Source organism: Bos taurus, chromosome 28 (assembly GCF_002263795.3).
Source record: "Bos taurus isolate L1 Dominette 01449 registration number 42190680 breed Hereford chromosome 28, ARS-UCD2.0, whole genome shotgun sequence".
Lineage (NCBI taxonomy): Eukaryota > Metazoa > Chordata > Mammalia > Artiodactyla > Bovidae > Bos > Bos taurus.
Genome location: NC_037355.1, coordinates 43,611,323 through 43,740,224, shown reverse-complemented (window position 1 = coordinate 43,740,224; position 128,902 = coordinate 43,611,323). Strand labels below are relative to the sequence as shown.

Sequence of the window (128,902 nt, the reverse complement as noted above, 5' to 3'; positions counted from 1 at the left end):
CCGGCCCCTTCCAAGCCGGGAAGGGAGGCTCAGAGATTGCTGGACCGGGTTCAGACCGACCGGCCCTTCGGGAGAATGCCACAGCAGAGAATTCCTGACCATGAACCTTTGGGAACGCAGGGGAGAAGTCGCCTCGTCCCCACCCAAGGCCCTCAATATCAGCTCTGTCCCGCCCACCCTCCCGCTTTCCTCACCACCCTCTCCTCACCAGTGCTCCCCCCTTCCGTTTTAACTGTCTGGGTCCCCCAGCTCCGCCTCCTCTCCCTTCCCTCCTCCGCACGCCCTCCTTGTTCTAACTCCTCCCAGGATGTCCCCGCACTACACCAAGGCCTCCCCCACTCCAGTGAGGTCCCGCCCCCTTCCCACCCCCACCCCCACCTCCAGTCTCTAGAGCTACCTCCAAGTCCCGGGTGGGCTCAGGAAGTGATGTGGCCAGGGTCTACCCTCGGAACTGTAAGAGACCCCGCGTGGGCGCCGCAACCACTTTCCAGGCAGGAACCATCAGTTTTGCTCCCAGCAGAGGCTCAAGCGGGGAGCTCATCTTAAGAGGGCCACACCCACTGAGACACCCAGCTCTCAGCACACAAGGTGAGCAGCCCCGAATGTGCGCTGGGCCTAGCGCGTCCCCAGCGTTGACCGTGGATGGCACATCGAGTCCATGTTCTGGTCTGCAGACTGCCCGGGAGAGAGGCTCTGAGTCAGTGGAGGCAGGGAGATTTGTGCTGTTGAAATTACAGTTTGTCTCTTTCTTCCAGAGTCAGAGAGAATTCTTCCCATCCCTCTGGCCTCAAAAACACACTACAGTTAGGTTCAGCTTCTTCCCTAACGGTGCTCCCCACCCCAAGGAGACATCAGCATGCAGTGGAAAGAACTTGAGGCAAAGGTCTGAGATGGCTCTTGGCTCTGCCACATACTAGTTAGGGTGTCTAGAGGGAAAGGGGGAAACCACTTCCCCTCTTTCGTCCCTCAGTTTCTTTATCTGCAAAATGGATGATGATTCCTACTGCTTAGGATGCTTGGGACATAGTAATGTAAGTGCTTGCTGTGGGTATTATTATCTGTAAAATGTGTTGTTTTATCTTTGTTTTACAGATGTGGGTCTTGTGAAGAGCAGATAAAAGTTTCAGGGGGTATCCCTGGCTTCCTAGCTAGTCCCTCTGGTTAAGTTGTCCTGGCTGGTGGGAGGCCCAGAAGGCACTGGAAAGCTAACTTCTCTTCCTGAGACAGCTATGGAGAGAGGTGATGGAGACCAGCACACCAGGGTGAGAGGTGGCAGGCAGCCTTGCCACCTGTCACCCAATCTCTTCATTCACCCCAGGGAAGGAGAAGAAATTCTTCCACTTAAGGAGCTGCTGACACCGGCTCTGAAGTGTCCAAACTGTCCTCGGTCTGAGGGAGGGAAGAAATTCCAGTATGGACACAGGCCTGCCTCTGGATGATCTTGGGCAAGTCACAGCCTCTCTCTGGGCCCCAGCCTTGGTCTCTGTTAAGTAAGGGGTTTGGGGACTCCTAACTTGCCACAGCCTTCAGGGTCAAATGGGTGCTATAGAAGAGCTCTGTATGATATAATTATTTTACATTTTATTTGAAAGCCGTAAGTCAATACACACCCTCTCCAGCTCATTGCAGTCTCTCTCCAGCTGGCTTCACAAATATATGTCACCTGCCTCGTGCTCTCTGGTCATTTGAGTTTGAGATCTCTAGTTCCTTCTGACTCTCCCATTATGAGGCTTTTAAAGGTACAGTCTTTCAACCTACTGAGCAATTATTATTTATATTGTTTGCTTTATGTGATTTGAAAAAGGGAGCTTGAAATTTAAGGCAGAAATTTTCTGTTTCATGGCTAAAGAACAATGAAATCTTAGAGAAGGGTGACTTTCCCAGGGCTTTCAAGATGCAGACCTCTTCTGGCCCATAGAATTCATGACTATTCCTGAGCATGACGGCAAGTTATCTCTGGGCTCATGCGTAATTCCCCAGTCCTCCTTCCCTCTAAGGCAGGAAACAGGCTCATTTATTAAGCACATCTCTGTGCCAGAGGTGTTGTGTATGTTATTTTGTTTAACTCTTACTCAACCCTGGTTCAGTGTGGGTGCTATTCCGCCTGTCTTATTGATGAGGACGTTGGGCTTGGCGAAGCTGGACCATGTGCCTGAGAGTCCAGCAGCAGAGCCTGGATTTAAACTGGGGCCATGGGTCCAGGCTTCTGATCCTCATGCTGCTTCCAAAGCACCTCTGCTGCTCGTTGTGCAAGGCAAACACACTCTCCCTGGCAACGCTAAGGAGAGGGGCAGATGAAGATCCGTGGAAGGAAGAGGGAAGCTCCTTAAGGAAACTCCAGGGACACCAAACTCCCTCACCCAGCTTCCAGCTTAGAAGGGCTCCCCACCCATGTATCAGCAGCCCCAAGGGCTAGGATGGAGGAGTTAGCAGGGAGGCCAAGACACCTTGCCTCAGCAAGAGGCTGAGGTTTGGCAGGAAGGGAGCAATCTCCATTCTGGCCCTGGCCTGCAGGGAGCTGTCCAGGGTGCTGGCGCTGGCTTTCCAATTCGCCAACCAGCCTCCCACAATGGCCCCAGCCCTCCATCTTCCTGCACCTGTGACTGCTTCTTCACTAGAACTCTTAGTAAATTCCTTCCCAGAGACTCCTCTATCTGAGCATGATTTGCAGTCGAAAGGGAACTTCCCATCCAGTTCTGTAGGAGAAAATGGAAGCGTTTTTTTCCCCTCTTTTTTTCTCAACCAGATATAGTAACTGTTGCTACAGAGTACATATCTGGTACTTGATATATAAGTGGAATGACTAAAGGAAGAAACTTACTTATAAGATACATAAATGTGTTTATATAGTGCTAGGCACTGTTTCAAGCACTTTACAAACATTAATTCATTTAATCTTTTTTAGTCAACCTTCATAATAACTTTTTACAGGTAGGGACACCGAGGTATAGAAATTCATTCACAGCCGGAAAGCTCAGAAGTTGTGAAGATAGAATTCAAATGCAGGCTAGTGCCAGCATCCAGCTCTCAGCAACCATGCTGTCCTGCTCCAGGATGAATGAAGATTATGAGATGGCCTAGCTCAATGCGTGACACTTAGTGAGAGCTTAATTATTGTTGCTTTGTATGGATTGGTGCCTTCTTACTGACGATCTTTCTTCTCATTTTATCCATTGTTTATAGTTGTGACCTCATTCTGCTAGGAAAAAGAGTCCTTTCCACTCTGTACTAGAGCCATAGTGGAGCTTGTTAGGGACTTGGGGGGTCCTGGAATATGGCAGCTTGGGGAGAAAGTGAAAGGAAAGCCATAATGCACCTGTGCCCAGGTGATGTGTGGTGTGTGTGTGTGTGTGTGTGTGTGTGTTTGGGGCAGGGGAGTCCTGAGGGAATGATGTGTGGAGGGTGCTGCTTTGGAGGCAGGCATCAGTCCGTCCTGGACTCTTTTCTGAGAAGGTCATGGACCAAGTCACTTCCAGGGCCTTGCCATTTGTTGCTTCATGGAGACATCTGTTCCTGGAGATGTGAAACGGCCATGTTTCTGTGGAGAAGCAGGTTGATGGTGGTGGCAGCGTGTGGGCGGGGCACCTGCTCCTGATTTATTATTTCTTTGTCTCCAGAAAGCACTTAAGGCTTAGTTCCAGTGACGCTCATGAGCTCTCTGGATTCCAGTACTGGGAGTGGGGGTGCAGTTTACCCTGCCCTCGCTATCCCCTCCCTTGTGTGCTTCCTCAGGAGGGCCTCAGGGCCTCAGCATCACTTAATTAATTTAGGCTTCCCTAGCCACATATTTTCAGATTCAAAGGAACAGAGCGGCCCTGTCAGCCTTTCCCGGAAGCCTGTGAGTCTGGTGGCTGGAAGCCAGAAGGACTACGTGCCCGCCTGCCCTTGGCCAGCCCGTCCTTAGGGGCCAGACCTGCCTGTGCACAGCATAGCTAGGCTCCAATGGGAAAAGAAAGGGGTTGTAGTTCCTGCGCTGCGTGTGGGACTCGTAACTCCTCTGTACAGCTCCCAGAGAGGGGGCTGCCCCGGCCTGCTTTCCTGTAAATCACTGAGTGGAAGCAGAGCCTCAAAATCCCCTTTGTCTCTGCCCCTTCCACTCACTTCTCACCCCAATCCAATGAGTTTCTCAGGGTTATCTCCCTCCTCCATCAAGATCACCCCTTCTCCTGGCCCAGACACCATATCTTCTCCTGCACTGGGGCAGCCAGCTACCCACTAACCTGTCCCTTCCCTCCTAACCCGGCCTACTCACTCCTGCATGGATGCCAAACTTCTTTTCTCTGTAAAGTTTCTGGCACATTCTCAGGGACCAGCAGACCTTGCAGGGCCCCTGCTGCCCAGGACTACAGTCCAGCTTCTTCTCCCAGCCTCGTGACTTCCCACCACGTTCCCCCCAGCCCCTATCCTTCCTGTCTTCCCGGATGGCCACAGGAGCTCCCACCTCTGCACTTTGAACGGGACGTTCTCTTGGCCCAGCCCAGCTCTGCCTCTCGTTCGTTTTTATACTTCCCTGAGTCCTGAATTAATGTGAGTAACCTCTTTTTCCTCTCACCTTGAATTCTGTTGTGTCTTTTACTCCTCTTCATGAATTTATCACACATGGTGTTGGACTTCTTCCCCAACACCCAGCTGGAAGCTTCTTGAAGGCAAGATCTGAGTCTGGGTATCTAATAACAAGATTTTGCTTTGTACACATTCAGCAGAGTGCTGGTCATAGGACTTTGCATAGGAACTGATGGGTCAGTGGTTTATTAATCCATCTCTACATTTATTAAAATGAAAATTAATCACATAAATAGTACATAAATAGAAATTGCTTGTAGAGATGGCTCATAGAAATTAGGGCATTATAAATGTTTCTTTCTGGCTCCCAACCCTGGTTTGTTCTATTACCTCACAGATACTACCACTGTTACTGTTTTTAATATGTATTTTCCAAGCCCTTTCTAAACCCTTTCTATACATATCCATGAACTCATATAAAATGTAATATAAACAGCCTCTATATTTAAATAAACATATTTTTACATAAATGCTGTTATATATGTATCATTCTGCAGTTCTCTCCTTTTCCACTCAACAATGTATCCACTTTAGTCTACACAGAAATAGCATGAGTTTCTTAGCTGCTGCACAGCATACACCAGTGTTTATAGCTCTTTCCTTAGGCGGACATTGGGGTTATGTTTAATTTTTACATGTGACAATGTTGTATTGAACCTCCTTGGGTTTCTATTGGAGGTGCTTTAGAGGTAAACCAACTTGGTAGGTATGAGCAATCTGTGTGCTTTTTAGATTTGAAAATAAATTTCCAAATTGCCCCCCAAAATGACTGTAGAAGCGTAGACCCTCACGAAGCAGAGGACACAGCCTTCGACACCCTCGCTAACAGTCACTCTTTTCTTTCTCCATTCTGTCAGTCTCATGGGGGATAAAAATGGTGTTCGTTATTGTTTTAATCATATAGTTGTTTTAATTGACATCTTTTCATGTGTTTATTGAACATTTGTATTTTCTTTTTTTTGTAAATTTCCTGTTAGTTTTCTTCCCCATCTATTAGAGTCCTCGTCTTTTTTTCTTCCTGAGCTGTAGTAGTTCTGATTAAATAGAACATCATCATTCAATAGAATAGCCTCATTAAGTAATATCTCTTTATTCTGGACAGGTCCATTGTGGCTGTAACTGATACTACTTCTTCACTACTAGAAATGATCAGTTGTAGTTATTGGGCAGGATAAATCAGAGTGGGTGTGGCAAAGTGCCACACCAATTAAAACCCTTCATAGCATCTTCATCTTAATGAGAAAGAGTCCAAATTGTTTAGCTTGACATAAAAGGTCCTCTATAATTCATCTACCTCTGTGGTCTCAATATGATGCCTAGGTTTGATTCCTTATTCCATCACCTATCCAACCTTAAGTAAATTTACTTAAATGCTCTGGATCTAGTTTCCATCATTTAAAAAACTGTACAGAGTTGTCTGTCCTCTGCAAGTTCCTGACTCTCTAACCTTGTGCAAATTGTGTAACCTCTCCAACCCTACTTACACCATCTGTAAAATGGGTGGCTTGACAATGCCTCACAGGGTTTTGTATTCTTGGAATGAGATTCCTTGTGAAGTGAGTTGATGCTGTTGTTATTTATACCTCTCCCTAGCTTCCTAGATGACTTCTGCTCATCTTTTAAGATCAAAATCAAGCCACTTTGTCCCACCTTCCAAATAAAGCTGGTTTCTTCTTCCCTTGGGCCAGTATTAGGTTTCTATCACTGTATCTGTCATATTGTATCATGAGGATGTGTTCACACGTCTGTTTTCTCTACCAAGGTGTGGGTCCCTGTGGGATGAGTCTGAGGTGGCTGGGTTGTGCTCAGCACTTGGTACACAACACCCTCAGTAGATGACTATGCAGTGGAAGAATAAAACTGTTTATCACTTTTGAAAAAGGATAGGCTTTCTCATTGTGCCAAAATTCTGTTGAGCCTGGAGTGGATAGAGGGACACTTAGAGAAAAGCTTAAGTGTTCTTGAAAAATACTCCAGATATACCCTGGGGAAAGCCAGGAAACGGATTTGCTTTAAGGCATATTGACAATGCAGCCTCACTGAAAATCTCCCCGATTGAACAGTCAGGCAGGCAAAAGATATTCAAGGGAAACTCTGTGTTTTATATTCTGAGTTGGCTCTGTTGAGAAAACCAAGAAGATCAATGAAGACTGCCAGCCATCTCTCTTGGGTTTGGAGGCTTGTCTTGATCCAAAAAGGGAGCATTGATCAGTCCATTGTCAGATGTGAGACGTGTAGGTTTAAGGCAGAGAAGTCTTGGCAATCAGCATGGAGGGAAGGTGGAGGATTACCCCGGAAGGATGTTCCTTGCAGGTGTGTGCTGCACAGGGCCACAGCCTGCTCGAGTGCACCCAACACCCAGCACACTCTCTGCACACAGAAAATCTCAGTGAAAACCCAAAGGTGATACCTGCTTTGGAGCAAATTGTTCTGAATGGGTATGCAGTGACCATCTTTACAGAGAACCAGGGAAATTCCCTGTGCTCAGGTAATGTGGCCACACTTTCAAGATCGTCTGTCTTAAAGCCTTTGAAAATGGATTCCCCTCTTGGAGACCTCTGGTGTGGATGGTGGGGCCCTCCTCAGGTGAGAGAGCCAACCACACAAGGCTTGCATACTACATACCCTGAGGCTCCAAGTCACTGGGGAGGGATGGGCCTGAGTTGTGAACAGGGGGCTGGAGAGGGCAGCAGTATTATAAAATCAGCCCGGTTTTCCTGACTTGTGAGTGGCCAGAAGTTGGTCCTTTCTCAGGCTGTCTGCCAGCACCTTCTCCAGGCATATCTGTGATGTAAGAGAGGTCAGCAAGGAGTCCTAGTGTGATCCCTGGCCCTGTGCCAGACACAGTAGAAGGCTTTTACCGTTATTAGCTTCCAATATCATAACACCCTTGTGAGCTAAGTGTTCTTCTAGGCCAGCCCCATTTTATAAATTGGCAATGCAGGGGCTTGAGTAATGTGCCAAGGTCACAAGGCCGTCTGACTCATGCCCGTGGGTTTATCCATCTGACCATGTGACTTCCGTGCTTTTTGGGGGGTGCGGAAATTTTTCTGTGACCTCCAAAGCCCTGCTCGTTGCCCTTGACATATGTGCAGAGTCATGGCCACCATCCTTCCCTGGGCGCCGGGGACCAGCCAGCCAGATACAGAGGCTGCACCTGTCTCCTCCTTCTCCAGACATTCTGACCTCTGGCCTTATTATCTCATGCTAGGACTGTTGCAGTAGCCTCATAGCAGATCCCTCTCTCTTCAGTATTGCCAGTAGGTCCTGGGCCCCCAAACTGCTCTCACAGTCAACTCTTTACAACATGAATCTTCCCTATAGTAGGCACTCAACAGATATTTGTTAAATGGGTCATCCTGCTTTAAATTCCTGTTTCCTAGGGCCAAGTTCAAAAGGTAACCTTGACTTTCAAGGCCCTCAGTATATGACTTCATGTCCTCTTCTTGCTGTTTCTCTTGGCGCTGTTTGCCACACATGCAGAGCTGCCTGTCCCAGACACCAGGGTCCTGACATGCCACGATGCCTGCCACCCATGTTTTCTTTCCCAACAGAGTAGGCTGAGAAACAGGGTCCTCACCACAGGGAATACCTTGGTCCGTGTGCACACACCTTGAGCCTAGCACTTGGAAGATGGATTCCAGGCTTTGGTTGCATGTCTTCCCCCAGCTTGGCCTGTATTTAATCCATCTAACGTCTCCCAAGCCCACAATGTTGCCTCATAGGCAGAAAAATATCTAGGGATGGTCGGTGCCACATCCACATGCAGATGTGCACCAAAGCCTCCAAAGCGAGGCACACTCTTGTTTCCGCTCTGTGTTAAACTCTGGTCACAATCCACTAACCTGGTTTTACAACCAGAAATATAGTGGTTGGTGACTCGCAGGTTGAAAACTTGACACTGGCTCACTTATTCAGCCAGTGTATCTCATGCATGGGTGGTGACTCTCTCAGATCTGTCCCCACCGGGTCCCCAGCACCTGGCACCATGACTGTGGAACAGAGAGTGGCTTTCTGGGGGAGACATTTGTGGGAGGAAAGTGAGAGTAGTTCAACCCTTTCTTGTTGAAGCACAAAGACCTTAAAATACAACTGAAGAGCTTAGGGAGCCTGTACTGCAGACAGGTGATAAGATGGGGTCCCGAAGGGGAGAAAGTCTAGGCCACTAAGTTGGGCCCAAACTCCTGGTGATGTCTTGGGAGGTTTTCCATAAAAAGCTTCTATCTTGGTGGAAAGAGCTGCCCCCTTGGGGCACAGACAGGTGGCCCAAAACACCTCTGACTGACAGTAACTCCAGCCATACTGATCACTCGGGTCAAGTCCCATAGCGAGTCCTGACTTAGGGTGGTCTGAGTAGGGGAGGGGAATCCCCTGCATAGCCCTGTAACTGTGGATGGTGACACTGGCAGGGACAAAGAGACTTCATAGCCAGAGACATAAATGCAGTTGTGTGGGGACCTCTCCCTATGTGGATGTGGGTACCCGGAGGCTGTGGGGAATATCATCTGACTCAGTTAAAAGCATGATCAGCTTTGAGCATCAAGAAACTAACCAGAGCATTGTTTTCCCAGGTAATTAAGATGCTATTAATTAAACTCCCATTTTAAAGCTAGTTTCAAACTAATTCTTTATGACACATGTGCACACCCTTCATAAGGATTGTCCTTATCTCCTCTGGGCTGTAATGGCTCAGCTGGGGGCCAAGCCATTGGCTGGCACAGAGTGGACTGTCCGTGGGTTTGTAAATGAATAAATGACAGGTGGACCAATGCCATTTCCTCACTTGAACATCTCAGATGCCATCTGGTAGCAGACGGTGTGACCTGGAACGTTCTTCTTGTCTGATCCCAGAGATTGAGCAAATTCCAGCCTCCCTTGTGGAGGTTTCGCCTGCATAGTTGAAGGGCTCACAAAGCCTCTGTCCTTCTAGTGACGGAAAAAGGGGGTGGGGCAGGCACACCCCAACCTGTGCAGTGGGAGGAGGAGACCAAGGTCATGCTCTAAGGCAGATGTTCCAGATGGGAGTCCAGGCAAGGGGACTGGCGGAGGGAGTGGGGCGCTGGAGTCCCGAGGCCTGGGTCTTCAGCAGAGGGTAGTGTGCCAGGGCTCCAGGGAGCCAATTGGCTTTTCATGGCTAACTGAACGGAGCAATATAAGGATCCCTGTGTTTGGGATTTCTCTTAAGGATACAGTCACAGATGTGGAATGACTGGTTCAAACGGTAAGATCATTTTTATGTGCTTTAATTTGTATAACCAACGGCTTTCTAAAAGCAAGATGTGGATCCCATTCCCACTGTGAGGGTGCTTCTTTCCACCCTGACAGCACCCAGGGTTATTACCTTAAAAAACGAGCAAGCTACCTGGGAACTATGCCATCTTGTTTAATTAATGTCCTTGATGATTAGATGTGAGCACCCTGCCTTCTGGTTTGGACCCCATCCTGGCCAAAGCTGGCCTGTCCTCCGAGTGCCTGCTTCACCTGCCTCAGGCCCTTCGCACCTGCTCTCCTCGCTGCCTGGAAAGTGGTCCATCTGCGTGCTTATTCCCTTGTCTTCTTCCCATCTGCACTTAATGACGAAGGCTTCCCAGACCACCTTGCTTAAAATTGCACCCGAGTACTCCTCATCCCTCCCTGGTTACTTTATTTTTTCCAATGTGCCTGTCACCATAGGCACAGTTTATAGATTATGTTGACTGTCTGTATCCCTTCCCTAGGATGGATGTTCCAGGAAGACACATGGAAAGGGAAAGAAGGAGAGGGTGCAGAGCTGAATGTAAGCTAGAAAGAGAGAAGTCATGCCCTCCCCCACCAGAACCTACCCCTGGCCCCCCAGACCCCGGGACCCAGCAACGACTGCTCAGCTGGAGTGGAGGGAGGAGCTGAGGGTGGTGAAGAATGGGGTGCCTCTTGGGGCCTGACCTCTCTTCTGCTCTTCGGGGGGTCTGGGAGCATCTCACTCACCCCGTCCCCCAGCAGAGTGTTAATGCAAGGGAGACCTCCGGGACATTCTCTGCCTCAGCTGCAGTTTGAGTGACAATGCATGGGGCTGAGTACACAGTACCTCTGACAGGGATGTGTCAGAGGTGAAGTGGCCTGGGTGGGGCACTGGAGGTGATAGGCACTGGTACCTTGAGGGGCTGTTGAAGTAATCCAAGGGAAGGGTGGGAAGGAGATTGTCCCAGGAGAAAGCCAGGCTTCAGTAAAGCCCAGAGGTGGAGAGGGTATTTAAGGGAAGCATAATGGAGGATTCATCCAAGAACCAGGTAGTGAAGGAAAGGCTATGCTGAGCCAACGACTTGTGACTTTGAGAAGCGAAGCAGGAGGGGAGAGGGTTAATGGCATCTACCTGCTGCTGGGATTATGAAAGTGCTGAGACACAGCCCAAGTGTCCTGAGCTGTGACCTTAACTAACCTCTGTCCCCACAGTTGCTGGTGGTCCAGACTGCCCTTCAGCCTATCCAGGGACAAGCCATCACTGAGATTGTCACCTGGCCCTTTTGCCTGGGGGGTATGTGTCCTTCTGTCTCAGAGCCTCTGGCTCTCAGGCCTTGATTCCTGAGTTCCTCCTCCCCTGCTCAAGACAACTGGGCTGGAAGGCTGCATCAGCAGAGAGCTGGCCACAGCTCTTTAGAAGAGAGTAGGTCAAAACCAGGCCTGAGCAGAAATGAGAGCTGCCAGGGTGAAGCCTGGGTAGGCTCTGTCTTAATGAAAATCAGAGCTCACACCTTGCGAGTGGAGACACTCCCTTAGCAGTTGGCCCCAGGCTGGGAGACGTGCATCCCAGTTTCACTCACTGGGAAGGCAAGGCCGTGTCCTCCAGCAGCCAGACCTGAGTGAAGGAGCCCAGACAGTCTCTGAATGGCTCGTTCCAGAGGCCTGGAAACCCCAGGAGACCCGAGGAGCTGCCGAGAAGCCTCTAGCCTCCCAGTGTTCTGAGTAACCCAGGCATCAAGCTCCGTGGAACTGGACAAGCGGATTCTGCTCTTGACTGATGGAAAGACAGGTGACACCGTGAATTCTTTGGGAGGTCCCCCCTTTTAATTGGTTCTTCAGCATCAGAGGCGGGATGTGGCGATCTTTGGGAGGCAAAAGCAGGGAGAAAGCTGCCAGCAGAGCTGCTTTGGCCTCGCTCTGAATCTGGAAGGCCTGACTGAGGGCTTGAGGTGAATGAAGGGTGGGCTCTGGGGCATATTTATGGACAGGAGGGCCATAACTGGTCTATCTTGGGAGGGGGGCTCACCCCGTGAATAGCTGCAGAACTGGCAAGGCCAGAGGGGACATCGAGGCTGGGGAGAGGACAAGGAGCCAAAGGTGCCCTAAGAAAGTAGGTGAAACCAGGGGAAGGGGAGTGGGGAGCGGTGCAGGAGGAGGAGGGTGCCACCAACATGCAGCCACAATCCTGATGGCTCCCTCACCCAGCACTTGCCACATGCTGTACCCAGAGCAACTTCCCATAGCTGCAACATTTACTCCCCAGCCACTCTGTGATCCACAAATTCTTGTCTGAACCGCAAAGCCTTGGGGGTTTTGGAATTGAAAATCTTTCTTATTTTAGCAAAAAAAAGATAATGCATATACTGCATGTTTTCTAAGTTTCCAGCCCCTCCACCCCGGAAAAGCCCCCTATAATCTAATGCATCAGTATTTTCTGCAGGGAAATGTGTGAACAGCCAACATTTTGGAGCATCAATAGAGACCATAAGAAACAGAAAAAAGGCTCATGTCAGTTCAGACAGGTTTTGCCACCCACTGAGTTAGCAATGGCACCCCACTCCAGTACTCTTTCGTGGGAAATCCCATGGACAGAGGAGCCTGGTGTGCTACAGTCCATGGGGTCTTGAAGAGTCAGACATGACTGAGCGACTTCACTTTCACTTTTCACTTTCATGCACTGGAGAAGGAAATGGCAACCCACTCCAGTGTTCTTGCCTGGAGAATCCCAGGGACGGGGGAGCCTGGTGGGCTGCCGTCCATGGGGTTGCATAGAATCGGACATGACTGACGTGACTTAGCAGCAGAGTTAGGTCAAGACAGATTTTGCAGCCACGTGAGTTTCAAGCCATCTCTTGGCATTTAGTTCTTAGATTTTGAAATGGCAGATTAGAGATTGTGGGTCTACTCATCCCCAAACTGAGGTTCTGAGAGGTATCGTGACGGCAGAAGTAGGAAGTGGCAGATCTGGGACGCGGGGGCAGGCTCTCTAATTCCAGTAACAGTCTCTGAACCTGCGCAGCAGTGGAGGGGCACCTACTGTTGTTCTTAACAGCATGTCTGCAAGGCCACTGAGGAGGTGATGCTAAGAAACTGACTCCTAAAATCCCATATGGCCAGACACTTGGCTGTTTGGAATCCTGAGCAAGAACGGGACATCCTGGTAGACACAGGAGGACCCAGGTCAGAGGGTGGCTATGATTCAGAATCAGTCCCATCTCCAACCCAAGTTGGGGCCCCAAGAGAGGGATTATCAGACACAGCATCCCACATGATCTTACCTTTATGATTTCTAAGAAAATGGGACCCTAGGTTCCACCTCTCAGAGAGGAGCCCGCTACTCATAGCCTTTCTGTGACTTGGTTGTGTCAAACACTGCTTTGTCTAGATGTGCTCCTATGCTCTTCCTTCCCCTAAACCCCCAGGAGCCCTGCTACTCCCCTGGTAGCATGCCCATGGTTCCCTACCCATGGCGGGCAGCCTCCCTAGTTAACCATCTTAATTTTATTGGGCTATGATTGTGCATCCCTCGTGGTCTTTATCCCATGGGCTTTGTTATCACTGATTAACAGAAAAGTCTCAAAGCCCTTTCCCACATGCAGTTTTATTCAACCCCCATTACAGACTGGTGAATCAGGTGTTATTACCTGCCCCCATTTTACAGATGAAGAAGAGGAGGCTTGTGTTGGGGTACAAGCTTGTGTTGTACCCCAACACCGCAACCTCTTGCACACAAGAGGAGGCTTGTGTTGGGGTACATGGTGGGCTACAAGATCTCATGGTCAGAAAGTGCTGGAGCCAAGATGCAAAGTCGTGTCTGCTGACTGGGAACCATGCTCTTCCCTCCTCCATGTTGCAAGGGGAAGGCCTCCGAGGTTGATGGCGTCAGCTTGTCACTCACTCAGCACGTGGATCCCCTCCTCTGTACCCTCAGGAGGCAGGTCAAACTGGGTTTCTCTTGAAAAATAAGAAACTGACCACTCAGGGCCCTCTTTTTCTCCCTGCAGCAGCCCGCTTAGCCAAGCAGCAGCATCCCCATATAGACAGGCCATGCGGTCCCCAGCCTCTCACAGGCCCCATCTGGCTACTGCATTAACTTCTGTTAGTCCGCTGCATACCGTGAGCATCTGAGCTTGTCATCTCTGCTTCTGACAAATGTCTCTGGCAAAATGGACAGCGATCTTCTTTTACATACTTCTTGGCACAGAAAGCTCATTGCTTCCTAAGGGAAGGGAAGACATGCAGAGAGCCATGTGGGTACTATACATCATGCTAGAGATTGCTTGATAGTGCAGTAAGCCTGAGAGAAATGCAGTTTTAGCTCTTCCATTTCACAGATGTAGAAATTGAGGCTTGGCAAGACTTGGTGATTTGTGCAGATCCTGCAGAATGCGGGATCACCAAGACTAGACTGTTCCAGCCTGTCTTCTTCTGGAGCCCCTGCTCTTTCAGCTGCTGCGCCCAGAGCTCGTTCCAAGGCTCTGTGGACAGTATCATCTCCATCTCATCACCTCCCTCCACTCACTGCTGGTGTGAATGCTGTGAATGCTGCCCGGGCTTTCACAAGAGAAACCAGGGCTGGTCAGATCAGGATGTTCCCTTAATTTACTAACTGGGAGACTATGGAAAGAGAGAGGTGCAGGGTGTATAAGGTCTGACTGCCAGCACCAGGGTGCGGAGGGGCCAGGACCCAGGAATGCAGATCCTGCTTCCTGGGGTTGATCACAGGGTACTTTTCCAAGAGGAGAACCAAGATTCAGGGAAGTTGCTATCTGCGGGTCATCAATGTGAGAAGCATTGAGGTGAGAGAAGGAGGTTAAGCTGCAGACAGGACAGTCACAGTTCCCAGGCTGGGAGGACAAGGGGATGAAGGTGGCCAGCCTGGGAGCTGTTCCTGTAGACACAAGGCTGTGACCTGTCCATCCCTGTGTCAAAGCTGGAAACAAGGTTTAAAGTGGCAGGCTTCCAGGTCTGACATAGAGTCAGTCGCTTTTTATTTCCTTTAAAAATAAACAGTTTAAAAAGTCTTAATTTATCTACATAAAAAGTTGTAATATATAGTGGAACTATATGTAAGTTTGTTCTGTATTTTCCAGGTTTCCTGTAAATGTGTTATCATATCTTTGTAATTTAAAAAAATTTAAAAAGAAGTAAAAAAAAATCCACTAGGAAGGAAGAACCATGAAGGCAGATAATGAAAAACATATGTAACGTTTCTAAACGATTCTATGTAACTGAATCACTGCTATATACTTGAAACTAACACATTGTAAGTCAACTGTGCTTCAATAAAAATTTTTTTAAAGAAAAAAAAGCCGTTTATTGGCTAGGCAGAAGCTGTTTGGTGAAATAAACATGAAATCAACTCCTGTAATAGTACCTGCCAATTTCAGAGAAAACTGAGCTGGGCTTGGATGCAGGGTGTCCTGAGCAGGTACCAGAATCCCCTGGAAAGCTTGATAAAGTGCAGAGTCCTGGGCCCTACCACCAGCAGTTTCTGATTCACTGGGTTTGGGATTTGTATTTCTAACAAGGTCTTAGCTGGGCTTTGCTCTGTTCCCTAAACAGGCGTCTGGTCCAGAGACCACACTGGCCTGGATGATTCCATTACTGGCCTTTGGTGCCACTGTCTGGCTGCTCTTGAGAATGACATGTTCTCCCTCTCATGGTATCAACATTCTTGGACAACTGTTTCAACAAAAGCTGGGAATGTGCTGACCTCTGTCACCTTCTCCCGGGCAGCACTGTGTCTACAGTGACAGTCACAAAACATCGCCTTCGTCCTCCTTGGAGCACTAAGCACAGCACACACATCGCACATTTGGGGCAGAAAGAGACAAAGATTTTCCCCAATTTATCTATTGAGGCATATAGCAAGAGAGCATGCAAGCGGGATTTCTAAACTGACTTACGCATGCTTTACCATATATAATTCATTCAAAGTAGTCCATAAATAAAACAAGCAGAATTTTTAAAGAAAGAGGATTTCATTATATGTGGCATATAAAAAACATGATACAAACGAAACTTATTTATAAAACAGAAACAGACCTACAGACACAGGAAACACATTGATGGTGACCAAAGGAGAAGGAGGAGGGTATAATTTAGGAGTTTGGGATTAACATACGCACACTACTATACGGGGAAATAGATGGGGAAACGGTGGAAACAGTGTCAGACTTTATTTTGGGGGGCTCCAAAATCACTGCAGATGGTGATTGCAGCCATGAAATTAAAAGATGCTTACTCCTTGGAAGGAAAGTTATGACCAACCTAGACAGCATATTCAAAAGCAGAGACATTACTTTTCCAACAAAGGTCTGTCTAGTCAAGGCTATGGTTTTTCCAGTGGTCTTGTATGAATATGAGAGTTGGACTGTGAAGAAGGCTGAGCGCCGAAGAATTGATGTTTTTGAACTGTGGTGTTGGAGAAGACTCTTGAGAGTCCCTTGGACTGCAAGGAGATCCAACCAGTCCATTCTGAAGGAGATCAGCCCTGGGATTTCTTTGGAAGGAATGATGCTAAAGCTGAAACTCCAGTACTTTGGCCACCTGATGCGAAGAGTTGACTCATTGGAAAAGACCCTGGTGCTGGGAGGGATTGGAGGCAGGAGGAGGAGGGGACGACAGAGGATGGGATGGCTGGATGGCATCACAGAGTGAGTGAACTCCGGGAGTTGGTGATGGACAAGGAGGCCTGGCATGCTGCAATTCATGGGGTCGCAAAGAGTCGGACACGACTGAGTGACTGAACTAAACTGAACTGATATATAAAATAGATAACCAATAAGGACTTACTATACAGCACAGGGAAAGGGAAAGTGAAAGTGTTAGTCACTCAGTTGTGTCCAGCTGTTTGCAACCCCGTGAACTGTAGCCCACCAGCCTCTTCTCTGTCCATGGGATTTTCCAGGCAGGAATACTGGAGTGGGTTGCCATTGCCTTCTCCAGGAGATCTTCCCAACCCAGGAATAGAACCCTGGTCACCTACATTTTAGACAGATTCATTACTGTCTGAGCCACCAGGGATGCCCCAAATCAACTATAATTTTTTTTTTTTTTAAAAAGTGGCTTTCAAACATCTACTTGAGACAGAAGATAGATGTCTACCTTTCTCAAAGCAGATCCCTAGACCACTTTTCTTTTGGAAGACACATGGAGGTCTGGCATGCGTTGCTGAAGAACAAGCGGACAGTCCATCTGTCCCCAGGAGAGGAAAATTAAGTTCCCAGCTGTGTTCAGCACTATGAGAAACATATAAGGCATTTACATATAAGGCATTTCCCTGGGATCTCTTATAGCAAGGCTTCCCTGGTGGCTCAGACGGTAAAGTGTCTGTCTACAATGTGGGAGACCCGGGTTCAATCCCTGGGTTGGGAAAATCCCCTGGAGAAGGAAATGGCAATCCAATCCAGGACTATTGCCTGGAGAATCCCATGGACAGAGAAGCCTGGTAGGCTACAGTCCATGGATTGCAAAGAGTCAGACATGACTGAGTGACTTCACTTCACTTCTTATAGCAAGGAGCGTCATTATTTTATTTGCGTCGGGGAAATGCTGACATCCAATGTCAGGCTATTCAGTGATTGAAATTTGACCTTGTTTTGCCTAATTTCTAATTCCTCCAAGCTCTTTGACTTCTGGCAGTGGCACATCATTTTCTGCAGGTATTTCAGATTGGGGATGAAGGGCAAGGTCCTGAACTACATTAAACAAAGTGGAACAGTTTTGGTTTGGGGGTTAGTTGTTGTTCTTACTGTGTTTTATTTTACTGCAGGACTTTTTGGAAACTTTCATGAGCTTATCCAGTGATTTCCAAACTATATGCATAAGTGTAAAAGACGTATTTCATAGCCTGGAGTATCTTGGTGAATGTCCCATGTGTACTTGAGAAAAATGAGACCTTTTCCGTGGAGCCTTCTACAGGTGTCACACAGGTCAAGTTGGTGAGAATGTTCATATCTGCCATGTTGCTACTTTCTGTGTACTTGTTTTATCAATTATGGAAAGAGGAGTATTGAAATGTCTGAGTATAATGTAGATTTGTCTGTTTTTCATTATAGTTCTATCAGTTTTACTCCATATATTTTTAAGTTCCCTTATTAAGGGTCATAAACGTTTGAGTGTTATGTCCTTCTGATAGGTCGACCCTTTATCTTTATGAAATGCCGTTCTTCATCCCTGATAGTATTTTTGCTCTGAAATCTTCTTTGTCTGATGTTGATACAGCCACTGCAGCTTTTTCGTTTGACTAGTGTTAGCATGGCGTATGCTTTTTTCCACCCTAATGTTTAATCTGTTTCTGTATTTATATTTAAAGTGCATTTCTTTCAGGCAGCATGTAGTTTTGGTATTGCTTTTTTAATCCATTCTGACAATCTCTGACTTTAATTGGGTGTTTAAACCATGTACATTTAATATGATTTTTGATGTGATTCAGTTAAAATCTATCATCCTGTTTGTTTTCTATGTATCCTGTCTGTTCTTTGTTCCCTTTTAACTCTTTTCATGCTTTCTTTGGGTTGAATATTTTCTAATATTCAATTTTATCTTCTCTGTTGGCCTATTAACTCTTTGTTTTGTTATTTTAGCAGTTGCTCTAGGGTTTATAGTATATATGTTTAACTTAGTCTACTTTCAAGTCATATTAGACTTTTTCGTATACAGAGGTGGGTTTCTACTGGGGACAATTTTGTCCTTCAGAAGATAGCATGATCTAGAGACTAGGGCCCTCTAATGGACAGAAGACAGGGATGCTTCCCAAAATCCTGCAATGCATGGAATAGTCCCTCACAATGAAAAACTATGCAGTCCAAAATACTAACCGTGGTGGAGAAATACTGACATCATGTATAATAACCTTATAAGAGTGTATTCTCTCCAATCTGTATTCTGTTGTTGCCACTTTTTACATTTACATATGTTATAAATTTGATAACGTATTGTCTTCATTTTTGTTTAAACTATTATCTTTTTAAATTTTTATTTTTATTTATTTCTATTGGAATATAGTTGTTTCACAAAGTTGTGTTAGTTTCTGCTGTACAACAAAGAGAATCAGCTACATGTATAGGATTGATGCTTTTGAACTGTGGTGTTGGAGAAGACTCTTGAGAGTCCCTTGGCCTGCAAGGAGATCCAACCAGTCCATCCTAAAGGAGACCAGTCCTGGGTGTTCATTGGAAGGACTGATGCTGAAGCTGAAATTCCAGTACTTTGGCCACCTGATGCGAAGAGTTGACTCATTGGAAAAGACTCTGATGCTGGGAGGGATTGGGGGCAAGAGGAGAAGGGGACGACAGAGGATGAGATGGCTGGATGGCATCACCAACTTGATGAACATGAGTTTGGGTGAACTCTGGGAGCTGGTGATGGACAGGGAGGCCTGGCGTGCTGCGATTCATGGGGTTGCAAAGAGTCGGACACGACTGAGTGACTGAACTGAACTGATACATATATGCCCTCCCTCGTGAGCTTCCTCCCATCCTCCCGTCCCACCCCTCTAGGTCATCACAGAGCACTGAACGGAGCTCCCTGTGTTGGACAGCAGCTTCCCCGAAGCCATCCATTCTACACGTGGTCATGCATATGTGCAATGCAACTCCCTCCGTTCGTCTCCAGCTCCTCAACCCCTGTGTCTCCAAGTCCATTCTCCTAGTCAGCTTAAATAATTAAGAAACATCTTACACACTTACCCATATAGTTACCATTTTTGGTATTCTTTGTATAGACTCAGATTTCTATCTGGTGTTATTTTACTTCTGTATGAAGGATTTCCTTTAGCATTTCTAGTATTGCTGATCTGCTCATGATAAATCCTTTCAGTTTTCATGTCAGAAAAAGTCTTTATTTCACTTTTATTTTTGAAAGGTGTTTTTCATGGGGAATAGACATCTAGATGGGTGTTTCCCCTGCCTTTACTTTAAACCTGTGACTCCGCTGTGCTCCTGGCCACACTGTCTGCAAAGAGAAATCGACAGGCATCCTCATCTTTGTTTCTCTGGATAAAACCTGTCCCTTTCCTCTGACTGCTTTTAAGATCTGCTCTTAATCACTGGTTTTGAGCAGTTTGATTATGATATGCTGATTTCTTCATGTTTCTTGTGCTTTGGGTTTGCTAAACTTCATAGACATATGGGTTCATAGTTTTCATCAAGGTTAGAAAATTTTCAGCCATTATTTCTCAAATATTTCCTGTTCCTCCTTCAATTATACATGTATTAGACCACTTCATATTGTCATATAATTCACTGATGCTGTTTTCATTTTCAAAAAATTCAAATTTTGTACAATTTATTGCAATGTTTACAAATTCATTAATCTTTTTTTAAAATTAATTAATTTTTTGGAGGCTAATTACTTTACAATATTGTAGTGGTTTTGCCATACATTGACATGGATCCGCCATGGGTGTACATGTGTTCCCAATCCTGAAGCCCCCTCCCACCTCCCTCCCCACCCCATCCCGCTGGGTCATCCCAGTGCACCAGCCCTGAGCACCCTGTATCATGCATCGAACCTGGACTGGCGATCCATTTCACATATGATAATATACATGTTTCAATGCCATTCTCCCAAATCATCCCACCTTCGCCTTCTCCCACAGAGTCCAAAAGACTGTTCTATACATCTGTGTCTCTTTTGTGGTCTCGCATACAGGGTTATTGTTACCATCTTTCTAAATTCCATATATATGCATTAGTATACTATATTGGTGTTTTTCTTTCTGGCTTACTTCACTCTGTATAATAGGCTCCAGTTTCATCCACCTCATTAGAACTGTTTCAAATGTATTCTTTTTAATGGATGAGTAATATTCCATTGTGTATATCTACCACAGCTTTCTTATCCATTCATCTGCTGATGGACATCTAGGTTGCTTCCATGTCCTGGCTATTATAAACAGTGCTGTGATGAACATTGGGGTACACGTATCTCTTTCAATTCTGGTTTCCTTAGTGTGTATGCCCAGCAGTAGGATTGCTGGATCATAAGGCAGTTCTATTTCCAGTTTTTTAAGGAATCTCCACACTGTTCTCCGTAGTGGCTGTACTAGTTTGCATTCCCACCAACAGTGTAAGAGGGTTCCCTTTTCTCCACACCCTCTCCAGCATTTATTGCTTGTAGACTTTTGGATCGCAGCCATTCTGACTGGCATGAAATGGTACCTCATTGTGGTTTTGATTTGCATTTCTCTGATAATGAGTGATGTTGAGCATCTTTTCATGTGTTTGTTAGCCATCTGTATGTCTTCTTTGGAGAAATGTAAAAATATGAAACACTTCACGAATTTGAGTGTCATCCTTGTGCAGGGGCCATGCTAACCTTTTCTGTATCGTTCCAATTTTAATATATGTGCCGCCAAAGCGAGCACAAATTCATTAATCTTCTATACCATGTCTATTCCTCCATTAATCCCATCCAGGGTATATTTCAATTTATACATTATGGTTTTCACCTCAGGAATTTAACTTGGGTCTTTTTTTTAAAATAACTCTCTATTCTTATTTTTTAATTAATCAATTGTTGGTTTCACTGGTCTTTGTTGCTGCGCTTGGGCTTTCTCCAGTTGTGGCTCCTCTCTGGTTGCTGTGCGGCAGCTTCTCATCGTGGTGGCTTCTTTGCTGTGAGCCCAGGCTCCAGAGCGTGTGGGCTTCATGAGTTGTGATGCACGGGCTTAGTTGTTCCATAGCTTGTGGAATCCTCTTTGACCAGGGGTTGAACCTGTGTCCCCTGCATGGCAGGCAGATTCTTATCCACTGGACCATCAGGGGAGTCCTAAAAATAACTTTTTATCCTCATCAGGGATCATGTTCTCCTGCCTCTTTGTGTCATGCGTGATCAGTCACGTCTGACTCTTACAGCTGCGTGGACTGTAGCCCGCCAGGCTCCTCTGCCCAGAGAAGTTTCCAGGCAAGAATACTGGAGTGGGATGCCATTTCCTACTGCAGGGGATCTTCCCAACCCAGGGATAGAACCCAAATCTTTTGTGTCTCCTGCATTCGTGGGCAGACTCTACACTAGCACCGCCTGGGAAGCCCCTGGCTCTTTGCTGCTGCTGCTGCTGCTGCTGAGTCGATTCAGTCGTGTCCAGCTCCGTGCGACTCCATAGATGGCAGCCCACCAGGCTCCCCTGCCCTGGGATTCTCCAGGCAAGAACACTGGAGTGGGTCCTGTCTCTTTGAATGCCTGATAATCTTTGACCGGATGTCACACTTGTTAGGTGCTGAATAATTTTTTTTGTTATAAATCTTCTTGAGCTTTGTTCTAGGATGAAGTTAATTTACTTGGAGACAGTTTTATCCTTTAAGTTTTGATTTATGATTCGTTAGGTGAGTCTGGAGCAGTGCCCAGTCTTGGGTTAATTATTCTGCTTTATTGAGGCAAGATTTTCCTAAGTATTTCTATTGTGAATTATGAGGTATTCCAGTCAGCCTGGTGGGAGCAGGCATTATTCCAAGCATTGTGTGAGCCCTGGGTATGGTTCCCCCTAACAGTCTTGGATGGCTCCTTTCCCAGACTTGGGCACTTTCCTTACACAAAGGTGCTGGTGAATACTCTGCTAAATACTCAAGAGGGACTCACTGTAAGTCACCGTAGTTCTCTTTTCTCTGGTACTCTGTTCTTAGAACTCTGTCTTGGTTGCCCCCAGACTCTCAGCTCCATGTTCTCAAATCATAAAGTCTTCTGGTTCTGTTTGGGTTCTCTGTGTACTGTGGGCTGAAAAACTCCAGGTGGCAAGCCAAGGCAATAATAGGGCTTATCTCAATTTCTCAGGAATCCCTGTATTTTCTTGTCTGCTGTCCAATATGTTGAAATCCATTGTTCCATATATTTTAATTGAATTTTTTATTGTTCCATGTGGGAGGGTAAATATGGGTCTTAGTATCCCCTCTCAAAATCTTGTTTTGTTTTATTCTGAGTTTCTCATTATTTCTGACCTCTTCGCATCAAGCATAGAATCTGGAAAAGAGTGAGTGATCAACAAACGCTTATTGGATGGGCAGGTGGGTGGGGTATTTTGTAAGGGCTCGTGAATAATTAGATGACTAAAGGCAGAACAGGGTCCAGGTGAGCCGCCAGGATTGGTTATCATCAAAGAGAATACAAACAACGACTGCTGGCGAGGACGGGGGACCCGAGCTCTCGCAGGCGGTTAGTGCAGCCGCGGTGAGGAGCAGCATGGAGATTCTCACACGTGGTTAGTGCAGCCGCTGAGGAGCAGCATGGAGATTAATGCTGCGTGGTACCACTTAAGTGTAGAATCTAAAACAGTAGATCAAAATAGTAATGTAACAAAAAAGGAGCAGATTCGCACATATAGACTACAAACTAGCAGTTACCAGGGGGACAGGGATGAGGGGAGGGGCAAGATGGGGTGAAGGAATAGAGATACAAACTATTAGGCAGAACATAAGCTGTAAGTATATATCGAACATGGGAAACACGGCCAACATTTTATAATAACTATAAATGATGTATGACCTTTAGAAACTGCGAACCACTGTATTGCACACCTGTAATTTATGCTCACCCCATTTGGGATGGGAGTCTCCTTTACTGGCTTCTTGTGCTTGAGTTTTAAAGATTATAGGCTACAGAGCTTGGTCCGTCTTTTCTATTTACATATTGCCTCAAGGTGCTCTCATCTGACCTCATGACTTTAGGTTCCATCCAGGTACTGAAGACGTCCAAACTTACGTTTCCACCTGGACCTCTCTCTTCAACTCTAGGCTCTTATCTCCAACTGCATACTTTGAATTTCCACTCACATATATAATAGGTCTCTCAAATATAACCTGGCCAAAACATTCTCCCTGCTTCGTCCCCTAATGCATATATCTGCTGCTCTTCCAGACTTCCACATCTCAGCAAGTGGCGCCACCAGCCAACCAGTGGCTCCAGCAAAAGCTCCTAGACTCATCCCAAATTTCCTCAACCCTCGTATCAAATCTGCTGGCAAGATATGTTGGGTTTTCTCCTGAGGCATATTCCAAATTTGTCCCTGTTATACTCCACTATTTCCATCCCAGTCTTTCTTGGGCAGTAATAGTCACCCACTTCTATGCCACCCACTCCCAATCCCCGCCCCCCAACACCACCATCTACTCATCACATGCAAACAGACAACAAAGTTCTGAAAACTGAAATCTGTTATCCTTCTCTTGGGGAAAATCAGCCAGTGGATTTCTGTTACAACAAGAATTAAAGTTAAACAGAGGATCCTGTAGCTCACAAGACCCTACGTGATCCAGCCCCACCCTTGTCTTGGAACTTGTCACCCTGCTTCCCTCCACTCTTTGTGCTCACTGCCCTTCTGCTCCTTGAATAAGTGGAACTTATTCTGACCTCAGCAACCTTTCCTCCACTGGGTCATCAGACGTCATCTCAGAGCTCATCTCCTCAGAGTGGCCCTCCCTGACCGCACTATCCAAGTCCCCGCTCGCCTGTCTAGCCACAGCCCCTGTGCCACGTGGACCTCCTGTGTGGCGTGTACCACTGACATTTAGTTATTTGGTTACTCATTTATTGTCCGCCTGTCTTTCACTAACGTGTCGGCTCCAGGAGAGTAGAGATCGGATCTTTTCTATTTGCTGCTGTATCCTCAGTGCCTGGAACAGTGCAGGCACATAGCAGGCACTGAATGAGTGATAGATGAGGAAACGAAGGCTCCAAGCTGTTAACTCACTGGCCAGGATGCACATCAGCGGCTGAGCCAGGATACCAGGGCAGTCGTTTTGCCACCTGGCTCCAAAGCATGTGCCCTTTGGGGCACTCAGTGGATGTCATGAGCAAGAGTCCCAGAAACCTCTCCTCCAGTTGCCTACATAGACAGAAAATGTGTGCATGACTCAGGAAGGAGGGCCAGATCTGATGTCCTTGCTGCGGACTTTTAGGATCAGCCACTTGGGGAAGGTGTGTGGCTGCGTGTCCTGGATGCTGGATGCTGCAGCTGAGTCTCGTGTAACAAGCCAGGCAGCAGGGCTGGCGGTGGCTGCCAGGGGCTGGGGTGGGCCAGGTTCCAGCACTGGTGTGCCATGCTGGCTGTCTCTACAGGGAGAAAGCTGCTCTCACAGAACCTGGCTGTGGGCAGTGGAGGGGCCTGGCTCTCCATTCAGGAAGCTCTAACCACAGAGAAACTCTCTAGGGCCCTTGGGGCGTGCTGTCTACCATCTAAATGAAATCAGTCAACAGAAGGAAGACGGGGTTCAGCTTTTGAGGCGCTTAAAGACATCTCTCAAAGCTAGGGTCGAGAAATCGTGGTCTGAGTTGCCAGGTGACCAGGATTCCGTGAGGAAGAGGTCTGGTGTTTTGACAGCTAAGTGTATGGGGACATCCGAGACACCGAATGAAACATGCCGCCTTCTAAAAGGGAGTATGACTTGTGAGGACAGCACCATGGTCCTCAGCCTTTCCTTGGATAGAGTCTGGGGATAATTGGGGGTGGAAGGAGATGGACATGAAGAGACTGTCAGGTTCAAAGGAAGTAAAGGCTGTGTGCGAGCAAGTGCAGATGCACAGCAAAAAGAGGGGCCGGGTCTAGGTGGGGACTGCCAGGAGGAGCTGGTGACAGGAGGGTGGGACGCTGGACTGCCAGGAGGAGCGGTGACAAGTGGGGTGGGACGCTGGACTGGCAGCAGGAGCTGGTGACAAGGGGGGTGGGACGCTGGACTGGCAGCAGGAGCGGTGACAAGTGGGGTGGGACGCTGGCGGCAGAGGTGGACACGAGGCCGCTGCAAACACTCTGCTGCAGGCCCGGAAACTTCTGTAGGTCCCGCCCCAGGGGCATCTTGTCCCGCCCATTCTCTGTGTCCCTCTCTTCCCAGTCTCTCAGAAGCATTTGCTACACTCCAGGAAATCCTGGTGGGTGGTTTGGATGGGAATGCAGCCTCCCTGGAAGCTCCATTTGACCAGAAGACTGGGGCTTCCTGTGGGGAGAAGGTACAGGAGCCCCCAAACCTTCATTTTTCTTCAGCCCAGCACTCCATCCCACATCTCCACAGAAGCAGTCCCACAGTAGGTCAACAAAACTTCAAGGCAGGAGCTTCCCTGGTAGTCCAGAACACGCCTGCCAATGCAGGTGACATGGGTTCGATCCCTGGTCTGGGGAGATTCCACACGCCGCAGAGCAACGAGCCCGTGTGCCACAAATATTGAGCCTGCAAGCCTCAGCTGTTGAGCCCATGTGCTGCAACTGCCGAAGCCTCAAGGCCCCAGAGCCTGTGTTCTGCAGCCAGAGAAGCTACGGCAGTGAGAAGCCCGTGCCCTGCAGCTAAAGTGTAGCGCCCCCCACCCCCGCCGCCCCCAGGTTTTCCACAACTAGAGGAAGCCATGGCACAGCAGCCAAGACCTGATACATCCAATAAATACGTAACAATTGTAAGAAAAACTGGCCTCAAGGCAGTCAGTTTTCTATCACTTCCTCTCTGCTGGGTCCAACACGCTGAAGAGCTGCCCACCCGTGCACCTCACAGCCCTGCCTGGTTTCTTATGAGAACGCACATATCTGACAGGCCCACAGCCTTATGTTTTCAAGCTTTATGATGTCAAAGATGACTCATTAGGTCGATGCTAGCTTCACTGATTAATCTCACTTATGCACATGTCTTATTTCTCCCTGAAGGCTTGCGGGCAGAATTTATTTCTGCTACACTAGGAACAAAATAGTAGGCAGGTCTCCCGAGCATTGCATAATGCAGACTCCATCTCTTTGGCCTTCCACATTAATTTCCCTCAAATGACACCAAGGGGCCAATATGTTGAGAGCGCACATCTTTGCTCTGATGAAATTTTTGCTTTTATTTCTAATTGTTTGTGCAAAAAGCTCTGGTTTGGGTTTGTTTAGGCCTTTTGGGCAGGGAATTGATCTCCAAACCATTTTCAAATTGCTTCCACTTTGGCATCTTGCTGAACCTGACATTTTCCCTCCTAGACCAAAGCCTCAGTTGTTTTCAGTCAGAAAACAATACACACCACGCTGGCTACGGTACACAGTCCACATCTCCAATGTGGATTTTTAAAACTTTAGAGCTGTGATCCCAAGCCACTGATTGTTTGAAAGGGTTTTGCAGACTGTTCTTGAATATTGTTTTGTTAAATTAGGATTTTTCCTGGGACCTCTGCTAATTTTTGTTTGTTCCTCCATCCCTACCTGTATCAGTTTTATGATACAGGCTCAAGCTAGGACAGCCAACTACAAATAAAGTAACACAATTCTTTTTTAAAAAAATATTTTATTGGAAGCATCGTTGATTTACAATGTAGTGTTAATTTCTGCTGCACAGGAATTTCTGACTCAGTTACACATACATATATATTCTTTTTAATATTCTTTTCTGTTACATTTTATCTCAGGATATTGATAGATTTCCCTGTGCTACACAGTAGGGTCTTGTTGTTTATCCATCCTATATATAGTAATTTGCATCTGCTGACTCCACTCTCAGTCCGTCCCTCCCCCACCCACCCTCCTCTTTGGCAACCACAAGTCTGCTCCCTGTGTTTGCTTCTGTTTTATAGATAAATTCATTTGTGTCGTAGTTTAGATCCCACATCTAAGTGATATCATGCACTTGTCATTCTCTTTCTGACTTATTTTGCTTACCACGATAATCTCGAGCGGTCCGTGTGGCTGTAAAAGGCATTGCTCCACTCTTTCTTGTGGCTGAGTGGTATTCCCTTGGGTGTATGTGCCATACCGTCTCTATCTACGCACTTTTCAGTGGACGTTAGTTTGTTTCCATGTCCCGGCTGTTGTGCATAGCACTGCTATGAACAGGGGCACATGAGATACCGCATTTCTCCAGCGGGAAATATGAATCTGTGTAACTCTGCAGAAAACATTACCACCAGACTCCACAATAGTTATACTGGTGTGCAAAATAGGCCAAGCTGACAGAGGGAGACAACAGGAGGTGGAGGGAAATGTAAGGAAAGGAATTGCTGGCTAAATCCCAGGGTGGGGGGAGGTGCCTGAGGATGAGGACAAAGGAAGAGAAGAGGTTCCCTGAATCCCTGAGGGGAAAGGAGTCAAAAGGGCCTCCCCTGGTCCAGAAGTCCCCAGGCGCCTCTTCTCATCATGTGTCGGGTCTCATGGAGCTGAAGATAGTCCTGTTCCCAGCCCACTCCTGGGAATTCCAGCTCTGTGGTCCGGGGGAGGCCTGGGAACCTGTTTTTAATAAGCACACGATGCTGAGGTAGGTATGCATCGGTCCCCACTTGCAGAAACATTGTTCCAAGCTAAGAAGACCCAGGAGCAGAAGGAAACTCTCCAGTAGACCATTCCAGAACCTCACGTGTCAACCTCCCATCCATTTCATAAATACCAAATAGAATCCCGTGTGAGGCATCATTTATGTAATAGATATTTCTTACCACTCCCTGCACATATGCACACAGTTGTTTGGATTCAGCCCCAGCTGCATAAAATAAAAGGGAAGCAATTCATAATAAAGGCAGATTCGTCGGAACATGTTTATGCTTGGGCAGGCCTCCACTCAGGGACAAAATGAATCATCAGATGCCTGCATCTGTGCACAGAATCACCTCTAAGGTGACCAGCTATAGTGCAGGTAGACGCAGCTCTTATACCAGAGAGGTGGATATTGGGAGGAGGGTTGTTTCTCCTGTCTGCATGGTCATTGCATACCTGGAAAATGCCTTAGTAAAACCGTGCAAGAAGGACTTCATGATTAAGTGGAGTCCAGGTCTAAGCCCAAACGACCACGAGCAGCTTTTCACTTACATGAATGGCTGGGAAAGCACTTGAAAGGCAAGTGGGATGGACTTCCCGGGTGGTTCAGGGGTGGGGACTTCACCTTCCAATGCAGGGGGTGCAGGTTCAACTCTGGTCAGGAAGCTAAGATCTCACATGTCTCTTGGCCAAAAAAGTCAAAACGCAAAACAGAAGCAATATTGCAACAAATTCAATAAAGATTTTTTTAAAAAAAGAGAAAAGCAAGCAGGATGTGGGACACTTCTCGCTTTTATTTCCTCCGCATTGAGAAAGTCAGAATTCCAGACCTCTGCCCACTAACCGCCCACAGTACGGCCCCATCTTTGTGTCTACTGCTCCCTTTCTGGAGGATCAGAACATTAAAGCACGCCACAGTTACACAAAGAATGGACATCCCACGTGCTACTGTTTTCTTTCTTTTTTGGGCGGTGCGGGGCAGGGGGGAAGAGCCAGAAAACTGGAACAGTTCCTGTGGAATTAGTTAATAGGTTACACCAAAATGGGGATTCCACCTCCTTGCAAATTACACCCCGGTGGAGGAGCTCTCTAAGGCCTCCTTTCTGCTGGCCCTTCACTTCTGCTAAACCATATATCACTTGCTGGGTGACATTTTCATTATTTACTGCTCTGAGGCTCAGAGAGCAAAGCGGCCAGGCTGGTCTCCACTCACTTGTTCATTAGTTTTAATTAAACCCTCTAATTTTATTTATGCTGCCACAAACTGATTAACAATTTACCAGCAAAGAACAGGAAGTCTTAAAAAGCATTTTGAGGAATTCGTGGGTCTCTAAGCACAGCCCTCGCAGAAATGAGGTGGGTTGTGGGTAGAGGCTCATGCCAGGCTGGAGGAGGCAAGTTTTTAAAGCTTCAGTGCTTGGTACAACCTTGGTACAATAACTGACGGCTCTGAGATCAGCGGGTCCCCAAGGGGCTGATGCATTGAGAGGCAGTGGCTGGACCTCCTTATCTGAAGTGCCTGATAGTCCTTGTAGCTCTGGGAAAGGGGACAGGGCTGGGAGTGGCATTTGGTGCCCCTGGAGGGGAAGGGTGAGCGGGTGGGGGCAGCAGAAAGCCCATTTCTTCATCAGTGGGGGAAATGGACACTGGCCCAGCCATTTACACAACAGTCTGCTGAACAGTGTGCTGGACTCAGAGAGCAAGGAGGTGCAGCCTGAAGGTGATGGGGAAGCTTTAGGAAAGGACCGGAATTTGAAGTAAATAATAAGGACTTATAGAATATCACTGTACTCACAGCCCAGAGAGAAGCACATGAACAAAGACTCAGACATTTACTTCTCCACTTTCCAAGGGTCAGACATAGTGCTAGCTCCAAATATGGGGGCGGGGGGGGAATGAATAAGGATGTAATAGGCTGAAATGGGAGTTTAATCTTGCAACGTACATATAAGCCCCATCCCCCTCAAAATCACTACCATTGCTTTTTTAGGTCCTTCTTCTGTTCCCGAATGTGGGAGGAAGGAAAACTGGCTTTCTTTCTAGACAATATTAACTCAGACCACATCTGATAACTTTAGCCAACGTTTTCTGAGAAATGTTTATTCAAGTACTTTGCTTGTTTTAACTGGTTTTTCTTTCCTTTTTGTTGTTGATTCAGAAGAGTTCATTATTCTGAAAACTAGACCCTTATCAAATAAAAGACTTGCAAATAAATATTTCCTCCAATTCTGTGGCTGGTCTTTTCCTTTCTAGAGAGTGTCCTTTGATGCACAAAAATCTCTAATTTTGGTAAGTACAATTGATTTATTTTTTTCTTTTATTGCTGTGCTTTTGGTGTCATAGTTAAGAATGCATTGCCAAATCCAAGGTCATGAAGATTTACCTCTTGAGTCTTCATCTAAGAGCTTTGGTTTTAGCTTCCCACTTTATCCTGTTACATGTGAAAATCCAGTCCCAGTACCATTTGTTGAAGAGATAACCACTGAATGGTCTTGGCAGTAGTGTTGAACATCAACTGACCATAGATATGTGGGTTTATTTCTGGACTCAGAATTTTATTTCGTTGACCTAGGACTGTGCTGTGTGCTAAGTCACTTCAGGCGTGTCCGACTCTTTGCAACCCTATGGACTGTAGTCCATCAGGCTCCTCTGTCCCTGGGATTCTCTAGGCAAGAATACTAGAGTGGGTTGCCATGCCCTCCTCCAGGGGATCTTCTCAACCCAGGGATCAAACCTGCATCTCTTACATCTCCTGCATTGGCGGGTGGGTTCTTTACCACTAGCCCCTCACCTGTGACCACCCGTATACAAAAATATTTTAAAATAAAATCTTATCATGTAACCTCCTTAAACTTCTAGTGGATTTGATTTGCACTTTGAATAACATCTAAATTCTAGGCCTGGTTGACAGAGCTCTAGGTATCCAGCCCCTGCCTTCCATGGCTTTAGCCACAGTGCCCAATTTTCTAGTGTGTAAATTTGCCAAGTTTGTGTTTCCCTGCTGTTGGGCTGCACCCCACAGGCCTACAAGGATTGTGCTTGACCAGCTTTAAGACCAAAGAAAGAGCTGAGTCAGTGACAGGGACATCAGTGGTTTAATGGCTGGGGGGAGTGTACACGTCTGAAGCAGCGTCCTGGAATGGCACCCCACTGTACGGGTCATGGCGGCAGTCTCTACTCCGGCAAGGGGAAATTGCCAGTTACAGGGGGGACTGACATCTGTGGTGTGACATCATTGGTTACCAGAGAAACTAGCAGGCTCCTCACTGCCCTTTCGATAAGAACAGTCACTGGTTGGGCTTGGGGCAAGTATGCAGGAAGGTCAGGCACGTGAATAGGGTGTAGGTGCAACAGGCGCTGGTCACGCAGCGGACGCACAGAGAAGAGGTGTCCTGAGTGGTCCAGCTGTGCACGTGTCCTCTTCTACTTCTTGTCAAGGATCCTCTCCTGCCTAATCCCACACGGTGACTTTCCTCCTATCATTCAGATTGCAGCTGTAACGTCTCCTATCGAATACTACTCCACACTGGCTAGGAGGGCATCCCAATCACTCTCTTAAGATATTATCCTATTTCATGTTCCTATAGCATTTATTATTTCATATTTTTGCTTAAAGCATTTGTGGTTTTCTCCCTCTGATTTTATGTAAGTCTCATGAGAGCAGAGATTCTGCCCTGTTCACCCTGTGTCCCCCACATTCATTCCTCTCTCCCCTCCCTGCCAGCTGTCTATATCCAAAATAAAGCAAACTTTCCTTTCCACCAAGCTTGCCTATTTTTATTGGCTTTTGAACAGGGAGCACCCTGACTTCCACTTTTGGTTACTATTGTAGCAACTCAAGCAAATGTATCTGTTGAAATCAACCCAGAGTTGATGCTCTGCTTCCTCTAGTGGCCATTGGTGTAACAGCGTTCTCTGAGAGTTGGCTGCTCAGAGGGAGCTATTCTGATAAAGAACAAATATGTGAAATTGCTCCACAATGGCACCCCACTCCAGTACTCTTGCCTGGAAAATCCCATGGGTGGAGGAGCCTGGTAGGCTGTAGTCCATGGGGTCGCTAAGAGTCGGACACAACTGAGCGACTTCCCTTTCACTTTCATGCATTGGAGAAGGAAATGGCAACCCACTCCAGTCTTCTTGCCTGGAGAATCCCAAGGACGGGGGAGCCTGGTGGGCTTCCGACTATGGGGTCGCACAGAGTCAGACACGACTGAAGCGACTTAGCAGCAGCAGCAGCAGTGCAGCACACGGTCTATGTCAGTCTATTCTCTCCACGAATTTCAGCTGGAGTCTTATATTCTGTGAACACGTCCATGTCCTCAGGTTATTCTTAGTCGCTAAATTCTTCACACTCTTAATCAGTCACCAGTTTCCATTGATACGAAGACTAGATCAATGATAACTTTTCTTCTCATGTGTTCAGAATCACCACAAGTTTCCTTAGACATCTCCTTAATGTACAGCTACAGAGAACAGTCACAATGCTGGTTACCGACAAGAAAAAATCACACTGAAATTGTGGAGCCTACTAAAATCAGGGCACGCTGGTACGTCCTTCTGAAGTTTAGGTAAAAGAGCTGCTTACACATCTGGCTCTCTTCTTTCTACATCAGCTTTGGAGAGCAAGGTGTTTGCCGAAGATTACCAAAAGGACCCTAATGTTTTGGAAAACAAGCAAGCAATGCCCAAAACTAATCAGGGAGGGATTTGTGAAAAATCAGGAAAATAACAAAGCTGGACAGAATATATGAAACTGAGATTAAGAGACACAGAGGCTCTATCAATGAGAGAGACAGTGGTGGAGGTGTGACCAAAAGTAAGGAGACCATCCCTCATGCTCCCCCACCGTACACACTGCACACATACATATAGATATACATACATTTTCATTGGAAGCATATGGTTTTATATGGCCTTTGTTCTTAAATTTATTAGCTCATTTATTCAACATACATTTAACAGTATTTTCCAGTGGCTGCCAAGATAATTCTAAACAATACGCTTTTACCTCTGTTTTTGGATATATCAAATTTGCGCAGTATTCAGTGCACCTCCAGTACATTTTTTTTCTGCCATGGTTATGGGGAATGGAGAACCAAACTGATGCATCGTCACTACCCTGAAATTTTTAACAGAGAGAGTCGACTTAGCTCTTCTGCTTTATAAGGGCAGGGGGACAGTTTCTTACACTGATAACTAAATAGAAAGTAAAGGCAGGAGGGGGACTCTGCTGCTGCTGCTGCTGCTGCTGCTGCTAAGTCGCTTCAGTCGAGTCCAACTCCGTGCGACCCCATAGACGGCAGCCCACCAGGCTCCCCGGTCCCTGGGATTCTCCAGGCAAGAACACTGGAGTGGGAGGGGGACTCTGGTCATATTTAAATGAGTTAATATTTGTAAAGCACTCAGGACAAAACCTGGCCCCCAGTCAGGGCTGTACAAGTGCTTGTTAAGTCAAATGCATTAAAATCCAAAACAATAATGCACAACCAATAGGGACTGAGTGAATATGGAGGAAAGAAGAGGTCTTGATTGACATCTAGATATCTCAGTTTGTAAATGAGTATTACGAATAAGTTACTAAAAATCCCACTATTACATTCTGTGTCCATGTAGGCTGCTAACAAAACATCATAGACTGGGTGGCTTACAAACAACAGAAATTTCTCACAGTTTTAGAAGCTGGGAAGTTCAAGATCAAAATGCCAACAGGCTCTGTGTCTGGTGAGAGCCTACTTCTGGGACCACCACCTTTTTTGTGGTGTCCTCATATGGCGGAAAGGCTGAGGGAATATCTCCTTTACAGTGCACTTATTTCATTTTTAAGGATGTGGACAAAAAGAAGGGTCCTGTGTGTTCAGGTGGGCACAGGAATCAACAAAATCTGCTTCTAATAGGACTTTATTACTACTCTCTGTCTAGAGAGGTCAGGGGAAACTTGACTGAAAGTATACAGATCCTTTAATTAACTAAATACAAATTCATGTAAAAAAGCTTTACTGAATTAAGAGTGACTCTGAATCATCATGCATTTTCTAAATTAAAGGGATATTAAAAGGATAATTATAATTGCATGGGATATGTTGCATATTCATTTGACGTTCCAGATTCATTCTGCATCTCTCTCTACCCTGCCCTGTGCTCTAAGAGACTGGTCCATACGGACGGGCATCAACAGGCTTCCTTGCCCTCTGGCTCTCAGTGTTTTTTGTTTTGCTTGTGGCTGTGCCACTCAGTATGTGGTATCAGTTCCCCACAAGGATCGAACCCATGCCCCCAAGAGTAGAAGCGAGGCGTCCTTACCACTGAACTGCCAGGGAATTACCTCTCAGTGGTTTTGACAGGGGAGGCTCCAGCAGGTAAAATAATGGAGGAGAGTGAGGCCAGGGTATTTACCTCCCCGGTTCCCCCTTGCTGAGTGACCACAGGTTGTTGCATTTCTCTGGTCAAGCGGTCTTCTCCACTCAGCTACTGTCTTCTGAACCCATGTCCTCCCATCATCCCTTGAGGACCAGGGATGATGTATCTATTAGTTCGTTAGGGCCGCCATACAAAGTACCACAAACTAGGTGTTAAATTACAGAAATTAACTTTTGTACAGTTCTGGAGGCCAGAAGTATGAGATCAAGGTGTTGGCAGGGTTGTTTTCTTCAGAGTCGTCTCTCCTTGGCCTGTAGATGGTCATCTTCTCCCCGTGTCTTCCCATGGCCTTCGTTCTGTCTCTCTGTCCTAACCTCCTCTTCTTATAAGGACGTCAGTTACATTGGACTAGGGCCCACCCTAATGACCTCAGTTTAACTTAACAGTTTTTAGGGTCTTTAAAGACCCTATCTCCAAATACAGTTCTGTGTTTGGAGGTCCTGGGGGTTAGAATTTCAAATAAATGAGGGATGCAATCTAGCCCAAAACAGATGGCAACAGAGGCTCCTGGCCTCTCACTAGCCCCAGGGTTACTATCCCATCCTGAGTTGTTTTCCTAAATCCTGCCCACACCTCTGTAAACACTGTTATTAACTCTCCCCAACTACCTAGTCTTAGTGTACCATTTGCTTCCTGTCCAAATTCTGCATGATTTATAGGGGCTCACCCAAACAGTACACATTAGAAAGGGGACCTCATTCTCAAAGTGGTAACCATTGTATACCTGGGAAAAACTGCTCTCCCATTCAAGCATTCAAACTAATATCTTACTAATGCATTACTATTTTCATGTCTGGTCAAGACATGACCAGAGTTCTTTATTCCTTTTGAGAAAAGAAAACAAGTTATTTTGATGTGGGACGGCTCTAGGCATATGTAGATTGGCAATGCCAACAGGACAGATACAGTGCTATTACTGAGTGTTACAAGTACACTTGCCACTCCCTTTTCCTGCTCAGACCCGGAAGATTCTTCCCACAGTCACTTACTCCCAGAAGGCTCTTTGGCGCTGATCCCTGGAAAATCCACCCTTTCCCAGAGCAGGAATCTCTGGGCAAAGAAGCTGCTGCTGTTTGAGACAGCTGCCACCCAAAGGGGGCTACTCCTTCCTCAGGTGAAGCTCAATTTTCTCCCTTTGTTCTGAACCTGTGTGTGACCCTTTTGTTTCTTCAAACGTTCCCAGCTGAATTGTCACCCGGCTCAAAAATCCTCCTTTTTGATCTGAGGACAAATATTAAGTGACTGACTAAAGCAATCAAGACACTGACGTAGGCCCACTGTGTACACACACCACTCGGGGTGCGTGTGTGTGTGTGTGTAAGAGGGGGAACAAAGATAAATAAGCCCTCTCCCTATTCCTCACGTACTAACAGCCGTGCCAGATACTGAAACGAGCGGAGCTCAAGACAGCTCCTTTCCCCAAGCTTACTTTCTCTTTGGGGTTCATGGTTAATTGTCAGCACAGTCGCTCCGCACACTGCGTATCCCTCTCTACCTTTTCTGGAAACATTCTTATTCCTTCTTTTAATTCTTATAATCCCCTTTACTAAAGATGTATTTTTCACCACGCGTGAAGCGCTAGCCACAATCCAGAGATCAGCAACCAGGACCACTTCCGCACTCGGCTCGCAGGTAGAAAAGCACGGCTGTGTCACGAGCTCAAACCACGTGGCCTCACCCGGGTTCAAAAATCACCCCTACAGCCGGCGCATGCGCCCTAGGCCCCGCCCGCGCACGGCTGTCGGGTCATTGTTGGGGGCGGTGCTTACGGCGGCAGGCGACGTAGAAGACGCACGCGCCGCGCCCGGTCCTAGTCCAAGTTCTACGGCGGCTGACTGCGGCTGCTGCGTGTACGTTTCCGTACGGGTGGCCGCGCGGCCCTGGGGTGAGTGTTCTGGCGGCCTGGTTGAATGTCAGACGGGACGTGTCCGGGGCCCGCTCCGACTCTCCAGGCGGCCGCAGCCCCGCCTGGACCCCTGGCAGCCGGGATGGAGCCCTTTCGCGCGGGCGGCCAGGAGCGGGCCCTCGGGCTGGGCGCGCGGCTGTCGCGCCCTCCCACCTGCGGCCGGAAGTGCTGCTCGGGAGCGCTCACCTGGGAGGACCGGTGGGGGTGGGGGGCCCCCTGGCTCCGCCGAGGGCAAGGTGGGCCGGCGACTAAGCATCAGCTTTCCGGCTCTGTGTCCTGCCCCCCCCCCTCCCGCCGCCCCCCGCAATTAGGGTCAGCCCGGCCCTGTTTGATCTCGGTTAAAACTGGAGTTGTTATTTGAACGAGACATTCGGGGTAAAAACAAGTCAGGCAGTTGATATAGTCAAGTGGGAGTATGTGAAGGAGGATTGAGCAGTCCGCATATAAATGCTGTAGCATAAAGATTTCCCACGTAGCATCTTATCTTCACTGCTATCACCAGTTCCAAGCTCCTGTCACTTGTCACCCGTACGGGCCCCAGCATGTCCATGTTGCGCTGTTTCCTCCAATCCATTATCCGTACTGTAGTCCAGCTGGTCTTTACAAACATAAATTGGGTCATGGCATTATCACCCTGATTGAAACTGTTAGAGTCACTCCATTACACTTGGAGAAAAATCCAAGTTCATGTTTCCCTAGGCTCCCTGTGATCTGGTCCTTGCCCATGGTTCCATCTTCAAGTACACCCCTTCCCCTTCCCAGTTCTGCATATATACAACTAAACCTCCAAACCAGTATCCAGCGCCTCCCACAGACGCCCCAGTTCTGAAAGGAGGACAATGAAGATACTGTTTTTCCAGATGGTTAAGTCTTGCAGAGTGTTAGAAGACGTTCTGTAAATGAGTCATTATCAGTTTCTTTAACTCTGTAATTCATGTACAATAAAGATTTGTCAGAATGCTCCAGCCTTCTTCCAGTTTTTCAATAGCACCAACTCTTACCAGCCTTAGAAATCACACATGCTGTTTGTTTGCAAAATACTCACTTTTGGCCTGTTATTTCATCCTTAGATGCTGGTTCACATATCAGTTTATCAAAGAGGTGTCCCTGACCTCACATCTACTTCTCTAATATCAGTTAGGCTCCTGTGTTATTTTGTTATAAGAAGTCTGTACTTTTCTATAGCAGTTACCACAGTTATATTTGTGTGTGTTTAATTTATGTATAAATACTTATTTATGTTGGAGAAGGAAATGGGAATCTACTCCAGTATTCTTGCCTGGGAAATTCAGTGGACAGAGGGGGCTGGCTGGCTACAGTCCATGGGGGAGCAAAGAGTCAGACATGACTGAACAACTAAGCGTGCATGTATTTATGTAGGTAAATACATATGTATAATTCTTAAAATATGTGTCATCCGCAAGAGCTCCAAGTTCTATGCAGACAGAAACTCTTTGGCAGAGTACATTGTCTGGTGTAATTGACTCAGTAAATATCTATTGAATGTCAGCTGATTTATTTCGCTTCTGAAATAATTCTGCCTTCTAACCAGAACTTCCTGGTTTTCATCTTTTATTCCCAGGAGACTTGCCCTTTAGTGTATTCTCCAAGTGGCTTCTTGATCCCTTTCTTCCTTCTTTTCTCTTTTTCACCTGCCTTTTCCTTCCTCGCTCTTCAGTGCCTCCTGGCTTGTTTTTTTTTTTTTTTTCCCTAATCTGCCCAGCTTGGACCCCAAGGTCAGTTACTTGAAATACTCAGCATCTTTTAAAAAAAAATTATTTTTAATTGAAGAGTAATTGTTTTTACCATGTTGTATTGACTTCTGGCACGTCTTCTCAGCATCTTTACCGCCAGGCAACATCTGCTTTTCTACCCTGAAGACGCCCAACATTGGCATTTCCCCTGGGACTGCTGATTACTGAAGGAGGAAGCTGGGGTTGTTGGCAGTTCCTGGTTGGGGAACCAGCCTCTGGTAGGCCTCCGCACCTGTCACCAGTGTTCGTTCCCCGTCAGCTTTTCTCTTCTACAGGTTACTTAGTTCCGATTCTTACTCTCCCCCACCTCCCATCCCAGCTGTGTCCCGTGACTCAGGTAATGCCCAATTTCCTGCCTTATAGAGTATTTTCTCTGTGGTCCACCTAAGCTGCTCTCTGCACCTGTACGTTCAGGTCCATCAGGAGTCATCCTCCTGCCAGAGTCAGAGACAGGTGTGCTGTGCCCTCTTCACTTCTGTACTTGCTGCTGTCTCATATACTGCTTTCTTTGCAGATTATCTCCCTAGTCCCCACTCGCTGTTCATCCTATAGTTTTTCTTGACCAAATTTTCCTTCCCCATCCTTTAATTCCTTTATTATTCCAGTGATCTCTCTCTGCCATAGCCTATCCTTAGGCCTCTATTTCCTTATCTACCCATTTCTTATCCCACTATGGTCTGATTTTTTTTTTCCCCTTTGCTAAGATTTCTTTTACTAAGATAACCACTGATCAGCTTTCCAAATCCACTGGAACCTTTGGAGTTTCCTTAGAACTTGCCCTGTTATTTCCCACATTTGACCATTCCTTCCTAACTCCTTATTAGACGTTGTCTCCAAACATCGTTATTTTAAGCTTGTCTTTGCACTACAGAGTTATTACTTAATATTTTGATTGATTAGTATATGTTTGAAGAACTGAAAAGGAAATCCTTGTATACATACAAATAAGAACAATGAAAAAATTCCAGCTAGTATGAAGGCTCGGAGCCAGAATCCTCTCTGTTGAAAGTAATAGAGTGCCAGTCTGATCCTTTCTTCTGGAAATAATCAGAAGGGCCCCAGGTAGAGGAATTTTCTTTCTCTGCTGTTCACTTTTAACCTTTTCAACCTTAGCCTCTTTCTTATCCTCTAAAAGAATCTCTGGTCCCTGTCAAGTGCCCTGGGATCCCTGGGGCTGTTTACTCTGCTGATATTTCCAGATTTTCTCTAGAGCCCAGATTCATATTTCTGCCTGCCTTCTGGCCGGACAGCTTTGGCTGCTTACCATCTGCTTCCTTTCTGATTCAAATTTCGTGACTGAATTCACCAGTGACTCAGTTGTCCAGACCAGACTTGTTATTTTAGATTCCCCTCTGAGCCTGCCTTTCCACATGTATGAGCACCTTATGTGTGTCAGATCGTGGGTCATGTGCAGAACTCACTTTGTCTGTGTTTTTTGAACTCCAGATCCAGTGCACTGTCCCTTCTTCTGTGTCCGCCTGGCCTCTTGTCTGTGCCTCTTTTATCGACGTGCCCCACTGGCATGCTTCTCCAGTGGAGAGTGAGCCCCTCGGGACAGGGTGACACTAAGTTCCTGGCATCTTTGTATCCTCGTGCTTGGCCACTGGCATCACTTTATTTAATGAGGAATGAGTGGAGCTTGTTGGGGAACTTGTGAACATTTCATAGAAATAAAGAGTTTATTCACGGTTAAGTAAAAAGATAAGCTGTCACTTAAATCTATTTAAAAGTATTTATTAGATGGAGTTATACAGGCAGTATAGCAAACATATTTTCATTTTCATTCGAGGAGTTCCGCATTTCTTGTTGTAAAATGTGAAAGTTCCCCTTCATTCCTACCTTCTCCTTCTGTCTCCCCCCTTCCAACGCTAAAGGTTTAGTATGTATCTTCACATCATTTTGAATGCATTCCTTGCACACAGATGTGGGTACACATTTTTTTCCAATATAAATGCCTTCATACGACATGGCTTTTCATTTTATTTGACTTTCATATTGTTACTGTTGAGAGTATTTAATGCTGGTTTAAGACCATTATACATGCTACAATAAATAGCCTATGTATATGTGAATATTTCTCTGGAATAAGTGCCTAGTAATGTGCATTTTAAATCTTGGTAGATATTGCTAAACTGCCTTCCAAAAGAATTTTACTAATTTATATTCCCACCAACGTTATGTGGAGGTGGCTCTTTCTTACATGTGGTGGATATTATCAGTCATCATGTTTTTGCCAGCTTGTTGGTGAGAAATACCATGCATTGAAATGGAGTTATTTTTAAGACTTTTAATTAACTGAGGTTCTGATTTGAGTGGTGTTATTTATTATCTCTTTTCAGAGGTTTCTACTTATTGGAATAAATAGTCAACCTAAAAGTTTCCAGTGTTGGATGTGTAGAGAACCTCTACCAGTCTGTCTGCTTAAGTCACTGGGTCTGATGTCCAGTTGATCATGCAGCTCTAATGCGGGTCTTTGTGCCATAACGCAGTGAAGAGGCTCGCTTGGAAAGCAGCAGTGAAGTGACTTCACGTGATTTGGAGAAGACTGCGGGCATCACTTGGGATACTGGTTGCCAGCTTTCTCAGCTGGGTACCCCAGGGTTCTTGATGATACTGCATTTCTTTTTCTGTTGTTGGGAATTTTCCTTAATTATTATCAGAACTCAAGAAGATCTATAGTTTTTGCTCTTTTAAGAGAAATAATACTTGGAAACTTGAATTTATGTAATTGGAGGATTATTGGTCTTTTGAGAAATGAATCTGCTTTAATTATGAAATATTTGCTAAACTTTATAAATACAATTCTATATAACTGATGGGCTTGCTGAAAAATTTTTTCCTTTTAGATAGTCTGAAGAGGATGCCAAATGAAAGAATCCCGCACTCAAGTCAGACTCAGGAGCCAGACTGTTCACGGAGCCAGGATGTCAGTGGCAGTGAGGAGGGGACAATCAAGCAGGAGAAGGATGGCGACATGGACCTGGGGCAGAGCCTCCCCTCTTGTTCCTCTGCTAATGGACCCTCCACTTCCACCGAAGGGTGTCTCTTGGAACTTCCCAGGAGAGGGCCAGCCCTGCTGCACATCGACAGACATCAGATCCAGGCCGTGGAGCCCGGTGCACAGGCCCTGGAGCTGCAGGGGTTGGGTGTAGATGTCTACGACCAGGATGTGCTGGAGCAAGGGGTGCTTCAGCAGGTGGATAGCGCCATCCATGAGGCCAGCTGCGTGGCCCAGCTCGCCGAGGCGGAGAAGGAGTACCGGTCAGTCCTGGACGACCTCACGTGAGTGTGGACCACCTTCTCTCTGATTTTACTTACGACTGAAAAATGTAGACAATACCTGTGGTAGTCCAGAAATTGAGGGGATTTATAGAACCTTTAATCAGAAAATGGAGTCAGTAAGTCCTTGACCTGTGTTTAAACCCCAGCCCTCAGGAGCATTGTAAACAGTAGTTACTCAGTTCAGTTCTTGGCAGCTTGTTTACACATGATGTCCTGGAGAGAAGTGCTGTTCTCTGGCCCAGATCTCACAAGCTTGTGCACAGATGGTTCTCAGGAGAGGTGTTTGTGAAGATCTGATGTGTCCACTCCAGATAGCAGGAACGTCCCCCGGCCCTCTCCCCCATCCTATAGTTTCTTTCTAGTTTCCTGTTCCTGAACCGAGGACCAGTCTTTTGGTACCTTTTCAGATTTGCATTTCTGGAAACAGTGAGAAATCCCTCCCTGCTTTTCCTTTCTTCCATTGTACTTTTGACTCTCTAAGGAAAGGTGAAGTGCCATGGAGGCTCACTTAGGCTTTAGAGGAGAAACGGACCTGGGCTGTGCTGAGCAGAAGGCGTTGGTTGTGGAGAGGCCTGGACCTGGGCTGAAAGAGGGGGCAGAGGATTGAGGTGAGCTCGCGCTCCATTGCCAGTCTGCCCCCCATAGCCAGTGTGCTCAGCCGAGCGTGCTGCAAGCAGGGAGAGAAGGAGGCCAGGTGGAGGGGTGGGGCGGCGTCAGGTGGGGCGGCGGGAGGAGGAGGGGAGAGTATGGAGCTGCTGCCCCTGCGGAGGGCACTGTGCACTCCTGGCACCCAAAGGGCCTGTTCTCTGCTCACAGTTTTCTGGTGTGTTCTTTGAGCCTCTTGAGCAGCAGGTGTTCTCCAATAGTTGTAGTCTGACCTTCAGGTGTGAGGACCTTGGAAATGTGTCCACTGCTTGCAGAGGTGACAGAGCAGGGTGCTGCAGAGTCATGAGCTGCCCAGTGCTAGACAGAGGGTGACACGTGGTGCCAGGACCACCAGTGAGTTGCGTTGATAACGTCTTTTCTGCTGAAATCCACAAAGTATACAGACAGCAAATTACACAAGTGTCAATATTGAATTTGTCTTTTGAAAGTTGGGAGTTGCAATTCTATGTCTTATTTTAGGAGCAGTCTATTATAAATTGGCTTTTTCTGTTTGTACTACAAAGTGTAATAATATAGCTGTAAGTCTTCTAGTCATGCAAAAGAAAAATACTGTCACAGATGTCTGATTTATATAAGAAATGTTTAAGTATGTTTAGTACTTTTCCAAACTTTGGGAAACTCCCATAATGGGCTTTAAAAACCCATGTTTGGGTTGCTGCTAATGGGGTAGTCTGTGCGTATTTGGGGCAAGGAGTATATGGGAAATCACTGCCTTCTCCTCAATTTTTCTGTGTACCTAAAACTGCTCTAAAAAATCGTCTTAAAGAAAAGTGTATGCATTTTTTCATATAAAAGGACAACATTGCCCATCATTTTTGCATAGTCTCTTGAATAGACACTTAAAATGCTTATAGGCTGAATGAATCAGTTTGCCAGTGGAAATAAGCAGATTAAAATTAGCCAGATTAAAAAAAAGCATGAGCGGTCGTCTTATATTTATAACAATTCTTCAGGTTCTGTTAGTGGCCAGAGAGTATGTTAGTCTGGTTTGGTTTCTCTAGTGTCTAGTTAATGAGAAGTAAAAGGGACATGTTGTTAGCATTCCTCTTTTCATATTCTTCTGTAAAAAATGTTACCAGAGTGGAAAATAGAGATTTTCTCTTACTTTTCAGGTCATGTACGACATCCTTAAGACAGATTGATAAAATTATTGAACAACTTGGCCCTCAAGCTGCCACCAACAAAGACATCAACAGGAAACTAGACTCTGTAAAACGACAGAAGTATAACAAGGTGACTCCAGAAAACACTTAAGTCTCGGATTTTTGAAAAAAAGTCATTATTTAAGCTCATGTAATATTTAGGAAATAAGTATTTCTGAGAAGTACTTGTAAGATGTGGAGCAGATTTACAATAGAGAATTAAATTTTATGCATTTAATTTTTTGGCTGTTTCCCTTGAACATCCTCGGTTTAAAGAGTGTTTCTAAAAATACATACACACATGTGCAGGCACCTTGGCAACTGAGAGGAAGCTCCCTGTTTTGACTTTTCGCCTCACTCCCGTGCTTTCACGGGCTCCCTCGCGTCGCCGCTCTCTCTCCCCCAGCTGAGGTTCCTCTCTGGCCCGCCAGCCTCTCGCCGTCTGGTCTCGTCTCGCGTGGACTTGGCCCTTTCCCTGCCCGGCGCCTGCCTGTGCTGACTGTTTCCCGCCAGCCCCACCCCACACCCGCGCGCTCTTCTAAGAGGCTGGCCTTAGTTGCCACCCAGCCACACTGACGGGGCTGCACTTAGGGTTGTTGGACTTACGGATGGGGAAATGCCTATTACTTTTGACATTGTTTTTATAAAGTCTGAGCATTTTTTAGAACTTACGTACACTCCATGACAACATGTGGCAGGAGGTAGAAATGACTCGTTTTAATCACCTTATTGCTGCCGTCCAGGGTGGCTAACATATGGCCTTGTGCTTGCAGTCGATCCCCTGCAGCGAGTAGGGTCCTCACGACGCCTGTTTGGGCTTTATCTTTGGGGGTCTCGTTAGCCTTGGCTCCTCCTTCTGCCTTCCACTCAACGGTTCGTGGTCTTCACCACACTGACTCCTCACTTAACTCCATAGCAGCAGCTCACTCATTGCTTACAGTGGAGTGAGGCAGCCGGGGTCTCCCCAGAGCAGACGGGACCGTCTGGCCTCTGTGGGAGCGTGTGAATACGGGGCTTCTGGTGGGTTGGAGTTTCAAAGAGCAGCGAGGAGCACTTAGGTACTAGTCTAACATGCTTGTCTACTCCTGTCTTTCTTTAGCTCTTCTCTGATGTTTAGAGAGAGACTGTTCAGAGACAGGCTGTTTTAAATGAGAATTTGCTGAGAAAAAACCTGCAAGATAAAACAAATTACAAGTCGTTACAACATGGTGTCCATAATCAGGATGTCCCCTCGCCCCACGCTCATGTCTGCTGTTTAAACATTCTTGACCTTGGAAAGAAGAACCACCTACCATAGGCCTAGTTAACTGGGGAGTCCCTAGGAATGGCCACATAGTGAGCTCTGATGATGTAGGAGGAAGACAAAACAAAGGGGGGCCCAGGAAGGACAGAGTAAGAGGGTCTGTCAAAATAGATTTTATTTTCGAATGTTGTGATTGAGTAGTGTACTATAAAGGACAGTCATAAATATGGTAGGTTATCAGGGGGGTTACTATTTCCACTGTTTGAACACTGATGTGTTTCTTTGCCGTAAAGCCTATTGACCTCATAGCCCTTTGGCTGCTAAGGTCAGAAACAAATGCAGTGATTTACCCAGTGTGTGACGGGGACGCCAAGAAGAGCAGGGCCGCCTCCCAAGTCAACAGTCAGTGCATGTGGGGCTTAGGTGCTTACCAGTAGTGGACTGTGCCACCCGGTCAGGGGGACGGGGACGGGGTGCCGCCTGGGGGAACACGCTACTTCCTGCGAGAAAAGTAGCAGTTACTCAGATAAGTTTCTCTGTAGTAATAGTAACATATGGCCATTGTGTTTTATTTTTATTCTGGCCTTGATTAAAGTGTTTAAAATTTTATGATGCTGCCTTTTGTATTTAATCATTTCACTGCTGTTTTTTTGTATTCACCATTTACCATTTAAGGAACAACAGCTGAAGAAGATCACGGCAAAACAAAAACGACTCCAGGCCGTCCTCGGAGGAGCAGAGGTGCAAGTGGAACTCGGTCTCGGCGGGCTGGAGGAGGAGGATGCTGGTGAGGTCCTGGGGGTGGGGTCTCTGTTCCGAACTGCCGCCTGATGCCTCTGCTCTGTGGAGGGTGTCTCTTCAGTCCCAGCCTGGGTGTTTGGACAAATACATTTATTTGCTTAGTGTCAAAACAAACGCAGGCCATTGTATTCTCTACACCTATAGAACCTAGCCTAACCCTAACTCTAACCCTAACCTGGGTCTACCAGTCTGACTCGTTTGTATTTTCCTATCTTTCTTTAGCAGCTCTTTGATGTTTAGATAGAGACTGTTCAGAGAGAGAGAAACTGTGAGATGGAACGAATTAGAAGTCTTTGGGGGCTTCAGAGAATGAAAGTAAATTTTTAACTCAGCCTAATAGAGGCTCCTGGTGCCCATTTAGTATTATGTTTAATAAATTAGAAATCTTAACATTTTGTATAATTAACTTCATAAAGGCACCTAACATCTTGATTGAATTATGTTTTGTTGACCCAGTATCATCAGTCAGCATTCATAGAATTGCTTTTACAAATCTTTTTGGAACCTATTTGACAGGCTTTCTAACCATCAATTCTGTTGTTAAGGCATCTTAATTCAGGTTATTTAGTTCATGGCCATGATTTTGCTTATATCACTGCCCTGGATGGGTGTCTTTTGGAAAACCTTTTGGGAAGATACGTAAGCTCTGAAACGAAATGCCTTGAGTGTCAGTGTGTGTGTGTGTGTGTTTAGAAATTGTTGGTAGCTGTTCAGTTATTTACTAGTTGAAATACAGATTTAAGCCCTTCAAGCAAACATTTTGTGCTGGCTCCATTCAGTAAGACAAGAGAATTGTGAAGACTCAACTGAGGTGACGGAAAAAGATACTAGCTGTGCTGTGAGAGTTGCCTTACAGGGTCCACTGGGCCTGTGGCCAGTGCTTCCTGCTGCTGAAATGCTGTTGTTTCTCGTTAGTAAAAAACCGTTTCTTGATCTGGCTGCCTAGAACTTGCTGTTATCTTTTGCTTCCTATTGTTTGTTCAGTAAAAGTCGGCCCAGGGGTAATTGTTGCTTCCCCCAATCCAAGAGCTCCGCTTGGCCTGTCTATAGCAGCTGCTACTTCCCTGCCTCTCAGGAGCCATGTCTCTCTGCTGGTTTTTCTTTCAGCCTTCTGGCCATTTCTATTTAGTTGTTTTTGACCAGATTTTCTAGGCTTATCTTAAATAGTAATTACTCTCAGAATTTCTCGCTGAGCCCTCTTTTTATAATACTGCGTCTCCCCAAATAATCTTACCCCTTCCCTACGGCTTCTCTAGCCACCTGTACACTTACGGCCTCTCCCTTTTTCTGAACTCCTGTTTCTTATTATCTCTTTCCACTGGGCCTCTAGCCAGCACTTAGGCTCCTGGTCTCTCTTATCACCGTTCCTCGTCCATCCTTTCTGTGCTCCCTCCCTTCTCCCTGGTGCTCTGTGCCCTGTCTGGGGAGGCAGGAGAGCAGAGTGTCTGGGCTTTATGCGCCCCAGCTCTTTATTGCCCAGGTCCCTTCTCCCTGGCGCTCTGTGCCCTGTCTGGGGAGGCAGGAGAGCAGAGCGTCCAGGCTTTATGCACCCCAGCTCTTTATTGCCCAGGTCCCTTCTCCCTGGCGCTCTGTGCCCTGTCTGGGGAGGCAGGAGAGCAGAGCGTCCGGGCTTTATGCGCCCCAGCTCTTTATTGCCCAGGTATAGACCTTGGCTACATTCTTTAACCTTCCAAGTCTGTCTTGAGATGGGCATAAGCATAGTAGACCTTCCTTTCTTTGCTCCCATGCTTTTCTGAGATTTCCTTTCCCTTGCTCTCCACATAATGATCCATTTCTTAATCATTGTGAGGATTATCTGATTAAAGAATCCTTCCCTGGAATTCGGTGGGATAAACTTTGCAACGGTTGGCTTTGCTCCTCTGATCTGGGATGATATGAGGTGCTGCTATCACCTTTCCTGTTACATTGTACTGTAAGAAAAGAAAGAAAACCATCACTATTTACGGAATGTGTGATTGGTCATCGTATCGAAAGTCATATCTTTCAAGAATCAGTGGGCGTTCTATGTGAATTTAGCAGTGTCATTGAACACAAGGTCCGTATAGAAAAATCAGTCATATTTCTGCATATGAGCAAAAGTAAAAAATAAAAATTTAGTAAAGATGGCAATTATAATCAAAATCAAAATATCTGGCAATAACTCTTGGTTTAAAAAAGTAGTTTTCTTTGGTGCTCTCTACATTAAAAACAACAAAATGTCATTGAAAAATTAAGAGAAGACAAATGAGGGAGATACACCATGGTTATAGATGGAAGGTACAATATTGTAATGATGTCAGCTCTGTCCTTCTGCAGCTTCATCCCACCCCAGTATGAACCTCAGGGAGTTTTCTGAGGGAGAGGGTGTAGGGTAGGAAGAGCAGGCTGAGGTGAATGACACTAGTGAGCGGATGGTAACATTTATATGAAAATGCATTGGGTCAGGAGTAGCCACAACGATCTTGAAGAAGAGTAAACTATCCAGACCCGTTACTAAGCTACAGTAAGTAAGACAGCAGTGCAGTAGTGGTGTAAGGCAGACCAGCACACCAGTGGGCAGGATAGAGGGCCAGCAAGCAGACCCACCCACATGTGGCCACTTGCGTTCATGATACATGTCTCAGTGCATGCCGTGGAGAAGGATCATCCTTCCGTTAAGTGTGCCGGGTTAATCCACATGAAGATGAAGTGAAGATTGGCCCATCATATAGCGCACTAAAGTAAATTCCAGATGGATTCTTCCAATGTGAAGGATAAAAAAAGCTTTAATAGTATAACAAAGTAAACATTTCCATGATCTTGGGGCAAAGATTTAACAAGACACAAAATGCTCACTGTAAAGGAAAAGATTTGATAAATGAACTATATTACAACTAAGGTCTTGTGTTTGCTGAAAGATCGCATAAAAGGCAAGCTGCTGCAGAATGGGAAAAAAGGTTTGTAGTGTCGGTGTTAATCCAGGGACTTGAGTCTAGAATGTATGAAGAATTCCTAGAGATCTTTTTTTTTTCTTTTTAAAGACTACCTGTGACAAAAATTGGCAAAAGATTTGGGCATTTCCTTACAAGAGGCTACCCAAAAGATCAGCAGATCTGTGTAGACGTTCACTTTGGGAAATCTACATCACAGCCTTGGAACGGCTCTACCGCACACCCACCAGAATGGCTGACATGGGAGGGCAAGGGTGTGGATCTGCTGAAACTCTGAAACACTGCTGGTAGAGCTTAAAATTGGCAGAACCACTTTGGAAATGTTTGGTGTTGTCTACCAAAGCTTAATATACCCAAAGAATTGTATACATAGCGTTACCAAAGGACATGTACTGGAATACTCGTAGCAGCGTTATTCTCAGTTGTCCAAACCTGGAAACTACCCACATGTCCATTAACAGTAGAATGGAGACATTGTGGTGGAGTTATATAATAGAATACCGCACTAACAGCAGTGAGCACCAACAGACTGCAGCCAAATTCAACAGCAGGCATGACTCACAGGCACAGTTTCGAACATAAGAAGCCAGACACAAGCACAGACATTTCCAAGTTCAGTGCCAGGTCCAGCTTATCTGCAGTGTTAACAGGTCAGTGTCTAGTGGACTAGAAGCTGGGAGACACCATCAAAGGTGGTTTATGCTTCCTGACCTGGATGCTAGCGTCTAGGTATGTGGTGGTTCAGTTGCGCAGTCGTGTCCTACTCTTGCACCCCGCAGACTGTAGCCCACCAGGCTCTTCTGTCCATGGGATTCTCCAGGTAAGAATACTGGAGTGGGTTGCTATGTCCTTCTTCAGGTGTGTATGGGTATATTTTTCTGAAAGCTTACTGGGCTGTACGCTTAGGATTTCTGCACTTTCTGAGGCACGTTTTTCTTTAGTGTCCATTTAACGAAAACTGCTGGCGTTGTTGGCCTGCAGAGATGACAGGTTTTAGAATACGGTTTCCTTCCCAGTAAGCCTTACTTCCGTTGATGTTTTGGCTATGGATGTAGTAATTTTGCTACAGATCGATCTCAGCCGATGAAAGACGGTGGTTTCTGGGCGGCTCCCTGTCGCTACAGCGTGACTCCAGTTTCAGCGCGTCCCTTCCGTCAGTTGGCGTGTCTAATGTGGTGCCGCCCGTAGACGTGATTGCAGTAGTGGAAACTCTGTCTGTGTTGGTCGTCATGGTAGCCTTCAGCCACGTGTGGCTACTGAGCTCTTGAAATGTGGCAAGTACAACTGAAAAAAATGAATTCTCAGTGTAAATTTAAATGGCCACGTGGTGGCTATCCTATTGAATGGAGCAGAGCCACCATTTATGTCTAACCTATTTAGGAGCATGCTAATTCTTTAGAGTTCTGTTTTCAGTCCTGCTGTCTCTTGAATTTAAGTCCCTCTCAGAGCTGGTGTTAGCAGTGATGTGCAAACTTGGGAGATTGCTTCTTCAAGGACTACTCTTTCCTTGATAAGGAAACATGGCAAAATTTCCCTCTCTGTATGTTACGTATGACTGGGTCTGTCTTTGGATGCCCGGAAAGCATATTAATAATGCAGTATTCTGGGAAAAGTTACTGAGAAGTTACCGTTTTGAATTGGAGTGTGTCGGTTTCACTCTGTGCTTCATACATAGTATCGTACATCACTGATTCACTGATTTTTTGTGTGTGTGTGTGTGTGTCTCCGTGTTGAGTAGCACACACGTCTGTTGTTCTCCTGGAAAGTTTTATGTTAGTACCCAATGCATTGTCATCCCTTTTTCAGAAGCAGAGCCCTCCTGCCTTGGCAGCATGCTCATGCCCGCTCAGGAGACCGCTTGGGAAGAGCTCGTCCGCACTGGTCAGATGACACCTTTTGGTACCAAGATCCCTCAGAAGCAGGAGAAAAAGCCCAGAAAACTAATGCTCAATGAAGCATCAGGCTTTGAAAAGTATTTGGCAGATCAAGCGAAACTGTCCTTTGAAAGAAAGAAGCAAGCTTGTAATAAAAGAGCAGCTAAAAAAGCTTCGGCCTCGGCCACTTCTGAACCGAGCTCAGCACTCAATGAAAACAAACCAGATGAGAGAGGCAAAGCTGTATCGAAAACAGATAAACGCCTGAAAAAACAGATCAAGAAACTCCAGAAGAGGGCTCTTCAGCTCCAGGGGCAGGTCGGATTGCTAAAGGGAAAGAAACCCTGGGATTGTGATGTGAGACCAAACGCACAGGGGGACTCTGAGGATGAAGAGTCTGAGTACTTGCCCACAGAGGAGGAGCTGGAAGAGACGGTGGGTGCTGACCTGCCCGGGGAAGGCTCTGACTGGGAGCAGAGGCTGGTGCTCAATCGCCGGAAACGGCAGAAGAAAGTCACTGTGCAGGAGATCGATGATGACTTTTTTCCAAGTTCTGGGGAAGAAGCTGAAGCCACCGGAGGAGGCCGGAAAGTAGTGAGATGCCGAGACGATGGAGATGAAGATTATTATAAGCAGCGATTAAGGTCAGTCCACAGGGGCTGTGTTTTATTATGCTGCTACTGCTGCTAAGTCGCTCCAGTCATGTCTGACTCTGTGCGACCCCATAGACGGCAGCCCACCAGGTTCCGCCATCCTTGGGATTCTCCAGGCAAGAACACTGGAGTGGGTTGCCATTTCCTTCTTCAATGCATGTATTGTAGGTGGCAGGTTTATTAATAAATAAGAGTTCTGGCCTAGCTTAGTGTGTTAGACCCCTATTCATCTAAAGATTGGACTTCCTGCAGCCTTAGCCCAGTAGAACATCAGTTCAGTTCAGTCACTTAGTCGTGTCTGACTGTTTGCAACCCCATGGACCGCAGCACTCCAGGCTTCCCTGTCCATCACCAACTCCCAGAGTTGACCCAAACTCATGTCCATTGGGTCGGTGATAGAACCATCAGAACCCCTGAATCCTCAGTGGAGCTGACCCAAGATGTTTCTACTTCTGGGTCATCATTCAGATTTGGGGGCAAGTCTAAGAAGAAGAGCTTAAGGGGAAGGCTGGGTCAAGAGGCATGCGAAGGACTAAAGTAGGAGCTGTGTGCCTGCCTTTGGAGAGTGGGTGCCTTGCCACGAGGCTGGGGAGGAGGAGGAGGTTGGCTTGTGTGGCGTATGCTGGGTGGAAGTAATTTCAGGAGAACGTGTGTGCATGCTAAGTCACTTCAGTCGTGTCTGACTCTGTGCGACCCTGTGGACTGTAGCCCACCAGGCTCCTCTGTGCATGGGATTTTCCAGGCAAGAACACTGGAGTGGTTGCCATGCCCTCCTCCAGGGGATCTTCCCTACCCAGGGATCGAATCTGTGCCTCTTAGGTCTCCTGGACTTGCAGGTGGGTTCTTTAACACTAGTGCCCCCAGAAAGCCCAGAGAGCTGAAGTTTAAGTTTTAGTGTATGAAAGAATAAGATTGCTTTCCTCAATCCCTCCTTCCTTGTCTTAAAAAAGTCGTTGTTTAAGAATTTAAACCTTCTAGTGCCCGAAATGGGCTTCACATGTCCAGATACCCTTCCCACTGCCTTTTTTGTGTGTGCTAGAGACTAACTTTGGCTTCTTATTTCCATGATTTTGTCAGTATCTGGTGTAAGTAAGATAAAAGGAAGGTGGACACGTTTGTCTGTGGAGTTGGCATTGCCTGTTGCCACACATTTTTTGCGAACCAAGAAGACCAGTGTGCACGCTGCAGTGTCCACTGTGTCTCAGGGAGCACTGCGCTGTGTGACTCAGGGCTCAGCACTTGGCTTGCCAAGAGCACTGAGAAACTCAAGGTGGTGTGAGAATCTGCTTAACAGATAACTTTTTTTTTTTCCAGATTACTTTTTAAATATTTGCTCCCAGGATATTTTTTTCTCAATCCTCAACAGTTTTTTCTTTTTCCTCAGTGTAGGGAGACCTAGTTTATTGTAATTTTGTAGCTTCCCACTAACTAAAGGCGATCAGTCCTGGGTGTTTATTGGAAGGACTGATGCTGAAGCTGAAACTCCAGTACTTTGGCCACCTCATGCAAAGAGTTGACTCATTGGAAAAGACCCTGATGCTGGGGAGGGATTGGGGGCAGGAGGAGAAGGGGGACGACAGAGGATGAGATGGCTGGATGGCATCACCGACTCCATGGACGTGAGTCTGGGTGAACTCCGGGAGTTGGTGATGGACAGGGAGGCCTGGTGTGCTGCGATTCATGGGGTTGCAAAGAGTCGGACACGACTGAGTGACTGAACTGAACTGAACTGAACCTTGGAGAATGAAGATTAACCTGATATTCTTTTCTTCTTGTTTAGAACTGCTGACATTCTCCATTCCTATTGCCACATATGGATATGCCACATATCCATATTCCCTACCTAACCTTTTAGAAGTAGATGGAGCATAGTTCTTTTCATAAATGATTTGAGTACCTGCAACCTAGATCCAGGTCTTTAAGGGAGCCCTTACACTCAACACTGCAGTAATACCTTACGTGGCAAGACAGGGTTGAGGAGTGGCTTAATATTTGTCATTTCTTATTTCAACTTTAAAGTTAACCTCACATGTTCCATATTTATAAAGTTGTTTGAGGGGTATTGCTCAATACTCTTGAACAGTGAGTGGCATATTTTTTCCTTGACTGCTGTAGAGAATTAATAAAAGTGTTAATCTCACCATATTGATTGTAAGTGGAATGAATATTCTTGCCATTAAATTGAGTCAATATTAAATGTATTTTAAGTATATCAGTATTTTGATCAAGAGCAGTTTGTTTTGATTGAATTTTAAATATGGGTTTAAATTCATGGCAATAAGTTTTTCTTAATAATGTTAAGATTGTAAAACTGTTATATCCAAAGCCATATCAGAAAGTCAGTTTTTGCTCAAGTTACAGTAGAATCTCAAATGAGTTTTAGAAATATCAATAACTCTAATTGCCACCAAAATACTATAGCTCTTAAAATTTTATAGCTATAGTTATTAAGGCAGCTGACTGTTAACCTGTAGACATCTACATCAGAACGTTCACATTGCACCTCCCTTGATACTCCTGGGCTTGGGGGATGTTAAAAGAAACTAAAATGCTCAGGATTGAGAAGCATATGAAGGATATTTTAAAACTGCCAGTCACTCTATATTTTGTTATTTCTTGTTGTTGATCTTTGTAGACAGATTGAAATTGTAATGGTAACCCCTTGAGTGAAGAAAAAGATTAGGATTTCTTATCTTATTAATAGCATGGTTTGATGATTGATGATCAGAATAAAGCCCCATATAGTTTACAAGGGGCTTCCCTGGTGTCTCAGTGGTAAAGGAACCGCAGGAAATGCAGGTTCCATCCTTGGGTTGGGAAGATCCCCTGGAGAGGAAAATGGCAACCCACTCGAGAATTCTCGCCAGGAGAACCCAACGGACAGAGAATCCTACAGTCTGTGGGGACTGCAAAGAGTAGGACTTAGCAACTGAGCAACAACACCACCCAGTTTACAACACAGAAAGTGAGTTTTTCCTGACGGTTAGAATTTAGAAGTATATGTCCAGGGCAGGTACCTTTTGAACTTAAGTATGTGTTGAATTATATATATTTATATAACAGGGCTTAAATTATAACCATGCTAATTGTTTTGAACTGTTGGAAGTAAAAGTGGATGATTCCTAGACATCTCACCCGCCTAGTTCTCTCAGCTTGAGAGTCTTATGTCTTCATTAGCCCTAGGTTAGTCCTAACTAGGTATCTTTGGTTTTAGTTGATGTTCAGCAGGAATACCCTGTCACACCTTTTCTACAGCTTAACATTTTCTGGATCTGGGTAATAGCACTTACAATCCTACTTTCTCTGACTTAGCCAAGATTTCAGGCTAGGCTTGGAAGTTTTAACCATCTTTTGTACTGTCTGTGAACTTCGCCTTTTCCACATTTTTATCCTGTTTTCTTCTCTCCTGTTGCATTTGCAGGCTGTCCCCTCAGTGGTGTTCCCTGATTTTCATAGGTCTGGTTATGTACCGGGATGAATAGGCCACTTCTTAGAAGCAGTTATTCTGTTGGTTCTTACTCAAGTCAGTGCTAACAGATCTTACAAAGCATCCATAATTTTTTATTTTAATTTTGTGGTACTCAAGTATCCATTAGGGTATGGCTGTCAGTTGTGAAGGCTTCCGTAAAATGCATTGCTTTAGGATCTAGGATCTCCTGGGGCCAAGCACTTAATAGAAATAAGATGCATTCGGTGTTGGGTGATGTGTCCCAGGTTGAGTCCAGAGTGGCCTGGAAGACCACGTTTCATACACGCACCTTTCCCCACCGGATGATCAGTCCTGGTTCCCCCAGTGTAGACGGTTCATTTCCCAGTTGAGACGTGAGGTCAGCTCTGTTGCTTCATCTTTATTCTCACTGCATGAATGCCCGACGCCATTCCTGCAAGGAATCTGCAGTCTTTTAGGGAACAAGGGCACAGATGGGACCTAGAGGGTGAAGAGTGTAATGACATCAGCTGGAGGGGCTTTAGGGGAGATTTTGTGGAGGAAGTTGGTCCCAGCACTGGGTCTGGTCTGTGGAGTGGTGCAGATATGTTGATATGGACTGAGGATGCAGGTTAAAACACTTGGCAGATTTACCCTCAAACTTCAGTGCATCATTGTTTCTGCAGGAGAAGTCCCTCATTCCAGTCGTTGATCCTGTGCGTATATATCTGTCACATGTTATAATTAAAGCAGGGTGTACACTTTATCTTGGCCTTTTCAAGTTATCAACTTGACCCATGATCTCACTGGTTAAGAGCTGGGGTTTGAAGCCAGGACTTGGAGTTGGGTGAAATGGGCAATGTCTGTATACGGCCACACGGTGGTGCCAAGAAGCAGGACATGGCCACCCCTGCCTCCCTGGACTGAAACCAAACCCCAAACCCAGGTCAGTCGGCTGAAGGTTTGGGGAGGTTGCTGGGGTGTCTAGAAAACTTGACAGGTCTGATGTGGATGGGGAAAGAATTTTCCTCATGGTGTGGTGTAACCCGAATCTGTAGTCATGGTGCCCATTGATAAAACTGGTTTCTGATACATTTTTAATCTTAAAGGTTTTTCTTTTATCACATTTTAAACTTTATTTTAGTGTGAATAGCTTGGAGTTAAAAAGTCAGATGACTCCATTCATCGTGTGAATCTTGCAGAATACCTGCAGCCTCCACACGGCTAAACGGTCTGGGAAATGGTGTCTTCATCACCCCCCCACCCTGAGCACTGTGGCTTGTGGCAGGGGTGAGTTGGACCCTGGTTTGCAGGGTTTGGCTGTATACATGCCTAGTTCTAGAAGGGGAGGGCTGTTGTTATTTTCAGGTGCCAGGAGGATAAATGCTGGAAAAAGTCTCTTGGATTCGAAATTTGGAGGCCTGAGCAAGGGGGGCATCCAGGAGGAAGGGGAGGAGGTTGTATGAGGACTAAGGTGACTGACGTTAGTGCATGCTTACCGCTTGGCAGTGCTGTGGGCTCTGTGGGCCCAGTGCTGTAGTCCTCACGGCCCCTAGGAGATAGGATCCCCAGCCGAGAAAGCTGAGGTCTTTTGCCCAGGGTAGCAGCAAGTGACAAGTCTGGGTTTGGGCTGGAGCTGCGGGTGGTTTGGTCAGGAGGGAGTGGCCTGTCAGCGTGGACTGGTGCCGTGGACCCAGAAGAGTGTGGCCTCAGTGATCAGTTTCTCCCATGGCTTGATGAGGACAACTTCAGCCTTCTGCAGGTCCCAGCCCTGGCTTGAAATGGTGCTAAAGTCTGTGGCTCCCACATTCCCAGCTGCTCTGTCTCCATTTTATTGTCTTCACAGAGCCTCTTCCTCTTTTCTGGAGCCAATCCCTTTGCATTGTGATTGTCCCATGTTTATCGTTCAATTAGATTTTTGTTTGCACTGCACTTAAATTCAGGTCACAGTTAGGCAAAGGCCAAATTACATTGTAGAGCCTGATTTGCTTGTGCCTTAAAAACAAAGCAAGCAAACGAACAAAAAAAAACCCAAATCATTTAATCTCTAAAAATCTGAATTTGGTTAAAATTTATCTAGATTTGACCCAGAGACTATAATTATTTATTGACAGTTCTTGTCATCAGTTTCTGGGAGTTAATTGCTTTCTCAAGAAATAAACTTCTATTCTTTTTTTTTTCCTTTTTCTTTTCTTGTAGTAATCTATATTTTAAAGAGAAGAAAAAGTTAACTCCCTTAAGGAGGTTTCATAGAGAGCATCTTGGCTTCTTTTAAATGACGAAGCTAAGACACAAATGAAGACTAATTCTGCTTTGTGCTCCGCACACACCTCTCATCCTCAGCTCCAGTGCGTAATTGTCTGCATCAGTCTTAATTTACTCTGTGAGATCTGGACTCCTAACTGAGGGTATTTCATCTGCTCAGATGTGCCAATTAAGTCCACCCAGATAGACCATAAAAAGGCAGATAAGAAAAGTAAAACACCGCGTGTCTCAATTTAGCAAATTAGACTAATCTGTGAGGGATTCTCAGCTGTCTGAAATAGAAAACCTATTGCACCACAGAAATGCAAACTATATTAAACACCCAGCTTGGTGCCTTGAATATATTTTTAAAAATCAAATTGTAGGCACTGTGCTTCTGTTGTAGAATTTCTTCCATGGATATTGCAATAAGTGGAGAATGATCCTGATATTGAAATTTCACCCTATATTAGGAATGATTTAACTGTATGATGCGTGACTTTCCCCTCACAGTCACTACAGATCTTAGTGGCCGTTGCAACTTAAAACTGAAAACAGAGCAATAAGGTCAGTTGTAAATTTCAAGCAGCAAAATATGTGACTTCCTTGGAAATTTTGGAGCGGGCATATTCATTTTATTAATTTATGATCTCAGCCTCCTAGTATTTGACAGTTCCCATAAGAGGTATAGTCTGCTTTTTCTGTAGTTTAGTATGGGCATCTCAGTATAGGCAATACGGATTGAAGATAGACTCGCCTTAAGCAAGACAAGGCAAGTCTGCCGTTACCATTTTTCCAGTAGCATTTGCTCACTTCATATCTTTGTGTCACATTTATAATTCTCAGTATATCAGACTTTCATTATTGTATTTGTTATGGTGATCTATGATGAGTGACCTTTGCTCTCTAAAGGCTCAGATGATGGGTAACAGTTTTTTAACTAACCATTTTTTAATTAGGGTATGTACATTACTTTTTTAGACATAATGCTATTGCACGCTTACTGGACTAGAGTATAATGTAAACGTAACTTTTATATGTACTGGGAAACCACAGAATTCATGTGTCTTGCTTTATTGCAATATTTGCTTTGTTGTGGAGGTCTGGAACCGAACCTGTGATATCTCCAAGGTGTGCCTGTGTATTGGTGTGTCTGGTATTAAGTATGTTATGTGTTTTTTCTTGAAGAGATCTCTAGTCTTTCCCGTTCTGTTGTTTTCCTCTATTTCTTTGCATTGATCACTGAGGAAGGCTTTCTTACCTCTCCTTGCCATTCTTTGAAACTCTGCATTCAAATATGTATATCTTTCCTTATCCCCTTTGCCTTTAGCGTCTCTTCTTTTCTCAGCTATTTGTAAGACCTCAGACAACCATTTTGCCTTTCTTTTTCTTGGGGATAGTCTTGATCGCTGCCTCCTGTACAGTGTCACAAACCTCCATCCATAGTTCTTCAGGCATGGACTAGAGATCTATTCAAGAAAATTAGAGATACCAAGGGAACATTTCATGCAAAGATGGGCACAGTGAAGGACAGAAATGGTATGGACGTAGCAGAAGCAGAAGATGTTAAGAAGAGGTGACAAGAATACACAGAAGAACTATACAAAAAAAGATCTTCACGACCCAGATAACCACGATGGTGTGATCACTCACCTAGAGCCAGACATCCTGGAATGCGAAGTCAAGTGGGCCTTAGGAAGCATCACTATGAACAAAGCTAGTGGACATGATGGAATTCCAGTTGAGCTATTTCAGATCCTAAAAGATGATGCTGTAAAAGTGCTGCACTCAATATGCCAGCAAATTTGGAAAACTCAGCAGTGGCCACAGGACTGGAAAAAGTCAGTTTTCATTCTGATCCCAAGGAAAGGCAATGCCAAAGAATGTTCAAACTGTATGCAGGTCAAGAAGCAACGGTTAGAACTGGACATGGAACAACAGACTGGTTCCAAATTGGGAAAGGAATATGTCAAGGCTGTATATTGTCACCCTGCTTATTTAACTTATATTCAGAGTACATCATGCAAAATGCCGGGCTGGATGAAGCACAAGCTGGAATCAAGATTGCCAGGAGAAACATCACTAACCTCAGATACGCAGATGACACCACCCTTATGACAGAAAGTGAAGAAGAACTGAAGAGCCTCTTGATGAAAGAGGAGAGTGAAGACGGCTTAAAACTTAACATTCAGAAAACTAAGATCATGGCATCTGGTCCCATCACTTCATGGCAAATAGATGGGGAAACGATGGAAACAGGGAGAGACTTTATTTTTTTGGGCTCCAAAATCACTGCAAATGGTGACTGCAGCCATGAAATTAAAAGATGCTTGCTCTTTGGAAGAAAAGCTATGACCAACCTAGGCAGCGTATTAGAAAGCAGAGACATTACTTTGCCAACAAAGGTCCGTCTAGGCAAGGCTAGTAGTCATGTATGGATGTGAGATTTGGATGATAAAGAAAGCTGAGCACCGAGGAATTGATGCTTTTGAACTGTGGTGTTGGAGAAGACTCTTGAGAGTCCCTTGAACTGCAAGGAGATCCAACCAGTCCATCCTAAAGGAAATCAGTCCTGAATATTCATTGGAAGGACTGATGCTAAAGCAGAAACTCCAATACTTTGGCCACCTGATGTGAAGAACTGACTTATTTGAAAAGATCCTGATGCTGAGAAAAATTGAAGGGAGGAGGAGAAGGGGAGGACAGAGGATGAGATGGTTGGATGACATCACCAATTCGATGGACATGAATTTGAGTAGGCTCCAGGAGTTGATGATGGACAGGGGATCCTGGCATGCTGCAGTCCAGGGGATCACAAAGAGTTAGACACGACGGAGTGACTTAACTGAACTGATGTGTTTTTTCAGCCCAGATTATCTGTAATCAGAACTGTTAAATTGATTTCACTGTTACTTGGGTAAGTTAGCAGGTGTCCAGTGAAGAGTGAGTTTTGACCCACCCTGCACAGCAGCAAGGTGTGGAGGGAATCGTGTTATTGTACACAAACAGTGGCCATCTCTCCTCTCCTTAGACTTTCACACTGATGTTTCTTGAGACAAATTTGAATTGACGTTTTAGAGTTTAGTTTGCTCTTGTAGAAGTGTTTTCATTGTATAGCATTTGGAGAGGTGATTATTGACCTTTTTGGCTGGTGCTGTGAGAAAAAGGGTGATTTTTTTTTGCGAGTTTGAAAATGTTTTTGAAACTCAAGATTATGTAACAGGGGCACAGACTCCAGGTTAAGACCTTCACGTTGGTGATCTTGAGCAGGCTGCTTTACCTGTCCCTGCCTACCTTTCTTTAATTAAGAAAAAGAGATTAAGAATAGTATTTGTCTCATAGAGTTGTAAGGATTAAATTGTTTAATACATGAAAACACTTACAGCAGCACCCCGCACGCTTAATCAGTTACTCTTAGTTGTTATTATTAGGGTGTTTTCTGCCTCTAAATTTAAAAAATATATTATGTATTAAAACATAATATGTATGTATATATAATTTCAAAACATAGCTTGTCCACAGCTAGGGGGGCATTTTGGTTGTTGTTCAGTCGCTAAGTTGTGTCCAACTCTTTGTGACCCAGTGGAGTGTAGCACACCAGGCTTCCCTGTCCTTCACTGTCTCCCAGAGTTTGCTCAAACTCACGTCCTTTGAATTGGTGATGCCATCCAACCATCTAATCCTCTGTCGCCCCCTTCTCCTCCTGCCCTCAGTCTTTTCCAGCATCAGAGTCTTTTCCAGAGTTGTCTCTTCACATTATGTGGCCAAAGTATTGGGGCTTCAGCTTCTGCCCTTCCGGTGAATGTTCAAGGTTGGATTTCTTTTAGGATATATGGCATAGTGGGTGCAAATCACAGGCCATGGAGTCAGAATGCCTAAGTTTTGCCGAGTAGCTATGAGGTCCTGTGTATCTCCACGTCTGTAAATGACAGTACCTTCTTCAAGGGTGACGTTAGTATTACAAAAGGTAATATATCTGAGACATTGGCAGGTATCAGACACTCAACGAAAATTAGCTAGTCTTGTTATTTGTATGTCCATTAGATAAAACATTTTCTAGTAAGATTTCATCAAGCCAGTAAGAGGGTCTATGAGAATCATGAGGAAGAGCTTATATAAATATCGAGAAAAAGATAACGTTTTTCCAGGGTAAAAAGTGCTATTAACAATTATGTTTAATATGCATTGCCATCTCATACTGCATATGCTGTTATAAACTTAGTTTTGTTTAATGTTAGGCTTTTCTTAACTTTCATATATTTCTTATTAATATGATTATGTCCACTTAGTGATAAAATATCTATATAAGTACATTATTAACAGTTGGGGAGAAATAAAACATGATTTCTCCTTTGAACACACTAGGGGCACTGGACATCTGCCCAGGGGGCATTCTTCTAACGGGTAGCCTGCTCGTTGGCTCCGAGTGTGGGTGGGTCAAGATTACACTGGTTCTTTATAGTTTTCTCTGTTTAGAGGTCAGTGTTCCAGATCCTTCTCTTGTGCCTTGTAAGGCTTGGTTTTCTACATCTTCGCTTCACTCAGCGAGTAGGACATTGTGCTCAGAGTGACCATGATAATCTTCATCTTGGCTGATAGTACAGGCACAGTAGCGTGATGATCTTCTAGACTTGGTACGCTTAACTCCTGCCCACCCTAGATTGCAGTTCCACAGTGTCCTGACATTTGTTACTATTCACATTTAACCTACAATTAATTCAGATTTCTCAGTTTTGCTTTTTTGTGTAATCTGCCAATAATTGTGATATAGTATCTGACATGTATGCAGTATTAAAAATAGTTTCCAAAGCATATAGTAAACATTACTTCACTTAGTCCTGTAGGAACCTGTTATTTGGCTCCTTTGGTGGTCGAGGAGACAGATGCAGCGTTGTCAAACGATGTTTCTGAAGTTCAGGCCTCCGCTTGCTAATGACAGACCTGTAGCGTCGCTCTCTGCCCACGTCCAGTGTCCCCTTCTCAGCGGGTAGCTTGCATCTGTGTTTTGCTGGTTCTGCTCTGGTAGCTACCGCTGGAGTCTGAGGGACTAGAGGAATTAGAAAACCTCCCAGTGAGTAACACACTCACCTCATTTTGTTGGGTTGCAGCTGTGACTATTATATGTATGGATTAAAGAAAAGATGAAGGTGTCAACACTAGAAACATTACTTCCTTTCTGTTAATGTAAATATAGATTAGGGCTATGTAAACTTCTTTTTTCCTCTGCCAAGAGATGAATCCTTTCATAGAAAGTTGAATCTTTTGCCCAGCCTTTCCCACCTGGTCCTTGGGAGCCTTGGACCCAAACTCAGGACTCCTTATTTCTTCCCATCAGCTGGTGTGCAAAGACCAGTCCTGTTGCAAGGTGAATCCCCTGGGAAACCCTGAAAAACAGAAACGAGGAATTGAAAACACCTTACAAAATTTTTGTCATTCAATGTAATGAGCGTCCTCTCTTTTTTTTTCCCTCCTTATAAAATTCTAAATTAAACATCTCTGACTTTGCAGTCGCTCTTGGCCGAGCCCCGTTCTTTGCAGTGGACCCAGCCATGTTTATGCAGTGGCTACAGCCCAGAGTCATGCATGTAGAAGGGGCAGGAAGTGCGGCAGGAGGCAGGCCCAAAGGAGCTAGAACAGGACGTTTCTGGAACCATTGCTGAGGGATCTATTTTATGACCATTTTCAAGCCATGGTTCTCTGCCCCTGGGTCTTCCTCACCCAATTCTGAACCCTGTTGATTCATTTCTTTAGCATTTATCGAGCCTCTGGTGAGGTGGGCGTTATGCTAGTCTTTAAAGATATGAAAATGACTGAGACCGTCTCTGACCTCAGGTGGCTCCCAGTCTAACAGGGGAGACAGATACAGATGTCAAAAGATGCTCACACTCTGGTAGTGGAGACATCAGGTGTGCCCAAGGCGTGTGGTTAGGAAGGCACCTGGGGGACTGGACAGCTCACTGACAGGTTGTGCAAGACTTCTTCCAGAGGCGCTGCTCGGGCTGAGGTCTGAAGGGTCCCCAGGCGTGTGAATGAATGTGTGTGTTGCAGGAGGGAGCTTGGGGACAGTACAGGGCATGCAGATGCTCAGTGGTGAGTGGGCTCAAGGTTCGGCATAGTGGCAGCTGGCTGTGTTCTGCTCTGGCATTTTGAACATCCTTGAAATGCTGGAAATTCTCCTTTGAAAAGAAATTAACTTCTCAGGTGTATTCTCAGGGTTCCATCGACAAGGCATGCCAGTAGGTTACAACTGAAGGACATACTGTTCCTGTGCAGTTCAGCTGGTTGTGCAGCGTTGCTGTCTGTCGGGCCCTGGGTCCGAGCTGCTGCTGACAGATCGTTACTGCAGTATCAGCCCCAGGGCCCACAGCCTGGGCCAGGTTCTCACTCTTGCGAGAATGTGGCGAAGCCAAGGAGCATTTGCCCTGCCTGCATCTGATTAGAATTATAAGTTTATGTTTATTACTGGGTTCTCTTCTAAGTAGCTGCCAGCAGCATCAGCAGCGGGCTGACTATGGCAGCCGTGTGGGGAGTTGGAAACCCTGCCAGAGAACACCAGGCCCGCTTGGTTTTATGTGGCTGCAGCTGTGACTCTTACATGTGTGACTCTTTTAAAACGAGGGGATAGAAAACATGAAAAGTGATTACTTTTTCAAAAATGTAAATATTGGACTATTTACTGCCCTGTTCTACTTTTAAAATCCTTCATCTAGCTTATTTATTGAGATAATTGAATTTAGACATTTCTGAGGCCACTTTTAAGATTTCACATCTCTGGGTCCAGATCTTAATTTTGACTCACTCCCAACCATTTTTAGGTTATTCTATAGTTGTTACTATCATATAAAAAGGTGGCCACACTTCATGACAATTAACTATTTACAAATCTGTTATAGCACTTTTAAATCGCCATTTTCCTGCAGATATCTTCTGATGGCTAAGAGTCTTTACTCATGGTGCTCACGCTTTTCACAGTCATTTACTGAGCACCCATTTGACAGATTGTCATGGTTTTTGAGCAGAGGTGCCTGCTGCAGAGTCCTCTCGCATGTTCGTGCAGATTTGTTGAACTGTACATGCCTCTGTTTATTCCTCTGTAAGTGAACACTGGCAGTTCACTCCGAGTTGTGTGAGGTTTCAGTAAGTACATATGGTTATATATAATACATTAATTCATTGAGCACCTGTTATACCCTTGTCTTAGGATAAGTGCTTTATATGTGGCACCTCATTTAATCCCCCCCAAATCCAGTGACGCAGATGCCCCTCTTCCCGCATCTCAGAGACCAGGAAATGTAGATGCTAGAGAGGTTAAGTTGCTTGCTGAGGGCTGAGGTGGTAATGCATGGGAGTGGGATTGGGTTCTGGACCATCTGAGCCTGAGGGTTTGAGCCTGTGCTCATTGGGCACATGTCAGACCCCCTTTATTCACAGCACGGAAGCCCCTTTTATATAAACCTGCAGACTGGGCAGCCGCTCAGCCTGCCAGACTGTAGGACCACGAGTTAAGCACCCTGAAGAGAGCAGTTTTAGAGCCTGTCGGCACCTGGGATGGGAGGACATGTGTTTCTCCCGGAGCTGAGGTGAGTCTGGCTCCCCTCCACCCCCTAGCGCTCCGCGTGCTGGTGCGTGCTGCCGGCGCTGGTGGCGCGGGCGGGGCGGCGGCGGTCAGGCCTCCCGGTGGTTTGCGCGGGAGGAAGGCCGCTCTGTGTACCGGGAGAGTCTCTTAGCTGGAGCCACACGTGCGTGTGTTTATAACGCTGGGAGTTCCTGTCTTTAATATGTGCATACGATTCTACTGGGGCAATTTGTCTCCACAGTGATACAAATACTTGTAGGCAATAATGATTTTCTTCCTCACCGCCTTTAGTCATCTGTTAGCCAAACTGGATAAATGTTTGTCTCTTTTCATCTTTCTTTATGAAGCGGAAGGCACTGGAATGCAATCATTCTGTGGTGGCTTATGTGGTTTCCTAGGTGCTGTGTGTTCTGTGGCAACATGATGCCTATATATTTCAGAGAAGAAAGAGTGAGAGGGAGGAAGCTGAAACTGTTGAAGCAGCGTGATGTGGTGGGAAATTTAATAGCCACAAAGATTAACTGGCTTAGTCTGAGGAAATAGCTATCTATCATTTGTCTGTGAAGTTTAAGGTGTGAAACTCTTGTGTGCAAAATATTCAATGACCTTGCTGTGCCTGACTTATAAAGCTGGCATCATCTGGTGCTTTCTTTTTCTTCCTGTAACATTATTTTTGAGTAGATGCAAAATGAAGTATTTTTAAGTGGCTGTGATTTTTTTTTTTTAAGTTTTTGTGATTTCTTTTTTCCCTCAAAATTTGTATTATCCACAAATTTGCTAAAAAGAAATATCTTTTATTATACAGATGTTTGGTTCTGAGCTCTGATAGTAAGAATTTGGGTACTGAGGGCTATCTCATTATCTGAAATTGCTTAATTGCTAAATTTCAGTTATGTATGAAAGTGAAAGTGAAGCCGCTCAGTCGTGTCCGACTCTTTGCGACCCCATGGATGGTCCGACTCTTTGCGACCCCATGGATGGTAGCCTACCAGGCTCCGCGATCCATGGGATTTTCCAGGCAAGAATACTGGAGTGGGCTGCCATTTCCTTCTCCAGGGGATCTTCCCAACCCAGGGATCGAACCCCGGTCTCCTGCGTTGCAGACAGACGCTTTACCGTCTGAGCCACATATATATCAGGAAAATGGATATACATCATTTTAGTTTCTAAGTTCTAATTGTAAGGGATACTTTTATATCAGACTTTCTCAGCCTGGCACTGTTGACATTTGAGACCGGATAATATTTTGTTGTAGAGGACTGTCTTGGACATGGTAGGATGTTTAGCAGCATCCTGGCCTCTACCCGCTAAATACTAATAGTATGTCTCCCCTCCCACCAGCACTGTAACAACCAGATTGTCTCCAGACATTGTCAAGTTACTCTGGGGTGGGGGTGGGGGTCACCCTCAGGGTGCCCAGGTTGCCCCCCGTATTGAGAACCACTACTGTATGCCGTTGCGCTTACCTAAATTTGCAGATAATGTGCAACTCAGAAGAGGAGCTAAGACTGTTAGAGCCACTTAGAGGTACTTCCTGAATTGCATGGTGCTGACTTTTAAGAAAGAAAAATACTAATTGAAGAGAGGAAGAGATTGCCTGCAGAGGTTAAGCACAAAAAGGCCATTAAAAATTTCCCATAAAAAACAGTCACATATTAAACTTCATGGTTATGTGGGGGCTGTTTTCTTAGGCTTGGCCATGCACTGCCTCTTCTGTTGTCTGTTTTCTGAAAATCAGCAGCAGTGCTTGCTTATAGGCACTGTGAAGTAGTTTCAGGTCACCAACTGGTTCTTCTTTGCTGATCACAGGTAAGCCTTAGCTAGCCCCTCTTTTCCTTATCTGAAGCGCTGAAATTGTCACCAGGCTGGAATTAATCAGAGGACATGCTTTTAAGGTCTTCCAGCATCTATGCTCGGGGTTGCCTGTCGCCCCCGTGTTTGGCCTCCGTGCTGGTTTGGTGATTGGTGTTGGGAAGCACGTTCTTCCACCTGGGCTGCGTGTGCAGTGTTATCCTCTCGTGTTTTCCTCTACCTTCCCTCACACTTTCTCTGTTAGTCCTGCATGGTCAGAGCAGGTTAATGACTTCCTAAATGCGTTGCTGTTCTCATCCCCTTCCTGTGAGCTTTCTACTTGGAAGGCATTTATCTCTGTTACTGCTCTATTTCATTTCCACCATTTTGTGAGATTCAAAGTGTCAGTTGCATGCATACTAAAAAAGCTATCTTGTTATTTTGGAAGCAACTAGAATGTGAGGCTGTTGGCTTTTTTTTCCTCCCCTACGACAGCAGCGTCCATTTTAGTTACACGGGTGCAAGATCCGTCTGACTAAACGGCTGCACCGCGCCAGTAGCCTTGCTGTGTCACTGATACTCTCAGACCTTCAGACGCTTCTTCCGTTATGCATACATGGGGTCACCCTTCTGAAACATAAGTGTTCATCCTATTTCGTATCTGAAAAGCATCATATAACTGAGTTTATAACTTAGATTGTATTTAGCGAACGCTTTTTTTTCCTCAGTCGTATCATTATCCATACTTTTATATTGTTGATGCCTCTCCCTAATTAAGTAATCAACATGTGAATCTGATACTCAGTACTTTTGACCAAAAACTTGCTTTATGTTCCAAGATGTTGTGCTGTTTTATCCTATGACCATCATATCTTTAGCACAGAAATAGTAATTATAAATAAAATTTATTTTTTCTTACATTGTCATTTTGGAGCTATGACATTTAGTATCTATAAATTTAGTTATATTGAAATTTCCACTGAATCTTTTCTAGAATTAAGTTCATATATCTTAGGAACTAGCAGAGAAATTTTCCCTTAGGGTATGCCAGGAGAGGAGCAAGTAGTTTTGATAATGAAATGAGACCTTACAGGAATATTTCTAGAGCAGCTATAATAATTCAAATGAGAATTGAATTAAAGAGGAGGGAAAGGATAATCTTTTTTTTTTCTCTTGAACATCAGTGTTTTGGGTAATGATGGCAGCAGAAAGCTAAAGGACTGTTCTATTTTGTCTTTTTTTTTTTTCTTTGTATTACTTTGAACTGTCTATTTTAATCTGATTTGGAACCAAAGTAATGAAAATACGATTTTTGTTTTCATGGTAGGAGATGGAATAAACTGAGACTGAAGGACAAAGAGAAGAGTCTGAGGCTTGAAGATGATTCTGAGGAAAGTGATGCTGAATTTGACGAAGGTTTTAAAATGCCGGGTTTTCTGTTCAAAAAGCTTTTTAAGTATGTGCTATGTGTTCCTTTCTTTACATCTGTCGTCGAGCCATTGTTACAAATTAATATTTTAGGAACTGCATACAGTTACCTGTGGGCCCTCAAGGTACTCACAGCAATTTATTTTGAATACGGTTACTGTCAAATGAAATTTTAGCCACATGCTGTTCATTAAAATTAGATGATAATAAATTGACTAAAGTGTGCATTCAGTGTGTTTATAAACTTAAAAATCTATGTGGACCTGTATCAGCAGACTAAAAACAACACTTTAAAAGCTATTTATATCAAGTTATTTTGTTGTTGTTTTTAGCATTTTTAAGGGACCAAATCTCTAATTTCTTAAATCAGATTAATTAAGAAGAATTGCTTATTAAAATCAATATTGCAGAGGTCTTATACTTCTGTGTTGAAATAAAAACTTTGTAAAGATTATTTTTTTGACTGTCTTGTACTGTACCTAAGGGTATAATACTTTTGAGCTGACCAAATGTGTATCTAAGTATTTCCTGTAAATGTTATTCTTATATAAAAAGGCAAGATGTAGGCAAACACCTTCAGGACTGAGTTTGTACCTGAAACTGTGTTTTATGTGTGAAGTGGCCCAGGGTTGCAGATAAATGGATGCCCTGTGGTAGGTGCGTGTCTGTAGCCTACGAGGGCCGGTACAGTCTCTGTGATGAATGTAAATCCTGAGCCAGGTGTGCAGTCTCATCCCTCTTGGGATTTACTTAACAAGGTACTTTAGGAACGCTTCCTTGACGCACGCAGGAAGTTAAAGCGTTAGGTAGCTTCTTTCTGTCTCTCGTATCATCACTTGGTGGTTGGGTGCAGGATGTAAACGTCTTTCTTTGAGACACTTAGGTTTAATCTCCTTCATAGATTGAGCTGATAGCCATGCCTGAAACTTGTGCAAGAGGTCTACTTAAAGAGAGTCTGCTTTTTATATTTCCTCTCAAAGAGCTTTTATTATAATTCTAACTTTTCTCTTGAGGGTGGAGGGGATGGAGGGAGTAGTTATTTTATCCCAATAAACATATAAGACAGCTGAATCCTAAAGATGTGAAGTATCTTGGTGGGGTTGCTATACTGGACAGAACTATAAAGAACTGTAGGGAATCTCTAGTAATTTTTGGAGGTGTTTTATAGCCCGTAGAAGTGGCTACTTTGGCTGTTGCTTTTCCCAAATGAAAATTAACTATGGAAAGATAAATAGAGATAATATTTATTGGCAACTCTTTTCATCTTCTCTAAAGTGATTTCTTACTAAGAAACAGGCCAAATAGTATCTGTGTTGTACTAGCGGAAGGAATACCCAGGTTACAGATTAATTTAATGAAGACGGGATACTTCTACATGAGTATTAAGTGATTTGGCAAATACCCTCAAGAATGAAGTTGAATGTGCATTTTTGTCTAAATGTGGGAGTTTCTAGCAAAAGAAATTTCACAGTTAATAGAACTAAACTTACTATTAAGAGTGTATCAAATTCAGTGTATTGACTGTTAACCTTATTGTAGTTAATGTAAATACATGTTTAAAAAAATATTGTGTCAATTGCACATTCCTTGAAAGTATTTTGTTTTCATTTTTCATCTCTCAAAAGCAGAATTTTAAATATTTCATAAATGTTACAAAACTTCTGTTTCTTTTATTCTGCTATAATTGGCAGAGTCTCCATTTTTCTTTCATGACTAAGTTTTAGCCAGGCCAATTTAATTTTAAGCTGTAGATATATTTTTACCATATTTACCACACTATGTGGAATGAAATTAATAGGATATATTTGTACACAAAGGAGTCAGCAGATACTGTTAACCTATTTAAGTGCTATTTTCTGCACCATCCTGGTTAACTTTTAAAACTCTATTTTGAAAATTTGCCCAGAAAATATATTTGACTCTGTGATTTAGCAATCACGTGACAAAAGTCAATCTTTAGCCACACTAGTAAGTGCAGTCTTAGCTTAGTGTGACAGTGATCTGTGGTTCTTCTGTGGTGCTTCAGTCTCATGGGGGAAGCGGAGTATAGTAATTCTGTTACTCTTTTACAGCAGTTTGTAAAAATCTTTAACTTTTCCTGAAGAGTAACTTTTTATGTTTTCAAAACAGTTCTGAAAACGGAATTCCATAGCATGCTTTCCTTTAAAGTATGTACTTGTTTTACAGTGTTTTATTATTAAGGAAATTAGGGCAAATTAGTCCGTCAGTGACACTGCTGGCATCAGAACCCAGGCCCGGAAGTGCCCGTCCAGCGGTGCGGGCCTGCCGTCCAGCGCGCTGACGAGGCCCGGGGCCCTCACGGGAAGGGGTCTGTTCTCCGCCACCTTTGCACGGTGTCCCCAGGTGTGGTTGGGATTCCCATGTGGTGACGTGACTTACAAGGCTGCCTAGTCGCTGTTTTTCCTTAAGTCATCCTTTAGATGCTGTTTGAACGCCCTTGGAAATTACATCTGTAGATGAGGAGACGTCCTCTCGTGGGTCACCTAGAATCCGGACGACCTGACTCCCTCTGGATACCGCGCTGGTCACCCTTCCTCCTCTCCTTGTTTCTCGGTTGCCCTCTCCAGGTTCTTTCAGTTGATTGGCCCCAAACAGAGAGGGACGGGGGCCGTGTGGGGTGGAGATGGCTTCGTGTGGTGGGAAAGCACTGGAACGACTGCCTGGACGTTTTGGCCCCTGTTCTGCCCAGAGGGGTCGGCGCCCTAGTTTTGTGCCTCAGTGAGAGGGGGCTGGTTGACTGGAATGTAGTGGGTTGTCAACGTACATCAGTTTTTTGGGGAACTTTTTGGACTAGATTTTTTTCCACAGCTGATTTTCAAAATACTGGGGAAAGTTAATGATGACATACTTACTGAGAGAAGAGTAAATAAAACTAGTTTCACAGGGACTGAAATCCGTGAGATTTTAGGTAGAGATACCATGCAGCAAAGAGTAAACATTTGGGCAGTAAAACAGCAAAACCGCCTTCTTTTAGGGTAGCCATCTCACTAGCCTTGGTATTTTCTTTGGGGGGGGATCTTTAGCTGTCATTGTCTTTTAAGTGCTTTTTCCTTTAGATTTTTAAACTTGGCAGATAATCTTCATGCCATTGCATAGTGTTAAATCTTTCTTTCATGCTAAGAAATGCATTTTGCTTTGTTCCTTTTTAAACTTCACTTTTAGATGATTGAATTAAACATACCATTGATGGGAAAGGGCAAATACCAACTCTCTTTTCTTTTTAGAGGGGAATGTATTATTTCTATTTGAAATTTTATTTAAAATTTAAATTTAAAATCAAGCTTAAAATTTATTTATTTAAAATTTTAATAGCACTGACCGTTGTATCTATGATGAAGTCACTGAACCAAGTTCTACTTTAGAATATTAAAAGACCTTTTGTGTTTTTGAGCCTTTAAACTGTTTTTGTTTTTTTCTTGCCTCTGCTAGTAATATGACAGACTCATCTGTTATGTACTAATTTTGTGATTAGCCCTATTCTTTAGACTAGTTTATGGCCTTAAAATTTAATTTTTCCTATAAAAAGATAATATGATTACCAAGTGACTTTTCAACAGTATGTACTGTAAATTGTAGTCTTCTCTGTCTTGCTTTTTTATGCTGTTCAGATTGGAAAAATAAATGTTAATGCATCTTTTCATAGAAAAGTTATTAGAACTTTATATAACTAAAAACATTTGAGTTTTTTTTCAGGAGGATATTGAATAAAAGATAATAAGTTTATGCTTGTTTACCAGGCTATTTCTAATGTTGAAAAAGAAATGAAATAGTCCCTAATTGCCCTATCTATCAGTTTAATTAGAAATGTGTTAATGTTCTGTAAAGAAAAATGTGTGATTTTATGCTTTAGGTAATCAAAAATGTATGACCTTATGAATATAATACTCATGTAAAACACACATCCGGCATGCTTCTCTGACTGGTGCTAGAACCTCGCTAAATGATTAATTCATGAGTACTTTGCGTTATGATCTGTATTACCCACCATTTGCCATTTTCTTTTTCTTGTTGGTGTTTGTTGTTGTAGGTACCAGCAGACAGGTGTTAGGTGGCTGTGGGAATTGCACTGCCAGCAGGCAGGAGGAATTCTGGGAGACGAAATGGGATTGGGCAAGACCATCCAGATAATTGCCTTCTTGGCAGGTCTGAGCTACAGCAAGATCAGGACTCGTGGTTCAAATTACAGGCAAGTGCTCCTCTGCAGACTGTCAGTCTGTGGAGCTCAATTAATATTTCATCAGATGTATTGCTGTGGAGGAGGGTCTTGTGAATTATTGATGACATTTCAATTACAATATTCCTTTAATTCTTTTAGGGGGGACATCAAAGGGAAATTTTTACGAGACAGTGGAGCTGTAGGGCAGGAGAAATTAAACATGTAACACTGCTAATGAATTCCAGTCATTGATGCTTCGTTTTGCAGATGAGCCCCACTAGATATTTTGGGTCAATACAGTGTCTAAGGTTAGCTTCTGCAAATGGATTGTTTACAAACTCAATTATGTTAATATCAATAGTTTACACAATATGGAATTTTAAATTAGACATAATACCTTTAGTTCCATTTATTAAATTTTACATTAAAATATTTGTTCTGGCAGGAGACCAGGTGAGCATTACAGTAAGTACAAAGTCTATTCATGGGGAAAGTTGAATCTTTGGAGGATTTCTTTTATAATCATTATGCGTGATAGCATTTGTAGATGGTGCTTTTTTTTTTCAAATGACATTACATACTTGTCTGCTCACTATGCTTTCTCCCTACTCTCCCAGTCTTTAAGAATTTTATATAAATTTGAAAGTCAAAGTCTAAATAATAGAAATATAAAATGATAGAAAACTATTTTTTGGTTGTAATCTTTATTTTCTTTAGGAATTCAAATAAACTATTAAAACTTTAATCTTCTGAAAGAATAAACATTTAAACATGCTTGTTCTTTGTGGTAGGACTGAAATAGTTTATCTTGAAATCCAGTGAGCATTTCCATATTTAAGCTGTAAGTTGACTTTTTCTGTAAATCAGTAATGGTAGATGAATTATGTAAATCAATTAATGCTTGATGAATTATGTAGAGTATTTAATTTTAAACCCAGATAATCCAACAGCTCCTTGGATTCTAATAGGCTTTACCTAATGAGTAACAGCAAGATATTTACCAGACACTTAGGTTGTAGAAACCCCAGGCAGTCACAGGATGCGATTTGACGACCCCTTTACAAGAGTGTTAGTGTGCCTGAAGGCGGCCACAGCAGAACGTGACTGTCTACACTCTGGTTCATCAACAGAGAAATGTTTTCTGGAATGTTGTGTGTGTTGTGGATTAAGTTGCTTCAGTCGTGTCCGATTCTTTGCGATCCTATGGACGGTAGCCCGCCAGGCTCCTCTGTCCACGGGATTCTCCAGGCAAGAATATTGGAGTGGGTCAAATACAAACCATAAACTGTTAAGTAAAGAACTTTTTATTTTAATCTTCAGAGTTTTTTGCTTTGCTTTTATTCCTTACTCTTCTCATTAATTTAGCAGATCAACACATCCCATGAGCAGTACTTAAAGTTTTAGGATATTTTAGAAATACTTACACAGTTGTAGGAAGGGGAAAATATATTGGCGGATTTTTAAATATTAAATGTTCTGTTGTTACTACAATAAAGTGTCGAAGCAGAGTTTTTTTCTTCCGATACTGAAATTCTGCTACATTTCATGTGAAAACATTCCGTCTGAATGGAAAAGTCAAAGTTGAAAATGGGCATTTAGTGTTTTCTTGCCTAGGCATATCATTAATTCACCGTTTATAAAATGCTTTCTCTAAACAAGCCGTTTGCTCGGCTCGCCTCTGCGTTTCTCATTCGCTTTGGTTGGGTTTTGACGAGAATGCCCCAAGCTGCTCCAGATAGTTTCTAAGACTATCTTTCTTTTCTTAAATGATTTCTGGGATTTTGTTATTTCCCATCTCTTTTCTTCCCTTCCTTTCCTGTTACCATGAAACTTGCGTGGGGTCTAATATGCCATGCCTGGGAAACCTAAAATCATCCCTGCCGTGTAGTTTTGATTGAAAAATTAAAACATGTTCTCTCGAGTGGTGACAATCCAGCTAGGAGTGAGCTGTGGGCTAATAATGAGCAGCAGCTGTAATCACTTAACTGTCGATGTGCATCTCCTTTTTCCATAATGAAATAGTGTGGCACGTTGGGTTATAGCCCAGATCATCTTTATTAAGATAGTATCGGTAGAAGTGGCTTCCCAGAATGCAGTTATATATCAGCCAAACAACTGGTCTCTGTGCGTAGAGGTGTTCAGAGGAGCTTGGTCCCTTCTGTGCATGTGCCAGGGCAAATTGTATAACGTTTTTTCTCACAGTTTTATAGTCTGTCCTCCTTTGGAATCAGATGAACTTGGAGTCGTCTCTAGGTTTATGTCCTAAAGAGCAGTGGTCAGATGTGTAGTCAAACCAAGTTCTGCATGAGCCAGCATTGCTTCATGGGCTGTGTAAATTTCCTCTGAACTCTTGCAAGCTGTAGATTCTGGGGCTTTTATTTGAATGGTCTTAGTATCGTAATTTTAAGGTCAATGATCCTGAAACCATGGATGTCTCTGGGATACCAAGAAGGAACTTAATGGTAAAAAGAAGTTTTTAATTTTTGTTTCTTTAATGTGTTTTATATGTAATGTCTTTTAAAAAGAGGGAAAAGCGTACTTACTGGGCTAATAAAAATCTATACTGCCTGTTTTCCCGGTTCATAACGTATATACTATATACTTTTCTCTTTGCCATTCGTATTATAGTGATAGGCCCCTGAACTTGATGATGGAGAAGAAATAAATGGTTAACCTTGCAAACTTTAGTTAATACTCTGAAGTCTTGGATATCATTTAGGAAATTCCTAATTACAAATAAATGGACTGAAAAAGTTAATAAACTTTCAAAGGTAAATATTTTTACTTTGTAATTCCTGATAAGTTCAAGGCTATGAGGGGCAGATTTCTATCCTGCAGGTTGAAATATTTGACCACGGAGGTATTGACTTGTAAACTTACTAGGTAATCAATGATAATCAAAGATGAAAGAAACTGTAGCCAGTTTAGTAATTGGTACTAATTGCTCTAGTACCTTTAGCTCTTTCTTAAGATCGTCTCACTGGTATGGGGGCTGGAGAAGGGTGGGACAGTCGGTGTGATTGCTAGTGGGTGTGGCTGCCCCTTCTGACTAGTGGGTGTGGCTGCCCCTTCTGGAGAAGCCTGGGACAGTCGGTGTGATTGCTAGTGGATGTGGCTGCCCCTTCTGAGGCTCTGCAGCAGTCTAGGTCTGCTCCTGGATCCCACTCTGTGAAAACCTCCATGGTTTCCTAGGAGAATGGCAGAGATTGAAGGGCATAATAATGCCAAATAGATGTTCAGTTAGTCGCTCAGTCGTGTCTGACTCCTTGCGACCCATAAGCCAGAATAAAATGTTGGCCTTACGTAATGTTGTAGCAGTTGACAGCGACCATGTCATAAAAGGCGTATAACTGCTGTGTGACCTGCAAAGGCGTATGTACGTACTTATGTTTATTTGAAAGTGAGTTTGTTTTTAAATATTTTAGATAGTAAGTGAATATTGATAGCTCTCTAATTGCTCTTGGAGGATATAAGAAGTTGCTGCGTTTAATCCTATTAGGGAATGTTGTCACAGAAGGGGCCAGGGCAGAGCTGTACTCTCCCCAAGGAGTTTGAGGGTACCTGCCCTTGGGGGGAGGCTGAGACACTGCTGGGACTGCTTCAGGAGCTGTCAGCTCCTGGCTTCTTGTGATCTGAGCCCATTCTCTGGAGCAGAGGGGCAGGGGCAGTAACTAGCTAAAGGTGGGAGGATTTAGAAATGGGTGGAGGTATTTTGTTACATTGGAGTAAAAGGTCAGCCTTATTTAGGTTGTGGCTTGTTTTTCTACAAAATTACAGAGTATTTTTCAGTTGTGCAGATGAATATTTCCAGTGCTGTGTGGCTTAGTTTACAAAAAAAATATTAAGTTTGAGAATCATTTATTGAACTGTAGCAAAAAAAAAAAAAAGTCAACCATGATCTCCAACTCGAAAATAATCTCTTTTAATGTTTCAATATAGTTTTCTTTCAACCTTTTAAAAGAAGTTTTCATTAAAAAAGCCAATATTCTTTCATTGCCTTCTGTGATTTAGACATTGAGATCATTTAAAGAAGAAGCTATCCCTGTACTGTGAAGGAGCTTCACACAAATGCACGCGCGCGCACGCACACACACACACACACACACACCCCCAGGGTGACATATATTATGACAGGGTTAATGTGGAGTCCTAACTCGTGTGGATGCGCCAAGGAAGGGTCCTTAACCTGCCTGGAGAGAAAGGCACGGGAAGGGAGGAAGTTGAGGGCTGAAGGACAGGTGGAGTGTGGCTGGAAGAAGAGGGAAGGAAGGGACAAGGTGAAGGCTGAGAGGTCAGAGGAGTGTACGCTTTGTAAGAACTGAAAGAGGGCTTGTAGGGGAGTGCGGACCTGTGAGGGGCCGGTCAGGACGAGGGCTCTGGAGAGAGGTGATGCTGAAGAGGCGGCCCGAGGTCCAGTCCTCGTGGTCTCAGACAGCAGGGTGAGGTGTTTGGACTGTCTCAAGAGTGAGGGACAAACACGAAAAGGCTCTTAAGCAAAGGGATGAGGCATTCTGATTGTGCTTTCTTGAAAAGATGGTGCTAGAAAGTGCAGTATCCTGGGTAAGAGATGGTAGTGGCCAGAAGGGAGTGTTAGCAGTGGAGAGACAGAGTGACTCAGAGAGGAAGTGTGTGTGACATGAACTCTGTCGGTTGGATGCGGTGAAGAACAGCAGTGGGCAGAGGCCTGGATTTCCACTGAGGGTGCCTGGAGCATGGGTGGCAGCTCTTTCCATTGGATCAGGAAATTTGGGAGGAGGGACAGTTCAGGGGAGGGTGACCTGTGGTGCTGTGGGGACATCTGTGTGGAGGGACCAGCCGGCAGTTGGACGTCTGGGCGAATGGTACTTCTGAGCTCAGAAAAGAGACTGGGGCTGAAGACCTAGATTCACGTTACCAGTGTAAAGAGAGTGAGTGAAACTGTGAGGGTTAGTGAGATGGTAGCATGGGGAGAGTGTGTGCAGTGGGTAGCTTCAGATACTCCACATCCTTGTGGGCAGAAATAGGCAGGGGACAGAGAATGAGAGTTTGAAGGCGCCGGTGACTCTGCTGCAGAGTGAGAGGTAGGCCATGAAGGCCCCAGTGTCTGTCCGTCTCAGCTCCTGGTTGCCGCTGGTGGCCGAGTGTGAGTCTCGTATGGAAGAGGTTCCCACCGCTAGTTTGACTCTGGCTTGGGTTTCATGTTCTGCACCGACTGACACCCGTCTCTCAGCAGGACTGAAGGTGAAGTGGTAGAAACACTGATGTAGTGGGGTCTGGGCTCAGACAAGAAAAGGGCGTTGGTTCCATGTGGACAGGCAGGAAGCAGGGCGGAAGGGCACTGACTGACAGGTGCCTGCGGTATACTATGGATCAGGATATTTTGACTGCCAGTAGAAAGAATCCTGGCTTCAGTGTGGGTTAAATGTTTACATAACGTGTGCTACATCTAGGAACCTACCAAGGAGGCAGATTGTAGACACAGCGTCATCAGAAGCAGCCCAGGTTCTCCTGAGGCCAGTTCTTCTTGTGGTCATAAGATCTCTTTGCACAGGAACTCAACTGCCAGTGGCTGCTGAGCTCTTGTTTCCTCGTTCACATGCAGCAGGAGAGACCAAGAGATGACGCGACCCCTGACCTAGAGCCTAAGTGCTTCCTCACCATGAGCCAGCCAGTCTTCCCAGACCCCTCAGTGGACTGGCGAGCCTCTCTAGGGGAATGCTGTGTGCTAACAGGCTGAAGATGAACTGTGTTTCCAGCTTCTTCCCTCTTTGCCGTAACCAGACGGTGGTCAGAGTCCCATCAAGTACATGTCTGGGAAGGAAGAGGGGGCACCTGCACAAAGTTGTTCCGTTCAGAAGGAAAAGGGGGAGAGATGAATGTTGACATGGTGGCAATGACCAGTTTTCTGGCTCCCTATGTGTAAATGAATTGGGATGATTCCATAAATTATGTGGTTTTTAGAAAGACCTCGAAACTCTAATAGTATTTAGTATATACTGTTCTAAGCACTTTATACTTACTGATTTAAACTTCATATAACTGGCTGTTGTTCCCATTTTAAGATGAGAAACTGAAGTTCCAGAGCTGTGCAGAGCTGGGGTTCAGACCCAGGCAGTGCTCCTAGCTACTTGCCTGTGCAGTAGTAAAGAAAGAGGATGGTTTGTTTAGCCTGTCTCTTATTTGCAGGTGTTCAGGTAGTGCCCACTCTTTCTGCAGCGCAAAGAACGCTGCAGCGTGTATCTGGTCCACAAATATCTGCCTGGGATCGTCTGGTCAGCAGCGACTCTTGCTGAGGCTCTTGTATCTCCGTCCACAAATGTCTGCCTGGGATCGCTTGGTCAGATGCGGCTCTTGCTAAGGCTCTTTCTCTGTAGTGTTCGGCTGTTTTCCACAACACTGTGACGCTTGAGCTCTGTTGACTGGGGCTTTCTGGGAGAAATGGTCACTGGCGCTCACCCACTGGTTCTGTATCACGTGGAGAAGCGAACAGCATGCTGTAGTGCAAAAGCGGGCTGCAGCTGTCAGAAGACTGACTTGAGGCGTCGCTCCGTCTCCTGGTAACTGTGGCACCTTGGGCACACCAGTCTTCGGCAGCCTGAACACTGCAGGGTTCTCATCCTGCTGGCTTCCCTGAGCTGTGAGACTGAGTGAAATCCTGTGGGTGAAAACTCTTGATAAACTATAAAGCTTCAAACTGATAGAACATATTCTATGTTCACTTAGGTTGATATATACCGTTTATGCCTTCGCTAATCTGGAATAGAAGAAGAGAGAAAAGTTTGCTTGTTAGGTAGTTTTTGTTTGATTTACTTCACTGTAGATGATATTTTTAACACATTAGCTGGTGGTTCCTCTTAATACATGCGTCCACTCATTGATGAATGGGGCTGTAGGGATTTCACCAGGTGGGCTTATCCTCAGTAGGATTTTCCTTTTTGAGCTGTAGAGTTTTGTTTGTTTCTTTTTTCATGTTTTGGCAGTTAATCATCCGTATATGTCATTCACGGCTGTCTTTTCCTCTTGGACATTCTGGGTGCAGGTTCGAGGGGTTGGGTCCGACCATCATTGTCTGTCCGACAACGGTGATGCATCAGTGGGTGAAGGAGTTTCACACGTGGTGGCCTGCATTCAGAGTGGCAGTTCTGCACGAAACCGGGTCCTTTACCCACAAGAAGGTAACATTACAATACTTCAGCACCTTTTTGCTTGTTTTTGTTTTAAAACCTTCCATTTTACCTGATAGTCTTTGCTTTGATCCATTTATTTCTCAGATGTATGTTCTGATATTTCTTTCATGCATTGATTGTTCTTGATTCATTTTAGAACTCTGTATTTTCAGAACAGTTGTGAATGCAGGCTTTATCATTCTAACAGCCCATGGTGATGACAAGACATGTTCTTGTCCAGTGAAACACAAGCCTGATACCCTGAGTGGGACCAGAAATCAAGGGCCTTATGCAGTAGTTAACTGGCTGGATTTGAGGCATTACTGGCTTTAACAGTTTTAGGAAAGTAGGTACAAAATGCAATTAGTATTTTAATCAGTAAAGGCATTTGTTAACATGCTTTTAAAATGTGTTTTTAATGAGCAAAAGAACAGCCTGCCATTTTGACATTTTCGTTATTTGTATTATTGCCTTTTAGTTAATTAAGTTGCTTTTTGTTCTCTGAATCCTTGATTGCCATTTAAGTATAATCACTGTTCTTTGAAGGTGGCATTTCTTCACTTACTTGTTGTTTTAGCCACATCATCCAAAAGGAAGTTTATCATCTGTTCTTCTGTGGGTAGCATAGATAGCTTGTATTATGCTTTTTTAATTCTCATTTCTGTCTATCATCTAGACTGTAAACTCTGCAGAGTGGAGACTATGTCTTCATCATTTTTGTACCCCAAGTGCCCCTATAGCTGAATAGATGATAATTACACATTTTCACTGGGGTTTGCAGGTTTCTCTGTAGATGAGCAGTGGCAGTTTGTTATGAGCTCTTCTCTGCTGATTGTCGTAGCTCGTGAGTGAGGTCTTCGTGCCTTCTCTGCTGATTGTCGTAGCTCGCGAGTGAGGTCTGCATGCCCGTGAGAGCAGTGCCCCTGAGAGGGCTGGTGTTCACCCTGCTGAGTTAAGTACATGTGAGCCACTAAGCTCCAATGTCTTTGTAATTCTGCCAAGACCCCCTTTCCTCCAAATTCCTATTTGTTCATGATGATGAGTAAGCAGAGCTTTTGTTAGAAGTGAAACAGGAGTATCTATAATTTGGTAGCTCAAGTTTGGTGAGGTGGAATCTTGCTTTTACTAGCTGTTGTTGAAACCAGCTGACTTTGCCCTGAATTTTAAACGATAAATGGAAAACAAGTGAGTTGAAATAATTAATGAAGTGAGGTAAACGCTGCAGTTTTTAAAAAGTGGTTTTTTTAGTAGCATGAGAATAAGTTTCAATCATTTTTCTAGTCAAACTAAATTGTTATAACTATCTTGTTATCACCCTTGTAAAATATTTTTGATTGCTTTTTTCACTTCTTTGTCTTTTGACATTTCTTAATGTTTTGTATTGCAGAATCCTGTACTAGAATTCTTTAGTTGATGGCATATCTTTAAAAAGCATATTTTTCACATGTTCCTCTTTATCCTTTTATTTTCTTCTGTGCTTTTTCTGTTACACCTTCACCATATCATGGCCCACTTGTATTTCCTCTGTTAGCCTGAAAAGCAGCCTTCAAGCAAATGAAATGCATTGACTAACGAATGGAAATAGAATTGACATTGGTCAGTGCCTCTGTTGATGAGTCTTGCTTCCTTAACTTGCTTGGAGGGCAAACAGAACCTTAAAGAACAGATTATTCACTTTTTTTTGACAGTGATCTGCACCTTCTGAGATGTCTGGTTATGCACAGATACGTGCATACATATAATTGTTCATAGTTTTTCTAGTACTTAATGGTTTACCGAGGACTTTAATTTGAAAGTTTCTTACTTAAGTTTTGAGGAAAAGTAAGGAGGCCTGTGTTTTTACTCTGACCCTTAACTCTTTGTATGCTTCCTTTTCCGTTATGAAGCGTCTCATGTCCCTAAAGATGTAAGCTGTTATGCAAAAGATTGAAAAGGTGTTCTTCTGTATCTTTCAAACCATACTATCCACTTAGAAACACAGTTTATTATTAATATTAGTATCAGTTTATTATTTGTGATGAAAGCATATGGAAAATGTGTTAATTCCTCCACACAGGCCTTGTTTCCATTTCTGGAAACAAAATTCCTTTTTTCTGAACATTTCTGAGGTCAGAGCTCTGGCTTCTGGATGAAGCACTGAGGGGCATCTGATCGCTCTGCTGCTTCCTTTTGTGTGTGTTTTGTTGTGTGCAGAGTGTTGTTACCACCATGCACACTCGTTGGCTTACAGGTGTGTGTTAAATTGCAACAGAGTTTACAGTTCTTAATCACACTTCAAATCCTGCAAGTGCTGTTCTGTCCGCTAAGCCAGCATTTGATGTCTACCTTTCCATCCTGTAGGCTGAAATTCCTCTTTTCCATGGGGAAACATTCTGTGCCACTGGCTGTCCTGTCTAAATAAAATGGCAGCACTCTGGTATAGGGACATTCAGTGCTGGAGAAAATAGGGAAGGGAAGAGAATTTCTCTTTGGGAAGCTTAACAGTGTAATAATGCCAGAATTATTATTCAGTAGATTATTATTATTTTTCTAAAGTTTTGTTGTAACTTGCAGATGTTAAACTTTGAAATTTTTTAAAGTTTTTCATTTGGAAAATAGATATCAAATGATCAAGCAATTTCTCATGGAGCTTAGCTATCATTTTTCTTCCCTAAATTCCTTTTAGCTTCCCACCTCTCTCACCATGTAATCCTGTATTATCTTTGTTAATATTCATTTTGGTTGACAGCATAATTTTGAATTATCAAATGAATATTCAGCAACCATGCAAAAAAAAAAATGTGGCCAATATTTTCAATCAAATGATCAAATCGGATAAGAACATTTTCAGGCTCTGAATCTCCTTAATGGTCAGTTGAAATCTCATTTACTAGGAATCTAGGATTTTCCTTTTCTCATTATCTTTTATGATCCCTTTTTCTAATGGAGAGAAACTTGATACGTAAGTTGATTAATCTTTATTTGTTGAATTAGATCAGATCAGATCAGTCGCTCAGTCGTGTCCGACTCTTTGCGACTCCATGAATCGCAGCACGCCAGGCCTCCCTGTCCATCACCAACTCCCGGAGTTCACTGAGACTCACGTCCATCGAGTCAGTGATGCTATCCAGCCATCTCATCCTCTGTCGTCCCCTTCTCCTCCTCTGTCGTCCCCTTCTCCTCCTGCCCCCAATCCCTCCCAGCATCAGAGTCTTCCAATGAGTCAACTCTTTGCATGAGGTGGCCAAAGTACTGGAGTTTCAGCTTTAGCATCAGTCCTTCCAAAGAAATCCCAGGGCTGATCTCCTTCAGAATGGACTGGTTGGATCTCCTTGCAGTCCAAGGGACTCTCAAGAGTCTTCTCCAACACCACAGTTCAAAAGCATCAATTCTTCAGCGCTCAGCCTTCTTCACAGTCCAACTCTCACATCCATACATGACCACAGGAAAAACCATAGCCTTGACTAGACGGACCTTTGTTGGCAAAGTAATGTCTCTGCTTTTGAATATGCTATCTAGGTTGGTCATAACTTTGCTTCCAAGGAGTAAGCGTCTTTTCATTTCATGGCTGCAGTCACCGTCTGTAGTGATTTTGGAGCCCAGAAAAATAAAGTCTGACACTGTTTCCACTGTTTCCCATCTATTTCCCATGAAGTGGTGGGACCGGATGCCATGATCTTCATTTTCTGAATGTTAAATACAATACTTAGGTGTGTGATGTTATTTGAGTTGCAAAAAATGGATATTATGTTTCTAACTGGCTTGGAAAACTAACCATTTTCTTGGGGAAAGAAAATACATGAAAAGATAATAAGACAGTTTTATAATACTTACTAACTCACAGCAGGTGGTGGCATCTTTAGCACTGTGTAGTAAAGTTTGTTTAATTATTAAGTACCCTTTTTTCAAGTTGTTGGAAGATGTCTCGTGAGAAATGTTTTGCTTATATTCCGAAGCAGTTGTCACTTTAAAGCTCTCTCACCTTTCCCTGCTTTGTAGGACATGGTAATACTGTGGAATAGTTTTGATGTTAATAATTCAAGGAGACTGATCATTTTGATTCATTCATGGTATTTAGAGCCATAGGATTAGGAAAGGCAGCAGTGGCATAAAGATCTAAAGGCTTAGATGTTACAATTGCCAGGCCAGGGCTTGGGTCTTGGGTCTGCCATTTTATAGCTTTGTGACCTGGCAAGCTGCTCAGCTTCTCTCAGCCCTGTTTGAACTCCTGAAAATGGGTATTTTTTTTAGTATCTTTTGAGAATGTGTTGGGTTCGTACGGGTGCACAGTAAACTTAGTGTGCTCCCCAGCGTGCAGCGTTCACCCAGGTGATTCCTGGTGTTGAAAACAGAGTGTGGCTGGCCTCTTCATCTCAGTGCTTGAGAAAAGACATTCTGATGCTTCTGACTGATTCAGTATGATTATGCTTGAGATAGTTCACACTCGCTTTATCAAAGATATTCACAATCCTTTACCTTTTTCACCCTGTGTCTAGGTACATTGGCTCCAAGTGGATACAGTGAAAGAGAATGTTAAAATTCTTTTTTGGGAAAGGCAGGGTGTGACCAGAGAAGAGTCCACACAAGGATGGGCCGTCTGGCACCACTGCCATCGCATGTTCTTTAAAAAGGCCCGTTTTCTGAAACGCTAGCATGAAAAGACTTGGCTTTTTAAAAGCTGGGAGTCGAGAGAAAACATAACAAAAGTAGAAAAGGACCACGTGGTCCCTTAGGCATCCTAAATATTTCAGATCCGCTCCAAGTACACAAATTATAACACAAAGCGATGTTAGTTCCTGTTAACTTTCGAGACGGCGTGCACACCTGATACGAGAGATGATCGATGCTGCGCTTGTTCTGTAAAGGATATTGTAAAATTATCTTGCCGGGGCCCTTTTTTCTTCATTGTCAGCACAAATCCTTGTTTATTAAAGATTTGGCTTGAAGGAAATTTTAATTAATTACAGGTGCAGTAAACTCTTCCTGGGCAGCGCCGGGCCGTTTGCTGTGAATGGCCTTCACGTGCCTGTGCTCCTCCCGGCTCCCCTTGCTGCCTGACAGTGTGATTTATGGCTGCTGCTTTCCACCAGTCCACTGTTTGCCCTCTAGGAGGGATTGGTCTCCTGAGCCTCCATAATAACAGCAGCACTTTCACAGACATCTTTTAATGACAGCAGCGCTGCATTCAGTAAGTCAGGCTAATTGCAGATGTACCCTATTAATTGCAAAAACTAGGAGAGGTTACATATTTTACAAGCTTTTAATTTGGAGACCGCCCGAGATGATTTGTCTTAAGTGTTTGGATAGAGACCTCCATAATATTCAACAATTCACCATTATTGAAACTCTGGTCTAGGCAGTTACAGAATTCTGAGATTGAATCAGGTGAAAACAAATAGTCTTAGATGTGTTTTTACCCAGAGGCTGTTAAATGGAGGTTGTATTTTCAGGGCAGACGTTCAGCAAATTTCTTCCTCTTTTTTATAAAAGCATGTTTGATTCTTCCTCATCATCATACATCTTTCTGAATATAGTAGAAAATTTGTATTTCGATAGCTATAGCTTAAATCACAGAATTTTCCAAATAAATTTCAACTCTTAGACATACCCATGAAGCTAAGCATCGCCCTTGTGGTGCGTAACTGGGCGGCGTAGCATCCCATTTGTTTAACTGGGGTACAGGGACGTCCAGAATCCAGTTCAGGGTGGTGTTCCTTGGAGTGTAGTGGGATGACGGTGCTGAGCTGGTGAATTCAGCAGCGAGCGGTTCCAAAGCCATGAACACGTGGACCCACACGGGCAGGGTTTGGCTCTGATGCAGTGGACACTTTAGAAACATGAGTGGTAATTTCACTTCTGCCGTATTTCAGGCCCCACACAGTCGTTGTTCTCCTCTCCCGTTTCTGTGCACACAGCTCCATGCCTGGAACTCGGCATAGGACGTGGCTGTGCGTCCATTTGCTGCTGTCCCTCACCCTGCCTGCTTCATGGTTTCTAGCAGCCGCTGCTCTCCCAGGAGGAGGGGGAGATGGGGTAGAGTTGCAATGGCTGCCTGCTCAGAATTCCAGTGGAAAATTAAGATGCACAGGAGCTGTTGCAATCACCTCTGGCTTCTGACTCAGCCAGAGGTGGGATCTCAGCACTGGTGGGATGAGTGCAAGGTGGAGCAGTGTATCTCTGGACACCTTGCACGTCTTCGCTGGACACTCGCTGCCATGGTGGGGCCCGAGGCCGTGGATAGCACTGTGGTCAGGGAGAAGTGGGTGGAGGCGGGCAGTGTATTCATCATAAGGTACCAAAAGATAGTCAGGAGATGGTTAACTCCCTGTGGCCTCTGTGCGGTCTTGTGCAGGGACTGCACGTCATGAACGGGGAGGAGGTTCAGCAGCGTCATGTCAGTGGTGCAGCTCTCACTTGCCGAACCTTCACTAGCACCAGGCGTTATGGCTCTTACCTCTGAAGTTCTAGGTGAGCCCTGAGGTGTGTCTCATATAAGACAGTTTCTCTCTTCCTCTTTCACAGTTGTCTTGGTCAGTGTTACACCCCTTATATTCTATTGAATTAAAAAATATTCTAATTCTTTGTTTATTAAGGTAATATTTTTGAAGATGTTGAATTTATAAAATTTATATGATGTATGATTATATGAATAATTGTATTGGTTTTCCTGATATTTAGTGATTCTGCTCCTGTGATGCCTTATTCACTTAATATAGTGCTAAATTTTTATTTATAAAGCAATGAATCTCTAGTGAGGAGTACATGTGAGTATGTTGCTTCTGTCGGTTTTGAAGACAGCATTTTGCTGTCTTGTTCTGTATTTTGGGGCCATTTAAATCACAGAGTTGATGCCTACTTCACTTATAAAACCCTGGGGTCTAGTAGACTTCTGGTGGGAAAAGTTCAGCATTGTTTTCAAGTCTTTAAGTATGGTCTGATGGGTTTGTTTCGTTTCTCTTGGGTCCATTTCGGTAACTTATTTATTTTTAGCGCGCGTCCTCTCAGGTTTCGGGCGGCGTGAGATCGCACGCTGCGTGGCTGCTCTTCTGTGTGCTGCCTCTGTGTAACTGACGTCCCCCACGTTGCCGGGTCAGTCCGTTCTGCAGGCTGACTTTACAGAGGTCTCTCTCTTTTGGGGTCTTTTCAAAGAGCTGTTCACATGCGTTCTCTATCAGTTCTGCGAGTTTTGTCCTTAAGCGTCCCTGGTTTTTGTTTTTATCTCACTGTCTCACTCTCCCTTTTTCACCTCATGCTATGGCTGCTAGGTTTGATTTCCGCCTCAGTGGGGTGTGAGGAATGAGGGCCTGTATGTGGGCTGAGGCTCTGCTAAGAGTCGTCAAAAGGAGCTCACGGACGGTGAGCCTCGGCTCCTTTGTACCTAACTTTTGCACTTTCAGTTGCCTTTAGTCTTCCTCTGTCTCCTGAGGTGGAATTCTGAGAAGCAGTGGCGTGTCCCGCAGGTTTTTGTTTGCATTTCCTTGGTATGTCTTTAATCGTCCGTGTACTCGATTCTCAGTGCCAGTCTGGGCTTTGGCCATGCTCTCCTAGTGGAAGATGTCACTGCTGCCAGCCCACTGTCACATGGCAACCCCGAAATAAACGTCAGGTCTGAAGTTTAGTTTTTTTAAGTTTAGTCGCTCAGTCGAATCTGACTCTTCGCGACCCCATGGACTGTAGGCCACCAGGCTCCTCCGTCGACGGGATTTCTCCAGGCAAGAGCACTGGAGTTGGGTGCCATCGCCTTCTCCAGTTAGGTCTGAAACCACCTGTCTGTTGCCTGTTCCTTTCTTTGCCTTACAGTGGTTTGATAGTCCTACAGTCTGGTTCTTTTCTGATATTTATGCCGAAGACACATGACTAAACCACCATTATTAGGGCTTCCCGGTGTTAAAGAATCTGCGTGCCAAGTAGGAGACCCGAGTTCTATCCCTGGGTTGGGAAGATTTCCTGGAAAAGGAAACGGCAAGCCACTCCAATACTCTTGCTTGGGGAATCCCATGGACAGAGGAGCCCAATGGGCTGCAGCCCATGGGGTCACAAAGAGTTGGACATGACTTAGTGACTGAACGGCAGCAGCAGCTATTAATCAGCAAATGGGCTTGCGTTTTTTGCAAATGTACTTTAGCCTGTTTTCTGTCACGGTAAAGAATTGAACAGTATTCATTACCTGTGTACACCCCATTCTACCCTTGGAGAAGGGATTTTTTTTTTTTTAGTACACTCTTATTTTTCTCCTGTTTTCACTCTTGGTTGTTATACTGGACTTGCAGTAATGCAAAAATACATCCTTTATATATATATTTTATACATATATATATATACAGGATCTGTATTTTAGATCCTTAGCCGTTTCATTAGTATTTAAAATAATATTTTAACATTTAATTATTTAACTATTTTAATGTTTAATTATTGCTGTAGTAATTTAAGATTGGTAAGTATATTACATGTAATCGTCCCTTAAAAATATTTTCTTTCATTATTAAGAGGCAGTGTTGCCTGCTGCTGCTGCTGCTAAGTCACTTCAGTCGTGTCCGACTCTGTGCGACCCCAGAGACGGCAGCCCACCAGGCTCCCCCGTCCCTGGGATTCTCCAGGCAAGAACACTGGAGTGGGTTGCCATCTCCTTCTCCAGGGCATGAAAGTGAAAAGCGAAAGTGAAGTCGCTCAGTCGTGCCCGACTCTTAGCGACCCCGTGGACTGCAGCCCACCTGGCTCCTCCGTCCATGGGGTTTTCCAGGAAAGAGCACTGGAGTGGGGTGCCATTGCCTTCTCCGCAGTGTTGCCTAATGCTTAGTTAATACTAGCTCTGGAGTTGGCTTCTTTTTTTTAGTCTCAAATCCCGCTCCACGTCTTCCCAGATCTGTGGCCTGATAATATTATTTACTCTCTCTAAGCCACAGTTCTGTCATCGGTAAGTTGAGGTAAGGACCTCCGTCCTTTCTCAGAGGTGCTGTGAGCTCCCCGTGTGTGCTGAGCCTCAGGTGGGGAGCTCTGCTGTCCACTCTGGTGCAGAGTGTGGAGTCCTCAGCTCCCTCCTCCCACCAGGCAAAGGGACCGTGTTCTCACAGTGGCGGCGCCCCGCACCAGCTGGATGTAGCACGCCACTGCAAGGCCACCTCCTGCTGGTTTATTTTTTGTCCTTGACTGTCTGAAGGTGGAATTTACTTTTTTTCTGGCAAGCATGACTGCTAGTTTGGATCAGTGCAGAATTGCAGAATCTTTGCTTTCTCCTTAGAATTATGGAAAGATTTTCCCTTTGCTCTCTGACATTTTTAGTGTTGCAGAAAAGATATTCAACACAGGTAGAGTCCTTTTCTTCTGAAGGGAATCTTTTTAAAAAATCTGTTTTGTTCTAATTAGAAGCTGCAGCATTTCTCTGGTTTGGTTTTACTTTTGGAATTCAGACATCTAGTCGGCATATATGTGGGTGTGCGGCTTTTTTAGTGTGTCTGCCTGGCGCTCAGGAGTGTTTTGCTCCATGGACTCTAGTCTTCTCAGAAGGTTTTGGTATCATTTTAAAAAGTCACCTCTTGTAATCCCTTGTGCTGTGTCCTCCTTGAATCCGTTACACATCGTTAGAGCTTCTGGGTTTGTCCTTCTTATTGCCTTGACTTTTCCTTCATTTTCTTGCTTTCATTTTAAAATCAAAAATCACTTTTCATCCACCTTGTTGTTTTAAGTTTAATATGAAAGTGAAAAGTGAAAGTGAAGTTGCTCAGTCGTGTCCGACTCTTTGTGACCCCATGGATGGTAGCCTTCCAGGCTCCTCCATCCATGGCATTTTCCAGGCAAGAATACTGGAGTGGTTTGCCATTTCCTTTTCCAGGGGATCTTCCCAACCCAGGGATCGAACCCAGGTCTCCTGTACTATGGGCAGACTCTTTACTGTCTGAGACACCAGGGAAGCCCAGTTTAATATGGAAGGAAGTTTAATATGGAGTAACACAAAGGATGTTTTGGAAAAATAAAATTTGGGCAAGTGTTTACATGTTACATCTTTTTCTGGTTTTCTTTGACTCTCTTCCCCCATAATAGTGAATATATTATCAGCATTTACAGCTTACAGATTAATGAAACATAAAGTAGATTTCCAGTGTGATAATATGTAACTAGGTTGTATGTATTATGTTTATGTACATGTTTATAAAGTGCCTTAGACTGTATCATGGTTGAAAGGTAGATTTTAAGAGTCATGCTTGGGATGGGAAGGGGATGGAGGCTTAAGAAGGAGGGGATGTGTGTGTGTGTGTATGTGTATACATATGTATATATATATATAATTATGGCGGATTCACATTGTATGGCACAAACCAACACAACGTGTAAAGCAATTATCCTCCAATTAAAAAAAAAAGAATGGAAAAAAACAGTCACGTTCATTTAACTTATTTAAAACTGGCTTTGCCGTTTTGTCATCGTTGTAGGAGAAACTAGTTCGAGACATTGCTCGTTGTCACGGGATTTTGATCACTTCTTACTCCTACATTCGACTGATGCAAGATGATATCAGCAGGCATGACTGGCACTATGTGATCTTGGACGAGGGACACAAAATTAGGAATCCAAATGCTGCCGTCACCCTTGCTTGCAAACAGGTGTGACCTCTTACAACAGGGGGGTATCCAGGCGGATGGTGTTTCATTGAGAATACACTCTCTGCTCTTAATAACACCATTAGGGAATCTTTCCTCGTGCTTTTGCATAAGGAGTTTGAAATACATGTTTTGCCTTAATGCTGAACACTTTTTGTTCTTACCCTTAATCATGTTTCCTCAGATTCTAATTGTTGATGTTACTGAATGTCTCTTGTATAGATCAGTTGTTAGAGTGTAACCACATCCAACTCTAGTCCATAGTCTTCAACTTGAACAGTAAGAAAAATTCTTCCATATATATACATTATCTATGTATATATATATTTTATCTATGTGTAATTGAAGAATTGAAGTTGCGTAAAATGTCTACATTTTAGGGGAGACCAAAATGATATGTAGTTGTGTTAAATGACAGGATTGCATGGGAGTGTTTTGGGGTAGGGTTGGTGATCATGTGTTAAAAGATGAATTTAATAGAAAAGTCCTTTCTTTCCTGTAATAGTTCCGCACGCCTCATCGCATCATCCTGTCCGGCTCACCGATGCAGAATAACCTGCGAGAGCTGTGGTCTCTCTTCGACTTCATCTTCCCAGGAAAGCTGGGCACACTGCCTGTGTTTATGGAGCAGTTCTCAGTCCCCATCACCATGGGGGGGTATTCAAACGCCTCCCCGGTACAGGTAATGTATTGGGCAGGTAACATTTCTGTCATTTTAATACTTAAAACAGTCCTACTAAGTACTATACTTTGTAGCCAAGTCTTTCAGAATGTAAGGCGAATGGCCCAGATTATAAAAATCACAGTTATTTTTGCTCAAAAGCACATAATTTTCCAGATGAGCTTTTAAAAAATCATGTAAAATATTCAAGAGCAGTCAGATTTATGAGACGAGTGAATTCGTTCTGGACAGCATATAATGGTGCAAATTGGAGTAGTGCATCTTATAAAGTAGTGTAAACGCTTAGAAAAGGGGAAACCAGGAAAGATTTAAGAAGACATATATCCTTTAACCTGATGCTGGGAAAACAGGCTGGAAAGAGTGGAGCATTCTAGGTTAGAGCAGCTGTCTGCATGCAGCTACTCTGTATGGCCCCGGGCAGTGGAGAGGCATGCTCGCCGCAACTGGAGGTGCTTGGGGAGTTGCAGCAAGGCTGTGGACGCCGGCAGTGGGGTCGTGAAGGGAGGCAGAAATGCTTAGGCAGGGAAGAGCCGCTGAAGGCGTCTGAGCCGGGGGCTGGGAACAGCTGTGCTCGGAGGGCTGCTCAGGCTGCACGTAGTGGTGGGAGAGAGGCTGGCCTTGAGGGACCTGCTGGAGTTGTTGGGAGTGAGGGTGAAGAGAGCCTGGACCTGGCTGTGGGTGGCGGTCCTGAGAAGAGAAGGTGGACAGCAAGAGTCCCAGGTGGCCTTTTCTAGACAGAACAGACAAGACGTGGAGGCGGATAAGGAAGCTGGTAAAGGAGATTGGGTGGGGGAGGCCCGACGAGCTCTGCTGCAGCTGACCCCTGAGCTTTCAGGCCTGGCTGACTGACAGAGTGGAATTGTCACTCACAGAAACATGGGGCCAACTGGAGGGCAGTTTGTAGCATTTGGGGGCAGAGTCTCTGCACAGCCTTAGGCGGGGCCTGTACCTGCCAGGTTATGACAGAAATAAAGCCTGCCACCAAAAGAGGTAGTCACAGATTTTGAAATATTAAAACTAGAAAAAGAACATTAGATCTTTAAAATTGGAAGACTATCGAAAACCATTTTAATACCTTTAAAATTTTGAGATTAAATGAGTTTTGATCTTCAGTTAACTTTTATAAGAGTTCTCTTACACTGTTGGTGGGAATGCAAACTAGTACAGCCACTATGGAGAACAGTGTGGAGATTCCTTAAAAAACTGGAAATAGAACTGCCTTATGATCCAGCAACCCCACTGCTGGGCGTACACACTGAGGAAGCCAGAAGGGAAAGAGACACGTGTACCCCAATGTTCATCGCAGCACTGTTTATAATAGCCAGGACATGGAAGCAACCTAGATGTCCATCAGCAGATGAATGGATAAGAAAGCTGTGCTACATATACACAATGGAGTACTACTCAGCCATTAAAAAGAAAACATTTGAATCAGTTCTAATGAGATGGATGGAACTGGAGCCTATTATACAGAGTGAAGTAAGCCAGAAGGAAAAACATAAATACAGTATACTAACGCATATATATGGAATTTAGAAAGATGGTAACAATAACCCGGTGTACAAGACAGCGAAAGAGACACTGATGTGTAGAACAGTCTTATGGACTCTGTGGGAGAGGGAGAGGGTGGGAAGATTTGGGAGAATGGCAATGAAACATGTAAAATATCATGTAGGAAACGAGTTGCCAGTCCAGGTTCGATGCACGATGCTGGATGCTTGGGGCTGGTGCACTGGGACGGCCCAGAGGGTGGTATGGGGAGGGAGGAGGGAGGAGGGTTCAGGATGGGGAACACATGTATACCTGTGGTGGATTCATTTTGATATTTGGCAAAACTAATACAATTATGTAAAGTTTAAAAATAAAATAAAATTAGAAAAAAAAAAAAGAGTTCTCTTCCTCCGTTGAGCCCCCATTATCCTTTAGGTATCCTGATTTTTGTTTTTTTCCTAACTTTTTATTTTGGGATAATTTCAAACTTAAGAGAAAGTTGCAAGAATTGTAAAAAGAACACCTATACACTCTTCACCCAGATTCCCTGGTTTTTAGCATTTTGCTGACATTTTGCCATATTTGCCTTATTTCTCCTTCCCACCCTCTCCCCTACCTCTCACACACGCACACGGAGTTTATCTTTTGTATTCTGAATCATGTGAGTAAGTTGCAGACACTGTACCCCTTCCTCTGTGTCCTTCAGTTGTATTCACTAAGGACAGAGATGTCACACCATCTTGTAAGCAGGAGTGTGAGTCAGGAGGCGGTCTGCAGCAGGGGCGTGGTTCTGTTATGTGACCTGTGTGCCATTCACATTGTGTCACTTGTCCAGTAAGTCCCGTGTCTCTTCCCTTTCCTTTCATCTGACATAGTTCCTCTAATCTTTCTTTTGCCTGCTTGACTTGACATTTTTGAAGACTATAGGCTTGTTATTTTGTGGAATGTCCCTTACCTTGGGTTTGTCTTTCCGTTCTTCATGATTGGAATCAGGTTACACATTATTGGCAAGAATATCCCAGAAATGACGTTTCTTAGCGTTCCATTCCTATCTGGAGGCACGTGCTGTGGGTTTATCCCTTCGTTGGTGGTGGTCTGATTACTTGGGTAGGGTGATGAGCGTGCCACGTTTCTAAACGCTTTGCAGTTACCTCTTCTTCTGTATAGTTGATAAGTCATGGGGGGACACTTGGGGATGATGTAAATAGTCTCGTTTCTTCCTTGAAGTCTTTGTTTCAGAAGTCTGTGCACTTGTCTTTTTTCCTTTTTTAGATTGTAAAGTCCTTGGGAGCAAGGGTGTTGCTATTATTTGCTCCTTTTTGTTTAAGATCATCAGTTCAGTTCAGTCAGTCATGTCCGACTCTTTGTGACCCCATGGACTGCAACACGCCAGGCTTTCTGTCCATCACCAACTCCTGGAGCTTGCTCAAACTCATGTCCATCGAGTCAGTAATGCCATAGTTGCCATTCTTGGGTAGCTCAGACGGTAAGCAACTCACCTACCAGTGCAGGAGACATAAGAGAAACGGGTTCGGTCCCTGGGTCGGGAAGATCTTCTGGAGGAGGGTATGGTAATCCACTCCAGTATTCTTGCCTAGAGAATCCCATGGACAGAGGAGCCTGCGGGCTACAATCCATAGCAGTTCTAAGAGTTGGACATGACTGAATCGATTTAGCACACATACACACTTGAGTGAGGTGTTCTTAGGATGTTTTGAAGTGTTTTCTACCATGTTAATTTTTTAACATGAATTTTTCTGTATTAATATATTATGGTCAAGCTCTTTTTATTATTCATTTTGCTGGTAACTTGTTTAAGCTTTGGTTGGAGATTTTCTTGTTCCATTAACTAGTATATAGTAGATTGTTAAGCCTATGTAGATTTTTTTAAGTATCAATAATTTATTGAAGTCTTTGTTTGCCTTTAAGTAAATGGCAGGGGTGTGGTTTCCTGTGCTGTGGGTCTTTGTTTTTCTCTGGGCGGTTAATGCCCATCTCCTGTGGCCAAGATCCATTACAGAGCCATCTGCTGCATTTTAGGCTGCAGTGAGTGACCTTTCATTTCTGGGATCATAGGGCTTTCCTTGAATTTACGCTCTGAATCTCCTGTGGGCAGTAATCTCTGCTTATTATCTGCTGTTTCCCTTGCTGCGGCGTTTCCCTAGAGTTAGCGTTTGATCTTCAGTTTTGTGAAGTAGCAGCCCCTTTGTGGCCATTGGAGAATATAAGATTATAAACTGAGATTTGTTTGAAAGCAGTTTTTTCCCTGCGGGGGGGTGGGGTCAAGCACTGAATAAATCTCTACTTTAGGGTTTAAGTATATAACAGTAATTAAATAGAGGTGGAAGAGGGCACAAAATTACCTGGTTGCTCTTTTGTACATTTTTGGTTAATGAGAAGTTTTTTTTGTTTATTTGTTTTTACTGATCATCTTACGAAAGCTATTGTATCCTGGAGTGTATGGAACTTAAATTTTTCCAAACCATTTTCCAATAGTTTTGTACAACCATTGATCATCCTTTTTTTAAAAAGAATTTAAACTTTGGAATCAGTTGTGAGGTAAGAGCAAATGCATTCCTTAGACAGAGTAATTGTTTTCCCTTTTCTCTTACTAAAGGTTAAAACTGCTTATAAGTGTGCGTGTGTCTTACGAGATACCATAAATCCATACCTACTGCGGAGAATGAAGTCGGATGTCAAAATGAGCCTTTCTTTGCCAGATAAAAACGAACAGGTCTGTAAAACCAGGTATTATCAAAACATTACTAAAGCACGATGTGCCTGTCATTCTTTCTGCTTTTCGCAGTAGAATTGGTGAGGCTAACGGGTGTGGTTGCTGGTGCTGCAGGGCAGGTGGGCCTGCTGTAGCCCCTGCCTGTGACGGGCGAACCTTCTGGGCTCAGGAGGGACTGGAAGGCAAGAAGAGGTGGCCACTGTGCACATTCTTTCAGGGAGTTTTTCCCCTTGGACTTTGGAGCGTCTAAGGCATGGAGCACTGACCTGATGAGGATGAGTAGGTTTTTGGATCTAGTGCAAAGATAGAAGGGTTCTTGCCTGGAGAATCCCAGGGACGGGGGAGCCAGGTGGGCTGCCGTCTATGGGGTCGCACAGAGTCGGACACGACTGAAGCGACTCAGCAGCAGCAGCAGCAGCAAAGATGGAAGGATTGTCCTGGACCTCACGTAGGGACCTGTTGGTCTGAAAATAAAGGAAAATAACCACATGTGGCAGATGAAGAGGTATTGATAGATTATTTTTGAGACTGATGATTAGGAAATCAGGCATGATAGTTCAGTTTCTATTTTTATTGTTTTTGTTGGATTAAAAAAATTCTTTTATTTATTTTAATTGGAGGATGATTACTTTACAATATTATGATGGTTTTTGCCAATCATCAACATGAATCAGAGGTTGAGACAGGCAGTGGCGTGGAGTAGTAGGGGCAGTTGGCCGGAAGGGTAGGTGGTGGTGTCAAGAGACCAGTCTGGTAATCTTGTGTGTGGCTTAGAACGAAGGAAAAAGGGCGCCAAGCAACGTTTTGGAGCCTGGTCGGGCTTGCTGAAGCGGAGTCTGGGTGAGCGGCTTGCGAGCTGAGAGGGTCTGAGCCCTTGGAGGCTGGCATGGGGGAAGGGCTGTGGACCTGGTCCTAAGCTTCCTTGGGAGCAGGAAGCCAGGCTTCAGAGACTCAGAGACAGTGGGGTGGGGACCATGGGGCCTGGGGATCACAGGTGGAAAGATGACGGAAATGGAGGGGCTATGAAGGAGGGGCCTGTTCGTTGTTCAGCTCTAAGATGTATTTTTGTTTTGTTTTGTTCTTATTAAGAGCACATTGTAAAAATTATATACATCATGCTTGGTTTGATTAGTTTATTTTGTTATTTTAGTTATTTTGTACTGTTAAATTTTTTTAAGTCTTTTTTTAAATTCTCCCCCTAGGTCTTATTTTGCCGTCTTACAGATGAACAACATAAAGTCTACCAAAATTTCATTGATTCCAAAGAAGTTTACAGGATTCTCAATGGAGAGATGCAGGTCAGCCAAATAGTATTAATAGAAGCTGGAGAGAAAGAACTGTGGACCAAGGGACACGGGGGAGGAAAGGAGACTAGTACTACTCAGAGATTCACTGTTGTTGCCGTCTTGAAAGCATTCGTGTGTGAACCTTTACTTCTGTGAAGCCCTTCCAGAAGTCAGATACACACAGTTTGAGAAGCTGCCTTTTTATCTGTACTGCAGCACTGTTACATTTGAACCCGGTACTGTGTGGTCTAGTGGGAAAATGCACTAGACCACGGGGTCTGTAACGGGGGCTCCTACAGCGATTGCTGGTCCTATGAAGAATGTCGGGAGCAGCCCGGGGCTGCTGGGTGCACGGAGGAAGAATTATTATTATGCATTTTTGTATAAGTAATAGCGTTTTAGTTATTGGCCATACTCAGCAATATATGTGGGTAAATGTCTCTTTATTAAGCCTACATAGTAATTTTACCATCAGCTTTAGTCAGAAGCTCCATGTAAACTCTTCAGCTTCTTTGTGCTTCAGTATCTTAAAGTGTGAACTGTATTTTATTTATTTATTTGACATGTAAAATTCCTTAGTCTTTGGTTCGTCCTCGTTGGAGGCACAGCTGAGGAGCAGAGGACGCTCTGAAATGCACTGTCCCGCCCCGACATGGAGGCGATGGATGTGAATATGGGTGGCAAGACTGCTTGGGTCCCATAACATCTACATGGTTTTTCCAGATCAAGTCATTTTTTTCTTTATCCCATAATATCTACATGGTTTTTCCAGATCAAGTCATTTTTTTCTTTATCCCATAACATCTACATGTTTTTTTTTTCCAGATCAAGTCATTTTTTTCTTTATCCCATAATATCTACATGGTTTTTTTCCAGATCAAGTCATTTTTTTCTTTATCCCATAATATCTACATGGTTTTTTTCCAGATCAAGTCATTTTTTTCTTTATCCCATAATATCTACATGGTTTTTTCCAGATCAAGTCATTTTCTTCTTTATCCCATAATATCTACATGTTTTTTTTTTCCAGATCAAGTCATTTTTTTCTTTATCCCATAATATCTACATGGTTTTTTTCCAGATCAAGTCATTTTTTTCTTTATCCCATAATATCTACATGGTTTTTTCCAGATCAAGTCATTTTCTTCTTTATCCCATAATATCTACATGTTTTTTTTTTCCAGATCAAGTCATTTTTTTCTTTATCCCATAATATCTACATGGTTTTTTTCCAGATCAAGTCATTTTCTTCTTTATCCCATAACATCTACATGTTTTTTTTTTCCAGATCAAGTCATTTTTTTCTTTATCCCATAATATCTACATGGTTTTTTTCCAGATCAAGTCATTTTTTTCTTTATCCCATAATATCTACATGTTTTTTTCCAGATCAAGTCATTTTCTTCTTTATCCCATAATATCTACATGTTTTTTTTTTCCAGATCAAGTCATTTTTTTCTTTATCCCATAATATCTACATGGTTTTTTTCCAGATCAAGTCATTTTCTTCTTTATCCCATAACATCTACATGTTTTTTTTTTCCAGATCAAGTCATTTTTTTCTTTATCCCATAATATCTACATGTTTTTTTTTTTCCAGATCAAGTCATTTTTTTCTTTATCCCATAACATCTACATGTTTTTTTTTTTCCAGATCAAGTCATTTTTTTCTTTAACCATCTCTTAACAGTTTATTTCATCTATCATTGGCATCTGTAGGGGGTGTTAAGCCATTCACATTATTCCTCTCTCCTGTATCTCCCCTGACTTACCTTCACGTGCCTCCGAGTTGTGAAGCCTTAGGTGGGTAGGATCAGCACTGTCCAGTGGAGAGAGAATGCAAGCCATGTGTGTGATTTTAAATTTTCTAATGGTCACATTAAAAAAGTGAGAAGCAAACATGTGCAGTCAGCTTTAATAATGTGTTTTATTTAACCTGACAAATCTAAAATCTCATTTTAGTACGTGATCAAAGTTTAAATTCCTGAGATACTTTACTCTTCTTTTTGTACTGAGTCTTCAGAATCGGGTATTTTACATTGCTAGCATATCTTAGTTTGAACTTGCCACACTTCATGTGCTCAGTGGCCACATGTGGCTCGTGCCTGCTGTGTTGGACAGCAGAGATCCCAAGGAAGAAAGATCAGTGCTGACGGTGTTTCTGCTTTGTTCACATCATGTGTTATTTATTGAACTGTTTACTAGTTAGAATAACCATACTCTTTGATTATTGCTCAATTTGTGGTTTATTGTTTTCATTTGAACTTTTATACTGTGAGTGTGACCTGAGTCGTGGGCTGAAAGCTGTAGAAGGTGCCTGCTTGCTTGCGGGTGGCCAGGTGGGCGCTCTCACTCTGGGGCTCCGAAGCCCTCTTGTGGGCCATCCCACACATTGTTTCCATCTGTGTATTTTCTGTGGCATGTTTTCTGATAGACTTCAACCTCTGACTCACATAGTAAACTATAGAACTTATAGTGAGGTTCTTAGGAGTGTAATACTTAAATGCATTTGCTAAATTACATGGAAGATTTCCCTAAATTTTAGTCACTCAGTTCAGTTCAGTCGCGCAGTCATGTCCGACTCTCTGTGACCCCATGGACCGCAGCACACCAGGCCTCCCTGTCCATCACCAACTTCTGGAGTCTACCCAAACTCACGTCCATCGAGTAGGTGATGCCATCCAACCACCTCATCCTCTGTCGTCCCCTTCTCCTCCTGCCTTCAATCTTTCCCAGCATCAGGGACTTTTCACATGAGTCAGCTCTTTGCATCAGATGGCCAAAGTATTGGAGTTTCAGCTTCAACATCAGTCCTTCCAATGAACACCCAGGACTGATCTCCTTTAGGATGGACTGGTTGGATCTCCTTGCAGTCCAAGGACTCTCAAGAGTCTTCTCCAACACCACAGTTCAAAAGTGTCAATTCTTCAGTGCTCAGCTTTCTTTATAGTCCAACTCTCACATCCATACATGACCATTAGAAAAATCATAGCCTTGACTAGACGGACCTTTGTTGGCAAAGTAATGTCTCTGCTTTTGAATATGCTGTCTAGGTTGGTCATACTTTTCCTTCCAAGGAGTAAGCGTCTTTTAACTTCATGGCTACAGTCACCATCTGCAGTGATTTTGGAGCCCCAAAAATAAGAGTCTGACACTTTGTCCACTGTTGCCTCATCTATTTCCCATGAAGTGATGGGACCAGATGCCATGGTCTTAGTTTTCTGAATGTTAAGCTTTAAGCCAATTTCACTCTCCTCTTTCACTTTCATCGAGAGGCTCTTCAGTTCTTCACTTTCTGCCATAAGGGTGGTGTCATCTGCATATCTGAGGTTTTTGATATTTCTCCCAGCAGTCTTGATTCCAGCTTGTGCTTCAACCAGCCCAGTGTTTCTCATGATGTACTCTGTATATAAGTTAAATAAACAAGGTGACAATATACAGCCTTGATGTACTCCTTTTCATATTTGGAACCTCTCAGTCATATCCAGCTCCTTGAGACACCATGGACTGGAATCTGCCAGGCTCCTCTGTCCATGAAATTCTCCAGGCAAGAATACTGGAGTGAGTTACTGTTCCCTTCTCCAGGGAATCTTGCTATAGCCCAGGGATTGAACCCAGGTCTCCTGCATTGCAGGCAGATTCTTTACTATCTGAGCCACCAGGGAAGCCCAGATTTCTGTTGAGAATGGGTATGATATTTCTTATTTATGTTTAAAATATGAACCAATTTTTTATATACTGTGAATATATACGCATACCTTTTTTTTTTTAGAGGGAGAATCATCAGCAATTGAATATGACCCCAGTAGATATGTTTGGTCCAACAGGACTTTTTGTTTTTAGAGAACTTTGTCAGGAAAAGATGTGTAAAGGTTCTTCCCATTCCTAATATGCTGTGATTGGGGAGAAAACTAAAAAGCTGATGAAACATTACTTCTTAATCTGTGTTATGTATTGAACAGCCTCCTTCCTTTCCTTCTCAAGTGAGTATTATTTTCCATGGGGTGATCTGAGTGGACATAATTCTTTTGTACCATAGATTTTCTCTGGACTCGTAGCCCTAAGAAAAATCTGCAACCACCCTGATCTCTTTTCCGGAGGCCCCAAGAATCTTAAAGGCATTCCAGACGAGGAACTAGGAGAAGATCAGTTTGGATACTGGAAACGTTCTGGGAAAATGATAGTTGTTGAGTCCTTGCTGAAAATATGGCACAAGCAGGGCCAACGAGTGTTGCTGTTTTCTCAGTCCAGACAGGTGCGTGTACAAGCCTCGTACAAGAAGCGAGTTGGTTCTTTATGACTTATGATCAATAATAAAAAAAAAAATGGGATATGGTTTAAAATGGTTCCAAAGGCACATCCACCCACTGATACTGAAGTGGAAGCTGCAAAGCTCTTCAGGAGATGGGTCTTTCTCTAGAGTTGGTGCCCAGACGTTGGCTTTTTTAAAAAGAGACTTAATACCATGTGATTTTGGGGTGTGGTTGAGTTTTGTCTGAACTCCGATGTCCTGCTTTTTACAAAATTTGTAAGAAAAGTATGGAAATACCAAAAATACCGTTGTAGTAGTTTTCTTTATCCACCCCTTTTAATTTAAGCCTGTTGGGGAAGGTGTGGTGCTGTTTGCATGAGTGTCGCATACTCATGGAGGCGTACCTTTGATTTTTAAACTCTTACATCCTCCACCACTTTTCCCAAACAGATGCTGGACATCCTTGAAGTATTCCTCAGAGCCCAAAAGTATTCTTATCTCAAGATGGATGGCACCACGGCGATAGCTTCCAGACAGCCACTGATTACAAGATACAATGAGGTAACACGTGAGCAGAGCCGTGAAGTCCGTGGTGGCGCTGTGCGGAGGGGACGGAAGCAGGGGTCTGCGCCCGCGGTGCCTACGTCTGGGATTGGGCAGCTGTTGACTAGATGCGTTTCTGGGTTACTGGGATGTGTGTATGTGTTTAAACAAAGAATGTGTATTCCTTTTTAAAAATCCAGTTTTCAGACATTGATAATGTAATTGCTGTGAAAAGCAGAGGCTGTGAGTTGCCATCTTGACTGACCACAGGTCTCTACGGCATGGCCCCTCGCTTGCCCTGCAGCCAGGCTCTCAGGCCTGGGGAGGGGTGCACATTGTTCATCCCTTCCTGCTTCTCCAGGGTGTTCAGCCCCCTCCCAAAGGTCTCTACGGCACGGCCCCTCGCTTGCCCTGCAGCCAGGCTTCCGTGTGTAGAGCGTGTGGGGCCGAGGTGAACAGCTGTGGCTGACTGTGTGTGTACTGAGTGTCATATGTCTCACCTCCAGGACACATCCATATTTGTGTTTCTTCTGACCACTCGGGTGGGTGGCCTAGGAGTCAACCTGACGGGGGCAAACCGCGTCATCATCTATGACCCCGACTGGAACCCAAGCACAGACACGCAGGTCTGTTTATTTTCTGAAAGGAGTGTGTTGGTGACATGCTGTCTGATGGCTTACCCTCAGGAGCAGCCCTCCACGCCACGTTAGCCTCAGCTTAGAGCTCACGTCCTGGCTATGTCTTGTCTTCTGCTTGGAGGGAGGGTCTTCTCAGTGTGTCCGCAGCATCCGCACGAGACCTGTGTGAAGAAAGGACGTGGGAGGGAACTGACACCACTGTGTCTCAGGCAGAGCTGGCTTGGTCTGTTTTGTCGCCTGCCTGTTTGTGTTCCTTAGCAGGCCTTGGGTGTATTTAGCCTCATTAGCCAAAGTTCTAATTTGGGGAGTGGAAGGAAGTGATGGGCTCTGAGTCAGTGCTTGTTGCTGAGAAGGGCCCTTGTTGAGTTACATTTCTCTGCTGTGTCCTGGAGAAGGGAATGGCAGCCCACTCCAGTATTCTTGCCTGAAAAATCCCATGGGCAGAGGAGCCTGTTAAGCTACAGTCCATGGGGTCGCGAAGAGTCGGACACGACTGAGCGACTTCCCTTTCTTTGTTTGGTGGTTTTCTCTGCTGTAGGCCCGGGAGCGAGCGTGGAGGATTGGCCAGAAGAAGCAAGTGACGGTGTACAGGCTTCTAACCGCAGGCACCATTGAAGAAAAGATCTACCACCGGTCAGTGCACACAGCTGCACCCCTTGACCACAGCTGCTTTCCAGGCTGTGGTTGTGTGAGCGGGAGAGACATGCTGCCAGGGTTTGGAGCAGGGGATTTTTAAGAAGTATTACTTCAAGAAATCTTGAAGTAGTTGCTGCAACCTGAGAGATGTATGTTTTTTTTTTAATAATTTCTTGTTTTTTTTCTTTCTCATTAAAATAAGCTTAGATGGCTTATTGTGTATGCTTTTTTTTTTTAATGTCTCTGAGTCTGTTTTTAACCGTATTAATAAACAGTTGCTGTAAGTTTAGAATCCTGAGGTGCAGCCGAACATTGTTTCATACCAGCTTAATTTTTATCTTTTTAGACAAATCTTCAAGCAGTTTTTGACAAATAGAGTGCTGAAAGATCCAAAGCAAAGACGATTTTTCAAGTCCAATGATCTTTATGAGCTGTTCACTCTGAGCAGTCCTGATACATCCCAGAGCACTGAAACAAGTGCTATTTTTGCAGGTATTCCATGAAATAATTTAACTTAAAGTAATGAAATAGTAAGGATTATGCAGTATGACATTAGCTTGTTTTTCTCTTTCATAGGAACTGGTTCAGATGTTCAGACACCCAAACGCCATTTAAAAAGAAGACTTCAACAGGCCTGTGGAACAGACCAGAGTGTCCCAGTGGACAGACAGTTCCCTGATTGTAAGACGTCTGCAAGTGCTGCCATGTCATCTGAAGAGGTATGTGCAGCATCGGTCAGTGAAGTGAATGCAGTAACTTCTGACCAAGGCATTCCTCTGAATGATGCCGTTCAGACACCTCATAGTCTGACCAGCAGTGAGAGGCTTGGAGAAGAGGCAGACGCAGTCTCCAGACCACGGGAGTCCTCAGTGATCCATGGAAATGGGAACAGTTCAGATTCCCCAAGAGTCAGCAGAACGTGCGGGGTGTCTGGTGAGGAAAGCGTCAGTGAAAAGGAGAGTCTTTCTGATAAAAGAGAAAGCTGCCAGGTTCAGAGAGAAGCTCTTTGGGAGAATGAGCAAACAGAAAATAATTTTTATAAGCACAAGTCGAAAATGAAACATCACGTGGCAGAAGAGCCCATGGAGAAACACCTGAGGCCGAATCAGAAGCCGAAGAGCTCTAAGCACCGCAGAGACGCCAAGTTTGAGGGAACTCGAATTCCACACCTGGTGAAGAAGAGGCAGTACCGGAGGCGAGACCCTGCGGCTGAGAGCGAGGCCAAGGAGCGCAGCCACGACGACTACGTCCTGGAGAAGCTTTTCAGAAAGTCAGGTACTTCCTCTTGCCGAACTTGCCACGGGTGTGCTAGGAAGAGAGCCGAGGCGCTGCTTCTGTGGGGCAGGCATCCCTGCCAGAGCGGAATGCGCACTCAACTGGAAGGGTTTTTCCTTCCAGAAGTCAGATTTGAAGTGTTCCGACACTTCGGAAATAATTATGCATGCTCATCCATGTTTGGCTGTGCTGGGCCTTCCTTGCTGTGCGGGCTTCTCTCGTTGTGGCGTGCAGGCTGCTCACTGCAGCGGCCTCTCTTGTTGAGGAGCACCGGCTCTAGGCGCACGGGCTTCTGTAGCTGCTGCTCGAGGGCTGCGGAGCACAGGTTCAGTAGTTACGGCGTACCGGCTTTGTTGCTCCAAGGCATGTGGGATATTCCCGGATCAGGGATCGAATGTGTGTCTCTTGGTTAGCAGGCAGACTCTCTACCACTGAGCCACCAGGGGAGCCCTGTGCTGACATTTAAAAAAATCATTTTCACCTCTCTTTCCTAGGAGAATTTGAATCTTGGGTGAGTAGTGGGACCTGACTTCTGACCACACGCAGGAGGGGTGCAGTGCTTGAGACAGCTTTGCACCACCTGAACATTCATAGAACATTTCTCTGCATGTATCTGATTATATCGGATATATCTCTATATGTCTGATTTTCCAGCCACAGGAGGGTCAAGTGACAGGTCATGGGGAGAGGAAGGGGCGTGGCCAGAGGCAGGCATTCTGGAAGGAGGAAAGCTGATACCTAATATCAAGGGAGAAAAATTAGGAAAGCAGATTTAACAATTGCTCAGGACCCTGTAGGACAGGCCAGCCTGCACAGCTGAATCATCCCTGGGACTGCCTTGCTCAGATCTCACAGGTCATTGTGTTCCCAGGGTGGTGGTCTTGAGTTACCAAAGGTCTCCGAATGGGTCTCTGTTCAGGAAAGCAGGCTTACATACAGTGTCTCAGAAGGAAAGCCTCTGGGCTTGCTGCTTTCTTGTAAGGTAGTTCACTGGTAACTTTCTCTGTTTTTTCCTACAGTTCCTGATCTGCTTGCTTAAGAAATTATGTGTCATTTAATTTTCAAGTTTATTTGCATGGAGGCGTAGAAAATACTCTTGTAATAATTTTTTTTAATTGACTATTTCAAGATAATTTCCCTCTTGTCATTTCCAATTTTTATCTGTTTCTCTCCTTGTTCCTTGATCAGGTTAAACCAGTAGATTGTTTCTTGATTTTTTTTCAATAAACCAGTTTGATTAATTAATTACATCCATGGTGGTTCTCTGCCTCCGTAATTTTTGGTTTTATCTTCAGTACTTTCTTCCTTTTTCTTTTGTTGTTGTTTTAATGTTTTTGGTCCTAATTTTTATAAAACTGGCTTGGAATTCAGTCCACTTATTTTTGTTCTTTCGTTTTTATTAATGTAAATATTTAGATCTATGAATTTTCCACCTATGACTATTGAATTCTTCTGGTGTTATGACTATTGAATTCTTCTGGTGTGTAGTGTTTCTGTGATCGTTACTGTTTAGAAATTGTGTAATTTTTGTTTATACTTTTATATTTTCCCCCTTCAATAAAGGATAGATTAGTAGAAGGTTTAAAAATTTTCCAGATAGCAGGGAAGAGCTTGTGGAAGTGTGGTGATTAAAGCATTATGCTTTGATGATACAACGCAGTGATAGTTGACAGTCCATCCCTCATTGGGTAGAGATGCAGGTGAAGATCCGCAACGTTTGTCACAGTTTGTGGGTCCTGGTGGTCGTGGGTGAGTAGCAGCCAAAAATGTTCCTGGCTTTTTCTCCACACACAACACACTAGCCTGGACGGAGGAGCGCGCGTGGCCGTGTGTGAGCTGAGAATGCACGCTCACGGCGCGCTTTGCTCTTGCCAGCGGGCGTGCACAGCGTCATGAAGCACGACGCCATCATGGACGGAGCCAGTCCAGACCATGTCCTGGTGGAGGCGGAGGCCAACCGCGTGGCTCAGGATGCCCTCAGAGCTCTGAGGCTGTCTCGGCAGCAGTGTCTGGGAGCAGCGTCTGGTGTCCCCACGTGGACTGGCCACAGAGTGCTTGCCGGTGCACCAGCAGGAAAAAAGTAAGAGGTCGCCGCCCTGACATGCTTGTGAGGAGACCAGACTGGTTGGGCTGGGAATAAAATTGGGACAGGTGGAGACACTCCTGCCATTTACCTGAAGGAGGAGAAAGTCCCTCAGGGAGGGATCGGCCCAGCCAGATGTGCATAACTTAAGAGAAATACACCTGCTGTCTTACCTTCTTTGCGTTCATTCCTTCCTTTCCAGAGCTAATTTTCTGGGGAAAGGAGAAACCTCTTTTGAGGTGATTTAAGAGGTGATGTTATAAAATAGAGGTGTAGAATAGCAATTAAACTTTAGTAAGGTGATTAGCTGTGTTTCAGCAATCAGTAATTACTCTGCTCTTGTAGGAGTTTCCCTACCTGGAATTGGAGGGTGTTTTCCACTGTGACTTGAGCAAGGGTATTGAGTGGTTCTTACCTGGGGATGCAGTAGTAATTTCCCGGAAAAGTAGAGTGTAGGAATCTAGGTGGGTAGAGCAGACACATCGCAGCTATGAGAGAATAACCACACAGAAGAAAATTCCTCCAAGAAGAGTTCAGGTGTGGAAGGGCATTCTCATCTCTAACTCACAAAGTAACATTTTATCAACTATGACTCTCTGTTTCCTTAGGAGCAGGTTCGGTCAGAAGAGGAACTCCAGTTTCTCCGTGCAGCGTCCCTCTTCAACATCTCCAAAGGAGAAATGCCAGGTAATCTGATAGCCTTTCTGCGTTCACTCACAAGATTTACTTGATTGAACTGCCATGGAAATCTCACTCAATTCCACATGTAAGGTGCATAATGACATCTACTATTTGTATTTCATGCACTTTCATGCATTTATGAAGCACTTTTGTGTGAATTTAAAAGGGCCAGCTAACTTCCTAGAAAAGACAAAGCCTTTGACCCAAGATCCGTAGCAGAATCTCTGTTTTGTCCTCCAGAAGTTCACACAGGGTAGGTGACAGGTGTTGCTGCCCATACTGCCTGCCCCACTCGGAGGTGACGTGCAAGCTCGAGGGACCACTGCTGTCTAGAATAAAGATCTAGAAAATCACCTGAGTGTTGTTTGTAATTTACAAGCTGAGCATCACATCCGTCTCTCCCTGTCCTGCAACCCCTAAAGGCCTGGAGTGCTTCTCTCAGAGTAAATAATAGGCCATGTTCGTATTGTTTGATTTTTTTTTTTTTTTTCTGTTTAAGGGTTGTGTGATTTATGAAATTTGAAAACTCCGAGGTTGAGATTCCTACTTTTAGATTAATTTGAACACGTCTAGAAGTAGAGAAGCTTTTTTTGACTTCCCACGTTACGTTCTTTTAGCAGTAGGAATACGAAGAAAAGCTAGATTTCTGTTGCTGTTCTGAGGAAACTCACATGAGGTATACAGGAGTAAAAGATCTAAAAGTGAAGGAAAAGAAGTACAGCTCTGATACTGTTTCTTATCCCATGGTGCCCAGATCAGGGAAACTTTAGGAGGAAGAACAGGAAAAGCCCGCAGAGCCCGTACCTCCTGGAGACGGTTTTCCTGGACGTCTTCTCTGGAATCCTGGCCCTCCCTCTGTGCTCATCACTCAAGATAGTGATGAAATAAATAGTGTAGTTTGGGGTTTTTTTAGGAAGTGTTCTCTAAGAGCAGGTGAATTTAGACACTTAATTCTCCTCCTTTCCCTTTACGTCAGACGGAGTCTCGTTCTTCCCCCATCAGCCGCAGCACCCTGGGCATGTGTGTTATCTTATGGCCCCTCAGAGCCTTTGGAGAAATAAGTGGGAGCATAAACAGGAGACTAAATATATCCATGCACTGGTCTTCTTTCTCCAGGACAGCACTGTGAAGAAGGAGGGAAAAGATCATGTTTCGGAGCATTTTAGTGGAAAAGCTGAAGACACAGAGTCTTCATCCGGAGCTCTCACTTCGTCCTCACTGTTGGCGAAAATGAGAGCTAGAAACCACCTGATTTTGCCAGAGCGATTAGAAAGTGAAAGTGGGCGCCTCCCAGAAGCCGCTGCTCCGCTGCCCTGCAGCACAGAACACGATGACCTGCTGGTGGAAATGAGAAACTTCATTGCCTTTCAGGCCCAAGCCGATGGCCAGGCCAGCACCCGGGAGATTCTGCAGGAGTTCGAGTCCAAGTTATCAGCATCACAGTCTTGTGTCTTTAGAGAACTCTTGAGAAGTCTGTGCACTTTTCATAGAACTTCTGCTGGCGAAGGCATTTGGAAACTCAAGCCAGAATACTGCTGAGCAGCATTACTTTCTGGACTTCTAATTGACTTTTTCCGGTGAAAACGTTAATTATTTAATCATCATGTTTGTCAGTGGAAGCTGGCTGTATTTGACGTTTACTTTGAATGATAGCTACCTCATAAACAAAACTTTAGAGAAGAAGAAATTCTTCTCCAAAACTTGTTTTAAAAATACCTGGGTTGACTTTTTTTTTCCCCCAAATAAATTATGTTACAAAATCAGGGACCTAACCATTAATCCTTGGAACACATTTGTTCCTTTACCCAGAAGATGCTATCAGGGAACACATTACTTACTACTCCTTGGAAGTTTATAGACCAGAACTGCAAGAATTCTTGTTATTGGTGCTAAAAACATGTCTTATATTCAGTTAGACCTGTTCAGATAATCAGTTCATCAGTAGCTATTAACAGTATTGTTTGGGTACCTCGATACCGATGCTTAAACTGATCATTGGCCACTCAAAAAAGAGATCAAATTTGTTACCTTTTGAATCCTTTCGATTGCCTTTAAACAATCTTCCATTAAGGTACTGTTAAATTGGCAAGTTTTTTATTTGTAAAACATGGAATAGTTTGGTAATAAATGATGAGGTGTGTATTTGCAGAAGGTTATAGTTTTCTCAGTTTAAAGTTGCTTTATTTTAAGCAAAGGACACCTTTTTCCTCCTACATTGACTCTTGGTTTTAGGAAAATGAAATGTGTTATCTTTAAAAAAAAACAAACAGAAAGCCCAAGGTTAACCAAAAGTTAGTACAGATAAAACCACCAACACGTGCCCGTGCACAGGAATGTGACTCCGGACACACGCAGAGAGACCGCCGTCACCACACGGTGACCGCCACTCCAGCCCTCTCTCCGCTGGCGTGCTGGGAGCGAACCTCGAACATTGTTTCCGTGACTCGTGGTCTTCCTTTCCGAGGACGCTGGTAGCGTTCTGTCAGGCTTCGCTGCTCTCCTTCTGTCTAGGCCTTTTCGTCTCTCTTTCCCCTTTGCGTTCACCATGACTCTACTGTTGTAGAGGTCTGCTTTTCATCTGCAGCTGTTTCTGGCTGTTGCCTGTGTGTTTGGAGTTCTGTTACGCTGTCGTTTCGATCCTTGGTTTGTTTTCTTACCCTTGTTTTTCTTTCCTTCTCACTGTTCCTTTTATCATCTCAGCCCTGAAGTCTTGTTTTCTAAACTGACCAGATTTCCTGTGTCCTCTAGAGCTGTCCTGGTCCAGTTTGTTTCTTCCTTAGAGCTGTTTTCTCCGGCTTGCTGTTGGCGCGCTTTCTGATTTCTCTGCATTGCGTCTGCCTTCCTCCCGTCTAGCTCATACTGAAGGTGAGCAGCGGGGCCCAGCTCTCTTTTGTGCTCTTCTCCGCCACTCAGGGAGGAGGGCTGTGGGTTTCAGAGTCAAGGAGAGGCTCTACTGGGCAACGTGAAGCCTTTGACTGAAGACTTGGGTTTTAGTTGTTTTCTGAGATTTTGTTGACTTTGCTCCATGGACTCCCTCCCTCCCTTTAGACAGGAAATGTCATAGTCAGAGTCATAATTCCCAGCAGGATTTTCTGCTTCTTTTTCTGGATTCTGGCTTGTTCATTTCATTGAATTTTTAGAGTGGTTTATTATTAGAGGAAGAGGATCCTATCATCTTCATTCTGCCGTCATTGTCTGGAAATAATAGACTTTTAAACGGGTCGGTACATCCTAGACTTGACTACTTGGCTCAGAAGGGAGTCAAAACTCATGAATTTTGTTTCTGGGAAGTTCTTTTTTGTTGTTGTTATCTTTAACCTATGAGAAAATTGCATCCCTCTTGTTCTCAGATTAAAGTCCTGATGCTGTTCACTAGTATGAAGTGCTTGGGCATCATACTTCTGTTGTCTGAAATCTAAAGCCTACTGAGCAAGGGAACTTGTAGCCTTCTCTTCAAGTAGAAAATGCTGGCAAAAGTTATGATGCAGTCACAGGGCGATGGTCTTCACTCCCAGCCTGTCTCAGCCCTACCAGCAGCGGAGACCCTGGCTGGTCACTGCCTTGCCTGTGTCTCAGTGTGGACATTGGTAAGCTTTGTCATCATGCCTCTGGGTGGAGATAACGTAGGTGAAAATGCTCCAAGTATCATAATTTTAACAACTATGGTTGTATTGGTATTAAGCTACAATAAAGGATTGTAAAATCTTTGTGAAATGTGGAAAATTCCTTAGTTAAAACACGAGCACTGTTTAAAACATTTCAGGCAATACTCTGCCTCCCACTCCTCTTGCTCCTGCTCCGGAGATAAGTACTATATTTGGTGTGTATTCTTGCAAGCTGTTTTCCATGCCTTTGCAGATACATGTGGCAGCAGCTGCTGCAATAATGTCCGTTTTTCCCTTCTCCTTTCCTACTAAGACTCCTGCTTTTTACCTGGACACCAAGGCTGCTTACTTAACACTCTGCTGAATGGTTAAATGTGGCCACGTGACAGGCAGTGGGATGTGAAGAGAATGTCCAGACTATGCCCTGAAATAAGGAATTGTGTATCCACTTCACTCAACATTCCCCTCTCGTGCTGGCCAACATGCCTGTGGGAGCTTAAGCAGTGACACAAGAGGGTCAGCGTTGTGTGCTGAGGATGGGGAGTCTGGCCTGCCAGTCTCAAACTGCTTCCTTTTCACCTGTTACTTAAGAGCAAAATAAACTCCTGACTTGTTTAAACCACTGTCTTTTGGAGTCTGTTTGTTACAGCAGCTTGTTTTGTTTTACACGTGATTTATAAAAATGCAATTATTATCAGCCTCATTATTTAAGAACTAACTTCTCATTTAACACATGCTAGACACCTTTTCATTTCTCTAAGTGTAATTCTACCTTCATGGAATCGCTGGACTTCAAATTAGGTGGATTTTTAAATGTAATGGATGTTGTGGAACTACCTCCTTCAGTTCACACCCCATCAAAGGACTGTTCCTCCACACTCTGCAAACAGTAGCCCACGTCAGTCTCGGGAGTTTGTTTTCCTAGCCAGTGTTGTGGTTGAAAATACCTTGTTTTAACTTCAATTTTTCTGATTCCTTATAAAACAAACATTTCCATTTGTAGATCCTCCTTTACGAGTCACCCGTTCGTGTTACGTTTACCTGGTTTTACTATAGGTTCTTTTCTGTCTTAGACGTCCTCTAAGGCAGAAAGGCCATTGTTCCTACTATTATTGAATAGTCCAGTCGTTTCTCCGAGCATTTGAAGAATGCCAGATTTATCATACGTTCCCCTGCCTGTTTCTGGACAGTGGGTCCAGACTCTGCTCCCTCAGCTGCACGCGTCACCGTCTGACTCGCACAGCTCTGCGCTGTCTGCAGGCTGGCGTCCTTTCCTTCTCCCTCACTGCCGTTGTCTTATTCTTACGCATTTTCTGTTCCAGGTGAAACTTAGAATCAGTTTGTTAAGTTCCACTAAAATTGTGTTGCTCTTTTGATTGAGATTGTATTAGTTGATACATGAGTTTGAGGATAATAGACTTAATATAGTTTTTGCCGTTAGTGTGTCTCAGACGGTAAAGCGTCTGCCTACAATGTGGGAGACCCAGGTTCGATCCCTGGGTCGGGAAGATCTCCTGGAGAAGGAAATGGCGACCCACTCAAGTATTCTTGCTTGGAAAATCCCATGGACGGAGGAGCCTGGTAGGCTACAGTGCATGGGGTCGCAGAGTCGGACACCACTGAGCGACTTCATCTTCATCTTCTTCATCTTCTTGCCATTAGTATCATGATAGGCTTCATTTTTTTAGAGTGATTTTAATAACTTTCTTCACAAAGGTCTTGCACAGTTCATATTAGGTTGATTCCTATTCCTATTCCTAAAATAGCTAGCTATTTTATAGATGTTCCTAGCTATTTAATTGGAGAAGGAAATGGCAACCCACTCCAGTGTTCTTGCCTGGAGAATCCCAGGGACGGGGGAGCCTGGTGGGCTGCCGTCTCTGGGGTTGCACAGAGTCGGACGCGACTGAAGCGACTTAGCAGCAGTAGCAGCAGCTATTTATTAGCTGTTCTGTTAGGGATTTTTTTACTTATACATAAAGATAATGGAGAATTAGAACAGAGAATTTATGATATTATACAGAAGCTTTTAAATATAGTCAAACTCAGTTTCATTTAGTTTTCCTTGAGAACCCTTTTCCTAACTAAAGCCATGATTACATTCTCATAAATTCTCTTGTAAGCTCCATGTGGATAGTTACTTTTTCTAGCACCTTTAAAAACATTTCATCCTTTCCCTCCTGATTTATAAGCCTTCATCTACATTATATCTGATTTTCATGTAATTATGGGAATATTTCTGGTCTTTGTACTCATGTTAAATTGGTCTACTAACTTAATTTTGCCAATAACCCACTGTTTTAATCATTGTGGCTTTATAATTGGCAATCATAATATAATAGAATGATTCCCTTCATCTTCTAAGAAATTTCTTACTTCTTGGACCTTTGTTCCTAAGTTTTGGAATCAGCTTGTTACATTTGGATCTTGTTTTTGAAATTGTAATGACTGTACAGGTTGCTTGTGGAGGATTGTTTAGGATACTGAGTTTCTCAACTATGAATAGAACACGTCAGTCTATTTATGATACATATTATAAAGACATAATTCCATTGTGTCTTTCACTTACATCTTATAAGGTCATGCACATCTTACATTTATTCCTAATTCTACAGTTTTGGTTGCTATCGTGACATTTTAAATATTCCATTTTTTAGCTTATGAACTGGAGTATTGTTGGATTTTACATACTGGTCTTGTATTTAGCAACCTTGCTGAACTCTTTTATTAAATCCAGTAAGTCTATAAATTGTCCTGTATGTGACAATCTTGTCAGCTACAAGTGATGACAATTGTATTTCTTTCATTTCAATACTTAGATTACATATTTCCAATATTATAATGAATATATTTGATAATGATCGGCATCCTTGCCTTATTCCTGACACTGAAGATTAAATTTCCAAAGTTTTACCATTAAACATGTGGTTGCTTTTATTTCCTGGCAAATGATTTTTATCAGTTAAAGAAATGCTCTTTCCAGTTCTGAATCCAGTGCTGAGTTTTATTAAATGCTTTTTCTGCGTCTATTGATTTAATTGTGTTGTTTTTCCCCTTTAAATCTCTTAGTGTTGTAAAGTTCACAGTAATTTTCCAACATTAAAACATCTTTTAGACTCCTAGAATGGCAGTGTGAAGGGCTGTGCAGAAGTGCAATCCAGAAAAGAACTGTAAGTGGATGAAATTCCAGAAGACAAACACCTCTCCCCTCCCTGGAAAATGTAATGTTTCTGGAAATAATCCTGAGGGTATATTGTAAATAAGAGACAGTCAAGAAATCTGCTAAATATTGGTAAGAACAGCTAAAGTCTGTGAGTTCTGACACAGACTATTCCTTCCCTGCTTCCTCCCCGTCTCAGTGTGATGACAGATTGTATAATCCAGGTGATCTGTAATCCTAGAAAATGGGGTTCCCTCTTTCAGGTTCCAGTCAAGGAATATAGTATCTCATAGGAGAGGGGCATGCATTAAAAGCATGCACTGGCTTGGGTCTGCTCAGGCAGAAAACCATGACTTGCTCATTTGGTTTGTCTTATGGGGAACTGGTCCGTATTAAATTTACTTATCTCGACACAGCTTATTTCTAAGTCTCTGATTCTTTATATGTAAGATAGGAATAAATACAGCACCTACTTTATGGGGTTACTCTGAAGACTGGTTTCAGATAATGCAAAATATCAAGTGTCTGGCATGTAGAATGTTAACCACTGGGGGGAAAAGCACTCAGCTAATAAGACCCAGAGTTTGGACCCAGGCTGTAAGGCTGCAGGGCCATCCTGTTTGATTGCTGTTCGGATCCTGGCATCTCCAGGTGTCTGTCTGGATCTAGAAGAAGGCCTCGGCCAGCAGCTTTCTGTTCTTTGTGGTCCTGACTGCAAACAAAGTGGGCATGCTGCAGAAGGACAGCTACGGCAAGGTCAACTGGAAGTGGACAGGAAAGAACAGGAGCCCCTTGCGTGTCATCTACACCAACAGGCGCAAGCATCCCCCTGGGGCACCACCCAGCCCTGCCCGACGATGCGGAAGGCTTCACACTCTGAGAGAGCGAGTGCTCTGTTGACAGTGCCCTGAGTGTCACGGCCCCTCTGACAGGCTGGGGGGACATTAGAGATGAAAGCTGTCTGGAACTAGCCCTTTGCACACTGAGAATTTAGTCAAAACCCTGAATGAGCAGGACCAAAGCATGGGTATGCTGGCCACTGGCCCAGATGGAGTAGAAGCTGCATTCAGAGTCCTTCCCCAGCTCTCGCTGGACTCTGACCCTCCCCTCTCTCCTGATCACTTTCCCTGCAGGGTCTTGCCTGGCCGTTTTTCCATCAGTCCATCGTGGTGGAGTTGAGGTTGGAGGGGACTGTCACCGCCTCGTGCCCCAGCTCAGTCCCTCCATGGCTCTGAGGTTTTATCCTCCTCTCTCACCTTTTGTGGGGCTGGAACCTGCAGAGCCACTTGGCAGTCAGAGACCCTGGTTCATGAGCCCCCCAGCTCCCAAACATCAATATCCCCATCACAGACAGAAGCTTATCATTGTGCAGGAAAACCCAACTGCATAGGCACATGTCTTTGGGAACACTGGCTGTCTGGAGATCCAAATGGGAAAGAATTCTTTAAGTCTGCAGAGCCTTCTGCTGTTTTGCTATGGACGTGCCCTGACACCCCTGGACATGCAGGACACCTCTGGGTATGTCTGGGCCCTTCTAGCCTGGCAACAGTTTGTGGACTGAATAGATGAAAGCCCACCCATGCCCACTTTCTTCAAATAATCCCCTGTCTGTAGTTGGTGGTGGGCAGACAAGCCTCTCTCATGCCTCTGTTCCCCTCCATGCTTTTGTGTGACCAGGACCAGGGTCAGGCTGAGCCAGGAAACCCCACGCAAGGGGGAGGAGGTGGGTACCTGCGCCTTCCTCCCAGGGCTGCAGCTCTTGCAATGGTCGGGGCAGTTTGTGAGTGAGCAGTTGTGGCTCTGCAGAGCAGAGTGTCACTGAGGGAGGCCTCAGCTGTTTCCAAGGCCCATCGGCCTTCTCTGCAGCTGACAATGCCTCCCCGAATCCTCCATCAGAGGCTCCTTTGAGGGGGCGGCAGATGCTGAAAGCAGTCCCCACTCATCCCGCTCCTGGACGGACCCTGACTTTAGAAGGTGAACACGACAAGTAAGGCAAGCCGTCACGCAGGGAGCCTTCAGGCTCCTCTGTGTGTGGCTTTTCTGGAGAGTTCCTTTCCCCTGAATTCTCTCAGTGCTGCTCCAGGGCTGTCTTTTCCTTCTCCTGTTCCCTCCTAAGCAGAAACAAACATTTGATGGATCCAGGAGCCTAAATGTAACACTAGAATAGAGGGAGTGTCTACGAAACAGGGAAGCGGGCGTGCAGGGCGGAGAGAAAGTGATGTAGGTGATGGTGAGAATGGGGTCCTCCCGGGGTAGGGAGGAGGGGTGTCCCTTCCTGGGTAGCCAGAGAAGCAATGCCTTGAGGAGGAACGAGGGTTCTGCGTCCCCCGACTCATCGCCAGGGCAGTGAGAGGACAGCCTTGCTTCACTGAGGTGAAAGCCCAGAGCGGGTGGGATTGTCCTGGGTAGACAGACAGCCACTGCCGTACAGTAAACTAAATATATACAACAAGATGACAGGCAGAAGGGGAAAATCTTACTGCATTTACAGCTCTTACAAATCATCAGTCCTCCAGTAGGAATCGTGAGCCTTCCAATAGGAAAGTAAGCATGGAATACTCAGAGCCCCCCTAAAAACCCCAAAGAAATACATTACAGTAAAGCAGTATAGGCTTTCCTGGGGGCTCAGCAGTGGAATAAGCTTGCAATGCAGGAGACACTGGTTCAATCCCTGGAGAGGGAAATGACAACCCACTCCCGTATTCTTGCCTGGAGAATCCCAGGGACAGCAGAGCCCTGAGGACTGCAGTCCATAGGATCGCAAAAAGTGGGGCATAACTTAGCCACCAAGCAACAAACAGAATATATGTACAAGAAACTGTTTAACCACCCAAAAATGAAAAAAAAAGAGAAAACAAGATGCCATTTTTGTTTGAGGCTTATCTGAGACTATCTGAGACTGTCAGAAATTATTTAAAAAGTTGTCTGCTGCCTCTCTGAGTATGGGGAGCCAGCCAGGCACCTGGCCTGTGGGAGCTCCCATTGTCCCCGTGGTCCTGGGTTGCGACTGCTCTCCATCAGGCAGAGGCAGCCATGCGACAGCAGATGAAACTTCAGGTAAGGCTCTCACCCACCAACACCTCCGCACTGGCCTCTCCTAAATGATCTCCTTTCGTGCACCCTCACCGTAGTCTCACTATGGCTCATTAAACAGCGATAATTAAAACAAAATAGATTTGTGTATCCTGGACTTTGTAAGGGAATGAAGTTTGCAATGCTGCTGGTGCAGAGCTAGGACTGTAGGACCTAAAATCAGTTCAGTTCGTTCAGTCGCTCAGTCGTGTCTGACTCTTTGCAACCCCATGAATCGCAGCACGCCAGGCCTCTCTGTCCATCACCATCTCCCGGAGTTCACCTCAGACTCACGTCCATCGAGTCAGTGATGCCATCCAGCCATCTCATCCTCTGTCGTCCCCTTCTCCTCCTGCCCCCAATCCCTCCCAGCATCAGAGTCTTTTCCAATGAGTCAACTCTTCGCATGAGGTGGCCAAAGTACTGGAGTTTCAGCTTTAGCATCAGTCCTTATTTCTCCACTGATCTCCAGTAGCATATTGGGCACCTACTGACCTGGGGAGCTCCTCTTTCAGTATCCTATCATTTTGCCTTTTCATACTGTTCATGGGGTTCTCAAGGCAAGAATACTGAAGTGGTTTGCCATTCCCTTCTCCAGTGGACCGCATTCTGTCAGATCTCTCCACCATGATCCACCCGTCTTGGGTGGCCCCACGGGCATGGCTTAGTTTCATTGAGTCAGACAAGGCTGTGGTCCTAGTGTGATTAGATTGACTAGTTTTCTGTGAGTATGGTTTCAGTGTGTCTGCCCTCTGATGCCCTCTCGCAACGCCTACCGTCTTACAAGTAAGTAAGACCGAAAATCGGCAGAGTAGTTAAGGGGAAGTTGCCTGTTGTTGTGCAAAGGTGCACTTCTTAGGGGTAATGAGCTCTCCCTGGGGGTGGGAGTCCTGGCTGGGGTGGGGGAGGGGACCAGGGGCTGCTGGCAGCTGGTCCAGCCAGGGGAAGAGCTGGAGTCTGCTTGGTTAGCAGAATGCTGTCTGCTACATGCAGTTCCAGACACTGAGATGCTCCACTAAGCTTGCATGCTAGCAGGGAGGTGGGCCAAAAAACACAGCACAGTGTTGATGGCTAAGAAGGCAATTAAAGCAGGAGAAGAGCTGAGAGTTGGGGATGTGGGGAGAGTTCTGTGGTGGCCCTGGGAGTCTTCTCTTGAAGAGATGACTTTGAGCTGGGAATGAATAATGGGAAGGCCGGAGCTTTGAAGGTGGGAAGACGGCTGGCCAGGCTGGGGTGGGGACTGGGTACAGGAGGGGTTTCTCTGATCGCCCTGGGTGAGATCATTAGGACACTCCCAGTGATCTCTTTCTCTTCAACCTCCCACCCCCTTCACCCTCCTCCCCATAAGCAGGTAAACCACCAATTTGTATAATAAAGACCCTTTGCCCAGTCTGTGGGCCCAGAAGGAGCCAGAGGCAGAAGCATCCGGAAAGGCCCGTTCTTGAGCTAGAGCTACCTGTGAGGCCCAGGGTGGATCCCAGCTTCATCTGCAGTGCCCACCTGGAGGAGAAGACATGCCCAGCTTTTGCAGGGGTATCAGCTCTATCCATGCATCCATCCGTCCATCTGTCCGTCTGTCCTGCAGCCAGAAGACATTCACACATTCTGAGCCCCTACCCTGTGCCAGGGCTTTGATGGGAGCAGGCAGCACCCGGATAAATTAGCGGGGGCTCCCGTCTTCCTTGGAAAGCTGTCTGTACAGGACTTCCTGCTGAAGAGGAAGGGGCGAGTGTCTTTGCAGTTTGGTGCCACCTAGTGGCAAGTTGTTGGCTCTGGCTCAATAGGGGCGTCTCTGGGCTGGGGCAGCGCCACGGGACGTCAGGATAACAGCAGCATTCTCAGAAGCTCAGCCAGTGGGTAACACTTCCTCACCAGCCCAATCTGAGGAAACTGGGCTGAGCCACCTGGGGACAGAGAGAGCCCTCCCCCTTCCCCTTTTCTGGTCCCCAAGATGGGGTTGCTCAAGGTTCTCCTTCCTGCTTTCCTCCCACTTCCCCTCTTCTCCTTTTAAGCTGAGCTCACATTTTCATCAACTCACTAGTGCTGACCTGTGACCCAGGATGTACGGCCATTCTGTCGGTGTGTGAACAGAGCCCCATCTGCTGGTGGCAGCCCTGGTGGTGGGGGAGCCGAGGAGATTTGGGGAGTTCTGAGGACCACTGTTTATGCCCCTGCTCTAGGAGAAATTAGCCCGCAGGCTAGAGTGCTAGAGTCCTGACTCCCCTGGTGTTTGACCTGTGACTATCTTCCTCCTTAGCCTGGGAAAGAAAGCCCTGACCTCATGCCTCTCCCAGAACCTGCCTACCCCACCTTCCAGCTCCCACCCCAGTGTCCCCTGGCTTTGGGTTTCCTGACTGAGTCCGCAACCAGCCTCCCAAGGGTCTGTTTAGGGGATCAGGGTCTTCATCCAGATTGTCCCCTGGCCTGAGTGTCTTTGCATCTGACTCTCTGGGCTGTGATGAGACCCTGTCTGGTTTGTGTGTTGCCACCCAAGACTAGAGAGGGCTGATGCAGGCTTGTGGGATTTGTGTTACAGTTTTCAGTTTGGGGTGGTGGTCACTGATGTCTACCACTCATGCGGGCTGGTCTCCTTGGTAAAGGATGAGGGTTGAAGAGGGCTCGAGGTATTGAAAGTGAAAGGCGCTCAGTTTAGTTCAGTTCAGTCGCTCAGTCGTGCCCGACTCTTTGCGACCCCATGGACTATATAGTTCATGGAATCCTCTAGGCCAGAATACTGGAGTGGGTAGCCTTTCCCTTCCCCAGGGGATCTTCCCAACCCAGGGATCGAAGCCAGTTTTCCTGCACTGCAGGCGGATTCTTTACCAGCTGAGCCACCAGGGAAGCCTGCTCAAGGTAGAAGGGAAGACAAAAGGAAAAATATCCAAGCAGCATAGACTTTCACAGAATTGGAAGCAAGTACAGGAGACTCAGGCTTTCCAGGTGGCTCAGTGGTAAAAGAATCCTCCTGCCACTGCAGGAGATGTGGGTTTGATCCCTGAGTCGGGGAGATGCCCTGGAGAAGGAACCAGCAGCCCACTCCAGCATCCTTGCCTGGGAAATCCTATGGGCAGAGGGATCTGGTGGGCTACAGACCATGGGATCACAAAGAGTTGGACAGAGCTCAGTGACTGAATACGCACGAATGACTCTCAGGAATCTTCAGTATGTTTATTGCTTGTTCAAGCAGTTTGTCTACTGGAAAATTTATCTTAGGAGAAAAACGGTGGCTGTACGAATGTTCCACCACAGTCCCTCACTGAAGCAGCACTGTGGCGGATGCTGACAGCTATCCCCCCAGTGCTCACTCTCCTTTCTCCCAGGATAACAGACCCTGTGATGCTCATCTGGGCACACGGATGTCTCCCTGCCAGCTGGGTGGAGACATGCTCCTGGCGACGGGGATACAAGCAGAATTAGCACGTGTGCCTTCCAGACGCTGGAAGGGCCGTGCCCTCCCGTGAAGGGTGTGCCACCAACCCTCCTTCTCTACCCTCCCTGCTGGCTGTGAGGCAGATGTGGAGGGGCTCCTCCTGGGCCATGTGGACAAGGGCCACACCTGAGGGATGGTGGAGAAAGCAGGTTAAAGGAGCCCTGCCGCTTCAGAGAGGAAGCCATCAAAGCAGAGTGGACATCCACACGAGAGGGAAATGCACTGTCTTGTTTGAGCCACTGTAAAAGGTCTCTAGCCCAACAACTGAACATACATCCTGACTGCGTGTAGAACCACTAAGAATATTGTGGAAGAACATTTAATGACCCAGAAAGACATTCATAATATATTGTGAAGTGAGTAAGAACCAGGTAATGTTATGGTCCCACTTTTGTTCTTTAAAAAGTATACATAAAACAAATTCATATAAAACATCTGTAAGCTCGACAATAAAATGTTAATAATGGTTCTCTTAGGTTGTAATATTGTGGATGTTTTAAATTGCATTGTCTTATGTGCTTTTTAAAAATCTTCACATTCAATTCATTGATTTTTCCTTTAAACACTTTTTCTGAGGAGCAGAATAAAAGGAACCTATCACTTCAAAAAAATCTATTCACTTAAAAAAACTTATAATCTATTATAAGTTCAGATGCCCTCAGATGTCAGGTAGAAATGATCTTTGTGTAAAGGGACCAGTGTTACAAAGAGGCAGGGTGTGGACCTTGGTCAGTGGTATTCCAGACAATCATTTACACATTTCAAACGTAATAAAGCCAATATCGATTCTGGTTGAACAACAACAAAACTTTCTCCACAATAGCCAAGTGGACACCCCTTCAGAAATTAAAAATTGAGGATCCTTTCCCCTTCCCCCATTTCTTCACTGGTACCTCCCCCCATCCGAACTCTATTTCTTGCTTAAAGGGGCAAAGGTGGTGAGAGGTCAGAGCCCACACAGACAATCTTGGGGTAGCTAAGGCATACAGGGCATCCCTTAGATAGGACAGAATTTAGCACAGGCTTTGCCAGTTAGGGGCTGGACCAGACAGGACATTGAGGGAGAGGGAGGGAGGGAGGGAACAGGGAGAGAGATGGGGAAGATGCAAAAGCAGAGAGGCCATTACCCATTCCCCAAGCCCGCTCCTCTGTAGGGCCGGGGCCTCACACATGCTAAGCTCCACCACCACATCTACAGAGCCTTTCACCACATCATAAGGCACTTCTTCTGAGATGGGAATCATTTATCTGCTGCGGATGAGGAGATGATGTTCAGGAGCTGGAAAGCAGCACAGGGGATTTCAGACGCGAGGCACCATGTACATTCTAGTACTGCGGTTGTGAAGTGGGGAGAGCGAAAGCCCTCAAATGATTTGAGTCAAGTTGGGCAAAACAGCCTAGAAGAGCTTTCCTCCTGTAAAACTGCACGGCGTGGCCACTTTGCTCGTGATTGTCTCAGAAGCGACTGCCTGTGACTATTCAAAAGCCCTCTGCAGCAATTAGTAAGAGATACAGGAAAGAGGAGACAATTGGTTGGCCCTTGATTCAGGTACTTATCTGTGCCCCGGCTTATCCTAGGGAACACTGAAGGACACAGCCGAGCCCTGGAGGGAGAGGCACTGGTCGCCACATGCTCTGCTGACGTCCTTGTCCTCCTGAACCTGAGCGTAGAGCTTGTCTCATTCCTATGTGTTCTGCATTGCACGTCTAGGGGCAGGTGCTAGGCACCGGGCTAAGGGCAGAGAATGGCATGATGGACCCACGCGGACCTGTTTTCTACCTTCAAGGCTTTTAGTCTACTTGGGGAGGTAATATTAGAAAAAAAATCACACAAACAAAATTAAGAGATTTCAAGCTTAGTGAAGAAAAGCCATCTCTTGCACAGCACGGCTCTCAGTGAGCAACTGCTGGAGGAGTGAGAGGGGAAGAAGAGGAAAACTGGAGCTTCAGCATGGCATCAGGGAAGCTTTGCGGGAGCCCCACTTCCCGGCAAAGCTGAGCCTGTCCATCGCTCCCTCAGCTGCCCTCCTGCAGCAGCTGGGCTCAGCCTCTCTGGGCTGGACTCTGGCCCATGCGGCTGGGGGTCTGGGAGGGGGCAGCCTTGGGGAACAGGGGTCTGTCCTTCCAGGGTACAGCCTGTCACTGGAACCTGGACTTTGGTGAGCTCTGCTACAGTGGTTATGAGAGGCTTTCCTGACACAGCAACCTCCTCAGTCCCTGGGGGTTTTGTGTACAAATGCATCCCCTGAAGGCGCCTGGCACAGACTGGGACTCCACAGCTATGTTGTGGAATGAATGAAGAAACGGATGGATGGACAGGTACACGGAGGATGTCCCCAGTGTGTATCAGTATGTCAAGCTGAGGCTTGCCACTTGCCAGGCTGGCCTGTGGGGCGCTGTGGGCTGATCGGTGATGGGGCAGAGTGGGGGGAATTGCCTGCACCAGCCTTGCTCAGACATCAGTCAGTTTCATTCAGTGAATATTTATGCTGAAATCTGAATGGGCTCTGAGAGGCTCCCTCTGAGTGAGGCCGGCAGGAGGGAAGGAAGGCAAAGTGGGCCCTCCTCTTGGAGTGAGCAGAGAAGCTCTGCTCCATACACCCAGGGTGTGTCCATGCTGGGCAGGATCGTGGTGAGCTGAGTCACAAAGGCAGAACCAGAGAGTGTGAGAGGAACTGTGAATTGGCTGTGGGGGCAGGGCCAGTAGGTTGGAAGAGGCGGGGTCTGACCACAGACAGCAGTGGGCTGGTCAGAAGAGAAGGAGGGGCTACCTCTAAATCCAGGTTTGCAAGGATGTCACAGAGAAGTCACAGTTCTGAAGCACCTACTGGGTGTGTGTGTGTGTGAGTGTGTGTGTGTGTATGAGAGAGAGAGACAGAAACAGCAAGAGAGAATAAGGTACTGATGTTCTGATGTACTGATGGCCAGCCAGATACTGAAAGGCAGGCATTGTCAATCCTGCTTTATAGACAAGAAAGGGGTTTAAGAAGCCAAAGTTAACCCCAAGTCTGTGTGATTACAAACCTACTCCCTTTGCACCATAGATGTTTACGTAATTCGAGTCTATTAGAAATTAGAAAGCTTTTATTGTGCTTACTAATATTCATATTGCAAACATTTCATTTCTTTAATAGTCATTTCAATTAAATTCTACACATTTACTGAACACTTAGCATGGACAATTGACTGTATTTTGTTTCAGGAGAAACATGCCTTGTTAAAGAGGGCCAGTCAAGAGCGCAGGGCTTGTGGCTGGGAGACGGACTCCAGTCCTGCTTCTGTTGTCAACCAGTCCATCCAGGCGCCACTTCCCCACTTCCCCTTAACGTTCAACAACTCTGTTATTTTATTCTTATGGGGAGAACTGTTTTATACTGAAGGGTTGACCTTGAAAGCTATTTGTCCTAGAGGTTTATTGGTGAGATCATTTAGATTTGGAGACAGATCTTTCTTCTATTTTAGGCTTGGATTGATTTCATTTTATTTTCAGCAACTTATTATGATGTCTTTAATAATAGCCAGATACAATTAACAACTAAATGTTGCTAAAATGATTTTGCTCCAAGTCAGTGACTTCAGTAGATCCAGCAGAGTAGTCCTGGATGTCGGGATCTTAGAAATTGATTCCTGTAGGTTCAGCTTTAGGACATATCCCAGACTATGGTCCAGCTCCCTGAGACTTTCCCTGCAGCAGGAATTGGGAAGCAAGAGGCTGAGGGCTGATACTGAGCCTTGTCAAGACCCTTGGGCTCCGGTGTGATTGCCAGGATGCTGAGGAGCAAGCGGAGACTCGGCTGTGCGCTCTGGGCAGAGAGGGTGCTTCTCCATCTGAAGCTGCAAAAGGATGCAGGAGCATCCTGGGAGCCCCTTCCCCCAGCAGGAGGTGGGCTATACCATGAGAGCTGCCCTTCTAGAGAGCTCTCTAGGGCAGAGGAGAGAAGACCAGTGAATCCAGTGCCTTTCCGAGCAGTACCAGATGGTGCCAGTTTCCCTTCTCCCTGCTCCCTCCCATTTCCTTTCCTATCCAAAACCTCTAGAGATTGGCTCCTGTGGCCAGAGATCAGGTCTGTGTCTCCTGTGCCTAGCACAGAGGGGTTGCTAGATAAATGTTTACAGAAGTGGACTGAACTAGATTCTGAAACTCCAGGGACTGTGGACTCTGTCTTCCTCAATATACCCCTTTCCTATCCTAATATTTGATAAGAATGCATTAACAGTCTGGAAATTATGCTAGACTCACAGAATTTATGTCAGAGGTAGGAAAGTCAAATGTCTGCGGGAACCTGGTGGGTCACACAAATATGAGAGGCGACCTGGAGGAAAGTAGGGTGGCACAGTGAGGGCTGTAGGCAAGTAGAGTTGACACGCCCAGGCTAAAGGCACTCAATTTGAATTTCTAAAAGATTTCTCTTGGCCAGGTAAAACACCTCTGATATAGCTTAAAGGGCCTTGGTTTAGGTTTTCTAGCCTAATAGGCGTGTGCTGAGTAATACTCAGCAAACCAAGCAAAGAAGCGTGAAGGGAAAAATGTAAGGAAACAAGCTTGGTCGACTGGCAGATGGGGTAGGAGAAGGTGCCAAAGAGGGACTCTCCCCGTGGTGCTGCTTCAGCCCAAGGTGGACTCATCTTGGAGACAGCCAGAAGAGGCATGTGCCATCTCTAAGTTCCAGAGCAGCTCAGAGGAGCATCTCTCCAGGAACGTGGCCCCCTAGTGGATCACAGTAGTGGCAAGACAACAGTAACCATAGTGCAACCGTTGTAGCAAATGTGTGGTTGTTACCTGCTGGGCATTGTTTTCAGTATTTCTCTCCTCCCCTTAATTGAACAAGATAGCCTTTGTGTTTTTAGAGCAATTTTCTATGCATAGCCTCCCCATTATCAGCACCCCCATCAGATGTTACAGTCAGTGAACCAACACTGACTCATCATAATCGCCCAGAGCTCGGAGTTCATATTAGGGCTCATTCTTGGTGTTGTACAGTCTTTGGGTTGTAACAAAAGCATAGTGACACGTGTCCATCACTGTGATATACAGAATATTCTCACTGCCCTGAGCCCTTTAGCACTGGGTTTAATCTTCCCACCAGAACTTGATGTAGGCGTTTTTATCCCCTCTTTGTGTAGAAAGTCATGGGGGTCTTGAAAGGGCGTGTGACCGGCTCAAGCTCACCTTGCTCCTGAGGACTGGAGCCTGCTTGAATGACGACAAGTACGCACAGACTCTTCAGGCAGCGGGCCTGCCTCGGGTGCAATGCTTTCTCACCTCGTGAGGATCAGGCAGACTGGAGCCAGCTAGGAGAGCCCCAAGAGCCACACGGGACACGCTTTGTCCTGCAGCATCGCAGGTGGAGTTACTGGACGCCGGCTTGTGCTTAAGCAGCTGCTCTTGCTTTCACATGACAGTGAAACTAACGAATGACGGGAAATTTCCAAGATGATAAAATGCCTGTCTTTTCCTTGTTGTTGTGTGTGTGTGTGTTTGTGTGCGTGTATGGGTGTGTGTGTGTGTGTGTATGGGTGTGTGTGTGTGTACGGGTGTGTGTGTGTATATGGGTGTGTGTGTGTGTATATGGGTGTGTGTGTGTATATATGGGTGTGTGTGTGTGTGTATATGGGTGTGTGTGTGTGTATATGTGTGTGTGTGTATGGGTGTGTGTGTGTGTGTGTGTGTGTGTGTGTACGGGTGTGTGTGTGTATATGGGTGTGTGTGTGTGTATATGGGTGTGTGTGTGTGTGTATGGGTGTGTGTGTGTGTGTATGGGTGTGTGTGTGTATATATGTGTGTGTGTGTGTGTGTATGGGTGTGTGTGTGTGTATGGGTGTGTGTGTGTGTACGGGTGTGTGTGTGTATATATGGGTGTGTGTGTGTGTGTGTATGGGTGTGTGTGTGTATATATGTGTGTGTGTGTGTGTATGGGTGTGTGTGTGTATGGGGGTGTGTGTGTGTGTGTGTATGGGTGTGTGTGTGTTTATCCTATTCATAGTACCCCATTCGTCTGGAATTTCAATTAGCTGCTATTTCCCCCACATATTCCATCACGTTTGGCAAACCAAACTTCCTTGGCTGGCCATTTCCAAAACTACAAATGACAATACATTTGCAGAGGGTGTGTGGGCCCTGCTGAGCGCGTGCGTCCTGCACTTTCTGTCTTGGGAAAGCTGTGTGGCCGCAGGGAGCTACGCCTGAGAGGCTTGAAAGGATTTAAACAGGGAAACAACGTTACGGATCATCCGGACACTTTGGAAGCTCGTAAACAGGAATTCAGTTCTTTTTTCCTCCCTGAAAATTGAAGTATTTTTATCTGCTTGACCCCATTGTTATGGTTTTAAACTGCGTTTACTGAAATTTTTTCTGCTAAAGAAGGTTTTGAAAGGGAGGTTGGAAACATCTCTTCTGAGTACAGCTGAAGTGTCAAATCCAACACAATGCATCCGGACTCAAAAGATGTTGACAGTGGTGTCTCCAAATGTTTTTCCATTTTCCTAAAACAGAGCAAATGGTAAGAAATAAATACCATGTGTGATATTGGAGACACTGACCTGGAGTTTCAACCCCCTACATTTTTTAAGGATTTGGAATTCTTTCCAGGAATCAATTAAAAATAACTCATAATTCAACAGAAGGACAATTTAGGGCTTCCAGGTATAGATGTTCCAATTTCCAGCATTTTATTGCTGCTCTCAGTATTTTTGTGATGACAGTTCTCTCTTCATAGAGAACAAGCTTAAAATTAGAAAAATCAAACACCCATTAGAGAAAGCAGATTTACTCTCCTATTAATTGATACAGAGATGGAAAGCTACCATCACCCAGCCGGGAGCCCAGCGCGTCCCCTGTAGACATTCTCAGGGGCCAGAGCCTGGGTCAGCAACTGCCCACTCTGCCCAAAATGAAGTTGTCTGTCTTTTAAGAGTGGAGGCTTGAATTTTCAGTGGTAGGGATGCGCTGCGCTAGGGGAACCGCTCTGTAACAGCTGCACACAAATCTTAGGGTGTGTGGTACTGTCTTCCCACTTGATTTTATTTTTTTTAAGTGAACAACCTTGAAAGTTGGACTCACTACTCTGTTCCAGCTTCTCTTTGCTCTGCTGGGCAGGAGGTAAGGTAGCATGCTTGTTTAGTAACTAGAAAATGATTCTTAGAATGAAGACTGCGGCTGCTGTGTATTAAATACAGAGAAGGAGCCTTTGAGGACCAACCACACAATTGCATCCTTCTAGAGACGGAAGCAACCCAGGTGGGAGTGAGGAAGGCCCGTGCTGATATAGAATCTGTTGAAATATGACCCGTGGTTTTAACTTTAAATAAGCATTCCCGTCCTAATAGAAGCCCCCTCTAATGTCTCCTGCAGCTTTGATTTTGGAACACGTCACATTCCTCATTAAAGCAATCACTGTTAAAACATAAAGCAACACAGGATTTATTTCTTCATTAAACTGATGATCCGTATATGAAGCCAATTAACATTATGAGTCTGGTGAACATCAAGTGTAAAGAGGTTAGAGAAAATTAAAAGCAGTCACCTTGGTCTTTAGATAAAGAAAGTACACTTTTAGGTTGTAAATTATCAGAGTGTCCAAGCGGGACAGATCGGTGAATTTGGTTAATTGGAAAATACATTTTACCGCACAAGAATTAAGAAAAAATAACCTTTTCGTTACCGAAGCTCTTTTTTAGAGGGGAGGGAAATGGTAGCAATACGTGTTAGTCACCTCTTTCCGGTCCCGGCCCGGAGGGTCGGAGACAATCCGAGGAAAAAAAGAGCCGTCATCAAAGTTTGCTGTAGCCTTTACTTTCCGTGATTGCTTGGTTGGTTGTTTATTCGCTGTTTTGCCAACAGGAACGAGCCCGGCCTCGAGGCTGGGGGAGAGGAACTTCGGGGAAACGAGACCGAGGGTCCCGCTGGCTCTGAGCCCCGCTCTGGGTGAGTGTTTTGCGGGAGCCCGGCTAAGCGTCCCAGCGGGCAGACAGCCAGGCTCGGGTGCGGGACGCTGGGAAGGCCGGGGAGACGGAGAGCGGCAGTGGGACGCTTCCCGGCTGGCGCCGCGGGGCAGAAGCTGGGCGTTGGGCTGAGGAACGGAGAGTTCAGCCCCTGCTGCGAGCACTGAGCGAGCGTCCCAAGTAACTTTCTCGTTTGGGACAAGAAGAGGATGGGGATCGGGTCCCAACACCCAGAATTTGGCGGGGTGCGTCCCGCCGCCGCGGAGCACAGGGCCGCAGAGGGGACCCTGTGACTGGTCGCGTCCTTTAGCCTCCCGGTGGAAACAGGTGCCGCTGTCCAGGGTTCTGACCGACAGGGAGGCTCGGGGAGCGCCCCGCCTGCAGACCCAGGACAAGCCTGTCCAGCGCCTAGGACATCTCTGGGCCTTGACAGGAAACTGCTTCGGCCGATGTCAGGAATGGGGACCTGAGATGGGCTTGGACCTAGCTGGTTTTGGGGGCCAACGCGGCGCTGGGCGCCTGGTTCCTAGGGTTCCTACACAGATACTCAGGTGCTCCTCGGAGCATCTTGTGGAGCTAGCCCAGATGTTTTCCTCACCTCGTTTCACAGGCACTCGGCTCCGAAGCGCGCAGGGTGCTTACAGGAGGCCGCTTAGGGTAAGTAGGAGTTTGAGGGAGCTTTTGGCAGACCCAGGCACTCAAGGGGGAGACTCCGACTCTTGAAAAGAACTCCAGAGAGCACGGGTGCTCTGAGGAAGACAGAGAGAGCGCGCTGAGCTTCCTGGCCTGAGCTGAAACAGGGTCGCTTCTCAGGGCTCTAGCCCTTTCCGGATGGAGTGGAAATGGCTCTCTCACTACCCCACCAGCCCAGCTTGCTATTGCGCCCGCTGCCCAGACCTGCAGGCATGCTCCCCGCTGGCGGGTCGCCTGGACTCCTGGAATCGGTGGCCCTGGTGAAGCTGGCGCTGCGGGCTGTCTCCACTCAGAATCCAGCCAGCGTTTCCAGTGGTTTCTTCCTTGAGATGAGGTCGGCTTTCTGCGCCTGGGTGGGCTGAGCCCAGGAGGGGCCTCTGAAGTGTAGCGGCCCGATTTGTCTCTGAGGAAGCCGTCCTGGTTCTTCTTCCTGGCGGTTTTCAGAGGGCCATCCACGGGTGGTCCAGGGCCCTGGCAGCCAATCTGCCCTCCAGTTCGATGCACCTTCCTTGGGGGTGGGTGTGCATGTGTGGGCCCCCAGGCCTTCTGCTTCCCACTCACTGTGTCTTTAAGATCAAGGCTGGATCCCAGGCGATGCAGGACCCGACCTACTGCCTCACCAGGGATCCTGAACACAGCATTAGAATGTTTATAAAATATTCAATTTATGCAGTCTGTCCAAGAAGCCATCGTCCCAAAATAAAATCAGCAGTCTAGACGGAACACAGACACCAGAACTTATCAACAGTTGTCTGACTTGCATCTTCTGATGCATCTTGAGTGGGTCATAATACCAACTTTATTTTCAGTGGTGCATAAATTAATTACACGCATTTAATAACCAAAATATCATTATATTCCCCCTTTAATATCATAAAGGCTTTCCGCCAGGGAAGCACTTAATAGTGCAGGGGGCCGTAACGGGCTATTATCCTAGTGTAATGCTATTACAGAACCAATTATGCGCCATTAGACTTGCTTTTTTTGCAGTTTATGTGATTTGATCCAATCCCGCGCCCCTGACTTGAAAATTTCAGCCCGGTACTTTAGAGTTTAATTTTCACCCAGGCAGAGGGAAGGGCGGTCTCTCTCCGCTGAGTGACTGCCTCGGATGCATTTTAAAAGTAATTGCGAAGGGTCCCACCGCATATCATTTGCATGGAGAAGCGAACATAAATTCAGGGACCCCTTGCTGAGAACAAAATCAAACTTTCCTTTTGTACGGTCGCTTGGAAAGGGAAGCCGTGTGCAAAGAGTCCCCCCAAAACCCATCCGGTGGCGACAATTAGCAGCTCTTTGTCAATTCGCAGCCCGGGAGTCACCAGGCCTCTGACAAGGGGAGCCTAAAGTCAAGCTCCTGCGGAGAAAAAGGTTTGAGGCAGAGGGAACTCGGGGTGGGGGTGGGGTGGAGTGGTCAGAGAATAATGCCTTTTGGGGGTGGTGGTAGTGGTGATTGTTTCAACCCTCTAAAAGAAAAGAGGAAAGACATTCCTGATGTTTGCTAAGAAATGACGGGTTGTTTTTTTTTTTTTTACACCACGTGGGCCATTTGTAAGGCCCAGTAGACCTATCCAAGTTACTCGCTGTAGACAGCGCTGGAAATAATCAGATTAAGGCCAATTATGCGTGAGATTATAAAGGCGAGTGCTGAGCGGCGGCGCGCGCTGTAGACAGACAGCAAGACATCTGGCCACTTC

At 45.0% G+C, this 128,902-nt stretch overlaps 1 protein-coding gene and 1 non-coding gene across 4 annotated transcripts; one reads left to right on the top strand and one right to left on the bottom strand.

The window, feature by feature from the left end:
* Positions 1 to 21,047: 21,047 nt before the first annotated feature.
* Positions 21,048 to 21,154, bottom strand: LOC112444782 (U6 spliceosomal RNA). Its single transcript, XR_003033152.1, has one exon. It is a non-coding gene; the product is annotated as a U6 spliceosomal RNA (small nuclear RNA).
* A 15,048-nt stretch (positions 21,155 to 36,202) lies between these two features.
* ERCC6 (ERCC excision repair 6, chromatin remodeling factor) lies at positions 36,203 to 109,532 on the top strand. Of its 3 annotated transcripts, none has more exons than XM_024986668.2 (21): positions 36,203 to 36,275; positions 40,901 to 41,332; positions 43,111 to 43,231; positions 45,059 to 45,170; positions 49,921 to 50,632; positions 67,007 to 67,135; positions 71,156 to 71,314; positions 78,303 to 78,438; positions 88,836 to 89,006; positions 89,509 to 89,685; positions 93,794 to 93,910; positions 95,113 to 95,208; positions 99,236 to 99,451; positions 99,899 to 100,009; positions 100,498 to 100,617; positions 101,168 to 101,262; positions 101,612 to 101,757; positions 101,842 to 102,540; positions 104,416 to 104,620; positions 105,232 to 105,310; positions 106,421 to 109,532. In XM_024986668.2, exons 2-21 carry the CDS (start codon positions 40,911 to 40,913, stop codon positions 106,841 to 106,843), a joined length of 4,446 nt encoding a protein of 1,481 aa, XP_024842436.1. In that variant the 5' UTR covers positions 36,203 to 36,275; positions 40,901 to 40,910; the 3' UTR covers positions 106,844 to 109,532. The 3 variants fall into 3 exon arrangements, with proteins under 3 accessions (XP_024842436.1, XP_059738512.1, NP_001178272.1); NM_001191343.2 differs by having other exon boundaries at positions 36,228 to 36,275; positions 40,897 to 41,332; positions 106,421 to 106,843; XM_059882529.1 differs by lacking the exon at positions 67,007 to 67,135 and having other exon boundaries at positions 40,897 to 41,332.
* Positions 109,533 to 128,902: the final 19,370 nt, after the last annotated feature.

Bases quoted from the DNA above. Each gene is read 5' to 3' on its own strand.
- ERCC6 (XM_024986668.2), top strand. From the start codon at position 40,911: ATGCCAAATGAAAGAATCCCGCACTCAAGTCAGACTCAGGAGCCAGAC. The intron at 101,263-101,611 runs GTCAGTGCACAC...TTATCTTTTTAG, and splicing joins GAAGAAAAGATCTACCACCG to ACAAATCTTCAAGCAGTTTT. The intron at 105,311-106,420 runs GTAATCTGATAG...TTCTTTCTCCAG, and splicing joins CTCCAAAGGAGAAATGCCAG to GACAGCACTGTGAAGAAGGA.